General features: G+C 36.4%; 1 pseudogene; it reads right to left on the reverse strand.

The window, feature by feature from the left end:
• Nucleotides 1-42,627: 42,627 nt before the first annotated feature.
• On the reverse strand, nt 42,628-87,877 carry LOC103215241 (DNA (cytosine-5)-methyltransferase 3A pseudogene; annotated as a pseudogene).
• Between the last annotated feature and the right edge of the window lie 56,302 nt (nt 87,878-144,179).

The following is a 144,179-nucleotide window of genomic DNA, read 5'->3' on the forward strand; positions in this document are numbered from 1 at the left end:
TAAACTGATTCAGTAAAGTTATAGGATACAAAATCAGCATATGAAAATCAATAGTTTCTATATGCTAATAATAAACTATCCCAAAATGAAGCTAAGAAATCCCATTTATGGATCTAATAAATGTTTACCCACATTTCATAAAATGACTTCAGAATACACTTTATTTTTCTCTGCACATGGATCATTTTCAACCAAAGTGTAAATGGACAAATGGGATCACAACAAGTCAGAAAATCTTCTGCACAGAAAAGGAAAAAATCAACAAAGTGAAAAAAAAAACTTACAGAATAGGAGAAAATGTTCACAAATTATTCATCTCATGGGGATTAATGGCTAGAATATTTAAGGAACTTAAACAACTTTAACTCCATAGGGAAAAAATGCGAAAATCCCATTTAAAAAGGAGCAAAATTTTGAACAGACAATTCTCAAAAGAAGACATACAAATGGGAAACAGGTATTTGAAAAGGTGTTCAACATCATTGATCATAAGAGAATTGAAAATCAAAACTACAATGTAATATAATCTCACCTCAGTTAAATTAACTTTTATCCAAATATGGTACATCTACCCAATGGAGTATTTTCAGCCATAAAAAAGATTGAGATTCTGTCATTTGCAACAACAAGAATGAAACTGGAAGTCATTAATTATTCAGTGAAGTAAGCCAGGAACAAAAAGACAAATTTTGTATGTTCTCATTATTTTTTGGGAGCTAAAAATTAAAACAATTGAACTCATGGATATAGAAAGTAAAAAAAAGGTTATTAGAGGCTGGGATGTGTTGTGGAGAGTTGAGGATGATGTGGGGATGGTTAATGCCTATGAAAAATAGAAAGATTGAATAAAACCTAGTATTTACTAGCACAGCAGGGTGACTATAGTAAAAAATAATTTAGTTGCACATTTAAAAATAACTAAAAGAGTATAATTGGATTGTTTTTAACACAAGGAATAACTGCTTGAAGCGTTAGATATCTCATTTACTCCAATGTGATTATTACAAATTACATGTTGGTATCAAAATATCCTATGTAATCCACAAATATATACACCTACTATGCCCAAACGAAAAAAATTTAAAAAGTAATTCCATTCACAAAAGCATAAAAAATTATAAAATATTTAGGAAGAAATTTAACCAATTTACACATTGAAAGCTGTAAAACATTGATGAAATGAATTGAAGAAGACACAAATAAATAGATACCTCATGTTCATAGATTAGAAGAATTTCTGTTGTTAAAATGTCTATACTATCCAAAGCAGTCTACAGGTTCTACGCAATTCCTTTCAAAATTCTAAAGTTATTTTTCACACAAATAAAAAAAAAATCTAAAATGTACATAGAGCCACAAAATGCTCCAAGTAGCCACAGAAGTCTTGAGCAAAAGTAACAAAGCTAAAGGCATCACATTACCTGACTCCAAAATATGCTACAAAGCTATAGTAATGAAAACAGCATAATATGGGCATAAAAACAGACATAGAGACCAATGGAACAGAAAAAAATTGTAGCATACTGGCACAAAATAGACATATAGATCAATGGAATAGAATAAAGAAAGGGAAAGTTGGATTTCCATATGTAGAATAGTAAAACTGGGGCCACAATGAAATGTCATCTTACTCCAGCCAGAATGACCATTATTTAAAAAGTTGAAAAACGATAGATGGTGTGGAAGTGGTAAAAAAGAAAATGCTTATATACTCTTGGTGGGAATGTAATTAGTACAATCTTTATGGAAAACAGTATAGAGATTTCTCAAAGAACTAAAAATAAAATTACAATTCAAACCCACAATCCCATTAGTGGGTATTTACCAAAAGAAAAAAAGATCATTATATTAAAAAGGTACCCGCGCATATATGTTTATGTCAGCACTCTTCACGATAGCAAAGATTTAGAATCAAACTATGTGTCCATCAACAGATAGTGGATAAAGAAAACGTGGTTTAAGGTCAGGCAGATGGCTTTTGCCTGTAATTGTAACATGTTGGGAGGCCGAGGCAGGAGGATTGCTTGAACCCAGGAGTTTGAGGCTGTAGTAAGCTATGACTGCACTACTGCACACACTCCTGGGTGACAGAGAAAGAAATCTTGTCTCAAAAAGAAAAACAAAGAAAGAGAGAGAGAGAGGAAGGAAAGAAGGAAGGATGGAGGGAGGGAGGAATAGAAGGAAGGAAAGGAAGGAAGGAAGGAAGGAAGGAAGGAAGGAAGGAAGGAAGGAAGGAAGGAAGGAGGGAGGGAGGGATAGGAAGAAGGAAGGAAGGAAAGAGGGAGGGAGGGAGGGATAGAAGGAAGGAAGGAAGGAAAGAAGGAAGGAGGAAGGAAGGAAAGAAAAAGAGAGAAAGAAAGAGAGAAAGAGGCAGAGAGGAAGGGAGGGAGGGAGGAAGGAAGAGAGAAAGAGGAAGAGAGAAAGAAAGAGAGAGAAAGAAAGAAAGAGAGAGAGAGAGAGAGAAAGAGAGAAGGGGAAATGGAAAGAAGGAGAAAAAGGAAGGGAGAGAGAAAGGAAGAAGAGAGAAAGGAAGGGAGAGAGATAAAGAAGGAGAAAGGAAAGAAGGTAGTATGGTTTATATATACTGGAATACCACTCAGCCATAAAAAAAGAAAGAAATCATATATTTTTCAGCAATGTGGATGGAACTGGAAGCCATTATCTTAAGTAAAACCACTCTGAAACAGAAAGTCAAATACCACATACACTCATTTATAACTTGAAGTTAAATAATGTGTACATGTGTACATAGCGTGTGGAATAATAGACACTGAAGACTCAGAAGGGTGGGGGGGGTGAAAGATGAGAAATTATTTAACGGGTACAATGCACAATATTTGGATGATGGCTACACTAAAAGCCCAGACTTCGTCACTACACAACAGGTCCAAGTAACAAAACTTTAAAAAAATTACAATTAAAAAGTCAAACTTACAAAAGCGAGGAGTAGAATGGTAGTTGCCATGGCTAGTGATACGCTTTGGCTCTGTGCCCCCACCCAAATCTCACATCTAACTGTAATTTCCAATGTTCAGGAAGGGACCTGGTGGGAGGTGATTGGCTTATGGGTGCAGATTCCCTCTTGCTGCTCTCGTGATAGTGAGTGGGTTCTTATGAGATCCGATTGTTCAAAAGTGTATGGTACTTACCGTTTCTCTTTCCTTCTCATGCCACCATGTGAAGACATGCTTGCTTCCCCTTCACCCTTCCACCATGATTGTAAGTTTCCTGAGGCCTCCTGGCCATGCTTCCTGTAGAGCCTGTGTAATTGTAAGTCAATTAAACCTCTTTTCTTCATAAATTACCCAGTCTCAGGTAGTTCTTTATAGCAGTGTGAGATCAGACTAATACAGCCAGGATGTGGGGCCCAGGGGAGGTTGGGTGGGGAGATATTGGTCAAAGTGTACAATGTTTCAGTTAGATAGAATGAGTAAGTTCTGTAGATTAATTGCATAGCATGTCGACTATAGATAATAATAATGTATTGTGTACTTGAAAATTGCTGACAGTAAATCTAAAATGTTGTCATTATAAAAAATGGTAAGTATGTGAGGTAATGGATATGTTAATTAGCTTGAGTGTGATAATCATTTCACAATGTATACATCTATGAAAACATCATGTGATATACTGTAAATATATATAATTTTATTTGTCAATTGTGCCTCAAAATTGGAAAAATACAAAATCATATTCCTGTTAAAAAAACAAAATTTGAAAAACAGATATAATGTAGTATCCAGATATGAGATGTTTTAATTTCACCTCCCTAAAAATTATGTTTTATTTTTACTATATCCTTTACCTTACCTGTTACAGTTTTACCTTTTAAGCTTTTTGATTTTCTTAAATAAAAATGTTATAATGCATCAAATTAATCAAATCAAATAACTGAATCTCTCAGAGCTCTAATTACTTTGATTAGATCATTCAATTATAAAGTAGCTTTTTCATTATTAATCAATTAATGTCACCTGCCTACAAAAACAAATAAATATGACAGAACAGTTTTCTAAGCTCATTTCGCTAAAGATATTATCATGTGTTCATCAAATGAGGATGTTAGAAAGTTTGCTAAGAGAGCAGAATTATATATTAATTCTAAATGTTTTGAAGGAAACCTTTACTGTTTTCTTGATTCTGATTTTTTTTGTTGATATTGGAGAATCCATACTTAGAAATAGTAACATCAAATATAAGAAAAAATTCTGAGAACAGTATTTCTACAGTATTTCTTCATTTTAAGGAAAATAACATTGAAACATACTGAAAGGTCATGTGGTTTGCATTAGAAGATAATATTTGTCTTGTATAACAAAATAAAATTCAGTAATTTTTATTTTCCGAAATATTTACTATAGAGAACAGAATACTTTCATTATTATATGTCATTGTAATATAAAAGTTTTTAATTTCAAAACATTTTCTGTGTTTAATAAAAATTTCAACCTCTATGTTTCATAATTATGAAATTTACAGCTAATAAAATAGTGTTCACAAAACTACTTTTATTTTGAAGGTGAGCTCTACCCCTTCCCAAATAAATTTGAAGAATGGCAGTGTAAATAATTTTAGTTTTCTTGCATTGACAGCAAGAAGTAACCTCTGAGTTCTAAGGTGTTAATCAGATCATATTCTAATTTCAAAGGACCAGCTGATGTGGTACCTCACAGCTCTCTAGGGACTTGCAGATAGCCGTCATTTCAGCAGGACCAGGATACAACCTCCCCTCCAACCTCCTCACCTTTCCCAACTTTTATTTCTATTAAGAGTTGGTTTGTTGTGTTTCAAACATCACCCCTTTCCCCTCTATTTTTTGGGGTGTTACATGCTCTATTTTTTAAGTGCACATACTGTCTATTTTAGGATATGTTTTAAAATTTTAACTTACATGGAAATTATGGCTTTAGTCATCATTTTTTTTTCTTGTTTTTATGCAATCAATGTTTACTAAGCTTTACTCTCATTTTCACAAACATTTTTCTTACCCTTCCTCCATTTGTTTGAGATGATTTTCACCTATGAGAAATGTGGTTGGTGGTAAATTCTGGTTTTATTATCTGAAAATGTCCTTATTTTCCTCCTTTTCTAAAAGACAATTTGCCAGAAATGGAATTTTAGGTTATTTTTTCTCTAACTCAATGCAGATAGAATTCCATTAGGTTCTATCTTCATTGTTACTAATTGCAGTTACTCTATTTTTACCCTGAAGGTGGCCACCTCTCCAAAGTCATACACTTCCTATAAGATCTCTTGCTTTTGTGTTCTGCAGTTTTTCTGAAATGGGTCAAGACTGATATAATTTTTATTTATATTCTCTGAAATCTTAGCCCCCTCTTCTTGAATATCTAGATCATTATGGAACTTCTTTATATATATCAAAATATTACCCAAATTTCCAAGATTTATTTCAGTGTTTTTCATTTCTATGCCTCTGGACTACGTTTGAGATAATATCATCAGATTTATATAAGAACTATCAAACTCTCTCTTCAACTGAGTAAATGTGGTGCTTAAATAATGATGTATATTACATTTTAAGTGTAACAATTAAATTTAAATTAGCATTAAATTAATTTTGAATCTATTTCTCGAATTTTTTTTTTCATTCACATATGCTTAATCATTGTATTAGTTCATTTCCATGCTGCTGATAAAAACATACCCGAGACTGGGCAATTTACAAAAGAGAGGAATTTCATGGACTTACAGATCCACATGGCTGGGGAGGCCTCACAATCACAGTGGAAGACAAGGACGAGCAAGTCACATCTTACATAGACGGTGGCAGGCAAGAGAGAGCTTGTGCAGGGAAACTCCCGTTTTTAAAAACATCAGATCTCATGAGACTCATTTACTATCAAAAGAACAGTACAGGAAAGACCCACCCCCACAAATCAGCCACCTGCCACCGGGTTCCTTCAATGACATGTGGGAATTGTGGGAGTTACAATTCAAGATGAGATTTGGGTGGGGACACAGCCAAACCACATCAGCAATTTTTCTTTTATAATCCTGTATTTTCTTCAAATATTTTGTATTTTTTCTAGCTTCTTCAAACATATGAACATGGTTATATTCTATGCTGTATCTGACAATTTCATTATTTATAATCATTGCAGATCTCTAATCTCTGTTTCAGCTAATTCTTACTAATGTTTCCACTCTCCTGTAATTTTTAATTCTGAATTTGAGCCAATTGTACTCTTTGAACTTTATTAGTAAGAATGAATTGAAGTCAACGTTGAAGTTGTGTTCTTTCAGTATTTGTGTTTACCTCTATCAGTTTCTGGGGGCGTTATCCACCCAGAGTACTTTAAATTCTCTATTTCAGGGACTAGGGACCTTACTGGTGGCATGGATTTGGGTCAAATATCTGTATGACAGCCTGTTTGAAGTGATAAATTCTCAAGTGAGATATTTGCTCCTTCACCCACCCATAAGTTTGATATAGTCAAGTTTAGTTTATGTCTGCTGGGAGGCTGATTCTAATTCTTATTTATCCTATTACCATCACTACTGTAAGGAAATCATAAGTATTATTGCCTGTCACATGTCATGTACTTGTTTATTCAAGTAAAAACTCAAGGTTTCCAGAGTGTGGCAGAAACTCTCCGAATGTAAGTCTGTTCTGGCTCTTGCTTTCTTCTCAGGAATTCTGTTTTAACTCTATCTGGGAATTCTAAGGATTCCTTATTTTCATAATCATTCTCAATAAATTCATTTTTAATGTTTCTTATCTAGCATATTGTTTAATTTAGAGAGTCGCTCAAGATATTTAACACACACTAGAGTTTACAAACAAAATCCCTATCTTCTTTCAAATAAAGAAGGTTCTGAAGGCAGGTGGCAGATATGGACCCTCTTCTTCGAGAATGTAGGGCTCACAATGTATTAGGGTTCTCTTCTCCTTTTCTCCTATTCTGCTCCATGGGTGGGGGGGGATGGGTAGGTTTCTGTTAAACTTTCTCTCTTTCATAGGATAACAGTGATTCAGAACAAAGCCAACAATGAATATTCAATTCACACCCATGCATAGAGTCCATCCTTTTCCTTTCCTTCTTCCTGAAATCAATCTCCAGGAGAATTTGAGGGAGAGGAAGGCATTTGTCAGTATCTTCATCTCTACCACAATCTCTACTCAACCAGTGAGGTCACGTGCCTCTCAAAACTGTCAGCAATGTGGAATGGGAAGTTGAATTAAAAGTAAGATTGAATAAAAATAAATCAAAATTAAATCAGAAATGGAATGGGTTTTCTAATGATTGAAAATGACTACAACAGTATGGGATTTAACTGAGCTGCCATCTCTGTCATTTTGTTTCTCCAAGTCCATTTCAAATTCCTGCTTGTGAACTCTTGTCCCAACTTGGATTAGGTGTCTATCCCTTGGACAATGGGCAGCAAGCATCGATTATTGGTGATTCTTCTACTAGGAATACACAAAGTGGGGAAGAAGTGTTTCTGTAAGGGTGTAGCTCTTACTCTACTAAAATTAGCTATAAATGACAAAGAAAGAGATAGTGGCTTGACAAGAGAGCTACAGACCATGACAGACTGCATTAAAGTCAGGAATTTATCAGATCAGGGAAAGGAACAGTAATGCTTATAACATATATATATATATATATATATGCCTAGAAAGATATTATGGGGGACTAACATGACTGTTATTAAACCCAGGATATTAGGGTTTAATATTTGAACACAAAAGAAACTTAAACAAAATTGCAAATAGACAAGTTTTCGTAAGAAGTCAATCAAAGAGGCAGATTTTATGAGTCATGACTGCATTAAGCAAAATAAATAATTACATTATTATGAATTTAAAAATGAGATCATTACTTATATCTTAACCATGGTTGCATGTTTTACATTTTCTTTAAAGTCATACTAAACAATGCAAATACTTTGAATAACTATTTTGTATTATACACAGGCATATTAAGAGCTAGTATTTTGCTATTTTCAACTTAGGCTCATATATTTTGTGTAAAAAATATAAATTTATTAAAAGCAAATAATTTACCCTGAAGAAACAAAGGAATAGTGCAATGTTATATACCTCTTAATAAATGAATAAATGGATTGATTTATTAACAGAATAAATTGTATAGAAACTATGATGTGATCTTTAAAAGCAGATATAATCAGTGTGCTAGAAAATTAGTCACTGGCAAATAATAGGAGGTAGAAATGAGGATTGTGAAGCTTTTTTGTATCTTGTTAATTTTATTTTTTCTTCCCTTTTCTTCCAAAGCAGAATTAAAAAGCTCGTTTCCAATGTCAGCCAATATCAGGCATTTTGCCAGACAGGCAAAGAAGTGGAGGTAATATCATAACGGGTAATGACTAAATTTATTTTAGAGCCTCTGCTTCTACAGCTTTGGAGAGAAAGTGATTCATAGCTGAGAAACCAGGATAATGCAATCAGAAGTCCCTGTGGTACCATTCTTGACCTTTAAAGCCAAAGCACATTTGCAGAATGGAGAATTGAGCAGGAAGCCTACTTTCAAACACTGACCTAACAATGCTTGGTGGTTCACCAGCTAAACAGAGCTCCTTATCAATATTTCAGAGTCTAATGGAACAGGTGCCCTTTATAACCAAAGGTCATGTTACAACTGGAAAAGAGCGGCTTGAAGAAAGTCATCTTCAGTAGTACTAATCTTAGCTACAAAAGAACACAGAGAAACGTACACAGAAATATTTTTGGCAAACATTTCTGAAAGGGAGTTTATAATGGTTTATTTAATTCAGAAACTTGAAAACGTTATAGCATATTAGTTATTATTTCATTGTAAGAACAGGCACTCAAGCTGATATATGTATAGGTGTTTATTTTTGTTAAAGCTCATGGATGATTTTGAAAATATTTGTGGAACTAGAAAAAAATGCACTTCCATGGCACATGGATCTGTTATTGGAAAGTGAAGACCCTGAAACCATTTCTTCTTTTCACTTTTGCCTCTCACTGTATGTCTAACACTCTCCTACTTTTCTCCAAAGACAAGTTTGCTGATGAATTCTGTTCTGTCCTCCAATGTTTTGCTTTAGCATGCCATGGCATCCACTCTGGCTTCAAATTCGAATAACCACTCAATCTTCACACCTCACAGAATCCAGTGAGCCTAGACTCTAAGGTTTCTATATCAAATTTTTATAGAGCCAGAAAGACTCACTCGTCATAGCATATGGATTAAGTTCCTGGGGTCAAACTTTATGGTATTTGAGGGAAAACATGTCCCCCCACAAACCAAAAGAGGTAGAAATAAAAGATAGTTGAAACTTTGGTTGGCTGCAAAGTATCTACAAAAGGAGAATAAATAAGGAAGCAACTATTAGCTTCTCTACAAAAATTAGCAAAGTACATTTAGGTTAGAAAACAGATTACTGGTCTACCAATCCAAGCCAGTTTTAAGGGGCTGTGTTGTAATCGCCAGGATAAACACTCCAATTCTGAAAATACATGTGGACTAACTATATTACATTGCCTTATTTTTTTAGGATTATAAAAAGCTTTTGAAAATAATGAGATATCACTGACCAGGCTTAGCACAACAGAGATTATTCTTGATCGTGAAAAGAGGTAAAATGTTACCAAAGAATCCGAGGAAAAATATTTAGGAAATATTACAACAATTACAACTCGACACCTGACACTATTGTAAAATTGTGACCAATTTTTCCTTTTTGATAAGAAGGTTGAACTAGATTCATGAGAAAGTCACTTATTGAAAACTATCCGGTCAGAAAGTAAATTTAAAGCTAAAATAGTCATAGCAAAGTAAACAAGACTCTACCTTTGGTGTCAGAGATCTCACAATCTAGAGATAATGTCCCTTCCAGCTCTAAAATTCTGCTGCCTCATGGGGCAGCGGTGGTGTTGGAGGAGATATTAGGCATAGCATCCTGTTACCTGGGGGCCTCAGATCTGCACTGGTGCAGACAACTTTCCACTGTAAGCTTCCCAGAGCTAGTCACACTAAAGAAATCTAAAACTTGAAACAAGTTAACACTTTCTGTTAATGGAACTAATGCTGAAACCCCAGTGATACTTTGGCAGAAGCTGGATTGTAGAATGTAAAATACATTTAAAGGTTTATGGTGGCTTTTGCTTGATTTCTAAACCCCCAATCCAAATTGGGTCTGGCTGCCTCTGCCCAGGGGCAGGCATAGGAGACTGACTTGAGGAAGTCACAGGCCATGAGTGGGTCCATCTGACTCATCAAGCCACTTGGCTGGTTGTAGCAGACAGAGGATAGAGAATCCACAGATATCCGCAAAACTTCTACCTTTTTTTAATTAAAAAAAAAATTTTAAAGAGGCGAATGGCTCAATCACTTTCTTAGAGTCCAAAGCAAGATTAGCAAATTTTTGTGATAAAAAGTGCCCAGTGGGGTTGGAAAAGATCTACTTTCTCGATATTGCTAGGAATCTGCATTCACAGGCTGTGCCAATTCTCTTAAGTCCATATTCCTTGCTATGGCTTATAAGACTCTTCACAGTCTAGTCCAACGTCATTTTCCAACTGTACTCTCAGATTCTCTCCTCCCAACTGCTGGCTACACTGACTTACATGCGCCCATACGTTTGTAACACATTCTTCATGCTTTCCTGCCCTGGCACACCCTGCCCACCACCACACACAGTGATGAATGCCTATTCATCTCTTCAGCTAGGGCTCTCCCATATATAGGAAACGCTCCCTAACTCCCACAGAAAGGCCTGACTGTTCCTTTATTCGTGACTTTCTCAATAAATTTTAGTTTGCATCTTAAAAACCATGATGTGTTTTTTTCTTGTGTCTCTACCGTCTTCCTGATAAATTAAACTCGCTGAAAGTAAAGTAGATAGTGTCTGCAAACTATCTTACCTTAAGACATTGTATAATTTGCAACTGCCAACAATAATCAATAATAAAGAAATATTAAAATAATGGTTTGTCTTCTTTAAAACCAGGGGTTATTGTCATTTTTAAAAATCCCTTCTCAATTCCTGAAAGATTTGTAATAATTTAAATAAAAGTTTACAATATGTGTTCAACTGATGTCAAAAAATGGCCCCTTTTCTCCGGTCATTCCTGTATCATCTCATCCTTAACCACGTCACTTTGCAATTCTTCCTTTGACTCTGGACTGAGACTGTGACTTCCCTTAGCCCTTAGAATACTCACTTGTGCCATCTTGCTTGGAGCTCTACCACCATGAGACAAAAACCCAGGCTAATGAAGTAGAAGCCTCTCAGTCAAGGTCTTCCCAGACCAGCCCATTCCCAGTTAACCCAACGTATGACCATAGATAACTAAATGATCATGATCCCAGCCCAGCCAAGTCCAGGTCATTCTGTAAAACCATCAAATCAACATTGATACGAGTGAAATAATAACTTTTTATTGCTAGAAGCCACTAAGCTTTAGGGTGACTTATTATTCAATAATAATTAACTGATATAAAACACAGCAATACAGAGAATATAAAAGAAGAGCAAAAAATGACTTAGAATTTAGGTAAGATGAAGCAATTGAATTAAAATTATAAATATTTTAATATTTTATACAGAATAGCAGAAGCAAAAATAAGTATGCCTCAGTATCTGAAATAAAATAATGCATTTTGTTATTTTGTATTAAAATTAGTGTTTTTATTATTTTAATGTAAGGTTAAAAATAAAATAATATATTTTTTCTTTAATAAATAAGATAGTAAATATTATTATATCCTGTTTTAACTTTTATTTTAGGTTAAGAGAGTCATGATCAGGTTTGTTATATAGGTGAACGGCTCATTTTGGGGGTTTGGCATAAAGATAATTTCATCACCTGGGTAATAAGCCTAGTACTCAATAGGTGTTTTTTCTGATCCTCTTCTGACTCCTATTCTCCACTCTCAAGTAGGCCCCTGTGTCTGTTGTTCCCCTCCTAGTGTCCATGTGTTTTCACTGTTTAGCTCCCACTTATAAGTGAAAACCTGTGGTATTTGGTTTTCTGTCCCGGCATTAGTTTGCTTAGGTTAATGGCCTGTCTTCATCCATGTTGCTGAGAGGACATGGTCTCATTCCTTTTCATGGCAGCATAGTATTTCATGGTGTATATGTACCCAATTTTCTTTATCAAGCCTACCACTGATGGGCATTTCAGTTGATTCCATGCTATTGTGAATAGTGCTGCTATGAACATAGGTGTGCTTGTGTCTTATGGTAGAACGATTTATATTCCTTTGGTTACATACCCAATAATAGGATTGTTGGGTCAAGTGGTAATTCTGTTTTAAGTTATTTAAGGAACTACCACACTGCTTTTCATAACCACGGAAGTAATTTATATTCCCACTAGCAGCATATAAGCATCTCTTTTTTCTCACCAGCATCTGTCATATTTTGACTTTTTATTAATAGCCATTTGACTGGTGTCAGATAGTATCCCATTGTGGTTTTGATCTGCATTTCTCTAATGATTAGTAACTCCAAACAGCTTTTCATATGCTTGTTGATTGCATGTCTTACTTTGAAAAGTGTCTGTTCATGCCCTTTACCCACTTCTAAAAGGGATTGTTGGCTTTCTGCTTTTAAATTTAAGTTTCTTAACAAATCTGGATATTAGACCTTTGGGGAATGCACAGTTTGCAAATATTTTCTTCCATTTTGTAGGTTGTTTACTTACTCTGTTGATAGTTGCTTTTACTGTGCGGCAGCCCTTTAGTTTAATTAGGTCTCATTTGTCAATTTTTGGTTTTGTTACAATTGTTTTGGATGTCTTCATCATGAAATCTTTGCCAGGTCCTATGTCTAGAATGGTATTTCATAGGTTATCTTCCAGGCATTTTATGGTTCAAGTTTTACATATGAGTCTTTTAATCGACCTTGGGTGATTTTTGCATATGGGATAAGATAGAGCTCTGGTTTTGATCTTCTGCCTATGGCTAGTCATTTACCCCAGGACCATTTATTGAATGGGGAGTCCTTTCTCCATTGCTTGTTTTTGTCCATTTTGTAGAAGACTGTACAGTTGTAGGTGTGCAGCATTATTTATGGACTCTCTATTCTGTTTCGTTAAACCATGTGTTCATTTTATACCAATACCATTTTTGGTTACTGTAGCCCTGTAATATCGTTTGAAGTTGGGTAACGTGCTGCCTCTAGCTTTGTTCTTTTTGCTTAGAATTGCCTTGGCTATTTAGGCTCATTTTGGTTCCATATGAATTTCTTAATAGTTTTTTCTAATTCTGTGAAGAATGTCATTGGTTGTTTGATAGGAATAACATTCAATCTTTAAATTCCTTTGGCCAACATGGCCATTTAGACAATATTGATTGCTCCTATCCATGAGCATGGAATATTTTTCCATTTGTTTGTGTCATTCCTGATTTATTTGTGCAGTGGTTTGTAATTCTTGTTTTAGAGCTCTTTCACCTCCATGGTTAGCTGAATTTCTAAGCGCTTTTCTGTGTGTGCAGAAGTTGTGAATGGGATTGTATTCCAGATTTGGCTCTCAGTTTGGATGTTGTTGCTGTGTAGGAATGCTACTGATTTTTGTACCTTGATTTTGTATCCTGAAACTTTCCTGAGGTTGTTTATCAGATCTAGGAGCTATTGGGCTGAGACTACGGGGTTTTCTAGATACAGAATCATGACCCCTGCAGACAGGGATAGTTTGACTTCCTCTCTTCCTATTTGGATGCCTTTTAATTCTTTATCTTGCTTGATTGCTCTGTCCAAGACTTCCAATACTATGCTGAATAGGTGTGGAGAGAGAAGGCATACCTGTCTTGTGCTGGTTTTCAAGGGAAATGTTTCTAGCTTTCATACATTTAGCATGGTGTTGGCTGTGGATTTGTCATAGATGGATCTTATTATTTTGATTATTTTTCCTTCAATGTCTCATTTTTTGAGGATTTTTTTAACATGAAGCGATGTTGAATTTATCAACAGCCTTTTCTGCATCTATTGAGATAATTATGTGGTTTTTGCTTTTAGTTCTGTTTGTGTGATGAATCACATTTATTGATTTGCGTATGTTGAACCAAACTTGCATTCCATGGATAAACCCTACTTCATCATGGTGGATTAGCTTTTTGAGGTGTTGCTGGATTTAGTTTACTAGTATTTTTTTTTGATAATTTTTTCTCTGTGTTCTCAGTAATATTTGCCTGAAGTTTTCTTTTTTTCTTGTATCTCTGCCAGGTTTTGGTGTCAGGATGAGGCTGGCCTCATAGAATGAGTTGAGAAGTCTCTGTTCAATTTTTGTAAAATTTTCAGTAGTTATGGCACCAGCTTTTCCTTATGCATCTGGTCAAATTCAGCTGTGAATCCATCTGGTCCTGGGTGATTTTTGCTTGGTAGGATTTTCATTACTGATTCAATTACAAAACTCATTATTTGTCTGTTCACGAATCCAATTTCTTCCTCTTTCAGACTTAGGAGGCTGTATGTTCCAGGAATGTATTCACATATTTTAGGTTTTCTAGAGTGTCTGCACAGAAGTGTTCATAGTAGTCTTTGATGTTTTTTTCTTTTTGTATTTCTGTGGGTTCAGTAGCAACATCCATTTGTCATTTATAATTGTGTTTATTTGAATAATCTCCCTTTTCTATCTGTTTAGCTAGCAATGTATCTTATTAATTTTTTCACAAAGCCAGCTCCTGGATTTGTTGATCTTTTATGCAGTTTTCCTTATCTCAGTTTCCTTCAGTTCACCTCTGATTTCAGTTGTTTCTTATCTTCTGATAGGTTTAAGGTTGGTTTGTACTTCCTTCTCTAGCTCTTCTACTTGTGATGTTAGGTTGTTAATTTGAGATCTTTCTACCTTTTTGATGCTTAGTGCTATAAATTTTTCTCTTAACATTACCTTAAGTGTGTCCTAGAGATGCTGGTATTTTGTACCTAGGTTTTCATTAGTTTCCAATAATTTCTTCACTTCTGCCTTAATTTCATTGTTTGCCCAAAAGTCATCCAAGATCAGGTTGTCTAATTTCCATGTAATTGTATTGTTTTAAGTGATTTTCTGAGTATTCATTTCTATTTTCATTTCCCTGTGGTCCAAGAGTATGGTTGGTATGATTTCAGCTGTTTTGAATTTACTAAGGATTGTTTTGTCTAATTATGTGGTCATTTTTGCTGTATGTGCCAAGTGGCAATGAGAAGAATGTCTATTCCATTGTTTTTAGATGGAGAGTTCTATAGATGACTATAAGATGCATGTTATGAGGTGTTGGTTCAGGTCCTGAATATCTGTTAATTTTCTACCTCAATAATCTGTCTGATAGTGTCAGTGGTGTGTTGAAGTCTCCCACTTTTATTGTTTGGGAATCTAAGTCTCCTTTGTAAGTCTTTAAGAACTTGCTCCGTGAATCCAGGTGCTCCTCTTTTTGATGCATATAGATTAGCATAGATATGTATTCTTGTTGAATTGAATCTTTTGCCATGATATGATGTCTTTATTTATCTCTTTTTATCTTTGTTGGTTTAAAGTCTACTTTGCCTAAAATTAGGATTTCAACACTTGCTTTTGTCTTTCATTTGCTTGGTAGATTTTTCTCCATTACTTTATTTTGAGCTTATGGATGTCATTGCATGTGAGATGGGTCTTTTGTAGACAGCATACCATTGGGTCTTGTTCTTTATCCTGTTTGCCACTCTGTGCCCTTTAATTGGGGCATTTAGCCCATTTACATTCAAGGTTAGTATTGATAGGTGCAGATTTGATCCTGTCATCATGTTGTTAACTGGTTGTTATAAAGACTGGTTTGTATGGTTGCTTTGTATTATTATCTATAGTCTGTGTACTTAAGCATGTTTTGTAGTGGTTGGTAATGCTCTTTTCTTTCCATATTTAGTGCTCCTTTCAGGACCTCAGTAATGAAGGTCTGGTGGTAATAAATTCCCTTAACATTAGCTTGTCTGAAAAGGATGTTATTTCTCCTTCACCTATAAGCTTAGTTTGGCTAGACATTAAATTTTTGGTTGGAAATTGTTTTCTTTAAGAATGTTGAATATAGGCCCCAGTCTCTTGTGGCTTGTAGGGTTTCCATTGAAAGGGCCACTGTTAGTCTAATGGAGATCCCTTTGTAGGTGACCTTTCCCTTAACCTCTAGCTGCCTTTAACATTTTTAAATTTCATTTTGACCTTGGAGAATGTGATTACTATGTGTATTGGGAATGGTCTTTTTTGTGTATTATTTCACAGGGGTTCTCTGCATTTATTGAATTTAAATGTTGGCCTCTCCAGTGAGGTCAACGAAGTTTTCATGGATGATATCCTGAAACATGTCTTCCAGGTTGTTTGTTTTCTCCCTGTCTGTTTTAGGGTTGCCAATGAGTCACAGATTTGGTCTCTTTACATAATCCCATATTTCCAGGAGGATTTTTTGTTGTTGTTCTTTTTAATTCATTTTTCTTAATTTTTGTCTGACTAGATTAATTCAGGAGCCAGTTTTCAAGCTCTGAGATTCTTTTCTCAGCTTGTTCTATTTCGCTGTTAATATTTGTGATTGCATTATGCAATTCTTGTAGTATGTTTTTCAACTTTATCAGCTTATTTTGGTTCTTTTTTATAATGGTTACTTCATCTATAAGCTCAATGTTCTCATGAATCTTGATGATCTTCATTGCTATCCATATTCTGAATTCTATTTCTATTATTTCAACCTGGTTAAGAAACCTTGCTGGGGAACTAATGTGGTTGCCTGGATGAAAGAAGGCATTCTGGATATTTGGGTTGAATCAGCAGAGTTCTTCTGCTGATTCTTTCTTATTTGTGTGGGCTGATTATGCTTCAATACTTGAAGTTTCTGTCCTTTGGATGGATTTTTTTTTTTTTTTTTTTTTTTTTTTTTTTGCTTTTTTTCTTCTTTGATATCCTTGGAAGTTTGATTATGTTATAACATGTGTTCAGTTGGCTGGCTTTGGTTCTAGTCATCTCCTGAGTCTTGGAGGAGCCCTCTCCAATTACTCTCCCCATACTTGTGTTTCTTTTGTTCAGTGTTCTGGTCCATAGGGCTCCCTCAGGCAGGGGCCACAGTTGGCAGGTAAGCCATATCCTTAAGAAGTCAACCCTAATCTGATGTCTGTATGCTTCCTAGGAAAACATGGGCTTGCACCTGTCCACAGAGTTCAAGTGGAAGAGGACACTGGATTGCAAGCTCTAGTGGGTGTGGCCCTTCTGGCTACAGGAGGCGGGCAGGAGTAGGGTTGCCCATCGTATCACACATGTGCTTCCACGGCAACAGGAGGCTGCATTCCTCAGCAAATTTAGGCAGAAGTAGGACCACTGAGCCAGAAAGTCTAGGAGGCGTGGCTCCTTTGGCTACCAGTGCCAGAGGTGGGTAGGGATGTTCACCCTGCAGTCCAGATGCTTCCTGGGACAACAGAAGGCTGTGTCCATCAACTGAGTTCCCACAGAATCAGGACTGGCCCAAATGGAAGCTATGTTTCCTAGCTGAGTTCACACAGGGCTCAGCCTGTGTGAGGGAGGGAAGTTGTAGCAAATATTGCCCTCCTGGCTATCAGTGGCTTTGGGGGTGGGGAGCGGTTGGGATGCAGTCACTCACCCTGCCATCAGGGTCTTTCTTGGAACATCAGGAGGCTGCACCCTCCAGCTGAGTACACACAAAATAAGACTGCTGGACTGGAGGCTGTAGCAGATGTTGCTCACCTGGCTACCCATGGTGAGGGTGGGCAATGCGACAGGCCAAATTTGGGCCTAGGCGAGACTGCTGGAGCCAAGTCCTCTCTGGCAAGGTGGGTTGGAGCAATCCTACCATTCCCAGGCACAACACGTGCAACCTCTACTGGGAATGTGGCACCCATGCTGGTCGGCTCCAGGACCCAGGGCTTACAGAGGTCCCCTTGAACTCGAGAGTTGCCCCCAAAAAATATCTGACACCTTCCTGCTTCAGTCTAGAAGTGCAGTGATTTTCTCATGCCCAGTCTAGCACAGGTCCCTGTAGAAAGTGTGAATCTCCCAGGCACTCTTACTCACCCACTCACCCTTTCCCATGTTGGAGAAGTTCTCCTGGCTCTACCCTGCGCCTGGACAGGCTGGGGTCCAGCCTCATTTCTATCTGCACTGTGTCTTCCCCTGCTGCCATGATGAATCCCAATGTGCTTTCTCAGATGATTGGCCTGTGGATTCAGTATCACTAGCTCTTTTCAGCACATAGGAGATGCTTCCTATAGGCCATCTTGGCACCTACCATTCTTTCTATATTCTTATAATCATAAGAATAATTTTGTCAGATTATTTTGTGAAAAATAGTTACTGCTACCTGAGTTTTATATTTACAGAAAATAATTATGTCACTTTAAAAAAAATTATTAGTAACAACACACTTACATTAATACTCTTTTCATTTATTTATTTGTACTATTTTTATTATTATGTTTAAGTATTAGGGTACATGAGCACAACGTGCAGGTTTGTTACTTAGGTATATACGTGTCATGTTGGTTTGCTGCACCCATCAACTTGTCATTTACATTAGGTATTTCTCCTAATGCTATCCCTCCCCCAGCCCCTGCTACCCCCGACAGGCCCTGGTATGTGATGTTCCCTGTTCTGTGTCCAAGCGTTCTCATTGTTCAATTCCTACCTATGAGTGAGAACATGCAGTGTTTGATTTTCTGTCCTTGTGATAGTTTGCTGAGAATGATGTTTTCCATCTTAATCCATGTCCCTGCAAAGGACATGAACTCATCCTTTTTTATGGCTGCATAGTATTCCATGGTGTATATGTGCCACATTTTCTTAATCCAGTCTATCATTGATGGACATTTGGGTTGGTTCCAAGCCTTTGCTATTGTGAATAGTGCCACAACAAACATATGTGTGCATGTGTCTTTATAGTAGCATGATTTATAATTCTTTGGGTATATACATAGTAATGGGATTGCTAGGTCAAATGGTATTTCTAGTTCTAGATCCTTGAGGAATCACCACACAATCTTCCACAATGGTTGAACTAATTTACACTCCCACCAAAAGTGTAAAAGCATCCCTATTTGCCCACATCCTCTCCAGCATCTGTCGTTTCCCGACTTTGTAATGATCACCATTCTAACTGGGATAAGATGATATCTCATTATGGTTTTGATTTGCATTTCTCTGATGGCCAGTGATGATGAGCATTTTTTCATGTATCTGTTGGCTGCATAAATGTCTTCTTTTCAGAAGTGTCTGTTCATATCCATTGCCCACTTTTTGATGGGGTTGTTTTATTCTTGTAAATTTGTTTAAGTTCTTTGTAGATTCTGGATATTAGCCCTTTGTCAGATGGATACATTGCAAAAATTTTCTCCCATTCTGTAGGTTGCCTGTTCACTCTGTTGGTAGTTCATTTTGCTGTGCAGAAGCTCTTTAGTTTAATTAGATCCCATTTGTCTATTTTGGTTTTTGTTGTCATTGTTTTTGGCATTTTAGTCATGAAGTCTTTGCCCATGCCTATGTCCTGAATGGTATTGCCTAGGTTTTCTTCTAAGGTTTTTTATGGTTTAGATCTTATATTTAAGTCTTTAATCCATCTTGAATTAATTTTGGCATAAGGTGGAAGGAAGGGATCCAGTTTCAGCTTTCCACATATGACTAGCTAGTTTTCCCAGAACCATTTATTAAATAGGGAATCCTTTCCCCATTTTTTGTTTTTGTCAGGTTTGTCAAAGATCAGATGGTTGTAGATGTGTAGTATTATTTCTGAGGCCTCTGTTCTGTTCCATTTGTCTATATCTCTGTTTTGGTACCAGTACCATGCTGTTTTTGTTACTATAGCCTTGTAATTTATTTTGAAGTCAGGTAGCGTGATGCCCCAACTTTGTTCTTTTTGCTTAGGATTGTCTTGGCTATGTGGGCACTTTTTGGTTCCATAAGAAATTTAAAGAAGTTTTTTCCAATTCTGTGAAGTAAGTCAATGGTAGCTTGATGGGGATAGCATTGAATCTACAAATTACTTTGGGCAGTATGGCCATTTTCACGATATCAATTCTTCCTATTCATGAGCATGGAATGTTCTTTCATTTGTTTGTGTCCTCTTTTATTTCATTGAACAGCGGTTTGTAGTTCTCCTTGAAGAGGTCCTTCACATCCCTTGTAAGTTGGATTCCTAGGTATTTTATTCTCTAAGTAGCAATTGTGAATGGGAGTTCACTCATGATTTTGCTCTCTGTTTGTCTGTTATTGGTGTATAGGAATGATTGTGATTTTGCACTTGATTTTGTTTCCTGAGACTTTGTTAAAGTTACTTATCAGCTTAAGGAGATTTTGGGCTGAGGCGATGGGGTTTTCTAAATATACAATCATGTCATCTGCAAACAGAGACAATTTGACTTCCTCTTTTCCTAATTGAAGACGCTTTCTTTCTTTCTTTCTCTTGTCTAATTGCCTTGGGCAGAACTTCCATCCCTATGTTGAGTAGGAGTGGTGAGAGAGGGCATCCCTATCTTGTGCCAGTTTTCAAAGGGAATGATTCCAGCTTTTGCCCATTCAGTAGGACATTGGCTGTGGGTTTGTCATAAATAGCTCTTATTATTTTGAGATACGTCCCATCAATACCTAGTTTATTGAGAGTTTTAGTATGAAGGACTGTCGAATTGTGTCGAAGGACTTTTCTGCATCTATTGAGATGATCATGTGGTTTTTGTCTTTTGTTCTGTTTATATGATGGATTACGTTTATTGATTTGCATATGTTGAACCAGCCTTGTGTCCCAGGGATGAAGCCAACTTGATCTTGGTGGATAAGCTTTTTGATGTGCTGCTGGATTCGGTTTGCCAGTATTTCACTGAGGATTTTTGCATTGATGTTAATAAGCGATATTGGTCAAAAATACTACTTTTTTGTTGTGTCTCTGCCAGGCTTTGGTATGAGGATGACGTTGGCCTCATAAAATGAATTAGGGAGGATAAGCTGTTTGATGTGCTGCTGGATTAGTTTGCCAGTATTTTGTTGAGGAATTGGCATTACCATGCTGAATTATTTATTCAATTTTAGAAATGTAGCTAAAAGCATACTGCATTTTCTACTACGTATTTTGTTACTATAATTTTCTATGTCTTTTTTATTAAAGAGAATTATAGATGAAATGTAGCATAAAAGAAAAAAATTAAAACATCTGTTAACTAGTTCTACAGTAAATATTAAAATTTCTATATCCAAAATAATTATATTTCAAATTTGTAACATTGCTGAATTTGTATTGTGTCTTTTTCTTCAGTATAAAAAGGTTTTCTGAGGATAATAGCTTTTGACTTCATCCAAGTCCCTGCAAAGGACATAATCTCATTCCTTTTTGTGGCTGCATAGTATTCTATGTTGTATATGTACCACATTTTCTTTATTCAGTCTATAATTGATGGGCATTTGAGTTGATTCCATGTCTTTGCTATTGTGAATAGTGTTGCAATGAACATACACATGCGTGTAACTTTATAATAGAATGATTTGTATTCCTTTGGGTATATACTGAGTAATGGAATTGCTGGGTCAAACTAATGCAGTAACAGCAAACCAAGCACCATATGTTCTCAGTCATAGGTGGGAGCTGAACAATGAGAATGCATAGACACAGGGAGGTGAACAACACTTACTGGGGCCTGTCGGGGGAAGGTGGGGTGGAGAGACCATTAGGGAAAACAGCTGATGCATGCTGAGCTTAATACCCAGGTGATGGGTTGATAGGTTCAGCAAACCACCATGGCACACATTTACCTATGAACCAAACCTGCACATCCTGCACATGTATCCCAAAGTTTTAAAAATAAATACATAAATACATTTTTTGAAAAAGAAAAAGGAAATAAAAAGAGGTTGTATGTCTCACATTCACATGATGTTTGATAGATAACAAAGCATTTTTTATTAATAATTATAAAACTCAGGAAGGATGGTTATTTCTTCAGTGCCTCTTATGGGTCTTATACAGTACCTACTCTTACAGTTACTGTGTTTAAGGAAAATAGTTTTCAGAGCCAAATATGATTAAGACACCCCTGGAAGGGAGGAGTAGGAGAAGTGCAGTCATGTGTCCCTTAATGACAGAGATGTGTTCTGAGAAATGTGTGGTTAGGTGATTTTATCATTGCGTGGACATCATAGAGTACACAAACCTAAATGGAACAACCTACTACATAGTATGGCCTATTGCTCTTAGGTTACAAAACTGTACAGCCTGTTACTGTTGTGAATACTGTAGGCAACTATAACACACTGGTAAGTATATGTATATCTGAATATATCTAAACACAGAAAAGATACAGTAAAAATACAGTATAAAGGTTAAAAAAGGTACATCTATATAGGACTCTGACCATGAATAGAGCTTGCTAAGACTGGATGTTGCTCTGGGTGAATCAGTGAGTCAGTAACAAGTGAATGTGGAGGTCTTGAACATTGTTATACATTACTGTGGACTTATAAACACTGGACACTCAAGCTACACTAAATTTGTAAAGACCACTTTCTTTCTTCAATAATAAATTAATCTTAGTTTACTAGTTTACTGTAACTTTTTAATAAACTTTTGGGTTTTTTTTTTTTACTTTTTGGCTCTTTTATAATTACATGTAGCTTAAAACAAACACATTGTACAACTGTACAATATATTCTATCTTCTAATTGTATAAAGGTGTAAAGTCTTCTCTATTTTTATTTTTTTTTCTGTTTAAACTTTTTGTTAAAAATGAATACACAAACACACACGTTAGCCTAGGCCCATACAATGTCAACATCATCGATATTACTATTTTCCACCTCCACATCTTGTCCAAGTAGAAGGACTTCAAAGGCAATAACACACATGTAGATAACATCTCTGTCATCGCCTGTGTAACAATGTCTTCTGGAATACCTCCTGAAAGGCTGATTTGAGGTTCTTTCATAGCTAACTTTTTTTTTTTTTAACGTATAACGCGTACACTCTAAGATAACAATAAAAAAGTATACTATAGTAAATATATAAACAAGAATTGTTTATTATCATCATCCAGCCTTGTGTACTGTAAGTGCAGGTGCTATACTTTTATACGACTGGCAGTGTGGTAGGTTTGCTTGCACCAGCATCACTACAAACATGTGAGTAGTTTGTTGTACTACTACATTATAATGGCTATAATGTCACTGGGTGATAGGAAAAGGAAATTTTCAGCTCCGTTATAATCTTGTGGGACCACTGTTGTGCATGTGGTCCACCAACCAAAACGCTGTTATGGAGTGCTTGACTGTAATCAAATTGGGAACATACAACAATTCTGTTTTTATCATAGTTTTAATTCTCTTTCACCATTTTGATAGCATCACTTCCACATATGAGCTTTTCTCATTCCCTGCTCTTCCCTTATAATCTCCAAAATCGAATTTTAAGGTTGAATTTGACCAAGATTTGGGCAGGAGGTAACCTGTTAAGACAACAGTAGAAAATACCTCTCAGGTAGATCTCTAAACCCAAAGACAAACTTTTGAAAGACCATTGTCTCCAGCATTGTCTCCAGACTATAAGACATTTATGGAATCGCCTTAGCTGGTAGTGGAAAGCCACATCCAAGAGGGCTAATCCTGGCCCCAAATAGATCCACAGAGGCAGACAGACCTTCTCAGATAAGAGACCCCGAAGCAGTTAGTTAGAGCATCAACATCTAAGAGTCAGATGCAGGTGTGTGTTTCATCCATTGGGATGTGCGTGAGTCTGTTTAGAGGCCATGCAAAGTTCATGAGAAGACAAGGAGGCAAGTCAGAAGCACAGTAATCCTAAAGGGCATGATGCAGGGAAAGAAGTGAACACTTGAGAGACAAGAGTAAAAGTCACCCAGTCATGGACAATAGCGATGCACAAAGCAGGGCCTTGACCACAGGTTAAAATCCTAACACTCAGACACGGGTGGATGGATAGTCAAAGTTCAAGCATTAGAAATCCTGATTTTAATATGAACTATTCAACCCTTAGCCTGGAATCCTGCCTACTTCTCTGACATGGGATATGACTGGCCTTTAATCTGCACTACTGCTGAAACAGGCTCTGAGGACTTGAGCCTGGACTTGAGGTCAGCCAGCCTAAGAGGAATACAACCCTAACGTACCCTTATGCAACTGCCTCTTCCTCATCTCCCTCTTTATAAAATTGAAAGGTTGCATAAGATCATCTCTAAGGTATTTTTTTGGTGTGCAAGTCTCAACTTTTTTTTTTTAATCTTTCTATTATTTTTTCACATCATCTTTATAGAGATCAGCAATTCTTGAGGTCATCTAAACGACATGATCTGAAATTTCCAACTCATTGAAATAGTAGAATTAATCTAGCCATAAAAATAGACAGAGGTCAACACAGTGAAATGAGCCTAAAAGAAAAAGACAAGGGAGGCTGTGACGAGAAAATTATACCTGACCTCACTCTTCTATTTCCTTTGGCTTTAGTTTTTATAGGATGCTATATTTCTAGGGGAGCCATTCACATTTGCTACAGGTAAATGCTTGTGTTCTGAATTTATTGAGACAGGTAACAGAGTGTCAAGGTATAGGCCAAGGGTAACTAAAACAGGGAAAGAGAGCATTGGAGAGTGATGTACACAGATGCAAACTTTGTGGATTAGATTTGTGTTCGGGGTAGGGAACGGCCCATTTACAGAAAAATGTAACCAGCCAGATTTTAAACAAATGATAATAAAAGAAGGTACCATATCATTTTTTTGGTCATTTCTTTTCTTCCTTAAATTTTTCCTGGGTTGCTACAAATAATTCCAAAGAAAATGAGTCTTTAAAAGTATAATGCATTGCATGTAATATTTGTGTTTTAGTATATGCTTAACTAGCGCTGAAAGGGGGAAAACCCATAATTTTTACATAACATAAATTCTGTCTCTGAACTGGAGTTTTAGAAAGCAGGAGTGTAGCTGTTCCATCCAGATGATTTTTTTTTATTCTAATATAAATGGTTGGTGATATCTTTCATTTGAAAAACCAGGAGTTTAACTGAGTACAGACATTCTTATAAAAATTTTTAAAGTGGAAATAAAAACCTCTAACTTAACATGCTTTTATAAGCCTCCTTTATAACAGGTATTCTCTCTTAGTACAGGTATAATAGCTTAGGAGTGATTTTATTCTTAAACATTGAAAGCAGCAAATGAGAATGTTCTTCTGACTTAATCCTTTATAGAATATGTCACTATTTCCAACTAAATTCCAGCTCACTCAAAGCACGGAGGAATAATAGGTGGCTTATATTTAAAAGCAAATGGGCATTTGAGTATCAGTTCATAATTTAAATAAGGTGCTCTTACAAATGTATACATAAGTGTTTAACCTGGCTAATAACCTGCTAAAAGAATGCAATTTCTATGTGTGTGTAAATTTAAGAGATATTCACAAAAGAATGTAAAATAGCTGTTTCTTTAAAGTTGCTTTTGAGATAGCTGTAGGTTTATATGCAGTTTTAAGTAACAATGCAGAGAGATTTCATGTACCCTAGGCCAGTTTTCTCCAATAATAACAAATTGCAGAACTATATTACAAACATTATACTGACATTGATCCAATCCATAAAATTTACATGTGTGTGTGTGTGTGTGTGTGTGTGTGTGTGCGTGTGTTGATTTTTATTCATTTTTATCACCTGGGTAGGCTTCCATATCCACCACCACAGTCAAGGTAAAGAACAGTTCCATCATCACAAGCATCCCTCATCTTGACCTTTAATAACTGCAAAGCCCACTTCTATCTCCAAAAACACACAATGTCAGAATGAAAATTTTAAAAAAAAGGAAATTGAGAATGGTAAGAATGTATAAAAAGAATTAGTAAGACACAAAAGAAGACAATAGGAAATAAACACAGATAATGGATGTCTTCACCTAGTTTGCCCCCAGAAAACAGCGTCTAGGACAAGGAATTTTATATCAATAATTTCTTTTGAGAATTGAATAGAAGTAATAGAAGCAGAAAACTGGGAAGACAAAGAAATAGAGGGTGAAAAACCCTATACAATGGTGGACTTTTCAAGCTGGTAATCACTGAGGGCAGCTGGGGTTTGACGTTACTGGGACGCTTTGAGGAATCAGGTAGAACGCATCATAGAATTCGCTAGCGATGGGATAAAAAGGGGAGCTTGTGTCTACCAGTGCCTGCCACAGTCCCCGTTGGGTTGGGTTGATTAAGGACTGACTCACGAGGAATTAACTTCCTCACACTTCTTGATATGCACAAAGTCAGTGCCAAACTGGTTCCTACAGACAGCCAGGTTGCAGCATCAGAGGAGGTACAGGACAAGAGCTACTGGCATGTAGTGCATTTGAAACAAGATCCATTAGGTTACCTTTGTGAAGTTTGTTGATATAACAAAAGGTGAGTCGACAGTGGAAATTAGGTGGCACACAAGAGGTATCTAATATTTTGAATTGCATAGGTGAGACAAAATAACTACTGCTTAGTTATAAGCAAACTCCTTTCAGATAAGGCACCTGACCGATCTTCTGTGACTTACATCAAGTAACTCAGGAAACCACCAATAAGTTCTTTAAACCATCTTACTTAGGGCTTCGCTCAAATAGACTTTATATATTATTTTTCAGGGTTCTCCAGAGAAACCGATGAAGAAGATGGAGAGATAGATGATAGAGATAGATAGATGATAGATAGATAGATAGATAGATAGATAGATAGATAGATAGATAGATGGAGATTTATTATTAAGAATAGGCTCCTGCTATTATGGAGGTTGACGAGTCTAAAATCAGAAGAGCCAGCATCCAGTTCCAAGGCCATCATGCAGGAGAATTCTCTTACTTGGGAAAGAGTCAGCATTTTGTTCTTTTCAGGCCTTCAACTTATTGGATGAGCCCCATCCACATTATGGAGAGCATCTGCTTTACTCAGTCTACCAATTTAAATATTAATCTCACCCAGAAATACCTCACAGAAATACCTAGCATAAGTTTTGACCAAATATCTGAATACTTTATGGCCCAGTGAAGTTGACACAGAAAATAAACCACCACACTGTACATTTTCTTTCTAGAAATAAATTTTTAAATGATTACAAGTGAATAGGCATGGAAATCTCTTTTGTCAAATGTGATCATATGTAAAGTACTGTTTTAAAGTAGCAATGTATAAATGAGAAATAAGATAGTGGAATTAATTTTTAAATCTTCATTTAAGTTAAACTGAACAACAACGTCTCCTCTGACACTAACATTTTTTAATTATTTGGTTTGATGATTTTTTCTAATAAACAACTATATAAAATATAAGACTATATAATTATCAAACCAAATAAAAGTCAATTTAAAACTATCAATAGTTTGACTTGACTGAGATTTTAAACCTTCCTAGAAAATTATCAAGTAGTATAAGCTAAAATTTTGCTACATTAGTCACTTTGGTGGTAGTTGGGAGACAATCAGTTTGCATGTATAGAGGTTAAGTATAGGCAACTGATTGAGGATTTAGCTTGATATTCGTTGATAAAAAAAATTAGATTCGGTTGGTCATGGCCTTTAAAGGCAGATGGGGAAGAATCAGACTATTCATGAGCATAATGCAAAGAATTTCAAGGGCCGTAAATTAGAAATACAACAATAATAGAGTTCCCTTGTAGTAGTTTTCCAGTTGTGGTCATAAGTTCTCCCTTCTTTTAAACCGGTATGAGTAGACTGATAAGTAAGGTGACCATGTAGGAAAAACATGTCAGGCATTGAGCCTATGTTCAAAGAGCTCTTTACTCCTACTCCAGACTAAGATATGTTGGTTTCCTAAAGAGATCATTAATTTGGTGCTCTTTCACACCAATATTTCAAAATGTTTAAACATTGTTCAACAGTTGTTTACAATGAGAAATGAGTAATTCATTCAGTAAGGCAGGAGGTGGAAGTGAAGCAGAATTTCTTGATATTGGCCTCCTCTCTATGGTAGATTGAACAATGGCACCCAAAGCTGTTCTAATCCAGAGAACCGTGACTACATTACCTTATATGGCAAAAGGGATTTTGAAGATGGATCTAAGTTAAGGATTTTAAGATGAGAATGGATCTTCCTGAATTCCAGTAGGCTCAATATAATCACAAGGATCCTCATAAGAGGGAGGCAGGAGTGTCAGAGTCAGAGGAGGTGACGCAATGATGGAAACAGAAGTCGCAGCGAGGGCATTGCTGGTGTGCAGAAACTGGAAAAGGCAAAGGCAAGAGATTGTCCCCACACAATATTCAGAGCCTCTAGAAAGCAAGCAGCCCTGTCAAGCCACTTGGGACTTCTGACCTCCAGAAGAGTAAGATAATAAATCTGTGTTGTTTTAAGTCATCACGATTGTGGTCATTTTTTTACAGCAGCAGGAGCAGCAGCAAACTAACACATTCCCCCTATATATAAAGACTAGACACAAATATGAAAACTTCATTTAGCAAAACTAAATACCTGTGACTACATAGATACACCTCTTTAAAAGGCATTATAGCATCACTTGAGAACTCTGACCTCACCAGGTGAGACCTAATGAGACTCCTGACCTCCTCAGGGTGTCAAAGTCGATCACATGAAAACATACAGTGTCCCCAATAAAGGAGTGATGTCAAAAACATTTTCAACTTTTCCCAACATTTCCAGTGATATTTTAGAGCTATAGTCAAGCATTCTTGCCCCAAGAAACTAAACTCATACCAGATTTGCCTCACCCTGAATCTACCAGAGTTGGGAAGTTGGAGGATAGCCCACACATTCTTCCAAGATGTTCTGACTTTCATTTTTTTACTTTGTAAGATATGTTCTGAAGCCGAGGCTGACTTGCTCAAGAATCAGGAATAGATGGTTCTTGTTTATCATCCCTTGTCCTCTCCTAAATAGAGTAGTCACTGCAAAAGTCACTGGATAGGATCAAAATAGAACTGGAGGAGAACTCAAATGCCATCTTCTCAATGAGGCTCACACCAGTCATCCTATTTATAAACTTCAACTCCAATGTCCTTTGCCTTTTCTTCCTTTCTTTTTATCCTGTAACACATACTGCCTTCTGACGCACTATACGTTATCTTATTTAGTGTGTTTATTTGGTGTGTCCCTCTTCTCATACTAAAATGGAATTCGTGAGTCGGGATGTTTATCTCATATCATCGATGCACCCAAAGCCCTACAAAAGTTAAATAAACAGATTCATGAACGAATTAACATTGAAATTGCAGAGGCTGGCTCAGAGAAAGCACCTCGTATAGTGACTTCTCTGCTTCACCTCTGGGTACTATACCTTGTCTGGATTGTTAACCCTTTTAGATGAGGGTGAACAAGGGTAAGGATGTGTCCCTGTTACTGGATTATTTTAGGTAGCCTTTTCTGAAGCTATTTAACTGCCTGGCAGATAAGAACTAGAATTTATATACAGACCATAAATGGATACTTGAGAGTTAACCCCTCCTTGTCTGTGAAGTCTCTGTCCTACTCACAGTACAGCCTGAAGATCACCTATGCTGAAGGTACCTGCCTTGGTATAATGTGAGTTAAGGACCTACACCACTACGTGATTAGCCAAAGAGGGTAATTTAGCTTAAATGTGGCCTGAAAGGAATGAAATCTAGACTGGATGGAACCTAGCTAACCCAATTTTGAAGAAAGATTAAATATCAGATAAGTGGAGAAAAATGCAAACATTAAAGTAGAGGAGTAGCAAAACGGGATCTGTAAGCAAGATGGTAAGTAAGATCATGAGGCAGAAAAAGATAAGAGTCACTGGAGATTGCCAAGATCTTTCAGAGCAGAAATTGGAAAGCTGAGTCACTAGTTGAAGCACTAGAGCAAGGAGTAGGAGAGCTTGCTGCTGAAGGAGTCAGAGTCAATCCCATTACCAGAGTCTCTGTTGGACTATTGTTCACTACCTTGACCCAAATGATGGAGTCATGTTCCTTAAGACCCTCTGTCAGGCTCGGAGACAGTTTCCTGCACCCATTACTTTTATTCTTACTAACAAGTTTGTAGCTTAGAACACAAATTCAAGTAGCATTCTTAATTATCTTTTACAATAATTAAACATTATTTCCATTTCTCTCCCCCATTTAGAGGGATGGTAGAAATTTAAAATAGGTCACTTTCTAATTCTCACCTTTATCCCTTTCTCTAGAGTTGTGTCAAGTTCCAGGAGGCTTACAAGGGGCAAGTGTTTTGGCAGCACTTGTATAAGAATAACAAGATTGAAGAGATGGGAAGGAGCCCATCTTCATGAATTTCAACTTATTTATACTTACTATAGAACTTTGGGTCAAGGATTCACAAAATGATATCCTCTTGAATCATGAGATCTCTTCATGTCTTTCAGCTACTTCTAAGCTCTCTTCACTCCTTAAGCCTTGGATGTTTGAAGTCATAACTGCTTGGATATACCATGAGCCATTCCTTCATTGAGGTCTTTCTGCACTGCTGAGCCTCTGCCTTGGAGACGTGGTTCATTTTACTTCTGTCCTGGGATTCTGTAAACATACCAAGGCATTTGACTACCCCTCTCCCACCACACCTGGACTTCACATCTTTGGTGGAGTCAGAGGGTTCTTGTGCAAAGCTCAGTGCTCTGCACTGAATATTACACATCTCCTTCCCAAATATTCAGTTGTAAATATATTTTCAATATTCAAAACTGTCCACCAGAACTCTTAATCCTGCCAACTAGGATGATTTTCCTGAATCAAGATCAGGAAGTCTTCACTAAGTATTCTCTAAAATATATTATTCAAGCCCAGAGAGTTGTTCTTAACACCCCCATCTTCAACATCAAGATTTTGGAAACAAAGGCCAACAATAGTTGCATTCTGCTATGTCACCCTTCTCTGAGATGATAAAGGTAGAAGACCCCAACTTTTGCATGGGGCAAAGGGCCTGGGGTACAGGGTAACATTGAAGGAGAAACTTTGATTATATTTTGATATAAATATGCTTAAATATTTGCATTAATTATGGAAAACTATGTAACCTAAATGCTATGAATTTCTTAAAATAAGAAAGATCCCAATCGACCTCATATGAAAGGATTTTCCTCTGTGAATCTTAGTAGAGATTTTAGTGAGCCAACTACAGTGCTTTATGTATAGATTCTCACACAAAATTCCTAAAACTGAATCATTAGTGACATATGCATACTCAAAACTGAGAAAGTGAAATAATGTTTACCTGCCACCAAAATAAAGTATATTATTTGAATAACAAATAATATTAATAAAGTATAATTATTTGATATCTTTTACATTTGCATATGGTTACAATAATTTTCTCTGGCAATAGAAATCTTTCATATTCTAGAGTTTGAGAATTAATTATAATAACTGAAATCAAATGTTAGTATTGCACACTGGTATTTACAAAGTACTCCTTAATATATTGTTGCATTCTATCTTTATGGAAGAAATTGACTGATAACTTTAAGGGAACCAAATTTAAAGTGATAAATCACTTTACTTTTTTCCTAAAATGAAGTATGTAACTGGGAGTAGGATAAGTTACCCGGGTGCTCAGTCCAGTAGTAACTTTAGTGCAACTAAATTGTTATAATAATTTCCAAAGCTAAAGAGATTTACCCCCTTCACCTCGCAAGACTTGTTTGATATACTAGCATCGAATCCTGGCTCAATTCCACTCCAGAGTTAGATATATTTCAATCTGTTAACATTTTTAGCAGTCTTTGGTTGACTACACACATAATCTGGGGGATGGTTTATTGCATATAAAGTATCTATTTTTAAGCAGTTTTCTCTGTGATTGGTTTATCAAGTAATTACTTCTATTAAAGTCAAATATTTCACGTCTTCTCTTTCCACATCTATTTGTAACATGACTGCATTACTTATTTTGTATTCTAAGAAGACATTCCTTTTCCCAAGGGTTTCTATGTTTCCTCCTGCTTACATTGCAACCATATTCAGAACTTAAACAACTCATCAAGACTCTGACACCTTGCCAGTCTAATTCAGAAAAGGCAGCCATGTTTTAATCAACAAAGCTTAAAGAGAAAGAAAGGAAGATTTCACTACTCTAGGGGTTTGTTGTATATATTCTTTTTATAGACACAATTTCTTCCAGTCAATCTTGAAGTACAGGTTACATAAGAAATATGTTAGTCAAACAACTACAAAACATTGGAGAAAATGGAGTTGTAATTTGCACACTTAGTATTTTCGTTGTTAACATTAACGAAAGGAATTAATTTTGTATTCATGAGCATGAAATTAGCATGAAATACAGCTATTCAAAAACATATAATTTGGTATATTTATAGGATAATTTATTCTCCAAAATTAAAAAGTTATCTACTTCATTAAATCTAATGAATCAGTATAATGGGCATTTTCACATATAATTATACCAGAAAGCACAAAGAAGGAGGGAGAGAGACACACACAGAGAGAGAGAGAGAGAGAGAGAGAGAGAGAGAGAGAGAGAAAGGGGAAAATTTGTGTTATTTGTCTTATTTTCTTTTTTATGGTATTATACATATATATGTTTGATTTGCTTAATTAAACTTCCTTGTGGTCTCAGTCCCTCTCTGTATCTGCATGTGTGTGTACATGTGTGTATTCTTATCTCAGAAGGGGGCGGAGGAAAGAGTTGACATAGATATTAAATGTTCAAAGAATTAGGCCAATACAATGAAGAAATCATCTCATATTTCATATTTAGAGGGTAAATCTGAAAATAACAGGACTGCAGATAATTTTATGGTACACGAAAGTAACCATTTTATTATCTGAAAATCTCATATAACATATTTTATTCAATCTACTTCACTAACCTACAAGGTATATCACATGAATTGGTCCTATCAGATTCTCAAACACTTATAATTTGGTGAGTGTAGCAGATACACAAAATAACTGTGTTCCCAAGAAGAAATTAACATTTCTCATGAGATTAGAAGATACGTTTCCACAGTGTGAATGAGAGAATGTAGCAATGCTGATATCCCTACAAATCAATCTGGTCATGGAACTTGTTTGGCAAAAGGAGGAGAATATCAATTAATGTCAGGCTTGTTCAACTTATTTTCATTTGCCAAATGACCAGGTAGGACTATTAGGCAGACAATTACATGCATGGGAATGGGGACTAGATAAAAACCTCGACTGGCCTATCGAACAGACTTAGAAATAATGTCAGTTGATGAGTTCATAAAGGTATTACTATCCATAGAATTTCTTTACACTGGACCTAGAGTTGAGGGGAGTAATTCACTGTGGTACAATAACACATTTCTGTGATTCCAAGTCTCACATTTTATTTACTTTGACATGCTTGAAATTTTTTTAAAAAGACTGTACATACATACATAGATGTATTTATGTGCATATACATACAGTATCCCTTATTATTGATGTCACCATAGAATCAAGGAAATATAGTCATATTTTGTATTTCTACTTGATATAATTTTAAATTCTCATTAGAAGAAACATAGCTGCGCAAACCAAGTATTTGGGGACAAGTTTTTAACTTGAAGAAGGTCTTCCAACTATGCACACTGTATGGCATGTGGATTTCAAATACTGCAAGCAAGAGGTGGAAATGTTATCTAGGAAGTCAGCAGGTTGAGGCCTGTTATGGTCTCAATGTGTCTCTCAAATTCCTGTGTTGAAACTAAACAGCCAAAGTTATAGTGTTAATAGATGAGGTTATAGGAGGTAATTAAACCATGAGGATGAAGCACTCATGATTGGGATTAGAGCCTTTACACACGACTGTGAGGGGATGGGTTTGTTCTCTTCTGCTCTTCCACCATGCGAGGACACAGAATTTGTCCTTTTTTGCCCTGTCTCTCTCACCACATGAGGACACTGAGACAGCACCATCTCTGAGGAACAGGCCTTCTCCAAACACTGAGCCTGCTGGCACCTTGATCTTGAACCTCCTAGCCTCCAGAACTGTGAAAACAAATCTAGAAATAAATTTCCATTCTTTATAGACTACCCAACCTCTGGTATATTATCAGAGCAGTACAAACAGACTATCACAAAGTCCATGCCGTTTCCTTTAAAGACTCAAAGATATTGTGACAGTCTTTAATTGAAGTAGTTCCAAGCAAGATAAATTGCCTGCATATTCACTATCAGTGGTTTTGAGGAAGTGAAGAGACTGGAGGGAAAAAAAAAATATTGTGTATAGCACTCAAGTGCTAGCCCTGGTGACTTGGTGAATGATGCCATTAAATGATGTAAAGAATACGAAATAAGCCAGGGGAGAAATTGGGAGAGGAGAGTAATTCAGCCTGAAAATTGTGAATTCAAATGGAAAATGAAAGTTAATATTTCTGCAAAAATGTTGATATAGAATGTAGCAGCTAACTGTTGATATGCTATACATTTAAATAAACTGTATAGTAAGAGCTTACAAATACTTTCCGAACAAATTTTAGAAAGTTTTGTGTACATATCCTTTAGTTATAGGGCTATAAATATATTTTTATAAGGGCCATCATGTCTTAAAGTCTAGATTTGTACTGTCCAATATTTTCAGATTTCTTACTCTTTACATTTTAGATGTGTTCCTCCAATATAATAAGGTAGCTCTTTAATTTGAGAATTTGGTCCATTTGTAGTTAAATAACTTACTTAGATGAGTATGGATTCATGTCTATTTATCTTATTATTGCTTTTTACTCTTCCTTTTCTTTTTTCTTTTAACTTCTCTTGAGTTATTTTTTCATTATTCTATTTACTCTGGTTGGCTTGGTAGATTTACAAGATTTGCAATATTACAAGATTATTTTACTATGCTTTTTAATGATTACCCAGCAATTACAGCACACGTCCTTGAGTTATCACAGTTTAGTACCTTTATGGCTTCTCATATCAGACAATTTCCTTTAATCACCTTCATTTCCTTTGTCCTCTTCCTGACTTATAGCCTACCTCTCTCGTGTGATTTGATTCTTCTAAGTTAGTTCTCTTTTCTCATTATTGGGGGTTTCTCCACAAGTCATAATCACCACAGTTCTAACAGAAACTATCCATTCATATTTACTAAAGTATTTGCCATTTCAAATGCTCTTCTTTCAAGTTTGCATCTTCAAGCTTTTATCCAGCATCACTGCCCTTCTCCCTAAAAAATATAGTTATTTAATGTACTTCTACTAGTGACAAATCTGGTGCCACTTTATTTCTCTAAAAATGTCTTTCTATCTTTATTTTCTGAAAGATATTCTGATGGGTTTAAATTCTAAGTCAGCTGATATCTGCTTTTCCCCCTTTGAAGCTCCCGTTCTGTTGTCTTCTGGCTTCCCTGCCTCTCTGGGGAAATCCAGAGTGGTCTTCAGGTCGTCCTTTTCAAGGTATTGTGCCTTTTTTCCTCACTTCTTTTAAGATTTTTAAAAGCAAATATGTTTTACAAATCTTGAGTATATGCTTTCTAGTTAATCATTAACTTTGGGGACAGTTTAAAAAAAAAAGCTGTTTAGTGATCTCTGGCAACTCTCTGTCCCATTTTCAATACATTTGAGAAAGGAGTTATAGTTACAATATACTGACAAATGGAAGACACTTTTGTCCTGCAAAGCTTATTTAGAGCAGCTCTTTAGTTCATTGTTCTCTTGCCACCAGACCATGAAGTGTCTCATTTTTTCTTCTTTCTTATTTATGAGGGGAATTTATGTAGAATCTTGTATTATTTATGTCAAAAATGATCATCCATATTCAAGACTTCTCTCAAATAAAATATATTTAATGTCTTCTCAAATAAAATCAGTCAAAATTAAACAGCATGCTTTCTTCATAGTGTTTACTTAAAATGTTGGTCTATTTTGATAACTAAATTATTTTTAATTAAATATTAGCCATCTATATATGTCTTCTAGGTAATTGTAAGTAAAGTCTCTAATTACAAAACAATATGTGAAAACTTCCCAGTGACTTGTCACTAGGTTCTTTACAAGGCAGGAATGGGATTCTGGAATGCATTGATGGCCTGGCTGTTCTCTTTATCCCTAGTATGTTCGTGTTGTGTATGTGTGCACATGCACATGCGCGGATGTGTGTCAGTTACTTCTAAATTTGTAAAAGTTTGAGTGAGAACTCCACTACAAGCTGTAACTTCTCTGCTATGAAAGACCTGTGAAAGCCAGTTTTTCTGTGAGTGAGCAGTACAGTCAGTTCAACATTTGATTTAATGTAAAGAGAAAACATTCATTAAAGATAATGTACTAACATACATATATATTTCAAATATATATAGGTCAAATATAAAATAAATAATTAGATGCGCAGAAGCACACGATTACAGAGTTGACTAACATAAAATTTAAAGAACCACCATTTACTACATATACATTCAATGCTACACTTTCCACTACAATGAATAGTATGTCCAATGTGCAAATATTAAACTAGTGTGTAATAATATCATCATATACTTAATATCTAAACCTAAACATGTTTTCTTCTAAATTCATAGCTCATAGTATTTGAGTCTCTGGCTCTTACTGTTACTTGTTGCCTGTTTGTGAAGCATCCAGAATTTTCAGAGTGATTATTTTCTAGCCATTAATTTCACAACAGTAACAACAATGATCATGTCTGGTGCATCAACCTCCTGCTGAGGGCTGTCCACACTCTGATTTTCTTATGGCCTTCCTCTTTAAAATAACCATCTCTCTTTCCATCTCTGTCGCTGTAGGTCTATATTCTGATAAGCTAGGTCACAGTGTCAGGTCATACAGGACAGTTTCCTTTAAAAGTAAACAGGCCTCCAAAATAACTGGCCGTGTGACAGTCTCGTGAGTCATGGTGACATTCTGTCCCTGAGTAAAGAATCTTATCATTAGTTTCTCAAATTGTTGATGTACAGATTAATGCATAACCTAATGACACTGAGAAGGACTCTGATTTATTTCTGAAACATGAAGTTTCACTGATGGTCTTGCAGGTAGACATTTTAGCCTGTATGTTGCAATCTGTATACAATGATTGTAACCTCTGTATCACACTCTCAAACGAGAAGGGACAACTCTGGTATGAAGCCTCTCCTCCCTCTCCTAAAGTTTCCTATTCACACCTTCCAACTTGTAACAGATTCTGGAAACTCCTAACCTTGTCGGTGTGTCTTCCCAGGTCAGTCCTCACATTTGGCTGCCAACAAACCTTTATTATTAAATTATTTCTGCCTCAACAGCTGTAATTTGGGTCACAATTCCAAACTGATATAACTCGAATGATTTTTTTTTCAACGTATTCTTCCTAATTTACCACATACGTTACAACATTTTCATGGCTAGTCATTTATCACTTGGATTAAAACAAAAATTTTCCAAAATTTAGTGGTACAGTGCTTAGCAAAGTAAAGATTTAGGCCTCTGAATATAACAAGACTGTTTCACGATGTAAAGACATTTTGCTTTATGCCATAAATATTTCTTTTAAGTGAGCATAAAAATCTCTCCTTCATTTCCAAAATTTAGTCCAAATTAGTAAACATAAAATTTTATAGTACAGTTGATTTATTATTTAGGAATAACCTATTTTTCTGTATATGCTCACATTTTAGATCTTGTGTTCCTGACTCAATTAAATGATTGAATTATATTAATCTCAATCAGTGTTTGGGGTTTAGGACATCAGTTGAGAAGTATAAATGATTTAATGTAATTGAATTTAGTCACTAGGAACTTCCAGCAATATTACAGAAAGTCAAAGGAGATTACAGACATGCACATTTTTCAAAGACCAGAACCATATTATTAATTAACATTAAACTCAAAGGAATGTTGATACTTCAATTATGTTTAAAACTGCTGATCAGGAAATGATGAATCAGAGTCAAAAACATAAGTAGGAGTGCAGTCACCATTAAGCAGTTACTGAATATTTTATCTAAATGTTAAGAGCTTTTTGGTATAGTGATTACATATTAAGAAAGGTTACTAGTGAACACTAGGATCTCAAAAACAGTTTGATTAAAAATAATAAAACATTAGAGAATTCATGTTTAACTGGGGATTTTTTAACTTAAGGAAACAGTATCACCCTTGGCCTCCACCAAAGATAGAAGACACTAGTAGTTTCCGGTTATATACAAATTGAATGTCTCCAGTTATTGTCAAATGTGTCCTAGAAGGCAATATTGCCCTGGGTTAAGAAACACTATTTTTAGATAAAAGTCAAAAAAGTTTCCTAAATGCTTACCGTGTGCTGAAATTGTATTTATTAACTCGCCTAATATTAAGATATTTGATATATTGTATCTTTAACTAGGGGCTAATCTGCATTTTAACAAACCACATTTCTCACCTACAACAAATGTCTAACTGTAAAGATTATTCCATCCTTCTTGCCTGGGAATCACCTGTTCCAAAAATTAGTGCCCCTGAGAGCACCAATCTCTAATGGGCATCAGTAATCTGCTGAAAATGCCACATTGGTGAAGTAAACTCCCCCCTTGTGAGAATAGTTGTCCCTCAGTATCCACAGGGGATTTTCTGGGACCTTCTGCAGATACCAAAACCCACTGATGTTTAAGTTTATATAAAACGGCATAGACCTACAACCGCTGCACATTCTCTTTTTACTAATTGTATTAAGTATTATAAGTAATCTGTTGGTACTAATATTTTTTACTAATTGTATTAAGTATTATAAGTAATCTAGTTGGTATACTCAATACGATTTTATTAGGCATTATATTATAAATATTATATTATATATTATAAATATTACAAACATATAAATATTATAACATCTAACACAATGTAAATTCCTCATAAATAGTTGTTTAGGGAATTGTTTAGGGGAATAATGTACTGTATAGGGGACTGTGTGTATTGTTTAGGGAATAATGACAAGAAAAATGTCTATACATGGTTCGAATTCGGAGGTTGCATGCCGCCAGGAATTTGTTCATTTCGTCTAAGTTTTCTAGTTTGTGAGCATAGTAGTCTCCGACAATCTCCATGTCTGTGGTATCATTTGTAATGTCTACTTGTTTATTTCTGATTGCGCTTATTTCCATCTTCTCTCTTCTTTTCTTGGTTATTGTAGCTACTGGTCTATCAATGTTGTTTATCTTATAGCACAACCAACTTCATTTTGTTAATCCTATACACACACACACACACATATGTATGTCTCAATTTCATTTAGTTCTGCCCCAGTCTTTGCTATTTATTTTCTTCTGATGGCATTGGGTTTAGTTTTCTCTTGTTTTTCTCGTTCTTTGAGGTACAACGCTAGGTTGTTATTTTGTGATCTTTCTTTTTTTTTGGTTTAGACATTTAACACTATAAGCTCCTTTCCTAGCACTACTTTTGCTGTATCCCAGAGGCGTCGATTTTGGTATGTTGTGTCTCCATTTTCGTTGTTTCAAAAACTTTAAATTTTCATCTTAATTAATTCCATCTTGGAACCAAAGAACATTCAGCAGCAGATTGCTTAATTTTTGTGTATTTATATAGAGACTTCCTCTCGAAATTCATTTCTAGTTTTATTCCATGGTGGTCCAACAAGATATTTGATGTGACTTCAACTTTAAAAAATTTATTCAGATGTGATTTATGGCCTAATATATTGTCTACATTGCAGAATATTCAAAGTGCTGAGGAGAAGAGGTTGTATTCCGCAGCTGTTGGATAGAATATTATATAAGCGTCTGTTAAGTCCATTTGATCTAAAGTCCAATTTAAGTACAGGGTTCTTTTGTGGATTTTCTGTCTTGCTGATCTGTCTAATGTTGCCAGGAGTGTTGAAGTCCCCTATAATTATTGTATGACTGTCCATATCTTTTCTTATGTAGAATAGAATTTGTCTTATGAATCTGGGTGCTCTGATGGTAGGTGCCTGTATAGTTGGAATTGATATTTTCTTGTTGAAGTAATCCCTTTATCATTATACAGTGACCTTCTTTGTCTTTTTTGCTATTATTGATTTAAAATCTGTTTTATCTGCCATAAGAACAGCTACTCCTGCTCACTTTTGATTTCCATTTGTGTGGAACATCTTTTTCAACCCCTTTACCTTCAGCCAAAAAGTGCCTTTGCCAGTTAGGTGGGTTTCTTACAAGCAGCTTGTAATTAGATCATGTTTTTTTCAATCCATTTAGCCAATCTATATATTTTAAGAAGAACATTTGATCCACTTACATTTAAGGTTAATGTTGATATTTAAGGTTTTGCTCCTGTCATAATGTTAACTGGTATCCAGTTGCTTTGCATTCCCATTTGTGTAATTGTTTTATAAGACCTGTAAGTCTTATAGTTTCATGTACTTCTATGACAGCAAATATCAACCTTTATTCCCATGCTCCCTTGAGCATTTATGGAAGGGCTGGTTTAGTTGTGACAAATTCCCTTAGCATTTCCTTATCTGGGAAATACTTTATTTTTCATTTATGAAGTTTATTCTAGCAGGCTACAAAATTCACGACTGACAGTATTTTTCTGAGAGCAGAACCTCATCTCTTCTTGTTTGTAAAGTTTTGGCTGAGAAGTCCACTGTTTATCTGATGGAATTTTCTTTGTAAGTGATTAGATGTTTTTCTCATGCTGATTTTAGGATTTTTCCCCTCACATTGACTTTAGATGGCCTGATGATTATATGTCCTGGTTAGGCTCTTACAATGTGTCTTCATAGAGTTCTCTGAGCCTCTTGTATCTGGGTGTATAAAACTACAGCAAGACTAGGGACATTTTCCTCAATTATTGTCTCAAATAGGTTTCCCTAACTTTTTACTTTTTCTTTTCTCTCAGGAATTTCTATGACATGTAGTTCAGACTTTTTATACACTAGAAAGATTAGCTCATTTAAAATATTTTTTCTTTATTGTTGTCTTACTGGATTAGTTTGAAAGACCTATCTTCAACCTCTGAGATTCTTCTGCTTGGGCTATTTAATTTATAAGCTGTCAACTGTATTTTATAATTCCTTCAATGAGCTTTTGATTTCCATAAGTTCTGTTTTTTTGTTTTTAAAAAGTATCTATCTTTTTGGTAAATTTTTAATTTATATCCTAAATTGATTTTTTTGAATTATTTGTATAGGCTTTCAGCTGTCTCTTGGATCTCATTGAGTTTCTTTAAAATCAGCATTATGAATTCTTTATCTGACATTCAAAGATTTCATTTTGATTAGGATTCATTGCTTGAGAGTTAGTGTGATCCTTTGAGGGTGTCACATCACTCTTTTTTTCATATTTTCAGAATTATATTTTTATTCTCATCTGGATAAACTATCTTTTCTTCTTATTTTTGAATTTATTTTTGTTTGAATAGGTTTTCTTTTCCCTTCAGGATGTGACTATAGTGTATGTGACATAGGGTCATTGGCTTTGGTTCTGTGTACTTTCAGTGGCAAAGACTCCTATGCATTTCTCGGTTATAGATAGCCTTAGTGTGGTACCTTTCACAAATGCTGGTTATAGTAGCCTATACTTTCGGTGTGTGAGCAGGCTTATGGCCTCCTACAGGGCTGGAACGGTGGAAGTCTCAGGAAACACATATCATTCCCAAGTGCTATGCACTGTGTTCTCAGATTTTGTGTTGGATTGTGCAGTTCAGCCTCCAGGCTAGTAGACGGCACTTGCAGATAAGAGCCAATTGCAGCAGTAATAGTCAGGTTTATGCTTGGCCTTGGTTTACTGAGAGAAGCTCTCCTTGGCTCAGGCAATGGGATAGTCTGTGGAATGTACAGTGGCCTGAGCTCCCTGTTCAGCCTGAGAAGGGGGGACAAAGCTGAGTAGAGATAGACCAGGAAAGTTCACCCTAGGATTCCCCAGCAGTAAGCACAAGCACCAGCCTTGGATGAAAAGCCCTGAAGTCTCCATAGGAGTGGCAAGTAGGCTACCCCAGCTCCACAGTCTTCACAGGCAGGAATGCAATATTAGCTTATAGAATAGTAGCTCAAAGTCTGATCTGCAAGTAGATTCCAGTAAAAATCAAACTCATTTTTTACCTTCACCTTAGTCGTTTTAGGGTAACCCAAAAGGTGTGATTATCTTCTGGAAATTCCATGAGATTAGAAAAATTGAAGTAAATAATCGTGTTAATATTTAATATGTATAACATCCATAGAGACTTAAAATCTGAATTGTAAGCCCCAGATATGAAAATGAAAATGACAGAAATTTGAAAGAAATATGATATCACTTTCTATTTTGAAGATTTCCAGTTAGTAATGTAATGGATTATAGCTTACCTTTGTGATACTCACCACACAGCAATGAGTAGCATTAGAATGGAGGCAACTCCAAGGGTACAAAGGATGTTCCTGGTGTGAGGTAAGTTTTCTTAGATAATAGTAATAGTTAGATCTAATAATAATCACTATTTCAATTGTAAAAACAGTGTTACAAATGGAAGACCATTGTGAATTTTTAATCTCTTTAGTTGCAAGTATATATTTCCTTTAACTGTATAAGAGTTGAAATCTAGGAGTTTCAAATGCCTCTTCTGAACATGTACAAGCTTTGATGAGTATCTGTTAAAATCTACACTTCTGAGTACAGTAATAGTTCTTAAATGCACGACTGTTTCTTTTGGTAGAAAAAATATTTGGATCAGTTGGTAATTTGAGAACTTACAATTTTCTCCACTTGAATAATTTAATAATTTCCAAGTTTACTTCTAATTACCATGACTTAAATAACTGGCACTTTGCATGAAATTATTCAAGGCCTTATTACCACTCCTTAGAGTCAGTGACGATGATAAGAGCTCCTTATTGATGCAGGGTCTTGAGAGACAGCACCCGGATGGGCTTCCTATTCTCACCTGGGACTGGTGGGTAAACCTTTGGAGAGTCAAATTCCCCGTCATGGTTATTAGCGAAGAACATCTGGAGCCGGGAGGGACAGTCGTCTTGCCGCCACAGCAGCCCGTAGGCGCCCTTGTGCCCGCACATCATGTAGCAATTCCAGGGGTCTTCCTTAATGGCCCCCTGGGCAGCCCCAGGTCCCACCAAGAGGTCCACACACTCCACGCAAAAGCACCTGCAGCAGTTGCTGTTTCCACACATGAGCAACTCGCGGCTCCCACAGCAGATGGTGCAGAAGGACGGGTAGCCGTCGTCGTGCTGGTATGCACATTCCGGAACTGCAGTTCTTGCAGGTTTGGTACACTCCTCCAATGAAGAGGGGGTGTTCCAGGGTGATGTTGAGGCTCCCACAGGAGATGCAAATGTCCTGCATGTTCCGGCACTTCAGCCGCACCTCATACACCAGCCACTCTCTTGTGCGCTCATGGATAATCTCCTTGACCTTGGGCTTTTCCGTTGTGCTCTTCCGGGGCTTTTTGGCTGGTGGAGGTGGTGCATAGGCGGCTGCCTCAGATTCCACCCACATGTCCGTGTACACTTCTTCGTAGGGATTCTTCTCCTCTTATGCTGGCTCCAGGCCCTCGGGGCCAGAGGGCTGGAAGTCTCCCAGGGCCCATTCAATCGTCTGCTTGCTCTGTACCTCCACGGCCTTGGCAGTGTCACTCTCGTCGCTGTCGTGGCAAACCGGGAAGAGCTTCCCCGCACGGCTGCTGGTCACCTGCAGGACCTCGTAGATGGCTTTGCGGTACATGGGTTCCTTGTTCCACGTGGCCTGGTGGAAAGCACTGCAAAACGAGCTCAGCGGCATCAGCTTCTCACCACACGCCACTGAGAATTTGCCGTCTCCGAACCACATGACCCAGCGGGTGCCTTCAGCTGCTCGGCTCCGGCCCGTCAATCACCAAGACACAATGCGGCCTGGCCACCAGGAGAAGCCCCGCAGTTTCCCCTGCACCAGCTCCCAATGCCAAAGCCCTGGCCGTCCTCATACTCCGGCTCATGATCGCCTGCTTTGGTGGCGTTCTTGTCCCCAGCATTGACGCCCACGGGCTCAGGCGTGGTAGCCACAGTGGGGGATGCGGGGTGAGTGTGCTGCTGCACAGCAGGAGGACTGGCCTCCTCCACCTTCTGAGACTCCCCGGGCCCCTGGTTTTCTTCCACAGCATTCCCTCCTGCAGTGACCTTGGTTTTCTTCTCAGCCCATGAGGCCAGGTGCAGCCCATCTGCAATCGCACTCAGGTGTCAAGATCTGTATTATTTTATAGGCTACATTTAAATGTTCAATTTATTTGGACTTCGTTTTTTTCTATGGTGTGAAATAGATACAATTTTATCTACTTTGAATGATAAATCTTTTTTGTTAGCAATATTTATTGAATAAGGTATCATCTTTGAACTGAACTAACTTGTTTGATATATATTAACTTTATATATACTGAAGGACATACACATTCTGTTACATATATTGGAGAAAGTTAATTTACATATTAAACATATCTATGCTAGAAGAAAATAAATTAGAACATATAATTCTGTTCATAGATAAATGATAATTCAAATATGAAAATAAAATAACCATTTTCTTAAATGAAAGGACTAAAATGTATTGCTCCTAGATCACCTCCAAAAAATTTCTATAGGTTTTAACCCCAGTAAGACGGAAATGAAGACAAGCTGATAAATTTGAAGTCAACAAGCACAGATTTTCAAATAATTATATAATTGTTGAATCATATGAAAGATATTTGTGAAAAAATAATCGATTTAGAATTATTTATTTCATATAAATAACATCAAAGCAGAAAGAAAGAGGGGGAAATATATAGATACAAAAAGAATGTAACTTTTATTAAGTTCCTTGTCTCCTTCAGTGGGCAGATATATTGAGAAACACCAAGACACAATTTAGATACATGACATATCTATTTGTTTAAAATGTTGTGTATTTGTATGTAATAAATAATAGGTGGAGTATTCACTAAATCGTGTTTAAATGACAAGCTTTATGTCTTGAAATATATATTATAGTAATAGCTCAAAACCTCCAAAGGTCATTTTCAAGTGGATTAAAGATTTACAAGTATAAATGAATTTTTTTTTAATTAGGTTAAAATATTAAGAAAAAGTTAGTGATAATTTGTTTTGGGAGATTTGTGTAGACACGAAAGTCAGCAATATAGTTACATATCAATTAAAGTAGACCTATAAAATAAGACACAACAAAAAATAATCGTTTACAGAATAAAATTAAGAATAATGTATGTTCCAGGAAAAATAATGAAAGTCCACAGAAATCTACAAATCAATCAGAGAGAGAGAGAAAGAATTCCATAAGAAACATTAGCAAAGGCTTTGATCAGGCAATTCACATACAAAAATATAATGGCTAATTAGAATAGAAAAGGATTTTCCACATTACTAATATTTATAGTAAAATAAGATAATAAAGTAATATCCCTAACATAATATTTTATACATTAAAATTTGGAGATCCAGCTGCTATGAGGATGTTTGCAAATGAATATTAGCAGACACTGCAAAAATAGTGTCTTTTAACATAATTACACACAATAAATAAACCATAAAGAAAAATGAATAGAGGCCAGTATAACAGTATCTGCAGAATTAAAAATCATATAATTTAACTCAGACATTTGCTTTTGGAAATTTATCTCATTTAAACATGTGTATATGTACATGAAAAGGTGCTTGTAATTGATGTATAAGTAAATGTGAAAGCCACCCGTGTACCCATAAATCAGGAAATTCTAAATACACTGCTAATCTAATATTGTAGACTGTTCTGTCAGAATTTTATAATATACTGCCATTGATCTGGTGTGGCAGTTGTGAGAGGGTATGAAAGTAAGTTAAAAGAGTATGGTCCCATCTCAATAAAGGAGTTACCATATTCAGTAAACTATGCTATATATTTTCAAAAGATATACAATAGATAGATTGACATGAACATCTGGAAGATCCCCAAACTAACAGCAGTTCCAACTAGAGCAAGCATGGGTGAATATTATGTACACTGCATCTAAATTCTTCTAGGTTTCTTTTTAAGTGTCATGAATTGATGTGTTATGTGACTAAAATATAATGATTATTTTATATATTGAATAATGGATATTTTAACAATAACTAGAATAGAAAATATTTATTAAGAAATTTCTATTTGTCAGACTCTTTTGTGCATACTTTAGAAGATTTGCCTTATTTTGAAATGATCACATCAGATAGTTAATATGATTGTCCTTATTGTACAGGTAAAGAAACAACGGCCGAGTGAAGCTAAGTATATTGCCCAAGGTTGAATTGCTGATAAGTGACAAAACCTGAATTCCAAATAATGCATCCTATCCCCAGAATTCTGCTTTTAACCTGCAGGGTATTCTACATGACACATTACAATAATACTGTGATGTGGATACCCATCTTTCATCTTAACAAATTAAGAAACACTATAAGCAACAAATTATAGACAAATGATGATTAGCTGACCATGGAGTGAGAGTAATCTTACAGGTGTGTTTGCCTGACTGAGTTGATGAATACCATGACCGACTTCACTTGCAGATTGTATATAACATACAATTATTTGGTCAAATTGAGCAAACATTTTCACACATTATGAATTTCCAGTTTATAAAAGTAAACAATTTTATTTCTACTCTTCATGAAGTTGCTTTATAATAGACCTTCCATATGCCTATACCCTGCAATTAACAATCAATATTTAATAGTTTTGGATAACCATCTGTTATGGTTGAATGGTGTCCCCCAAAAGGATATGTTGAAATCCTAACCCCCAGTGCTCAGAATGTGATATTGTTTGGGAAAAGGGTCATAGCAGATATAGTTGGCTAAGTTGAGTGATACTACAGTGTGATGGATCCTTAATCCACGGGAAATTTGAACACACACACACACACACACACACACACGAGAGAGCAGTATGTGAAGACACACACACACAGGAGAAAGCCATGTGAAGACAGAATCAAATTTTGAAGTTATATTGCCCCAAACCAAGGAATGCCTAAAACTATCAGAACCTGAAAGATACAAGGAAAGATCCTCCCCCAGAGGCTACAGAAGGAATAAGGTCTAGCCAACACCTTGATTTTGGACTTGTGGCTCCAGAGCTCTGAGTGAATATATTTTTGTTTATTTTAGCCACCCAGTCTGTGGTATTTTGTTATGAAAGTCCTAGGAAACTAATTCAACATCAAAATAATTCATCACTGAACTAATCTGTAGAATAATCATTTTAAAAAATTAAGTTTCTGGAATAATTTTGGAAAATGATACTTCTTGACTGAATCAACAGATTGTAATTTGTTAAGGGAATTTTCTTAGTACGATGAAATCAACATAAACATCACAACCCTTAGCTCTTCACTGCAGATTAATCATAACAGACAGTTTATAGTCTGAAGTACAAACCACTTGCAAGTAAGTTCATGAAGACTTTTTACTAAGTGATTAAAGATGATATGCAATGCATTTCTTCCCATCAGGAAGAGGAATAGCTGTCCATAAACTAGCTGTCTATTTCCTTAGGGAATGAAGACAGATTTCTAGCATCCCTGTGAACCTGGAGGGACACCAGCAATTGGCATGGGGCAGCAGAAAATGGGTGACCTATCATCTCCTCTTCACAGTGCTAGGACTCATTGGGTTAGAGATTCTGTGTAACGAAAGAACATGAAGCAATTTGGTGTATATTTGGGCAACTACATTGCTGATAGCTATGAGAAAAAATATTATTTGACAAAAATATTATTTGACAAAATGTGATTAGAAGTATCAGAGATGTCAGCATCTTCTCCCTTGCAAATATATAGCAGAGACATCAAGTATAGTATCTTGAGGGTTTTCCTAAGGGCAGTAACCAAATGAAAAATTTTAAAGTTCCTAAATAGAGGTCATCCCCAAGCCTAAACCACAATATTTCAAACATAGATCTCAAATTAGTAGCTTTGATATTTTCAATCCACAGGATCACTTAGATAATGCACTGCTCTAAATACTGCTTTGTAACAGCCGGGCAATGTATTTAACTAGATGGCCAATAATTTAATCTATGGTACACGCTATATACCAAAGTTATATATTCTTACCTTATTGTCTACAGGGAAATATTTTCAACTTGCAATACATTAACTTAGATATACAAAATGGTATTCTAATCTTTTTTTAAAAAGATTTTTAAAACACTCTAAGCATGCACCAAAATGTTATCTCAAGTATAACCTTTTGTAAAAGGAACTGTCAAAACAGTTTGGCTAAACTTAACTGAAAATTACTATCTCACCTTGCATTTCTATGAAAAGACATTTAATAGGCTCATGATCAGAGATTTATAATAGGTAGAAAAATACTATCTGATCAAAGATTTAACTTAGTACAATTATGTGAAGGATAAACTGCACACTATAATTTTAGATCTTGATGATTTGAGGATAATGCCAGGGCAATGAAAATTTTTAATGGATGATCACTACAAAATTATTTTATGACTTTCAGTTATAGAAAGGTATTTGGTGTTTAGAACTCTGGTTAGGTAACCTGAGACTTTAATTTGTTGAAAGGAAAATGACTGGTAATATGTAATATTATGATAATATGTAAGGACTAGAAAGAAAGTCTTCAGACTTTTAAGTGATTATGCTTAATTCCGTAGAAAACAATCTCATTTTGTTTAAATAAATATTACATAAAAATCATCAAGCCTTATGTTAATAACTTATTGATATAGAGAAATACTGCTAAATTTTGAAAAAGAGAATTAATGAAATTGAGACCTAGAAAGCCAAACTATCATTTTATGTCTGTTGACAAATATGTGTGTGTGTGTGTGTGTGCGCGCGCGCACGTGCACGCATGGGTGTGTGTGTGTATGAGAGACAAAGAGAGAGATTTTTATGTTGCCTGCTCATTTCTACTACTTAACTAAAAAATAACATAGAATTACAATTTTCTCTAAAAGTAATCATCCTAGTTGATGTTTAGATGGATAATGCAATGTAAGGAGGCAAAACTAGATAGTGGGGTACCAGCTGGGAGCCTGCTGTAGTTGTATATAGACCAAGGATGGTGGCTTGGACCAGGATACTGGCAGAGATGTGTATAAATACAAAGAAATGAAACACACATGTAATGAAGAGTCAAAAGAGCCTGATGATAAATGAGAGAGACAGAAGAGCCAAGAATGACCTCTAGATTTCTGGCAGATGCAACTAAATTGATGGTGATATCATCCACTAAAATGAAAAGCACCGAAAGCTTGAATCACTGACTATTGTGTGTAAAGTTCTTGACCATCACTTATAATAAGGAAAATGCAGATTAACAGGAAAATAAGTTATTGCATCACTCTCAACTTTCTACAACCATTTGTTGATAGTGGTGAGAAAAAGGGGACGCTAATATACAGCCAGTGAAAATATTAATTGATAAAACCTCCTCAAGGAACAATTAGAAAACATTTTGTGAAATTAAAGATGCAAATACGCTATGACTTAGCAATTCAGTGTTGTGTCCTGAAGAAACGCTCCCATGTTGGCCCAAGGAAACATATCCGGGCATCTGCTCCGTACCATTGTTTGTTGTAGCAAAGTAGGGGACCTGCTTATTTCCTTCTCAGCAAGAATTACACAAATAACTATAATTGTTTCAAACAATGGAATATTCCATAGCAGCAGAAAGAAATAAATTGGACCTCCATATGCTAACATGGATAAATAACTAAAATGTAATATAAAGATCAGAGGTTGCAGAAGGATATGTACATTACCATACAGCTTATGTAAGCTCTAAAAGCATAAAACAATACTACATATTGTTAATAGTAATACAAATTACAAAATGGTACTTGGGAATGGTTAGCACCAGCATTATGGTAATGATTATCCCTAGGGAAGAAAGAAAGGGGTGGGAGAGCTTACATATACAATACAAAAAAATCTAAGAATTCAAAATAACAGTTTTGGGTAGGTAAAATGATTAGTGAATTTTATTGCCATCATTATATACTCTGTACCATTGGCATTTTAATAATTTTAATAAATAATAAAATATTCACTAAAAACTATTTCAACAATTTTTATGCTGAGAATTACCGCCATCTTACTCCACCCATATCCTTCAATATGGTGTTTTGCAAAATAAAGCACACACATTATTTCAAGAAATATGCATACCGTCGCCATCCTAGACATGTATGCAATGTCATGATACTTGCGTTTGTCACTAAGTGTCCGGTAGCTACATACTGATGAGAAGATATTGTTGTCATGGTCTCACATGTTTCTGTCACCTCTACCAGCTCTGCAGCAACTGCAATGAAGATCAGTTATCTCAGCATTAGTCAAATCCAATTAGTCAGTTTCAAATCCTCAATCTATCGTTACATTTGAGGTTAGAAAATCAGACAAAAAGTTGTGAAGTGCCCAAAATCACAATAAAAAGCCAAGTTGTATGATGTCTAGTGCTTTTAGAAAACTGTGGCCAGAGATAAGACAACTTGATAACTCAGTTTGGCTATGCCCCTCATCCCCTGTGAGACTTTGTTTCCCAATTAAAAGTCATTTGATCTTGGCAAGGTGCAATTTCTTCATTGTAGGTACTGACTGCATCTCTGCACTGTCTACGTGTTTTACGTACTTGTCTTATTTAATTCCTAAACAACTATGAGAGGAAACATTATTGCCATTGTCTGATATACAGAGAAACATACATTTACCAACCTAATGTCCCCAAGTTGGTAAGTGTTCCAGAGACAACATCTCAGCCACATTTGGGACCATCTGCCTCCCACTCTTACGATCAAGACACAGCATTTGGTCTGTTGAATGCAAAGCATATGTAAGATTTATGCAAAGAAAGTCAAAGAAATGTTCAAAAATGGGAACTTCAAAGCATACTACAATTATTATCTTATCAATATTAGCATACTGTTACATCAAACATAATCTTCTGAGAGCCAAATCTCAAATAAAGCAGTGAATAGTTAGACAGGGGTTTGCACTCACCTTACATAGAGATTTAAAATAAAAACAATGTCATGTCATGATTATTTAGTATTATCCTGTTTCTCTTGCTCAATTCCTCATCATATCCTCCCTTTTCAGTCCTTTTCCCACACCTGCCATGCCAAAAATGTGTCTTTGCAGGTGTAGCTAGTGGCAGATTACACTTAGGTAAGAAAAGGCTTTATTAACTATAAATCGTTTTGCCCTCTAGTAAACCTGGAATCATAAAATTTGCTTTGGGTCACACTCACAAATAAAACAATCAATGGATATGTATGCATGAGTACTAAGGTGTGAGTATTGGGGTTAGATCAAGGACACTTAATATGTAACTGTGCTGAATAGCGGACTCTAGGGGAAAACCCAAATGACTAAGCCTGTTATATTTTTTCATGATTGAATGCTCTCTTAAGGTTATCTTTGTAGAGGTACTAGGCCCTTAACATTTGCAAAATTATATACCTTTCAAAAATCACCAAGCTCATTCCACATCTGTAGTTTGAGAACCTTTTTGCCTTGGGTTTTTACCTCCAAAAATCTTTTACGTTTTGAACGTGATATAAATATAAATCTCTGTGGTGAGGATCTTCATTATTTATGTTTCTGATGATTTCTAAGCAAAATAATTTCACTCTAGGGTAGGCATGGTGATAAATTTTATTGTCCCAGAGAATATTGATAATTTAAGTTCTGTGCTCTCTGAAGTTGCTTATTCATTCTGCTTAACCCTCAGGATCCAATTTAAAATGAAATCTTCTTTGCTTATAATAGAGATACGGAAAATGTTTCAAGAGTGGAGAAATCATGATAATAAATACATAAATATTATTTCATTTTCTATTTGTCATTCCTTCTTAATTCCTTAGTTAGTCTTTCTTTTGTGGTTGTCAGAAGTAGAGCCCCAGGTACTATTTTAAGGATTTTGGAAAAACTGGAATTGACTTAGGGTACCAATCCTGTCCCTGAGTTTCAACTTTGATTTCTCTGGACTTCAGTCATTCTCGAGACATTGGAAGGTCTAAGAAAAGTTAGGAAGTTTGGAGAGCTTTCAGGACTAAAGTTATTTCTAGGTGAGAAGGAGGGTCCTTGTTGTCTCGTCTTTATACTGAAATTTATTCTTTGAATTTAGAATCCCTTTTTTCCCACAAGTACCTTTATTTATGTTTATTTTAAAAAGACTATTTTAAGCACTTTATATATGAAAACAGATTTGAGTAGCCCATTACTGAGGTAGGCACTACTCTATCCCCATCCTAAAGATTAAAAATCTGAGAAGCAGAGAGCTGGGGTATCTATCAAACATCATATCACTTGTTAGAAGAAAGTCCAGGGAGTCTGCCTCAAGGACTTATGCCCAGAACTACTCATGCTGGCACACAGGGGGATTTTCTTTGTGTTTTTGGTGCACATCATTGTCTACTGTATTGCAATGATCTAAAATAAAACTAAAGTGCCCTCTAGTTTTGAGAATGATTTCATTTGGTGGGATTTTGTCTCATTTATGAAAGGGATTCCATCTCTTTCTACTAAGAACATGGTCGTCTGCATCCTCATCTTTCTGGATTATACCACTGCCAGCCTTGCCTGCCTTCCTCTCATCTTTCATCATGATCAGAGCAGAGGAAATAATGATGCCTGTTCCTCTACGATGTGTTCAGAATTAATCACTTAAGTATTTTCCTGCTACCTAACATTAGTTGTACTCATTTTCTTTTTCTGCTACTCAAGTCTCTCTTCATCTATCATTGCTCACTCTTGTTTAAAGATAATTTTAAATATCAATGCCTGGTTCCCTCCTGCTTTGGAAAAATGATTGATTTTTCCTGACAAGAGCCTGGAGCACTTTCAGCCTCACCGTTTACTGCTATTCTTCGTGCCAATCTTGATGAAGACAACCAACTGTATAAAGAAGGCCTTTCTTTGAGATCCCTTCACCTCCACCCAAATGTGTTGCTGTCAGCATGCTCTTCTTTTTCCTCCTCGTCTTGTCTTACTTTCCTGTTGTCTGACCCTGCCAGACCCACTCTCTTGTTAGCACGATCTCAAATTAAGCTAAGAAACCGATCTTGTGAGTGTATAAACAGGCATAAGAAATTCACCCTTTCCAAATTAAATAGAACCTGCCTTCTGACTTTCTCTTTCCTCATAATGCCGTTGTAAATGTCCAAAGTTAAAGTAACCTGGCCCACTCTAATTAGAGTCCAAAGTGACAGTATTCTGGACCCATTGTTCCTTTTGCTTGATGTGTGTTTACCTGTTAATTCATGAAAGTATGCTTTTAAAATCTCACTCATCTATCCTGTTTCCAGACTTTACTATGTCTCCCCTGCACTGCCATAACATGGTTTTTAACTGGCTTGTTTAAAAGCCTTATATCTCTATCTACACGGTCGGTTATTTAATATTTTTAAAAATATTTTTATACCAACTCTGTGCACATAGGCAAACAAAGTTCTTGTTAAATAAAGTTTAATAATACATTATCCTTCCTCTTTAGAAACCTTGGTAGTCGAGAGAGAGAGAGAGAGAGAGAGAGAGTGTGTGTGTGTGTGTGTGTGTGTGTATACCTGTACTCAGGCTTCACACAGCAGGTGTGGGAATCTATGTTCAATTAAACATGTATTTAATTATGATATGCCCTTACTAAAAACATTAGTAAGTCTTTGTTTTCCATTGAATTAAGTGAATACCATGTATTCTAACCTTAGAGCCTCAAATCTTACAAATCTCCTAAATACACCAAACCTTATGATATACAGCATTCAAACTAGACTCTTTTTTTTTCTGGAATGGCCCTCAGCTTTCCCCCTCTCCTTACATGTGCGGAACACTCTTTCTCTCCTCCCTGCTACAACTGACTTCTTTGTTAATTCTTGGGCTGCCTCTTTTACATCCTTCAAACACCATCTCTCTACAAGAAGGGCTGTCTTCCATCATGCCACCCTACTTCAAACTATATTACCAGCCTACAGTAACCAAAACAGCATGCTACTCATACAAAAATAGTCACATAGACCAATGAAACAGAATAAATAACTCAGAAATAAGACTGGACACCTACAACCATCTGATATTCGGCAAACCTGACAAAAACAAGCAACAGGAAAAGGATTCCCTCTTTAATAAATGGTGCTGGGAGAACTGGCTAGCCATATGCAGAAAATTGAAAATGGAATCCTTCCTTACACCTTATACAAAAATCAACTCAAGTTGGATTAAAGGCTTAAATATAAAACCCAAAACTATAAAAATCCAAAAAGAAAATCTAGGCAATTCCATTCAGGACATAGGCATGGGCAAATATTTTATCACGAAATTCCCAAAAGCAATTGCAACAAAAGCCAAAATTGGCAAATGGGATCTAATTAAACTAAAGAGCTTCTGCACAGCAAAAGAAACTATCATCAGAGTGAACAGACAACCTACAGAATGGGAGAAAATTTTTGCAATCTATCCATCTGATAAAGGTCTAATATACAGAATCTACAGGGAACTTAAGCAAATTTACAAGAAAAACAAGAAATAATCCTATTTAAATGTGGGCAAAGTAACATAAATTATTCTGTTATAAAGACACATGCATGCATATGTTCATTGCAGCACTATTCACAATAGCAAAGACATGGAATCAACACAAATGCCCATCAATGGTAGACTAAATAAAGAAAATGTGTTACATATACACCATGGAATGCTATGCAGCCATGAAAAGGAATGAGATCATGTCCACTGCAGGGACATAGATGGAGCTGGAAGCCTTTATCGTGAGCAAGCTAATGCAGAAACAGAGAACCATACACTGCATGTTCTCACTTATAAGTGGGAGCTGAGCAATGAGAACACAACACAAGGAGGGGAACAACACACACTGACACTGGGGCTTGTCAGAGGAAGACGGGATTGGGGAAAGCATCAGAAAAAAATGACTAATGCATGTGGGGCTTGATACCTAGGTGATGGGTTAATAGGTGCAGCAAACCACAGTGGCACACACTTACCTATGTAACAAACCTGCACATCTTGCGCATGTACCCTGGAACTTAAATAAAATAAAATAAAATAAAATAAAATAAAATAAAATAAAAAAGGACTGCTTTCAGTCCTTCGAACTGAAATGAGTTCCATCCTTTTCTGCAGGCTCATAATACTTTATCTCTTTCTTAAGATTCATTCTTGATTACAGCTTGCATTTGTCACACTTAAGGACAACAGAATACGTCATGGAAAGGAAAGGGGACTTGGAGCAGGCACATCCAAATTCAAATTCTTCCCCTTTCCGTCTCTGAGATCTAGTCAATTACTTCGTTTTCTGTCTACATTTTTCCTCATCTCTAAAATGCAGATAATAAACACCCAACCTGGAATTGTACAGAAAGTATTTGGCACCAACTAGGTGCTCAGTGAAATGTTTCTTTCTCTTTGTGCAGCTGGCTTACTCTCTCTCGTTCATTGTCCACTTCTTAGGGACTTAGGTTTGAATGCCTTCGGGTTCTTCACGTGATACTTTAAACATTTTGATAATCCAATACCTTGTTATTGATTGAAATAAAATTTAATATCGGCCTTAAGAAAATATGCATGAAACCAGAGTAATTCTGGAGAACTAGAGAGTTTGCACATCTTAACGTGGCAAGGAGTGAGAAGTGTCAGAATCAAAGAATCTTGTTATTTAATCTTTCAAATCACACCAAAAGGATTCCCAAACTGTAAACTCATTACCACCTTGAGGTCCTGATCACCAGTTCAGAGCTTTTGTTTTAGGCCTTTACCTTTATAGTCCTTCTCCTGTGTCCAGAGAGCTCCTCCTCCAAGGCCCTGCTGAAATATTTGGTTGTCTTCAATATTGCCCCGTTCTTCACCCCCTAGTCACTGACTTCTAGACAAGGCCAGTGTTTTCCACCTTTTCCTATCCTAATAAGTTGCTGATGTATCTATTGTTTCACTTTTCACATTGTATTGCAAGTATTGTTATCAAGATTTTTTTTTTTTTTTTTTTTTTTTTTTGAGATGAAGTCTTGTTGTGTCACCCAGGCTGGAGTGCAGTGGCGCGATCTCGGCTCACTGCAACCTCCACCTCCCAGGTTCAAGTGATTATCCTGCCTCAGCCTCATAAGTAGCTGGGACTACAGGCACATGCCATCAAGCCCGGCTAATTTTTTTGTATTTTTAGTAGAGACAGGGTTTCACCGTGTTAGCCAGGATGGTCTCGATCTCCTGACCTCATGATCCACCCGCCTCGGACTCCCCAAGTGTTGGGATTACAGGTGTAAGCCACTGCGCCCGGCCTGTTATCAAGATTATAAGAGCTGGTTGTCTCTGTTTAGACTGAGGTATCAATGCAAGGATATGACATAGGTAGTTGAGTGCAGGAAAAGATCCTCAAATGCAGAATCAATACAGGAATAATTATGAAATGATTCTATTTCCAGGGCCTTATGGTACCATCAGAATTATAAAAAGAAACCAGAAAGTGGAGCTAGATAGTGAAGAGATGTGTTTTTGGGGAAAGGTGTCTTTGAACTTTGTGTCCTCACCCAAAAGGAGAGGCATCTGCAGGCTGCCTCATACATGAGGCAAGTGGATGTGGGACAGAGGTCAGTTTCTGCTATAGTCTGTATGTTTGTCTCCTCCAAACCTCATGATGAAATTTGATCCCCAATTTAGAAGTGGGACCTAATGGAGGGTGTTTGGATCATGGAAGCAGATGCCTCAAGAATGGCTCCATGCCACCCTCATGGTAATGCCTGAGTTCTCACTCTATTAGTTTCCACAAGAGTCGGTTGTTAAAAAAGGTCTGGCACCACCCCACTCCCTCTCGTTCTTCCTCTGTCACCACGTGATCTCTTCACACATCTGCTCTTTTTTGCCTTCCACCATGAGTAAAAGCAGCCTGAGGCTTTCACCAGATGCCCAGATTTCCAGCCAGCAGAATCATGAGCCACATAAATCTTTTCTCAAAATAAATTAATCAGTCTCAGGTAGTCCTTTGTAGCAACATAAAACGGGCTAAGACAGTCTCTGAGATTACCCAGAGTAAAGCTTCGACACACATTCTCTGCAGTGGAGGAAATGCAGAGAACAGCTGGGTTTCTATCAGAACCAGCAGGAGAAAGCAAAAATGAGTCAGGGAGCAGATGTGAGGCTATGAAAGAGAGAGCTGTCTTGGGTTCTGCTCAACGGGATGCAAAAGGCTGGAGGTGAATGTCAGAGACTGGAGACTGGGAATGGCTGGCAAGCCAGCACCCAGAGTACACAAGCACCTATTCAGGCAAAGTGAATGGCAGCAAAAAGACCCAGGGTGATGGAAGTAGCAAAGAGTTCACTAAAGTGACAGAAGAAAGTTCCAATATCTCCCTGTTCAAGAAAATCCTTCCACACTTCTCATCCTTTCTCTTTCCCTGAAAAAGTTCGAAACAGGCCAACAGGGTTATGAGTGGGAGTTGATAAAAAACTGGCCAGAGGAATAACACAAGAGACCAACCCTGCCTCTTCCCAGTGCTAGAGCCCACACTCAAGCAGGCCTGAGCTGGCAAAGATAAAAGCAAACCTGACATCAGATTCCTGGTGTCGTTTAACAACTTGGAATGAATATTCTAATCGTAACATGTGACAATAGAGTCATCTTTCATTATATGTGGGGAATTGGTTCAAGCACCCTGTGTATACCCAAATTCATGCAAGCTCAGGTCTGGTAGTCAGCCCTGCAGAACTCACAAATAAGAAAAGTCAGCCCTCCATATATATGGATTTTGCATGCCACAAATTCTGCATTTTTAATATGCATTTGGTTTAAAATTTTTGAATATAAGAAGTGGACCATGCAGTTCAAACCCATGTTGTTCAACGGCCAACTGAATTTATAATGTAAAGTGACCATTAAACTTTTTATTTCCTATAAAGGAACAGGCAAGTGAGGAGACCTACTCAAGGTTTCATCCTTTTGGCGGTGAAGCATTTCACCACTGAATTGAAAAATAAAGTTTTCTTTAGGTCGCATCTCTTATCTCAATTGTTCAATATGCTGCTTATATTCACAGTATGGGGCTCCAGGTGACTGAAAGCAGCCATGTTTACTCATCTCCACTTATGCTACGCCCCAGTTGCCCCAAGTCATAGGCCACACTCTCAGATAATAGGCGCTAAATAAGTGAACTATATGGACTGTTCTGGAATATAAGAGCAAAATATTTGTCTCATGCGGGTTTGTATTTCTTGTCTGCCTGCACGGCTGTACCTTTGATTTCACATGTAGCAAATACTGAGCTGTAATGATTTAGCACATTCCTCTCCCTAATCTCAGCAAGAGGCTTTCATGTTAGAACAACTTAAAAGGGGAAAATATGGAACCCAAAATGTAAGGACACAGTTTTAGGCGTCCTAACGGAAATGTTGCCTAGCTTGGCTGCCACAGCGGTCTGTGGCATGAAAGAGGAAGTGATCAGTTTAGAGAGGAAGGGAATAAAAAGAGTGGCAGGCACAAGACACCCTTCTAAGATTCCACTAGGGACAACGAATATGCGGGGGCAGCATTGCCGGCTGCCAAGGTGGGGGCCCACCTTATTTGCCCACTTTCTAGTGTTTTCACGTGATGCTTTGGGAGAAAATTGTCTGCAGCTTATTTGGGGGGTTCCTTAGGCATTGAAATCAAATTCTCTGTAAGGGCTCTTCTTTTTTTCCCCCTTCCTTACTCTATGGCACTCTGAACAACCTTCCTCTTAAAATCCTGTGCGAATGTTGACTTGCACTATATGTATGAATTCCCAAGAAAAAAAATATGCTTTGACTTGAAATGTTCATTTAATTAGAAATAAAATCCAACAAATAATTTTAAAACAAAATAGATGTCTGAATTCCTGGCATAAATTTTTGGTTATCAGGCCAGTTTCCTAAACATGATTTTATTTTATTTTAATTAATTAATTAATTAATTAATTTATTATTAATTTTGAGACAGAGTTTCACTCTGTTGCCCAGGCTGGAGTGCAATGGTGCAGTCTCGGCTCACTGCAACCTCTGCCTCCCGGGTTCAAGCAATTCTCCTGCCTCAGCCTCCCGAGTAGCTGGGTTTACAGGCATGCACCACCACACCTGGCTAATTTTTTGTATTTAGTAGAGACGAGGTTTTACCATGTTGGTGAGGCTGGTCTCAAACTACTGACCTCAGGTGATCCGCCCAACTCAGCCTCCCAAAGTGCTGGGATTATAGGAGTGAGACACTGTCCCAGCCCAAACATCCTGTTATAAACAACCCATTCATGTCTTTACTTCTCATCGCCTGCATGTGCACACACACACACAAGTGTGGACACACATGCACACACACAAAACTTGCTTGACTTTTACCTAGAGGGTAAAAGTGCTAAGAACTGCATAATTCCAGGTAATTTACTCTTGATCTTCCATTTCTGAATTACACATATGGAAGTTACAGGAGTCTGAATAACCTCATGAGGACATTCATGGGTCATTAAGAAGTGTGTGCAATTTTCTTAACAGTCATAATTGCAAATCATTTATACAAGCATATTCACTTGGAAGAATTTACTTCTATTTCTTGTATGATTTTTTTTAAGAATGTTAATCATTTCTCTGAGAATTGCTAACTGACTGTAATTTTTTGCTTGTGGTATCAAATCAGTTCCTCATTGATTTGAACCAGGCTTACAGGGTGGGCATCACAGTTTGGAGGTAACAGTCACAAAGAGAATCTTTTTATTCATTTGACCATAAAAAGACAGCAGTATCCTAAGAATATTTACAGACAAGAGAGGTAATGCAGCCCAATATTCCACCTTTATGGCAAAAAACTGACATGCGAAGACTGAGATGATCCCCTTTTTCATTACTAGTTATTAATGCTTATAAAAAAGATTAAGTACATATAGAGACTGGTTCATACACACTTTATGCTGAATATAATTATTAAATTGTTTTACGAATATGTTTTTAAAGTACATGCACTTCAAGCTTATGAATCTGAAAGCAAAGTGATGAAACAATAGTTTTCAATAACAAGCGTGATCAGAGACTTCCTGTGCAATCTGCTACTAAGATGGCACCTCAGGGTTTACAAGGCATGTATTTTCTTTCAACTAGCTAAAATAAATTTTACCCAACCAAATATGGATTGTGAAATGTCAGGCAGATTTTAAGACAGAGACATCTCCTCTCTGAATTTTTAGATATTCTATCTGCAAAGCAGAAGACGTTTTATTGTTATGTAGCCAAATGTCTTCTTTATGAATACCTTATTAAAATCATTTTAACTGTACGAGGTCACTTACAAAATGAATTATGCTTAAAAACCAGATGAGTTGTTTACATTACAGGTAGATGGACAGAGAAATGTTGGTGATTGCTTTGTGAAAATTAAAGGGGAACTATATGCAAGTTAAAATGTATACATATACATATATATGTATAAGCTCACTAAACAAAGTACTAAAACAAAAATTGATTATTCAAATATAAAGCATAGACATATGATTACCAGCAAGTATTCTATACACGTGTGATCAGTTATTTATTGGCTTACAGTGACTATGTAACTTCTTAGTGGGGAAGGGATTTTAAAGAATATTGAACTAGTTTCCTGTTGCTGCTATAACAAGTTACTGCAAACTTGGTGGCTTAAAATGTTACAAATTTATTCTCTTACCCTTATAAAGGCCAGAAATCTGACAGTTTCACTGAGATAAAGTTAAGGTATTAACAAGCCTGGTTATGTCTAGTAGTTTTGCGGAAGAATATGGTCATTGATTTTGCCATTTCTAGAGGCTGCCCACAGTCCTTGGCTCCCGGCTGCATCACTCCTCTCTCTGCTTCTGTAGTCCCATCGCCTTCTCCCTCACCGCAGTCAAATCTACCTCTGCCTCTCTCTTTTAAGGGTAATTGTGATTGCATTTAGGGTCTACCCAGATAAGACAAGTAATCCCCCATGTCAAGATATTCAGTCACATCTACAAAGTCTCTTTTGTCAAGTAAGGTAACATGTACCTGTTCCTGGGATTAGGGTGTGAATATCTTCGGGGTCTTTATTTAGCCTACCATAGAAATGCTAGAATTTTCACTGATGAACAGGTTAGAAAATGCAGTTAGAATTTCCTAAAATATCTGGACAAATAGGAAGTTGAACCGTGTCATCAGCCAATAACACTGGTAATGTTGAAAAATGTTTTAGGTTTATGTCAATAATTTACCAAATGTGTATCATCATTAGAAGCAACACTTTTCAGAAAATAGTAGATTACTTACCTGTAAATCGTTTTCTAGACAAGCCCTTGGGAAGGATTCTTAAACTCCACTAAAAGAATACTAAAATTGATATTTGGAACTACTTATTAGCGAACTCATTATTGGAATGTAACCATCTCCGTATTGAAATAATTCCAAAATTCTGACAAAATTAGACAAATAACAAGAAATGAGAGATAAACTAGGCTTTTGAATAAATAGACCAATGATAGAAAACCACTACAACTCAGTTTTTTTAAGGTATCAACTAGTTATAATATTCGATTGTATGAATGAGTGAGAAATAAAAAGTGTTTATTCTATATACTTAGTAAAGTGAGTATGTGAATAGTTGGAAAATTGTGTAGTAAATTGAGATTTTTAATAAACATAAATGATTCTTCCAAAAGAAAAATAACTTTCTGTTTAATAAGAGTTGTTTTGCCTAAATTTGCTACAACTTTTCACTTTCTCACATTAGGCACAGTGTTAGCCAGACATATTGAACATTTCTCCAGTTAAATGAAAGCTTTCTCATTTACAGATGCAGACTAAACGTATAAGGTTTATTACAAAGCTACGCATGCAGGGTGCCATGCTAGCAGCTGGAAAATAACTGTGTGTGGGTGAAACCGGAAGCTAATCAACTAGGCACTCACAACTGTTTATAAAGAAGAAGAGGAAGAGAGAGAACAGGAAGTAGAATGATGAGAGAAAGGGGAGGGAGGGCGAGAGGAAGTAGGAAAAAAGTGGTGCTCTTGATCTCATTGGTAGCATGTAATTCACTAAATTGAAATTCTCCAAGAACACAATCGCCTGACTCTTTCAAGGAAATGATGACACCTTCGATGACTTTAGACAGCCAGTTCCCCTGGAAAAGAATGACCTTTGCTATGAGAATGGTAGACAACTGTCTCTACTGAGTTTTTATATTACCCAATGTCGAGTTAATTTTGGAGGTAAATCCATTCAAAATATTGATATGAATCATTTTTGTGCATTTATGACATGAAACTTTGCTCTATTAACAACAATAAAATTGAACTATATTTCAATTTCATAAATAGAGGTAAAAGGACAACCCATTAAGATCACTTAAAAGTAAGAAAAAGATAATAAATACAGTTTTTAACAATTAGTATTTTCCCCAAGCACATCAATTTACCAAGTTTTATAGGCACAGCATTAATATGATGGCAAACCATGGTGAGTCTACTTTTGGCCTACATCCACATTATTAAATGTTTAGTTTGAATTAATAGCATATAGCCAGAATGTTCTAAATTGCAACAGAATTATGGAAAATTTGTATTGTAACAAAGATAAGACTATGGTCCTAGTGCTCAAAACAGTCATCACCAAAAATATATGACAGACTGTGCTTCAAAATATCTCATTTGTCTCCTGCTTAACAAATGAAATCTGAAATAAATAATCTTGAAATAAAATGTACATATCAGAAATAATTGTGAACTCCACTAGTGTTATAATAGATTTTTACGCCATTTATGGCTTTCTTTTAGTGAATTGTCAAGAAGAACATTTAAATTTTACACTTTGTTAAAGTTCAATTTATTACACCTTAACTTAGGAAAGGGCATATTTTTCTAGAAATCAGCAACTTCACAATAAAGATAAGCTGAATTATATGTGCTTTATTTCCCTTTTATTTTACCTACCTAATGTTGATACATATTGCAAATGTATGGGAAGACATACCTGATGTAATTTTCTTCCCAATGAATCTAGTATAACCTTCCTTTTATCTAACAGAAGTAACATGGTTCTTGAGAGTATTAAATTAATTATTGGAAAAGTACTTGGAAGATAAAAAGCCCATAAGTGCTAACTATTAATTAATATTTCTATTATGAGTATGACCTTGAAAACTGGAGCTCATACAATTAAATGCTGGCTATACTTAGCATATATAAATATATTTCAGTGAAAAATCAGATTTTAAATTGAGTGAAGATATAATATTTTATCTAAATACATTCCATCTTAAGAACTGAATGATTATACATGTATGATACCATATGTATATCATACATGTATCATATGTAGATCATGTGATATGTATGTATGTATGTATTCTACATATATGATATAATACACATATAATTCAAGCCATCATAATTAACATTTTATAGATTACTTAAGGACAATAATAAATTAGCCAAACTAAGGCTAAATCAACTTGTAATTCAAATTGTGGGGAAGTTATAAATTGCAGTGGATATGAATATCAGTTCATAATTCCATTTCTCTAAAAATACTATTTCACAATTTCTTGTAATAGAACTTAAATTCTGTTTGAATCTCTGTCTCATATGGTAGAGGTGACATACCTTGAATCAATTTAGATTCTCCTCGTTGTATCAAAGTTCTGGAAGACCTAACAAGTAACTAAAAAGTGTCTCGCTATATATGTGGGTGGGTGCATGCCATGTTTGAAAATGTCCCCCAAATTTCACGTATTGGAAACTTAATCATCAAATTCATATGACAAGTGAAGGTGGGAATTTTAGGAGGTAATTAGGGTTAGATAAGGTCATGAAGGTGGGGCCCCTATGATGGAACTGGTGGCTTGATAAGAAAAGTAAGAGAAACGTCAGCTGAGACTCATGCCCTTGCCCTTTTACCATATGATGCCTCACACTCTTGCCCTCTCGCCATGATACTGCAGCTGTGTTATAACATCAAAAGAAAGCCCTCCACAGATGTGGGCACCATGCTCTTGGACTTCCCAGCCTCCAGAACTGTAAGAAATAAAAGTATTTTCTTTATAATTTGTCAAATTTAAGGTATTCTGTTATAGCAACAGAAAACTGAGACAGTTTTGTTTTGTGGGTTTTTTTTTTTTTGGTCTCTCATCTATCAATACTAGCACTGTTGGTTGTCAACTGATCTATGGGAGTTTCACTTGAACATGCTTGTTGCTGTTGTGTATTTCTTATTCTTGAGAGCAGGACACAGAGCTAGCCTGCTCTAGGAATCACCAACACCTCTTTATTCATCGGTCATTTCTAACAACTACATTATATTTTGCTTTGAAAAAATTAAGAAACATTCTACAAAGCACAAACATAGCAAAAAAAAAACCTCTACAACAATCACAAATTTATATTTGTTCACTTATTGTTATATTATTTTTTAATTTTAATTTTTTATTTCAATATTTTGGGGGTACGAGTGGTTTTTGGTTACCTAGATGAGTTGTATTGTGGTGAAGTCTGAGCTTTTAGTTCACTCGTCCCCTGAGCAGTGTGCATTGTACTCAACATGTAGTTTTTCATCCCTTACCACTCCACTTCTGAGTTTCCATAGTCCATTATATCACCCCATATGTCTTTGCCTATCCATAGCCTAGCTCCCGTTACAAGTGAGAACATACTTGGTTTTTCATTCCTGAGTTACTTTACTTAAAATAGTGGCCTCCAGCTTCATCCGAGTTGCTGCAAAATACATTATTTCATTCTTTTTTATGGCTTTGTAGGATTCCATGATATATATACACCATTTTTTTATCCACCCATTATAATGAGTGAATAATGGGTACTTAGGTTGGTTCCATATATTTGCAATTGAAAATTGTGTTGTAATAAACATACACATACAGGTGTCCTTTTGATATAATGACTTACTTTCCTTTGGATAGACACCCAGTAGTGGAATCGCTGGATCAAATGGTAGATCTACTTATAGTTCTTTAAGAAATCTCTCTAATGTTTTCCCTACAGATTGTAGTAGTTTACATTCCCACCATCAGTGTATAAGCATTCCCTTTTATTAGAAATGAAATAATTTTTAAAAGTTGTTTTTAAAAATAGAAAAGAGTACAGATAAACTTAAGGTCATTTTATCCCCAATTATTAGTTTTATTTTACTGCCCACTTTGTAGAAACAAACTTCCCAATCTAAATATATATGCTTACACACACAGAAGCATGAAAAATAAAAAGATACTATCATTTTTATTTCTATATTACATAAATGCTTCCTTAGTATTTGTATTATTCTGCAACTTACTCATTTTTACTAAATATAGTATTTCTGTAATCTGCTTTGAACTGTACATGAATTTCTTTCTATGATTTCCATTTGGATGATGCACTTTCTATACCTTACTCAACTTCAACCATTAGAGCTTTAAAATATGTTCTGAAACCTGAAATGACAACCTGCCACATACCCCACATATTGTGATGATTTTCAATAATTTTTAGAATCAATTTTTTATATTCCACAAAAAGTCCTATTGAGCTTTGGCTAAAAGTTGCATTAATTTATCATCTGTAGAGAATTTACAGTTTTTAAATAGTACATCTTCCCATTCTCCTTTAAAGCTTACAATAGCATCATATATTCTAGGCACCATGGACATGTGCATATATTTTACACATATTCCTAGTGACTATCGAGTTTTTGTTGCTCTTTAGAATAGGCTTAAAAGATAAACATTATTGCATTTATTTCTTGGATAAAGATACTAATGATTTTTCTTTGTTATCGTGTATCCATACATTTATTGAACTCTGTCATTATTGGCAGTATTTTATACATTTTCCTGATTTTTTGTGATTTCCTTTATTTCATTTCACTTATAATTCCATTTAAATCTCTTAGCTTTTATGTCTTTATCTGACTTTATTATATTATCTAAAATTTCTAATAATAATGCTAAATAATAGCCATCATATGAGGCACGATTTCCTGTTGCCGACCTTAATGAAAATATTGTATTCTTTCTGTACAATTAACCACTGTTTCATGAAAATGAACTGCTTGTTACACAGATACAATTTTATTCTATATAACCCTATATCATCTTGAAAATATCTTGTCAAAATTGGTTTGAAAATCCTCAGAATTATTTACCATTTTTGTATTTTTTGTTTTGCATACACAGGTGCATATGGCTTTAATAAGAAGCTTGGCTTAAACATGTTACATAATACTGTTCAATCAAAGATTCTAAGTATTTTACACTTTTGAGCATTCATTTTATAGGTGTTATCTAAAACTGAATGTTAATGCTACTCGAAATGCTTGTCAATATTCATTTAATACATTTCACTGATTTAGTTAAACTGTACATTTTCCCAAAGGTGTTGTGCCTCAGGCTTTGTTCCAGATGCATGTAAGATTTAATGTGCAAACAAATATACTGCCTGTCTAATATTTTGTGCTAAAATGACATGCTTTTCCCCGTGACCTAGTTATAGAACTACAGTGACAATAAATAGATAAAAAGAACCTTTAGAGTCTTAAACATTTAAGCTCTCAAGTCTTTCAATTTGGTGCTGCAAGAATAAAAATGTTACACCTTTTGAATTCTGATACTCCTTCTATAAATACATAGGAATTTATTAAAATATAGAATTGTATGATTAAATCACAATGTGTAAGGATTCATAAAAGTGATACACATTTTAATGTTAAAGAATAAAAAGCTAGCCAAAATGTATTTTTTTGTGTGTGCTATGAAACATCATACTAAATATGCTAAATTACTTTTGAGATGCAGCAGTGGTCTTGAGAATATTATCTACCATGCTAAACCAATCAATCTCTGGAGAATAAAACTATTCACGACTCTCCTTTGAATAGAAACATGATACTATTGGCAAAAATCAGATTTCTGTGTCCTTAAATTTAGATTTTAATTCACTTCCAAGATTCTTAAGCAGTGATATTATCATGGAAGTGAACAGTGTGCTAAAAAGGGTTTTGCAGTCCGTCACATGAAGCAGTGGTTAAATTAATTATCAAGACAAATCATGCAGTTATCTGAATTCATAATGTTTAGCAAAAATCTTCCTTGTTTAACTAATATCTAAATTACACAATTCAAATTCCATTGCTTTTTCCAAATCTGTTCTCCATTAGTATCTTTTTTCCCTTTTATATATTCTAGCAAACCTACATTCAAAATATTAATCATTCTAGGATAATTTTGCATAACTTCCTCCCTGTATTTATTTGCTCCTACTCCTTTCCCCACTGTTTGCCAGACGGGCTCTACCCAAATGTCAAATCATCCTCTGAAAATCTATTACATTTGTGAATGCATATAAAACAACTTTGCCGTCATTATTTATTTTATACTACTTGACATGAGATTTTAGTAAATAGATATATTTCTTAAATTTTATTTTAACAAACAGTCATATCAGTTAAGAGCTTTTTTCCCCCCCTCTTCAAGATATTTAGGTTCCTGTCAGTTTCTTCATTAGACCCTTTTCTTCTCACTCTCTGCAGTCTCCTTGGATTCTGACTGGCTCACAGCAAGGCCATCTCCCCCCATCATCCCTGCCAGTTCCTGGGAGCCCCAGTCTTGTATATTTGCCTGGTTATTGTGGAGTCCACCATAAGTTTGTGTGGGCAACACAAACTTAACATATAAAATCTGAATTTGCTCCCCTTCTCCCATATAATTATGGCTATTCGTGGTACCACTGTGTTTTTAGTAATCAAGGTCAAAAACTTGGAAATAATTCAAAATATCTTTATTTTCCTAATCTCCTGTATGCACTTACCTTCTGGCACCAGACCAAATGTTTGTGTCCCCCCAAAATTCTTCTGCTGAAACACTGACCTCAAACGTGATGCTATTAGAAGGTAGGGTCTTGGGAGGTAATTATGGCTAGATGAACTCACGAGGGGCCTCATGATGGGCCTCATGAGGGGACTGGATGACAGTCACACTATTGAATCTTAGAACTTATTCCTTCTTTCTAATAATGTGTTTACCCATTAAACAACCTCTCTTTATCCCCTTCTCCCAACACACACACCAACATACCCTTCACATCCTCTAGTATCTATAATTCTATGGTTTACCTCCATAAGATATTTTTAGCTCCCACATGTGGGTGAGAACATGCAATATTTGTCTTCCTGTGCCTGGTTGATTTCCAGTTTCATCCTTTTTGCTGCAAATGACATTATTTCATTCTATTTTGTGGTTGAATAATATTCCATTGTGTATGTATAGAACCTTTTCTTTGCCTGTTAGTCTGTGGATGGACACTTAAATTGATTTCATGTCTTAGCTATTGTGAATAATACTGCAATCAACTTGCAAGAACCAGTATCCCTTTGATATACTGATTTTCTTTTCCATTGGATAAATTCCTGAATTATATGGTATTTGTGTTTAGTTTTTTCAGAAATCTACACACTGTTTTTCGTAGTAGCCGTATTAATTTACATTCTCACCAACAGTGTATACAAGTTCCCTTTTCTCCACATCCTTGCCAGCATTCATTGTTTTTTTGTTTTTTTTAAATAATAGACATTCTAACTGGGGCAAAATGATATCTCGTTGTGGTTTTATATTCATTTGTTTCAATAAATTTTTGTATTTCCTCCTTAATTTCTTTCTTGACCCAATGGTTATTCAAGTGTATATTGTTTAACTTTCATCTTTTTATATAGTTTCCAAAATCACTCTTTATTGATTGCTGGTTTTATTTCACTGTGGTCTGAAATAATACTTGATATGATTTCCATTCATTAAAGTTTGCCAAGAACTTGTTTTGTATTCTAAAATATGTTCTATACTGGATAACGTGCCATATACTGATGAGAAGAATGTGTATTCTGTAGCTATTGAATGAAATATTCTGTAGATTTTGGTTAGGTCCCTTTGTTCTAATGTGCAGTTTAAAGCCAATATTTCTTTGTTAATTTTCTGTCTGGATTATTTGTCTAATGCTGAGAGTGGGGTATTGATGTCCCCAACTGTTACTGTATTGGAGTCTATCTCTCCCTATAGATCTAATAATATTTGCTCTATATATGTGGATACTTCAGTGTTGGGTGCATATAAGTTTAAAATTATGTCCTCTTGCTGAATTAATCCCTTTATCATTATATAATAACCTTGTCCCTTTTTGTTCTTTTTGACAAAAAGTCTGTTTTATATAAGTATAGCTACCCTTGCTCACTTTTTTTACTGTTTATAAAGAAAATATTTTCTATCCCTTTACTTTCAGTCTATGTGTCTTTAAAGGTGAGATGACTTTTTTGTAGGCAGCATATAGTTGGACCAATTAAAATAAAATTCATCCTGCCAGCCTACGTATTTTAAGTGGAAAGCTTAATCCATTTACATTCAAGGTTATTATTGGTATGTACGAGTTTGTTCCTGTCATTTTATTAATTGATTTCAGGTTGTATGTACCTCCTTTGTCTCTTTTTTTCTGTCTTACTGTTTACCTTTTTGGTTTGGTGGTTTTCTGTTTTGAGTCCTTTCTTTATCATTTGTGTGTTTGTTCTACCAATGGGTTTTATACTTTGATGCATTTTCATGGTGGCAGATATCATTCTTTCACTTCCACGTATAGAACTCCCTTAAGCATTTCTTACAGAGCCCGTCTAGTGGTGATGAATTCCCTGAGCTTTCATCGGTCTGGGAAAGACTTCATTTGTCCTTCATTTAAGAAATGTAACTTTATTGAGTATAATAGCCTTGACTGGAAGTTTTTTCTTTTAATACTTCAAATGTATCATCCAATTCTCTCCTGGCCTACAGGGTTTCTCCTGAGAATATCACAGTTACCCTCATGGGGGATACCTTATAAATGCCCAGATACTTTTCTCTTTCTATTTTTAGAATTATCTCTCTGCCTTTGACCTTTGACAGTTTGACTATAATTTACAACAGATAACACCTTTTTCAAAAAATTGTATCTGCCAATCTCTGAGCTTCCTGTATCTCAAAGTCTGATGCTCTTCGTAGACTTGGGGACAGTTTTGTTAAATAGGTTTTCTATTTCTTTTATTTTTCTCTTCACTTTCTGGGACCCTAAATATTTGGTGACTTTATGGTGTCCTATATGTCACATAGGTTTTGTTCATTCTCTTTTATTCTTTTTGCTTACCTTTTGTCTGTATTATTTCAAAAGATTTGTCTTCCAGTTCTGAAATTATTTAGTCTGCTTGATCTTGTCTATTGTTGAAGATTTTGAATGTCTTATTATTTTATTTAATTAATTCTTCAATTCCAGAATTTCTGTTTGGTCTTCTTTTATCACCTCTTTGGTAAATTTCCCATTCCTGTCTTGAATTGTTTTCCTAATTTATTTGTATTGTTTTTCTGTATTGTTTTGTACCTTCCTGAACTTCTTTAATGTCATTATTTTGAATTCTCTTTCTGAAATTTTATAATTGTTTTATTGGACTCTGTTGCTGGACAATTATTGTGACCCTTTCAAGGTGTAATGTTTTCTTACTTTTTCATGTTTCTTGTGTCTTTATGTTGATATCTGCACATCTGGTATAACAGTCACCCTTCTTAGCTTTTGAATTTACTTTTTAAGGGGAGGACATATTTCTGAAGATGTATTTTTGGTGTTCATTGGGTAACATACTTTAAGTTTGATTCTGAGTGTGTGCAGTAGTGTAGTCTCAATGTAATTTACCTGGCTATAAACAGCATCAGTGATACCTGTTATTTCCCCATTGGTCTAGGGTACAATTGTTAGTGGAGGCTGTGATAAAGTTTTAATGGGTACAGGATTATGAAATGGGCCTATTCTTGAGCCCCAGGGTGGTATAAGTTGTTATCAATGTTAGTAGGTCCAAGAGGGTCAATTTTGGGGCCTCCCAGTGGCTTGCTTGGGTGCTAGTAATGGCAGAAGACAGCTAGGTAGATGGACAAGTCCTCAGGCCCCTGGGCAGTGAGTGTGACAAGGACAAGGGCAATAGCAGGGCTGGGACAATTTTCTGGCTCACAAGAAGTTCATTTCGGTGTTGGCAGTGGTTGCAACAGGCTGAGTGAGCTGGTCTCCAGGCCCACAGGTGGCACATGTATGGTAACCAGCAGTTGTGGGTGCCAGCTGTAGTGGTAATGGCAAGCTGGGTGGGCTTGACCTCAGGCCCCTGGGAAGAGTGTTCCTTGACCAATGGTGGTGGACTTGGCTGGTTGGTCTGCAGGCTGCCAGGGGGCATGCTCAGGCACTTACAGGGTGGTTAGGTCCTGGCTGGGCAAACTTGCCCTCAGAACCCCTGGTGGTGCACGCAGGTGCTAATTGTGGTGGACATGGGTGAAGTGACCCCCAGGAACCCAGTAGAATGCTTAGGTAGGGGCCACAGCAATGGCACTGCAGCCGAGATACTGTGAAGGGTGGGGTTGCTTTCAATGGCAACAGGCTTATGCAGGTGTTGGAGGTGCATGCATTTCACTGTGCTTTGGCCTCAGTGCCAGCAACCTGCAGCTGCTGGAGGGGTTTGTGCTGAAGGTGAATGAAAATGCATGGTAGCTTTGCTGCTTAAAGAAGTGGGGTTATTGCCAATGGATTGTGCTTTAGCCTTGAGAGAAGCAGCCAGCCATGACAGTGGTTGTGGGCAGGGGATGTCAATGAGGCTCCAGGGATGTGAAAATGCAGGGGTTGTTGGGCTCCTGGGCAGGACATGGTCTAGAGGGGACTGGGCTGTCTATATGGTGCCTTGTTGTAGCTGCTTAGGGCTTGTGGAGGTGTGGTACGCAACATGAACCCCCTCACTGGAGCAATGCCTTCATGCAGTGTCTAGGAGACTCCCTATGTTAGCTTCAGGGTTCACAAAGGTCTAGAGTCTCTCATGTAGCTAGGAGCATGGGAGTCCATGGTGGGAATATGGATTCTGGGGAGGCCACTCACCCTTTCCACACAATACAGAACCTCTCCAGGATCCCTACTTGTCCCAGCAAAGCAGGCTGTTTTGGTTTCCTCTCTTTCCTTGCTTTAAATGTTTCCTGTCATTTCTCTGTTGAACTCCAGTGTTCTCTTTTAGATAATCTACTCAAAGTGTGATTATCTACTCAGAATTTTGGTTCTTCTTTGTAGAAGAGGAAAGTACCAGTTGCTTCTAATCAGACATCTTAAAGGTCTCTCTCAAAGAAACTTTATTAAAAAAAAGATTCAAGTCTACAAATGAAAAATACTCCAATATCTCTCATAAAATTGATGCATAGTTATCTATAATGAGTGCCTTCTTATGCTACTCACCAGATTTGAAAAATAAAATAAAAATCATTATGAATCTCAAGGCAATAAAAGAAAAGGAAATAAAGTTAGATAATGTACAAAAGGGCAAAAACCAGGCTCCTCACAGGTTCTGTGCACTATCATCTAATAATATGTAACAGTGGAGTAATATCTACAATGACTGCAGTAACATAAGTGTGAATTATGAATTTTTTATATTTTTAGAATGGGAACTAAAACTCTTAAAGTACTTGAGAAAAGGCAGCTTTTTAAAAGTGTGCATGAACTCAGGAACTATGGTTACCGATATGGTTTGGCTGTGTCCCCACCCAAATATCATCTTGAATGTTGTGGGAGGGACCCAGTAGCAAGTAATTGAATCATGGGGGCAGGTCTTTCCTGTGCTATTCTCATAATAGCAAATAAATCTCTTGCGATCTGGTGGTTTTAAAAAGGAGAGTTTCCCTGCACAAACTCTCTTTGCCTGCCACCATCCACGTAAGAGGTGACTTGCTTCTCTTTGCCTTCTGCCATGATTGTGAGGCCTCCCCAGCCATGTGAAACTAAGTCCAATAAACCTCTTTCTTTTGTAAATTACCCAGCCTTGGGTATATCATTATCAGCAGCGTGAAAATGGACTAATACAGTAAATTGGTACCAGTAGAGTAGGGCACTGCTGAAAAGAAAAGATATCCAAAAATGTGGAAGCAACCTTGGAACTGGGTAACAGGCAGAGATTGGAACCATTTGGAGGACTCAGAAGAAGACAGGAAAATGTGGGACAGTTTGGAACTCCCTAGAACCTTGCTGAATGGCTTTGACTAAAGTACTCATAGTGATATGGACAAAGAAATCCAGGCTGAGGTGGTCTTAGATGGAGATGAGGAACTTGTTGGGAAATGGAGCAAAGGTGACTCTTGTTATGTTTTAGAAAAGAGACTGGTGGCATTTTGCCCCTGCCCTAGAGATACGTGGAATTTTGAACTTGAGACAGATGATTTAGAGTATCTGGGGGAAGGAATTTCTAAGCAGCAGTATATTTAAGAAGTGCCTTGGGTACTGTTAAAGGCATTCAGATTTCTTGTTTTTCTTTCTTTCTTTCTTTCTTTTTTTTTTTTTTTTTTTTGAGACAGTCTCGCTCTGTTATCCAGGCTGTAGTGCAGTGGCATGATCTTGGCTCACTGCAACCACTGCCTTTGGGTTCAAGCGATTCTCCTGCCTCAGCCTCCTGAGTAGCTGGGATTACAGGCATGCGCCACCACACCCAGCTTATTTTTGTATTTTTAGTAGAAACAGGGTTTCACCATGTTAGCCAGGATGGTCTCAATTTCCTGACCTCATGATCCACCCACCCCAGCCTACCGAAGTGCTGGGATTACAGGCCTGAGTCACTGCACCCAGCTAGTTTTATAAGAGAAGCAGAGCATAAAAGTTCAGAAAAATTTGCAGCCTGACAATGCAATAGAAAATAAAATCTCACTTTCTGAGAAGAAATTCCACCCAGTTGCATAAATTTGCATAAGTAATGAGGAGTCAAATGTTAATCCCCAGGATAATAGGGAAAATGTTTCCAGGGCATATCAGAGGTCTTCATGGCAGCCTCTCCCATTACAGACCCAGAGGAAGAAAAAGTGGTTTCCTGGGCTGGGCCCAGTGTCCACATACTGTGTGCAGCCTAGGGAATTGGTGCCCTGTGTACCAGCCATTCCAGTCCTAGCTGAAAGGGGTCAAAGTAGAGCTTGGGCTGTGGCTTCAAAGAGTGCAAGACTTAAGTCTCGGCAGCTTCCACATGGTGTTGAGACTACTGCAGTGTAGAGAAGTCAAGAACTGGGATTTGGGAACCTCTGCCTAGATTTCAAAGGATGTATAGAACGCCTAGATGTCCGGGCAGAAGTTTTCAGCAGGGGCGGGGCTCTCATGGAGAACTTCTTCTAGGGCAGTGTGGAAGGAAAATGTGGGGTCAGAGTTCCCACACAGAGTCTCTACTGGGGTACCACCTAGTAGAGCTGTGAGAAGAGGGCCGTCATCCTCCAGACCCCAGAATGGTAGATCTGCTGACAGCTTACACCATGCACCTGAAAAAGCCACAGACACTCAATGCTAGCCCATGAAGGCAGCCAGGAGAGAGGCTGTACCCTGCAGAGCCACCTGGGCAGAGCTGCCCAAGACCATGGGAACCCATCTCTTGCATCAGCATGACCTGGATGTGAGACTGTTGCTGTTGAATGGCATGTTAAGTGTATATGTTTTTTAGATCCATTTGGTCTAAAGTATTGTTAAATTCCAATGTTTTCTTATTAATTTTTTTGGTCTGGATAATCTGTCTATTGTTGGAAGTATAGTGTTGAAAATTCCTACTATTTTTGTATTACAATCTATCTCTCCTATCAGATTTTTAAATTTTTATTTTATATATTTTTATATAAATATAAATACAGACACCATGCATTTGTCTCAAGCTTATATATAAGTACTGGAACTTTCTAAGAGACATTCTATCCTGTGGATTGTTGCTACTTTTCATAGAATGGAGTCAAGACTGAAAATTCCTATGCTACCAGTTTGCTAATATCCCCCATAACTGCTTTATTGTTGATGCCATTTAGACTATTCCTATTTCTAGTTTACTGATAGTTTCATTATGAATAGATACAGAATTATTTTCAAATGCTTTTGTACACTTACTGAAATGATGTTACAGTTTCTCTCCTTTACTAATGAGGTAAATTTCATTGATTGATTTTTAAATATTGCATCAAACTTGCATTCTTGTGATAAACCCTACTTAGTCGGTCATGATGTATTAACTTTTCTTTCACATTTCTGGGTTCAATTTTCTTATATTATACTAAGTAATTTCCAATTTATTATCTGTTTTCTCCTTTAATCCTGTCAATTTTGTCACCAATTTTTTTGAAAGCTCTATTATTAGGTGCTTACAAATTTATGATTGCTATTCACAAGTTGATCTTTTGGTCATTATTAAATAGCTCATTTTTACTTTGATAATGATCTGTGTCTTGGAGTTTTGCATTATATTTTAGTGCTTCAGATTACAATATATATTTAGAATATGTGTTTTAAATAAATAACAATATATGTTGTAGAGAACTTTTTTAGTGCTCTAGAGATTACAATATATATCCTTAACTTTTCAAAACATACTTAGAATTAGTATTCCATGACATACATAAAATATAGAAACCTTACAAACTTACAGGTCCATTTAATCTTTATCTTTTACGTCATAATTGCTATATGTATTTTATCTATGTATATTACAAACAACTAAGATAATGATATAAGTTTAGTTTGATCTGTACTATGCATTTTAAGGAAATTTAAAAAAACATATTTATATTCCCCTCATTGTTTACTGTTTCTGACGTTTTTCACTCCTTTCTGAAAAACAAATTTTCCCTAAGCCTTTATTTTTCTTCAGTTAAAAACTTTTCTTTTAAAATTTCGTGTGGTGACTGGAACTTAAATTTATGGCAATAAGTTATCCTAATTTTAATTTAGCTGAATGTATCTTTATTTTGCTTTCATTGTTGAAGAATACTTTGTGTATAGAATTCTGGATTGATATATCTCCCTTTTTTCTTCACTTGATGATACTGTTGTAATGTCTTCTGGTAGCTATGGTTTCTAAGTCAGGATTTCTTCAAATCACAAGTCTCCAGAATATTATTTTTTGTGGTTGATTCCAATATTTTCTCTTTATCTTTTTTCAATACTTTGATTGTGGTATGCCTAAGCATGCTTTTCTTTGTACAGTCGGGCTTTGTACAGTAGGCCAACCATGTGTTCCATATTGATGGATTCAACCAACTAAAGATAAAAAATATTCAGGAAAAATTGCATCTGCACGGAACATGTACAGCCTTTTAAAAAATTTATTCCCTAAAAAAATGCAACAACTATTTACATAGGATTTATATTTTATCAGGTATCATAAGTCATCTAGAGATGATTTAAACTGTATAGGAGGATATGCATAGGTTATATGCAAATACTTTGCCCATTTTATATCAGGGACTGAAGTATCTATGATTTTTAACATTCACAGAGGAGCTCTGAAACTAATCCCCCATGAATACAGAGGGACAACTGTGTCTATTCTTCTTCAACACTAATGTTTTTCACCTAACTTGAGAAAATTTCAACCATTATTTCTGCCTAATTCTTTCATATCTCTCTGCAACTACTTTTTCTCATATGTTAGAATATTAGATAATTGTCTCACAGGCTCTGTTCATTCTTTTTCTCAAGTTTACCTCTCTCTTTTTGACTTGGATAATTTCTATTTTTTTTATCTTCAGGTTTACTAGTCTTCTCTCCTCTATCATCTACTTGTGATCGGGTTCATCTTGTGAATTTTAAATTTCAGGTACTTTATCATTTGATTTTAGAATTTTTAAATGTTTTTATTTATCATCTGAATTTTGCTCTGTGTTCATTTATTGCAAGTATATGTTTCTTTATTTTTTGAGTATATTTAAAATAGACACTTTAAAATCCTTCTCTATGAAGTCCAATATCTGTGTCATTTGGGAGTTGCTTTCTATTGATAGTCTTATTACATGATACTGGATCATATGTTTTTTTATTCTTCTTATTATAAAGGAAGTTTGGATAGCACGCTGGACGTTGTGAATATTGCTATTGAAATTTTGAATTCTGTTATTGTCCCCAAAGAGTGTTTAAGTTTTTGTTGTAACGGCAACTAACCTGCTTGAATTTCAACTATAAACTGTTTCTTCGGTAATATCTCCAATATCAGTACAGTTCTTTTATACTTAGCTGGACTGCTTTAAGTCTGTACAGCACATAACCGATTCTGGAGTCAACCTGAATCATGGTCAATATTTATTTACAGATCTTGAGAAACTCCATAAGTTGTCTCTCCTTTTAGGATTTTAAAAAATCACTTTCTAGTGGCCGTGAGTTGCCCCAAACTCCTTCCTTTGATTCTTCAAGCCGAAGCTGCTGCGGGTTACTTGGAGAATTTTCACACTACATGGAAGCCGCAGCAGTCTGCCCTCTGGCTAAAAGCCAAATAAACAGGAAACTCATATGCCACCCCTTCTTCCAATGTTGACCTTCCTCTTCTCTCTGCTCTTTATTACTCGTTTGTGCTTCAGGTCATTGTTGTTTATTTGGTGTGTGTCAGTTGTGTGACAGAAGCACATAAGTCAGGAGCTACCTGAGCCAATCAAAAAAAAAGTAGCCCTTTAACTGTATGAAGGAAAGTCAAGCTGTAGGATTTTTCTGAAGAACATATGACAATTTTTATCCATTTTCTTATCCATTTTACTCGTTTACATTAAATTGTCATCTTCTGTGTACAAGGTACTATGCTGCTTACTGAAATCACATTTTTTGAAAAAGAATAAAACTTGGTCTTTCTCTAAAGTAATATTTCAATGTAGTTGTGGAGGAAAACAGTCTAACCGATAGCCAAAACTTGGTGTGGGGCCGGGCGCTGTGACTCACGCCTGTAATCCCTGCACTCTAGGAGACCGAGGCGGGTGGATCACAAGAGGGGTGAGGAGTTCGAGACCAGCCTGGCCAACATGGTGAAACCCCGTCTGCAATAAAAATTTAAAAAATTAGCCAAGCGTAGTGGTGTGGGCCTGTAGTCCCAGCTACTTGGAAGGCTAAGTAGTGGGAGAATCACTTGAACTCAGGAGGCGGAGGTTGCAGTGAGCCGAGGTCGTGCCATTGCCACTCCAGCCTGGGCGAGAGTGCGAGACTTTGTTTAAAAAAAAAAAAACAAAAAAATCGGGCCAGGCGCGGTGGCCCACACCTGTAATCCCAGTACTCTGGGAGGCCAAGGTGGGTGGATCACCTGAGGTCGGGATTTCGAGACCAGCCTGACCAACATGAAGAAACCCCGTCTCTACTGAAAATACAAAATTAGCCAGGCATAGCGGCGCACGCCTGTAATCCCAGCTACTCGGGAGGCTGAGGCAGGAGAATTGCTTGAACCCAGGAGGGTTCACGCCATTCTCCTGCCTCAGCCTCCCGAGTAGCTGGGACTACAGGTGCCCGCCACCTCGCCCGGCTAGTTTTTTTGTATTTTTAGTAGAAATAGGTTTCACCGTGTTAGCCAGGATGGTCTAGATCTCCTGACCTCATGATCTGCCCGCCTTGGCCTCCCAAAGTGCTGGGATTACAGGAGTGAGTCACCGCACCCGGCCATGTTTGAAATTATTTGGGCACAAATACACTTATTCAAAGACATCATTTTTAAGCAAAAATCTTTTGTGACCATAATCATATAGTGAAGCCAATTAATAATATATAAGGTAATTACAAATGTTGCCTCTGTACTTTGGTGGGATCCTGTACAAGGTACTTATGACAGGTGAATTGATATCTGTCATAGGTACCATTCAGGCAGAATAGAAATTTTGATTTGGTGGTTTGGGAGTTATCATCTTGTAAATTTGCGGGCGTAGTGACTACCTCCAAAATTTACACTTCTGAGGGGTAGTAAAGACGATGTATGCAATCTGATTTTCATATTGAGTATCCAAGAAAGATTGTGTCTACCTTCACATATGGGCTTCAATATCTTTCTAATAACTGCAAGTATATTGCAAGTTTCATTGCTTGAACAAAGAAAGCTAATGAGTATCATGTTAAGAATTTGTGCCTATCTATAGGCAGTTATAAAATAGGCAGTAATATCATGATTCTGTCACCCAAAATCATCCATCATCTGTCTCATCACTCATCATTAAGATAGCTTAATTTCCATAATGGCTAGATTGCATTATCACTTGTCAATGCATAATTATTAAATGGAGCTAAGCATTGCGTGGGCTAAGCCTCTGCATCATCAGTTCCAGGCATTTCAGTGCCTTAAATAAGAGGCCAGCAGCTGTGTCACACAGGCAGCAGCATGTCACTGGAAAGAATTAGTAAATTGAATGGAAAGCATGATATCTGTGTATTATAGATTGAATGGTTTTCTGTAAGCTCCAAATTGATACATTTTGGTTATTTCACACATCATTTCCTCCTTTTGTGACCATTAAAATCCACTGAACTAATCATTCCACAAATCCTGGAAGTCCACAGCTCTCGCCTGGATGAAAATTTATGTAAACTTATTTTTTGGACTGTAAGAGGTAGTTATAAAACATGAAACCTACATATCTTTAAAATTCTAGGGATTTTACAAACATGATTATTCAAATAAATTTGTGGTATTACTATGCTCAAAATATATATCGCATCATAAAATAAGTGATTTACTTAAAAGTAATGTGGTCCATTTCCTTTTATCATGTGTTCACAGAAGTTCCTAAGACTTAAAAATATGACATTATGACATGACAGCTTATAGCCATCACTTTGTAGGACACTTCTAGGTTCTTAAATTTCTAATCAATCCTGTCACTTCTCATGACTTTTGAAACTTTCTGGGAAAAAATTATTTTTGCTCTAGATTTATTCTGTCTAATATATAACCTTATCTCTGAATTTTTATGAGGCTTCTTTCTACCATCTTTTGGTACAGTGAATGATGAACTGATCTTTAGACTAATAATTTTTTTCTGTGTGTTATATAAAATTATTGCATTCTAGAAGTTTCCACTTGGTTTTCAGTATTTTATACTGAAACACAACATTCTGTATACAAATTGGGGGGCAAGATATTATAGGAGGTAGTTTAAATTAAATACATGAGCTAAAAACATGTGTAAAATACGTTTTCCCTCAGTGTTTGGTGAAACTTCTTGCATACCAGTAGATAACATCTGGAAGTACCAACTCTAATTAAGCAAACACAGCAGGAAAAGATCTTCTTACTGTTAACCCATCTGACACCTGAAAATTTCTCATTCAACTATACATACCAATGAGAAGAGGATTTGAGCATTAGCAAGGCCTCAGCTGCTACCCTAAACTTAATGAAAGTCAGTGAAATGAGAAATCTGTTTTAACGTAGACATCTGTCTTGCTTTTCTTTTAAAAGTTAGTATTAACTTCATTTTCTAATTTGTAATGTACAAAAATATACCACATTTTGCATACTAGTTTTATCATGTAACTATTCAATTCAGTTCATAATTCAAATTTATATTATTGTTGACTTTAATTTAAAAAAACTAGAAATAAAGGCAAATATTTTTCTCTTTGGCAATATGTTATCTCTTCCTCAAGAAATAGATTCCAAAAAGAGCCCCATGGGGCTCTATATCTGAGAAAAACAAGGGTTGGTAAACACCGAATTATTTTATCTGTCTTGAATAATCACATTTCATGCTAATACATTAATGCTTCTGAGAATTATTACATTAAGGATTTCTGTGTTTTGATGATAGAACCTTTTCCACTGCAATACCTATGAGAAGAATAAACTATGATGTAGCTATCTTGGAATGCTCACTGATCTTAATTTCATTTAGAATTTGCAAAGAAGAATCTCACATAATAAGTCTAAATAGATCTTAATGTGATAACAAGGTCCTGTCCACTGGAAGAGTTGCCATGCCTGGGATAGTTTGTTGAGAAATCATAAAATGTTGCCATCACCTGGCAGCCGGAAAATTGGTATAAAAGGTATGAATCAAATCAGACCATGTCTTCCCACGTCTTTCAAGCCCTGACCCCTCACCTCTCTTACCTTAGAAAAGTTGAAAATATACATTATTCAAATGCAATGCTAAGTTTTTCTCTAAATAACCACACGGCCAAGTGGAATAAGAAGTCTGTCAGGACTACTTGAATGTTACCATTTCCATAGGTTTCATGGGTTGAGAAATTGCAGAGACCCTTCCAGAGGTTATGTAATTCATTCAACAGATGACGCAATCATCTGTCTTTGGAACACTGTCCTTTGTGTCATGGCATTTCAGGTTTTCCTTTGACAGGTCATGCAACTAAAGAATCACACTTCACGTAATCTTATTTTTTAACAAATGTATTAATCATTTTTTCCTCAAAATAATTTTATTGGGTATAATATACAGATCTTAAGTACACAATTCAATCAATTTTGACAATTGAATGCAGCCACATAAATCACACTTCTGTTGAGATAAAACGTTTCTTTGTGCTGTACCAGGGATTCCGAGACCATCCCCAGGTTTGATGATTTGCTAGGAGTGCTCCCACGACTCAGCATACAGGCATAGTCATGGCAGTGATTTATTATGGAAAACAGATAAGAAGCGAAATCAGCAAAGAGAAAAGGTGCATCCAGCAATATCCGGAAGAAACCAGGTGCAAGCATCCAAGAGTCTTATCCCACTGGAGTCATACCAGCTGATCTTAATTCACCCAGTAGCAACTTCTAATGGCAAGTATGAAGTGCTGTCTACCAAGGAGGCCCCTGAGAGACTCAGAGTCTGTGGTTTTTATTAGAGTTGATTACATAGGACACACTTTTCCTACTCTGTATAAAAATTTTAGACTTCAAGAAAAACAGATATTCAGGATAAACCAATTGTTTGAACAAATCGTTTAGGATAATGAATCGTTCTTATGAGGGAATGGTGGGAACTCTCTTGAAATATAAGTTTCTAGATGCTAGCCAAGATCAACCTTGCAAGCAGGCCGTTATAAGGATCAGCATCTCCTGCCTGCTTATGTTAACTCTTTTCTGCATGTTTACTGCAAATCAAGCCTCCAAGAAATCATAGGTCTACTTTTGATCAAAATAAGTTAGTTTTCCTAGTCTAGAAATTCACATAAGTGGAATCAAATAGAAGAACATAATGTCATTTCACCACTTAATTTTCATTCATTTGTCATAGTTTCTAAATGTTTTTGGTCTTGATTTATTGTGCATTTTATGTTGCAACATTTTATAACTCAGGAATCATGGCCATCAGCAGCTCCCGGCTCAGCTTCACATAGCTTGGCTGCTGGAAAGAAAAGTTAAGTGTGCATTAGAAAATCTTAGAATTTCTTCTCAGTTTTTTGGCTAAAATCGTGTGAAAATTCCAAGGAAGAATCCTGATTGTCCTGGACAGAACAATGACCCACTTGTGACCAAGACCTGATAGGCAGGTCTTGGCTTGCATTCTGAGCTACAGTTTTACTGTTATCAGAAATGAGTCATTTTCAGAAAGAACATGATCCAGTCACTAGAAGAGATGATGCTGGGTGAGACAACCATTACAGTGTGACAATATGATATTTAATTTTTCAAGATGTCTTTAATTTTTTAAATTCCAAACCAAATGTGTGTTAATTTATTGAGCAATAATAAAAATAATTATTTTCTCAGGTCCTTTGGAAGGGACCTGAGAAAATATAAAATGAATAGAAGAAAGATTTTTTGCCCACATAGTCTCTAGTCTGGAATGGCACTTATAGCCAGCCATGTGAACATTCAGTAGATCCTATATAGTGGACAGAAGGCGTTCCATTGAAAACAATTATATCTTCCACCTCTGAATCAATTTCTCGTCATTGCATTTCAATCTTCTTTAGCTTCTTGTTAAAAAAAAAAAAAAAAACAAACAAAACAAAACAAAAAAAACCACCTCATCTGACAACTATTAATTCAGAAAGCTAAATGCCATGGTTCAAGGCTAGATCCTTCATCCAACTGCTTCTGCAGGCAAGAACGAGATTGAGTTGAGGGTACCTGGAGATCAAAACAGAAAGCACACTGTACAAGTCATTTATTAACTACTTTTTAAAAAAATTCTAGTCCTAATAGCAACATTTATTCTAGTTGAGAAGCCAAGTTGAAGATGGCATAATAGACAATTCAAAGTCATTTCCTCTAAACCTGTTTTGTCTAAACGATCTAATATAAAATTTTCCTGAGTTACACTTGCATCCCTGGAGAAGGGCTTCCTGGTGTTAGCTTGCTGCGGATGTTTAGTGCAGCTGCAGAGCTTTAGCCTGACTCTCTCACTCCTTGAGCATTCCCTATGCCCAAAGAATAATTCATTGTTCCAGATGAATTTTAAAATCTTTCTTCAATGTAGTACTATTCCTCAGTTTATTGTGCAAACAAAAAAAGGAATCGTTGTTTTAAATCTGTACATTAAAAATTAATCTTTTTCTCAACACTTTTCATTCAATTATATGTATGATTGTTGATTGATTGATTATTTTGAGACAGAATCTCACTGTCACCCAGGCTGGGAAACAGTGGAATGATCCTGATCATAGCTCACTGTAACCTTGAACTCCTGGACTCAGGTGATCCTCCCACCTCAGGCACCTGAATAGCTGGGACTACAGGCACCTGCCACCACTCTTGACTTTTTTTTTTTTTTGGTAGAGATGGGGTCTCACTATATTGCCTAAGCTGGCTTCAAACTTCCGGCTTCAAGCAATCCTGCCACCTTGGCCTCCCAAAGTGCTGTGATTATAGGTGTGAACTACCATGTCTGACCCATTTGATGTATAATTTATAAAGTCTACAAAAGCTAGTAAAGCTATACCTATACATTGAATATAAATAATTTTAAACATATATATAAAACAGAACCTGCTCAGATGATTTTTAAATATTAGTGTTGATCAAAAAAGAAGGGCATTTTAAGGAACGTAATACTAGTTATTTCCCTTTCTGTCTCAACTCTGCTGGTTATCCCAGCCTCCAGGTCACCCATTATCTTGAGACTTCTGATACCCACTGTACTTTACACAACCTCCAAAGTACCATAAACATTTCCCATTTTTTCCCCTGAAGAAATCTATCTGGAACTCTTCTTCGGGGATTACAAAATTTTCTCGTATTATCAACTTCTCTTTTCTCTCCCTTCTCCTTCCCTTTACGCAAACATCACTCTCCCTGACAGACACTGATTCTGCTTGCAGGTGGAGGTCACTATTCTTTTCATGTTCCTTTATGACTCCCACCATTATTGCCAAACCATTTCCACTTCTACCTCCCTCAAAATGTTACTGCTCTTTTGAACTTCAGACCACTTAGCTGTAATCTCCAAATTGTTGTGACACACCAGTGTCAAATGTCTACAAACTCTCCACTGTGTTCACTGAAAAATTGAGTTCCTGGTTCACTGTCATTCCCTTCCCCCTTTTCTGGTACTCATTCCCAGTGATTTTAAAACCAGCATGTAAAGCCCATGTCACATTTTGAATTGGCAGCTCTTTGGCCACCTCACTTCCTTTTCCTTTATCCTCTTTCGGTCATCTTGTCTTTGATCACATACTGGACCTTAGTAGTCACCAGTAAAGCCACATGGCCACCAAAAATCTCAGTTCCAAATACTCCACTATTTAACTAATCATTTTAACCTTCAGTGTTACTGAAACCAGGGCCTTTACTCTGCTAATTCTTTGGCCTCGGCACGTGTTCTATCACACTTTCCAAGCATTTGCTTCCTTGTTTACTAAATTAGAACACATTGACCATCTTCATAATCACTGCTCTGGATAGCAACATCTTTGATTTACTCTCCCTTGTCCAATTGGCTGATAAAGCACCAACTCTGGTTGCAAAGTTATAGCTGCCTTTTAATCTGAGCCTAGTAAGTAAAGATTGCTGGAAATTCTTACTCTACCATGCAATACACGACCACAGACTGAATGGACCCTCATCATTAGCCAAAAGAACTTACTACATGTCCTTTCTAAGTTCACTTTCTCCCTTTCTAAAACAAAACAAAACCAACAATTGTATACCCCTTCCTATCTCCTCAGAGGTCCAAACTCTCGCACTATACCCTCTCAGCTGAGATTTCACTTCATACGGTATTGGTAAAACAGATGTCATCAGATGGAAACTCAACCAACTAGATTAACCTTCCTGTGTCTGTTTTTATCTCTTTTGACTTCTCCCCATAAAGTGGGATAATTTTCTTAGATCCTTCCAAAGGCATCCCCTGCAATTGTGATCTATATTCCCTCTTCTCTCCTTCCAAGTATTTTAGTGGTTTTAATGATTTGTTCATCCTAATTCTTCTGAGTAATACATATTTCTCCTTATTCTTTGTTAGTAGATAGTAGTACCTGGGTTCATCCTTGGGAGTCCACTTAAGTAGACATCTCCTCCATGAAGTGCTTTCCCTGGTTTCCCTAATGGAAATTAAAAATGTACTCCTCCTTTGTGCCTCTATATTTTGTACAATTTTTTATTGAAAGGTCATTTTGCCTTTTAATGTGGCACCTTGTTGCTACCTCTGCCATACAGTAAATTCTAAGCTACATGAAAATGCTGAAAGTTTTTTAAAAACTTTTTCTATTTCCCATGACTTTAAGTACTAAAGCTTTCCAAATAATAGGTTGAAAAAATATTTGTATCAATATTCAATTCATATGCATACCATTGCATATTCATTAAAGTGACTTTCTCCCCTATTAACATAGTTTCAGTCAATTAGCTGATCATTCTCATCACATGAAGAATGTCATTAATGAAGCTGGATTTTTCTACTCTTACATTTTAATACAGAAATGTCTTCTTTCTTGGTTTTTCATTCAGTCATTATGTTTGCAGACATCCATAATTTAATCATGAAATAACCATTAAACATGTTAATGTATTATATATTTAATATTTGGAATATTCATATTACTTTTATTCCTCTGCATATGCAGATTTAGCTCTTAACGTTTCTCTATTTTAAAATAAAATAGGTCTCAGTTCCCTTCCTAGACTTAAAAATAAGTACACTCAATAACATGATTTTTAATTTTCTGATTCATCCTTGAAATCTCCAGCTATGTTGGCAATTTTTGATATATTGATTTGAAGACCACAATTAAAAATTTTTGCTAGGACCTTGGTAACTTCTCTTTGTACCAGTAATCTTGCTTAAAATGTAGTAATTAGTTTCAAGAAGAATTTAAGTGCATTCAGTAAAATAAATTAAAAAGCTTAGTCCAAGTTTATAAAGAAGAAGGACTCATCCCAAGAATCCCTTTTTCTTCCATCATATTTACCATATAAAACCTTCTATTCAGCTTAGGATTACTTCTGAGTTATTTTAAATGCTAATTATGTATTTGCTAAAATCAAGTTGAAGTGGTTAAAACAGGGGATATTAGTAATTAAAATATTCACTTACAGTACACTATGATAATCAGATTTATTGTCAAATATATATTTTATAATCAATTTCAAGACCACAAAGGGATTGAATGGTATATTACTGTTAATGAAACAGCTCCCAGTACAATTATATGTACATAATTTAATAAATTCTTTTATTATATTTTAAAGCATGAGACATATAAATGTATTTTTAAAAGTAAACATTAATGAAAGCATCCACCATTTTGTGGTTTGCAATATTTAAGCTTGAAAACCACTTTAACAATCCCTTTACTGAAAATAGACATTTGCCATTTGCTTTTGTAAAATACACGAGTGAGGCAAAGTTAAGACGGACAGCACGACTGATGAACAACGCAGTCAAGATCCAAAAATAGTTTGACAGTTGTAAATAAGCAGTCAAATCTATTAAAAAGAGGTTACTAAGGTTAAATCAAAGACTTTTCTTCAGTTAACATTTTATTATCTAATTTACCATCTTGAGGGACATAAAGCAGCTGGTGGCAGTATGAAAATACTGAGTCATTTAATTTTAATTTTAATTTTTTATTTATTTATTTTTGAGACATAGTCTCACTCTGTCGCCCAGGCTGGAGTGCGGTGGCCTGATCTCGGCTCACTACAAGCTCCGCCTCCCAGGTTCAGGCCATTCTCCTGCCTCAGCCTCCCGAGTAGCTGGGACTACCAGTGCCCGCCACCACACTCGGATAATTTTTTGTATTTTTAGTAGAGACAGGGTTTCATCTTGTTAGCCAGGATGGTCTCTATCTGCTGACCTCGTGATCTGCCCGCCTCGGCCTCCCAAAGTACTGGGATTAATACTGAGTCATTTTAAATCATAATAAACATAAGCCATCCTGAGTCATTTTAAAACATGGTTAACATAAAGGTATTTTCCCAAAATATTTAATGAGTATATAGGTTTCGTTAATAGAAGTAAATTATTCGGAAGAATATTCTTCTGAATGAAATTTACAAGATAATCAACCGAGGAACAGAAAAAAATGTATATTATTCATATTTAATTTTATAAAAGTTAAAGAAAGTTAAGTTAGACTGATATTAAAGATCTCATTGATAATCAAAGTATATAATTACTTAGAAGATATACAATTATTGTAATAGACAAACATTTTTTCATAGTTAACTCTTTTGACATTTCATAGTACCACATTTTTATAACACAAAAAGATTTCCCATTTGTTAGTTAATAATTGGAAGATAAGAATTTTAGTATTATTTCATTTAAATGTTGACTTAATTTATATGTGACTATTAAATCAGACTTCCACATTGAATTCAGAGTCTACCATCAGAGATTTGAATTGAAATTTAATAAATTGTGTACAGATGGAAATTCTGTGGAAATGTATTTTACTTTAACATAAAATAATTCCCTAATACATTAATTACTCCCACTGGACAAAACTGTAAAGTATATAACTATTTTTGGCTCAAATGGCACTAAAATTTTGAATGATATATGTTCTGCCAAATTCAGTATTAATCATATTATTTTAAAGGAAAGTAATAGTTCCATTCACATATCAATAAACAAATACAAATACCATGGCTCACAGATTTCGGTTCTTCCACTTCCATCACAGAAATTTGGAAAAAGCATTGCACCCCTCAACCTTATATCTACAACAAAAATAGCTAAACATTTTGTAAAATATTAACTTTTCTTGAATTCCTAAGTGAGCTAAGGTTGTAGAGCACTAACCTGAAATCCGAGGAAAAACAGGTACCAGGTAGGAAGCATAAGACACAAATATTTTCATCTTTGAAGCAGATGCTGGATGCACCAGGGCTGGTAAGAAGTCAGTTGAAGTTTTTAACAAACTCTTAATGACTGACTGGGCTACCAAGAGACTATGAAATCCTCGGAGCCACAAATACATGGGAATTCCTACCTACATCTAGGCTCTCCACGGCCCTCACAAGGCACCCAGGAGAGACCCAAGATTATCTCTTATGACACAGGCCTGGAGTAAGGGCACAGAATGGCTTTGGGAAAGACACAAAGTCTCACCCTTCTTCATCTTCCATAGAGGAAAACAGCCACAAGTCACTGGGGAAAAGGGCAGTAAAACCTGTCTCCTGGATGCAGGAAAGACCCATTCCAGCTGGTCTCGGAAGAGAACTAAAAAAAGATTCTTTAGACTGTCGAAGAAACCCCCCATCTCTGGGGCAGGAACAAGAAAACCTCTGGGGTCCAAAATATTCGTTGTCTCCTAGTGACGTAAGAGGTGCAGGATCCCCGAGAACAACCCACACCCCAGACCCAGCAACACAACCTTTGCCAAAGACTGGGGTTGCGACAGAATAAAAGAGAACACCCTTAGCCTTTCCACGCCTGTGTGCAGAGGAGCAAATGTTAAAAAGTAATAGGTGCCGGGCGCGGTGGCTCAAGCCTGTAATCCCAGCACTTTGGGAGGCCGAGACGGGCGGATCGTGGTCAGGAGATCGAGACCATCCTGGCTAACCCCGTGAAACCCCATCTCTACTAAAAAATACAAAAAAATAGCCGGGCGAGGAGGCGAGTGCCTGTAGTCCCAGCTACTCGGGAGACTGAGGCAGGAGAATGGCGTGAACCCGGGAGACGGAGCTTGCAGTGAGCTGAGATCCGGCCACTGCACTCCAGCCTGGGCGGCAGAGCGAGACTCCGTCTCAAAAAAAAAAAAAAAAAAAAAAGTAATAGGAATCCACCACCAAAGGAGAATCAAAGCTCACAGAGAGACTTCCTTTGAGACTCAGGCACAAAGGAAAGACCTAAATCAGATGGTGAGAAGACACTGAGGGTAAAATCCTGCAAACCTGCCCTCACTCTAAACACACTGGAGGCATTTGAAGTTTGCGCTGCACTGAGGGAAACATGAAAATCAGTAACAACAAACTGAACAATTCCACCTCAGGTTCTAAATGGATTGGCTCAACCCCCAGGCTAAAGGCTTCAAAAGAGAGAGGCAGAGAGAGAGAGAGAAAAAGAAGACAGAGAGGGGCAAGGTGGGAGGGAGGAAGGAGTTGGGAAAGGAACAAAAGTGGACTTTTCAAGCATAAAAAATATTTACTTCAACAAACAAACAAGAACCTTGACACGCTGACACGTGATATTAAAAGTGCTGAAAGTCAAAGATAAAGGTTGCCAGAGAAAAAGGGCATACTATATCCGGGAGGATAAAGATAAGAATTGTAGATGTCTACTAATCAGAAAATGTTCAATACAAAATATGACAGAGTGGCATCATTGAAGAATAAGTCAACCCAGAATTTCATAGCCAGCAAGAACATCCTTCAAAACTGAAAGAGAATTAGAGGAGAGAAAAAAAGGCAGGGTATTAGCAATAGACCTGCACTATGAGATATGTTACAGCAAGTTTTTCAGACAGAAGGATTGTATGCATTAAGTAAACCATAGCTATAAAATGTACTTTTTCCCCTTTTTGTTGCTCTAAAATATATCTGAGCAGATAGAGCAAAGATAATACCAACAAACTGTATCTTTACAGCATGGATAAAAGTGAAGGTTATGGCAACAATAGGACCAAGAATGAGATCAATTTAACTAAAAGCCAATTATTTAAAACAATTGACAAATTTGATAAACACATAGCCAGACTAAATGAGGTAGGATGGAGGGGAGAACACAAATTACAAATAGAAATAAAAGAATGTTCTTCTTCTCCACTCTTATTTAACACTGTTTGGGAGATCTTCTCCAATGTAATAACATAAGAATAGTAAATAAAAGGCACTTAGACTGGAAGGAAACACTAAAAGCTGTCTTTTCAAACATCATGATATTTCACACTGAAAAATCCTAAAGAATCTACAAAAGAGTTACTTAGAGTAACAAATGAATTTTAGCAATGGAACATGATATGAGGCCAATATGCAAAAATCAATAACAATTCTATATACTCATGATAAAAAAAAGTAAGGTAATATTTCAAGGAAAAGTATCTTTTATAATAGCATTAAAAACTAAAAGAGTTATAAGTTGGGCCAAATATGGTCAAGAGCTATATGCTAAAATCTTCAAAATACTGATGAAAGAATAATAAAATATTCAAATAAAGATATACTAGATTCAGAAATTGGAAGACTCAATATTGTTAACATGAATATTTTCACAAACTGTTCCATATATTTATCCCAATTCCTATCGAAATTCCAGCAGAATATACTTTTATATATAGATAAAGATCACTGTGAAATTTGTAAAGGCAAATGAGCTAAAATAGTTCAAATGATTTTGAAAAAAGGAAAACAAATTTTCCCTGATTTAAAAACTTACTAAAAAGTTACAGTGATAGAAGGTATGAATAAATAAAATGTAGACATATCAATCAATATAACAAAACAGAGTGTCCAAAAATAGACCCAGACATACATAGTCAATTGATGTTTAACAAGGCCAAAACCAATTCAGTGGAGAAGAATACTGTTTTCAACAAAAGGTGCTGACACAATTAAATATCCATATGACAAAAAATTAACATCAATGCCTACCTCATATATTATACAAATGTTTGCACAAACTCTTTTATAAACCTAAATGTAATAGCTAGATCTGCAAAACTTTTAAAGTAAAACACACGCAAAAAAATATTGTGACCATGAGTGGGCAAAGATTTCTGAGATACAATACAATAAAACAATTCAAACTAGGAAAAATTATAAATTTATTTTGTAAATGATGACACTGTAAATAATATGTACAGAGAAGCCACAGACTAGAGAAAATATTAGCAGATAACATATCTGATGAAGGACTTATATTAAGAATATGTAAAGAACCATTGAAATTCCATAACCAGAAAATAAGCTACACAATTAAAAAAATGGGTAAAAGTACATTAAAACATATTCAACATCATTAGTCACTAGGGAAATGCAAATTAAAACTACAATGTAATACCAAAATACATATAGTGGAATCACCTAAAAAAATGCAAGTGAAATTTTTGGTTTGATGGAAATGTTCTATATTTTGATTATGGTATGGTTACATGATTGTCAAAACTCTGTCAAACTCTATCAAAACACAAAAATTAAACTAAAACAGTGAATTTCACTGTATTTCAATTACACCTTGAATTTAAAAAAAGAAAAAAATCATGACTGGCAAATAATTTGCATGCAGAAATGAACTTGTAAAGAAAACATTCGTGTTTTACAAAAGTAAAATATTTGGATTTTGACAGTATATTCTCCAATTATATGACATGAATTATAAGTGTTATGTAGGTTGAGTAAATAGCAAGATTATTACATGTGAGTAAAAATTATTTTATGTCTATGGAAAGATAGATTAGATAGATAGATAGATAGATAGGAAGGATATAGACATGGAAATATATATATTCATCTTCAACCTGTTTTTTCTCAAAAGCTTTTTAAAATAGTGACTGTTACACCAAATTAATTACTGACATGTTATAGTCATCTAGGCTAAGTAACAGAACATCTAATAAAAGAAATAATAAATTCAATTTAAAACAAAATAAAAAGAACATAATTCAATACCTTTTCCCTGAGACACCTAAGAATAGATGACTTCTCAGTATTTCAGTAACAAACAAGTATTAGACTCAAATAAAATGTTCAGTCATGTCATGAAAAATACATGTATAAAAAATGCAACATTTCCTATGAGCTCCTCATTATCTGATATATACTCAGCATCCTTCCAAAGTTTCCATATTTATTTTAGATTGTCTATACTTTTATTTCTACTTTTAAAAATAATCACATTTTTTATTTATATTTGATATTTATATTTTACAGAAGAGCACAGTTAGTCACAAAAAGCTTCAGCAACATTGATTATTAATGGATCCAGGATTTGGAATTGGACAGTCTGAATCTAGAGTCCTCCTTCTTAAAGACTACAGGATATCATTAAGGAAAATTCACTATGAATGTTATCAGGTATTTTTACATATTAATTTGTGAATGCTGTTTGATATTTAACCCTCTAAGGCTAGAGCTTAAGGCAAACAAATCAATCCTACCCAGTAAGAATGCTCTGGGGCTGCTTAACAAGAAGGATCCCAAGAAAGGTTAGCTTATCAGGTGCTCAAGGAAGATGGAGGAAACAGTTTAAGAATCCACAGATATCTCCAAAAGCCCTGCCCCTGGGGAAGCAGCCAGAGTCTGATTGGAAACCCAAAGGAGGCTGGTTGTACAGGCAAAGCAAATGTCATGCGTTGTGAGAGGTCAGACTTGCCCAGGTCTCCTCGGACTCTCCTACTTCTATTTAGGGGATGAATCATAAAGTGGCATATTTACATGGCTAAATTATTTTTATCATACTTACTATTATAATGTATTTTACATCAAACAAGACAATATAGATATTCTTACCTCTAAGTAATGATGAAGAAACTGAGGCTTACTCACTTGCCAAGGTTATAAATTCCAGAAACAGAGTTCAAACTCGGCTCTTTGAAATTCAAATGCAGTAGTCTCTCCCCTTTGCCAAACTGCACTCTGTTTAATAAATTCTAGAAACACAGGCAGCTAATTCTTAATGCAAAATTAATTCATTATAGAAGTGTCTGTGCTGTCACATCTGCTTGACTTCCTGTATGAGAAGGGAGGTGTGTAAAATCTTAGTGTGTTGATTTTTTTATGTTTATCTTAGCTGGTGCTTATAATGGATGTAGGTTCATTGCCTACAGGATACAGTATCTTGGAGTTAAGGGTTAGCACTAAGATTTTTATTATATAAACAAAAATCATTGACATAATCCAAAGTCTAAACTCTGAAATATTTTATAAAAAACCTGTTTTATTTTTTGTTTCCTAGGAAACAAGAGAACTTCCATAGTTTTTTTCTCAATTACATGTATGTATTATTTATAATTATCTGATTTATTAAACTAAGTGTACATACTTTTACATATGACTTTATGTACACTGTCACACATACTGTGTTCCACTCTCCATGCCTGCTCACCAAATCTGCTCAACTCATTTTCAGCATCTTGTCAAATGGAATGCAATTGAATAGCTGATTATTCCAATAACTTGTTTTGTAAACTCTTTATCTCCTGCACCTAAAACATCAGAATTTCCTACCTTCAAAATATATCCTCATCACTTCTCACACTTTGCCACACTGTTCCACACTGGTCCAAGGCCAAGGATCTTTCGCATGGCCAACTCCAACAGTTTCTTCATTTTTCTTTTTCTCCCACCTTGACTCACTGTAGTCCAGTCTCTGCATAACCAACAAAGGAAACGTTCTAAACTGTAAATTGTATTTCATATTATACAGTCTTCCTGTTTGTAACTCTTGAAGGGCTTTTCATTATTATCCACAACATCGTATTTCCAATAGAATTTAAACACATATCCATGGCCACCAAAGTCCTATGTCATTTATCCCTGCTAACCCCTCAGGTCCGTCTTCTATCACTCTTAACTTTTTCAGTATAAATCAAGAGGACATGCCCATCACCACAGAATGGCTACAGGTCACAGATTCTACAATCTACCCTTCCTCCCAAGTCTCCCCAGAGCTGGATGTTTCTTATCCTTCAACTCTGCTCAAATGTTCCCTGTACAGGTAAGTTATTCATAAACAACATGAAAAATATTTTCCCAACTTCCTCCCAATCACTATTCTGTTACTCTGTTTTGGTTTCTATGGCAATCATTAGTGTTTGAAATTCCATTATTTAGTTTTGCATTTGTTTGTTTTCTTACCCCCTAAATAGTAGGTTCCAAGATGGCAGCAACTAATTCACCCTGCTCCTTATTAAATGCCCAGTGCCTTGAGCAATGTTTGGTTTCTCCAAGAGGCTTATGGTGAATTTCAAGACAACCTGCCACATCCCGTCTTCTGGCAGGTGTCCCCACCCCTTTGCTGGAGTTGGCTAAAGAGCAGCTGCCTTCTCTGAGGAGTTCCCTTGCTCTCACCTAGAAGACAACATGCCTCTTACTACACCTGAAACTCTGACACTGATGACTGACACAGGGTACAAAAGCCTGCCCACCTTCACCAGGGTAGGATGGCTAGTTCTTCAGTTAAGCATATTTTCCTTAAATACCTGAGAACATTTCTTGGTAAATGTATATTTAATATATGTAAATGTTTTAATCATTATTATCATACCTAACTTACCACTGATTATCTGAAATGCAAAAAAGTCACTTTTTAAAAGATAATGCTCCCATTTCTGCAAACTGTTCACAAATTATATCCTATAGGGGAAAATCATGATTAAACAGTTTATAGTGCATAGAACAAAACTCGGTTTGGGGTAAATAATATGAATAACTAATAAAATCCACATTTGTAGTATGTGGATCCAGAGTCATTCCTTTAGAATGAATATTTCTTCAAATGTGTTGGACATTAATCATAGTCTCTGTATATGATACAGAGAGGATCTTTAAACATGTGTTGTCAGTGCTCTTAGCTTTTGAGGCCTTTGGAATGAAGGGAACATTTAAGTACCTATTTCCCCAAACAAGTGATCCTTTGTCATAAAATAATCAATTAGTTATGAATAAAGTCTTTTATACCCTTCATGTCTTACAGTGTCTACCATTCCAGAGATCCTTTATTAACATCCTCTACCCTGATCTTTTCAAAATACTAATTTTCCTTGATCTTCAAACTATCCCCCTTTCTCTACCAACATGGGACTTGGTCTCAAAAAAAAAAAAAAAAAAGTGTTCCATGCTCATCAACTAACTCCCATTCACCCTCCATACATTGTAATCTGATTTTTATTCACACTCCACACATTGGAATCTGATTTTTATTCACCCCCATATATTGTAATCTGATTTTTATTCACCCCCTTTTTTTAACACTCCTCTTGTAACTATCACCTGTGATGTAGATTTTCAATTAGTAGCTATTTATGGAGCATTTCTCATGCACCCACACACCTTCAGAAGGACTTGTGGGTCCTATTCTGTGTATATGGAGGTCTTGAGTGGTATGAGCCTGGTCATGTGTTCAGGAGTGGAGGCAGAAGATGGGATGCTGTTGTGTTGGAACTGGAAACAGCTCTCAGACACTCTGTGTCTAGAGGCTCAAAGAATGTTTGTGTACAGGCTGCTAATCTTGGCATGTTTTCCTGCAGCCAATATACACTAAAAATTAGATATACTATATAATTAAACGTTTAAGAAATTATTCTTATGCTTTATAATTTATAGGATTCTGATAGCGAGTAATTATTTTGAATCTGCACTTAATTAATACATTTGAGACTCAGTTGGGGTTGGAAATTTGATTAGTATGGTGCATAATAAATTTCCAAGTTCTTCCTAAAAAGTCAGTAGCATACAGGATTGTGTAAATTACTCCTTAAGACTAAATGAGGAGCAGGCCAACATTCAAATTCAGGAAATACAGAGAATGCCACAAAGATACTCCTCGAGAAGAGCAACTCCAAGACACATAATTATCAGATTCACCAAAGTTGAAATGAAGGAAATAATGTTAAGGGCAGCCAGAGAGAAAGGTCAGGTTACCCACAAAGGGAAGCCCATCAGACTAACAACAGATCTCTCGGCAGAAACTCTACAAGCCAGAAGAGAGCCAATATTCAACATTCTTAAAGAAAAGAATTTTCGACCCAGAATGTCATATCCAGCCAAACTAAGTTGCATAAGTGAAGGAGAAATAAAATCCTTTACAGACAAGCAAATGCTTAGAGATTTTGTCACCACCAGGCCTGCCCTACAAGACATCCTGAAGGAAGCACTAAACATGGAAAGGAACAACCAGTACCAGCCATTGCAAAAACATACCAAAATGTAAAGACCATCGATGCTAGGAAGAAACTGCATCAACTAACAAGCAAAATAACCAGCTAATATCATAATTACAGGATCAAGTTCACACATAACAATATTAACCTTAAATGTAAATGGACGAAATGGTCCAATTAAAAGATGTAGACTGGCAAATTGGATAAAGAGTCAAGACTCATCAGTTTGCTCTATTCAGGAGACCCATCTCACATGCAGAGACACACATAAGCTGAAAATAAAGGAATGGAGGAAGATCTACCGCAAATGGAAAACAAAAAAAAAGGAAGGGGTTGCAATCCTAGTCTCTGATAAAACAGGCTTTAAACCATCAAAGATCAAAAGAGACAAAGAAGGCCATTACATAATGGTAAAGGGATCAATTCAACAGGAAGAGCTAACTATCCTAAATATATATGCGCCCAATATAGGAGCACCCAGATTCATAAAGCAAGTCCTTAGAGACTTACAAACAGACTTAGACTCCTATACAATAATAACGGGAGACTTTAACACCCCACTGTCAACCTTAGACAGATCAACGAGACAGAAAGTTAACAAGGATATCCAGGAATTGAACTCAACTCTGCACCAAGAGGACCATATAGACATCTACAGAACTCTCCACCTCAAATCAACAGAATATACATTCTTCTCAGCACCACATCACACTTGTTCCAAAATTGACCACATAGTTGGAAGTAAAGCACTCCTCAGCAAACGTAAAAGAACAGAAATTATAACAAACTGTCTCTCAGACCACAGTGCAATCAAACTAGAACGTGGGACTAAGAAACTCAATCAAAACCACTCAACTACATGGAAACTGAACAACCTGCTCCTGAATGACTACTGGGTACATAACGAAATGAAGGCAGAAATAAAGATGTTCTTTGAAACCAGTGGGAACAAAGATACAACATACCAGTATCTCTGGGACACATTTAAAGCAGTGTGTAGAGGGAAATTTACAGCACTAAATGCCCACAAGAGAAAGCAGGAAAGATCTAAAAATGACACACTAACATCACAATTAAAAGAACTAGAGAAGCAAGAGCAAACACATTCAAAAGTTAGCAGAAGGCAAGAAATAACTAAGATCAGAGCAGAACTGAAGGAGATAGAGACACAAAAAACCCTCCAAAAAAATCAATGAATCCAGGAGCTGTTTTTTTTTTAAAGGTCAACAAAATTTTTAGACTGCTAGCAAGACTAATAAAGAAGAAGAATCAAATAGATTCAATAAAAGAATCAAGAGAAGAATCAAATAGATGCAATAAAAAATGATAAAGGGGATATCACCACCAACCCCACAAAAATACAAACTACCATCAGAGAATACTATAAACACCTCTATGCAAATAAACTAGAAAACCTAGAAGAAATGGATAATTTCCTGGACACCTACACTCTCCCAAGACTAAACTAGGAAGAAGTTGAATCCCTGAATAGACCAATAGCAGGCTCTGAAATTGAGGCAATAATTAATAGCCTACCAACCAAAAAAAAGTCCAGGACCAGACAGATTCATGGCCAAATTTTACCAGAGGTACAAGGAGGAGCTGGTACCATTCCTTCTGAAACTATTCCAATCAATAGAAAAAGAGGGAATCCTCCCTAACTCATTTTATGAGGCCAACATCATCCTGATACCAAAGCCTGGCAGAGATACAACAAAAAAAGAGAATTTTAGACCAATATCCCTGATGAACATCGATGCAAATATCCTCAATAAAATACTGGCAAACCAAATCCAGCAGCACATCAAAAAACTTATCCACCATGATCAAGTGGGCTTCATCCCTGGGATACAAGGCTGGTTCAACATATGCAAATCAGTAAACATAATCCAGCATATAAACAGAACCAAAGACAAAAACCACATGATTATCTCAATAGATGCAGAAAAGGCCTTTGACAATATTCAACAGTCCTTCATGCTAAAAACTCTCAATAAATTCGGTATTGATGGAACGTATCTCAAAACATTAAGAGCTATTTATGTCAAACCCACAGTCAATATCATACTGAATGGGCAAAAACTGGAAGCATTCTCTTTGAAAACTGGCACAAGACAGGGATGCCCTCTCTCACCACTCTTATTCAACCTAGTGTTGGAAGTTCTGGCTAGGGCAATCAGGCAAGAGAAAGAAATCAAGGGTATTCAGTTAGGAAAAGAAGAAGTCAAATTGTCCCTGTTTGCAGATGACATGATTGTATATTTAGAAAACCCCATTGTCTCAGCCCAAAATCTCCTTAAGCTGATAAGCAACTTCAGCAAAGTCTCAGGATACAAAATCAATGTGCAAAAATCACACTCATTCTTATACACCATTAACAGACAAACAGCCAAATCATGAATGAACTCCCATTCACAATAGTTTCAAAGAGAATAAAATACCTAGGATTCCAACTTACAAGGGATGTAAAGGACCTCTTCAAGGAGAACTACAAACCACTGCTCAGTGAAATAAAAGAGGACACAAACAAATGGAAGAACATACCATGCTCATGGATAGGAAGAATCAATATCGTGAAAATGGCCATACTGCCCAAGGTAATTTATAGATTCAATGTCATCCCCATTAAGCTACCAATGACTTTCTTCACAGAATTGGAAAAAACTGCTTTAAAGTTCATATGGAACCAAAAAAGAGCCCGCATTGCCAAGACAATCCTAAGCCAAAAGAACAAAGCTGGAGGCATCACGCTACCTGACTTCAAACTATACTACAAGGCTACTGTAACCAAAACAACATGGTACTGGTACCAAAACAGAGACATAGACCAATGGAACAGAACAGAGACCTCAGATATAATACCACACATCTACAGCCATCTGATCTTTGACAAAACTGAGAAAAACAAGAAATGGGGAAAGGAGTCCCTATTTAATAAATGGTGCTGGGAAAATTGGCTAGCCATAAGTAGAAAGCTGAAACTGGATCCTTTCCTTACTCCTTATATGAAAATTAATTCAAGATGGATTAGAGACTTAAATGTTAGACCTAAAACCACAAAAACCCTAGAAGAAAACCTAGGTAATATCATTCAGGAAATAGGCATGGGCAAGGACTTCATGTCTGAAACACCAAAAAGCAACGGCAACAAAAGCCAAAACTGACAAATGGGATCTAATTAAACTAAAGAGCTTCTGCACAACAAAAGGAACTACCATCAGAGTGAATAGGCAACCTACAGAATGGGAGAAAATTTTTGCAATCTACTGACCTGACAAAGGGCTAATATCCAGAACCTACAAAGAACTCAAACAAATTTACAAGAAAGAAACAAACAACCCCATCAAAAAGTGGGCAAAGGATATGAACAGACATTTCTCAAAAGAAGACATTCATACAGCCAACAGACACATGGAAAAATGCTCATCATCACTTGCCATTAGAGAAATGCAAATCAAAACCACAATGAGATACCATCTCACACCATTTAGAATGGCAATCATTAAAAAGTCAGGAAACAACAGGTGCTGGAGAGGATGTGGAGAAATAGGAACATTTTTACACTGCTGGTGGGATTGTAAACTAGTTCAACCATTGTGGAAAATAGTGTGGCGATTCCTCAGGGATCTAGAATTGGAAATATCATTTGACCCAGCCATCCCGTTACTGGGGATATACCCAAAGGATTATAAATCATGCTGCTATAAAGACACATGCACACGTATGTTTATTGCGGCACTATTCACAATAGGAAAGACTTGGAATCAACCCAAATGTCCATCAGTGACAGACTGGATTAAGAAAATGTGGCACATAAACACCATGGAATATTATGCAGCTGTAAGAAAGGATGAATTTGTGTCCTTTGTAGGGACATGGATGCAGCTGGAAACCATCATTCTCAGCAAACTATCGCAAGAACAGAAAACCAAACACCGCATGTTCTCACTCATAGGTGGGAATTGAACAATGAGATCACTTGGACACAGGAAGGGGAATATCACATACCGGGGCCTATTGTGGGGAGCGGGGAGAGGGGACGGATAGCATTAGGAGATATACCTAATGTAAATGACGAGTTAATGGGTGCAGCACACCAACATGGCACATGTATACATATGTAACAAACCTGCACGTTATGCATATGTACCCTAGAAGTTAAAGGATAATAATAATAATAATAAAAAGACTAAATGAGGAACTTTGATACTTATTGAGATCATCAAATTTATTAAATAGAACACTAAGCTAAAAATGACAATAATTCAAAATCAAAATTACTATGGTTTGATAAAATCCACTGATCTGTCAGTTTCACAATTATATGTCCTCTAAATAAATGAGAATTTGCAGAACATACTAATTAGAGCACATATGTACTTGTTGAACTTCTTTGAAAATTAAAATTTTATCTTCCACATATTAATCCTTCAATCAACTTTTTCTTATGAAATAACCATATACTAACTTTCATGAAATTTATGCTTTAGAAAACTTTGAACATGCTTCTAATTTCAGAAGAAAAGTTGATGTTCAAGGTGTCAAAATTATTGATGTTATGTAATAGATGATCTTCCAAAATACAAGGCATAGCTGTTCGTGCAATTTGTCACATCCATGTTCAAAATTAAAAGCCGTATCTGTAGCATATTGTACCTTTTCCATACTGATATTTTCAAAATAAGCTGTGAAGTTAAAATGCCCAAGTGCTCACTATATAATACTAAGCACTTTATTATTATCTTTCATCTGAGCTCTTATTTTTTTGGATAAGAAAGTGTGTTTAATATAAAATGATTAACATTGTTAATAAAAACATTACAGAGTACCTGCCTTTTGTTACCAGGTAAAATAAGTCCAATTCCATTTTAGCATATGAAGGCTGTAACTTACATAGATATTTTAATTTTATTAATAGACACACAGAATTGGCTGTGTCTAATATGCATTGAAATATGTTTCCCTTTTTATTATGTGAAAATATCATAAGCTAGAAAAATAATTACATTTTCTACAGCTGTGATGATTAAAAAATGTATGGAAGTAGTTGAATGAAAATGTGAAGCATCTAAATAAATAAAAGTGATTAAATAATAATGAAGTAAATACTTGGGATTTTTTTTTAGTTTACATTTTTATTTTCTGATTACTTTTATAAGCAGCAGTTACCTGATTAGATAGCATTTAAACTGATAATGTATTTACAAAAACTTAACTAACTTTTGTTTCCAAAGAAACATTTCAGGAATGAGATGGTAAAACAAGATAAATATTTAAACCATACCAAAAGAAAATGAGATTTCAACCATAATTGAAAAGTATGAAAGTTCATAATATATAGACTTCTAAAGAAAATTTGAGAGTTTTTGTTCTGCGAGTTACTGAACTTTACAGTTGTATTCCTGCTGAGCAGAAGGGAAATTGATCTAAATTTTATAGGCTCTCCAACTCCATGTAGTAGAGAATGGCTTGGAAAAATTAGAGTTGGGAAACTATTGTTCAATTGCTTGGGGAACATGACTTCCATAGGTGTATTTGGTTTATTAATACTGATTTATGTAACAACTTCAGAAAGCCACATGTTTATTTGCCACTTTAAAATACATTATTTCTTTTTTTGCGGGGTGGGGGTGGATTTTTACTTTAAGTTTTGCAGATGAACTGGTATCAAGAAAATATTGAGCCAATATTTTGTGAAATCTACAATGTTAGGCCCTTGAGAGAAAGAAATAAAAGAGTAATTGCCTATCAAGAAGCGAGTACTCTAGTGAGGCAGGCAGACATCATGACTTGGGAATTGGCTTCTAAGTAGAATTGAGTATCAGGAAGTTTGCTGTTGCAGGATAGAAGACAGATTGCAATTCTGACTTTGGGATCAGAAATGACTTAATGGTGAAGGTGTATTTTGAGGTGAAGCATGATCAGAGCTTCTCTTGCTGTCAAGATGAAGAGGAAGCAGCGGAGCATTCTGACATAAAATTCTAAAACAGCAAAAATAATTTGCAAGGCAACTATGCATGGTATGGTGTGTGCTAATAAGTGGTCTGGAATGGCTGGCGTTGGTGGAAATGATACGGCACGAGCAGAGTAGGAAGATCGTGCAGGAGAAAGTCATGTAAATTAAGACACTGTGAGAGCAAGAAATAGTATAGATACTACTATCTAGAGATAGAATCTGCTGAACTTTTTCATCTAGATGTTGTTATAGGATGAGTGTTAGGAAAGTACACTCAAGCACTCATCTTTAGATCTATTTCAGGCCAGCCATGGTAACTCATATCTGCCATCCCTGTAATTTTGAGAGGCTGAGGCAGGAGGATCACTTGAGGCCAGGGAGTTTGAGATGAGATTGGGCAACAAAGTGAGACCCTGTATCTACAAAATAAAAATAAAAATAAAAAGTTAGCCAGGTATGGTGGCACATGCCTGTAGTCCTAGCTATAACACTTGGGAGGCTGAGGCAGGAGGATTGCTTGAGCCCAGGAGTTCAAGGCTATAGTGAGCTATGATAGTGCCACTGCACTCCAGCCTGGGAGACAGAGCAAGGCCCTGTCTATAAAATTTAATGTAACTGAAAAATTAAAATTAAAAACAGGATCTATTTTGGTTTCTTATAAGTTCCTTGGTCCCTTTATACCAGACCCCACATACTCAACCTACTTTCCTCAAAAAGTCCCATGTCTGGGATCTAAAACCCAAATCTATCTACAATATCTGTCTTTCACAACAATATGTAAAATTAAATAATGTGAAGGTAAAAATCAGAAAAATAAAGAACCTATGCCTTTCCTATTATTCCATTCTGCTTCAACAGTAGCAAAGGAATCTTCTTTGCATGAGAACATCTTTCTGGCTTAAACTTGCAATCAGGCTGAAAATGCATTAAACTGATTGATTGTTTCCTGTGAATAAACAACATTGCACAGGACTTTCAGCCATATGTCCAGTTCCCTGGCCTCTGCATGTTGAAGAAACATTCTCTCGTGGACATTTATATAAAAAACTAAAAATATGTCCAAAGCCTCAGTGTGACTAGGAAGATAACTGTGTAATTTGCCAGAAACAAAGAAGCAGAGAGAAGAAATGGAAACGGAAGGAAAGTATGTAAAATGTTAAGAGGCGGGAAGAGAGAAAACACACTGGGATAAACAGATTGGGAGGAGTAAGAGAAGGAAAAGAAAAAACAAAAAACAGAGAATGCATTTTTAAAAATCCTTTTTGTGTCCCCAAAATGGAGAATTTAGTTTTCAATGCTGTATTAGTTATTGCCTAACAATGTTGCCACAGTTAGTGGCCTAAGAAACATACATAACACTATACAGGAAGCCCTCACTTAATGTCATCAGTAGGTTCAAAGCAAAATGACATATAACGAAACCAATTTTTTTCTCATCGAAATTATAATAAAACAATGCTGATCAAAATTATATTATTCTGGGACCAGCTTTACACTGCTTCCAAAAATCTACAGAGAGAACAACATTAAATGAGGACTTACTGTATCATCTCACAGTTCCTATAGATCATAAATCTGCCACAACCTAGCTAGGTCTTCTGTTTCATGATCTCTCACAAGCCTGCAATCCAGGTATCAACCAGGGTAGGGGTTCATCTGAAAGCTCAGCCGGGGAAGGATCCACTTCCAGACTCATAGGGCTGTTGTCATGTTGCTAGACTGAGGGTCTCAGTTCTTTTCTAGATGTCAGCTGGAGGTTGCCCAGAGTTTCTTGCTGGCTGTTATCCAGAGGGCACTCTCAGTTCATTGCCAGAGGGTCTAGCAGCAAGAGGGAACTTACAATCTTATGTCACATACCCACCAAAGTGACTTCTCATCACCTTTGTCATAGTCTAGTAATTAACAGCAAGTCATAGGTCCCATCGCACTCTCAAGAGGAGGCCATTTGAGTGTCTGCCTGACACAAATGCATTGAGTTTTAATTGTAAATAAGTTTATCTTAAAATTTCTAGTGTCTGAGAACTCACATTAACATAACCCACTTTCCCTGTGTTGAATAACACTTGTACCAGATGTACTTTACTATCTCTGTGTTAAACAATGCTGGGTCCAAGTGAAAATGACTTCATGTCTTGCTCCAGAAAATGGCTGGTCCTAGATGACAAGACTCTAAAAAACGGCTTACTTATCAAGATTGATGTCTTTTTTAGGACTCACTTCAATACCCTTTGTTTGTTGTAACTACCAATCCAAAGCTATTAAGTTATAAACTCTATCCCATCACAATCAATTCCCACCTTGCAAGAACTGACCTAAAATCACATAGTTCAGGGTCTAGATTCCTACAAATATCTTTCCCTGAATCCATTCTCCAAAGACATTACTAAGAGTCTATCAAATAGTATGCTACCTTCAAGCAGTAAGCTTTGCTTAGTCCAGGAGTTTTTTGGAAATTGACCATCAACATAGTCAATGAATAGATAGATGCAGATTACAAAGTCACCTTCTTTGTTAAATCGATAGAAATAAATTAGTTATTTCAGGAAAAATATACAGGTCAAGAAGGCCAATTTTTGAGAATGTTTTCATGTAACCAAATTCCTCAGCCATAGTCATCAGAAAAATAAGCGGTGAATCAAGAAAGAAAGAGTTGTCACGGAGGCCTAGCTAGAGAACCCACAGAAGAGATCTCCCTTAATGTAAGAGTGTATAATAAATTGTGAGAAATTATAATGTTGTGGAAAGGTACATAGAGATTAAAATGAAGATCGATAGAGTTGCACATTATGATGCAAATTATTCCTATAAACAAACTATCGAGCAAAAATACAAAATAAGAATTAATGATTAGATTTAAATTTTAGGTGAATGCATAGGGGCACAGCTATGAAGAAAATTAAGAGTATATTTTCATAAATGTTAGTATTGCGATTACCTTAGTGGGGAAAGGTGATGTGGTCTGGGAAGGGAGGTGATAACTTCTGTGGTGTGGGTTTTTTGTATTTCTTCTGGGTATACATTTCTAGATTGAGAGTATTTCATCTTTATTCCTACAGAACTTTAAAGATATCACTCCATTGTCTGGTCTACATAGCTGTGTTTATGGCAAGAAACCTGCTTTCATTTTAGTTCTTATTGCCCTGCATGTAATGTTTTCTTCTTCCCCTGCTGCCTTCAAGACTTTTTTTTTCATATTTGCTTTTTGATGTTGTTGTTGTTGATTTTACTTTGACTACCATGTGCTCAGGTCTGATTTTCTTTGTACTCAGCCTTTGCTCAAAATATTCTTTTTCCATTTTTGCACCTTTCTCCTGGTGGAACAAGTAAATATGAGTTAATCAATTTAGCAGTGTTCCACAGCTCTTAGGTGCTCTGTTGTATTTTTTTTTTCTTTTCATTCAGTTTTCACTTTGGGTTTCATGTAAGATTATTTCATGAAGTGACTAACCATTTCTATTAACCATAAACTGATTGACCCACTTCTATTGACCCATCTTTAAGGTTAGTCCTTCTGGACTCAGTTATGTAAGTGTAATGATAATCTCGTGAAAGGAATTCTTTATCTCTGATAATGTGGGATTTTAAAAAAAAACTTTTTTTTTCTATAATTTTCTTCTTCTTGCTTAAGTTTTTCATGTATTGCTGCATGTTCCCCAACTTGTCAACTAGAGCCATTGACATATTAGTTACAGGTATTTTAATGTGCCTATCGAGACCATCTCTAAGTCTAGTTCAGTCTATTGTTTTAGCTCTTGAGAATAGGTACTATTTTTCTTGCTTTTTAGAGAGTCATAATTTTAAAATTAAGTAGTGATTATTTAGATAAATTGAGGTAAATTGTATGTACACTCAGATGTGGTCGTTCCTTTGCTTTTTTTATTCTTGCCATAGGGGGATAAGTCCATCTATTCAGGAGTTAGGATATGTTTTGGATTTTCTGTTGTTATACTTACCTTTAGTGCATTGAAAACAGAAAATTTCTTCAGTTGTGGGCTGCTGCTACCTTGTGCTTAGTGTGATGCCTGGATTATCTGAAGATTTTTTTCTAAATATTTGTTTCTCTGCTTTCAGCAGGCCCTGCACAGACATTCCACACAGAAGCCTCTCTCCATACTTTTGCCTTTCCCCTAACAAATTACTATCATTTGTTATTAGTGCAGATTCTTGGTGTTTAAAGGTGGAGTTTTTAGGTTCTTATGCTCCAGATTCAGGCACAAGCAGGCCCTGAGTAAATAGTCTCATGGATGGAGCTTTCTCACTCATTCCGTGGCACCTAAAATCTGTCTTCTATAGTGAGAAAAGGTCTTGGGTAGAAATGTGTTTCCCATTTCTCCTCTGGCAGCAGCTCTTTGTTTAGCATCACAGCAGAATTGGGTACAACAGGTGCTCTGCCCCTCCTCACAAGCAGATGATTTTTGCTTCTACTCCTCCCCTGGTCACAGGTAACATTTGCCTGCAACAGAGATTTCCAGGGTGTTCTTATAGTGCAGGTGGCTTTTGCTTAGATGAGAAAAGTGCTTGTTCAGGAAAAGGATAGGTTTTAGTGGCCCTGCTCACTAAGGGAGAGAGAGATCTCTGTTGAATCTTTCGCTCTCCCCCTGCCCCCTGCCAGTCCTTCTCATAAACACTAGGTGGAGGCCTGTGGCAACAGCTGGTGGGTGGAACCAATGCCCTTGTGTCTCAGGCTTCTAAATTGCCACAGTAGCCTACACTTGTGATTCCTTACAATGTCACTTACTTTCTTCTCACCTGCTTTTATGGCTTTTACTGACCCTGCCTTGCTATTCCAATGGCAGAATGATTTTTGTGTCCCACCCCTCCTTGTAGGGGCTTACCATCATTTGGAATTCACTTCATCTGTGTGTCTTGCAAACTCTGCCCTCTGATGGGTCCCAAACATAAATGATTTTTGTCAGTTTTTAAAGTTTGTCTCAATTATAGGTTGAGAGTTTTAAGCATCCTAAGTGCAACTGGAAATTGTTTAAGTGTGTTTGCTTTCTTTTGTGGGGGTTGGGAGTTTTGATATTGTTTTTTATTGAACTAAATAAATTTCTCTTTCTTGAACCTCTGGTAAGGACCATAATAACTAGAAAATGAAGTTCTCTGTGGGTTCACAGAAAAATATTGTTAAAACATATAACTTCGTATAAGCTTTATGGATTTTTCTTTACATGTATCACATAGCCCAATAAAAAGTTTAAAAATGAAGAAATCTTTACATTTTCATTTAAATTAACACTGACTTTTACTTAAATGACCAGAAATATATAGATTCTGTATTCAACACATAGAGTATAAACTATCCGCTCTGAAATATGACAGAGATAGGAAAGTGAGAAAAAGCTGTGCATTAGTCCGTTTTCACGCTACTGATAAAGACATGGCCAAGACTAGGTAATTTATGAAGAAAAAGAGATGCTGGCATGGTGGCCTCATGCTTATAATCCCAGCATTTTGAGAGGCTGAGGCGAGTGGATCACCTGAGGTCAGAAGTTCAAGACTAGCCTGGCCAATATGGTAAAACCCCATCTCTACTAAAAATACAAAAATTAGCCGGGCACGGTGGCACGCCTGTAATCCCAGCTACTCCAGAGGCTGAGGCAGGAGAATCGCTTGAACCCAGGAGGCAGAGTCTGCAGTGAGCTGAGATCTTTCCACTGCATCCAACTTGGGCGACAAGAGCTAAACTCCACCTCTCAAGAAAAAAATAAAAGAAAAGAAAAGAAAGAAAAAGAGGTTTAATGGACTCACAGTTCCACAAGGCTGGGGAGGCCTCACAATCAAGGCAGAAGGCAAAACACATATCTTACATAGGTGGCAGAGAAGAGAGAATGAGGGCCAAGCCAAAGGGAAATCCCCTTAGAAAGCCATCAGATCTTGCGAGACTTATTCACTAGCAAGAATGGTATGGGGGAAACTGTGCCCACGATTCAATTATCTCTCTCCAGGTCCCACGTGGGAATTATGGGAGCTACAATTCAAGGTGAGATTTAGGTGGGAACACAGCCAATAATATCACACAGTATCCTTCTTCTTAAAAGTTTTATAGTCTAGAGGCAGGAAGGGATATAAAAATAATTTTGATACAACACGTGATACTGTTACAGAAGTGTTTAGTGGAAATACTCCTTCCCTCAAGGATTCAGAATGCTATCTTCCTTGGAAACAATTTAGGAAATTTTAGGGTAAAAATCTGATAATTATGCGATTTTTGTATTAAACTGGAATATTGTTCTCTACTGATATTTATTTGGTTTTATAAGAAAAATCTAAAACTACATCTGCTAATGTGACAGAGAGACATCCTTCAAATTCCTCTAAGTGCACACAATGACATGTTAGATTCTTAGTTTGGAGAAATCTTTTATTTTTTGGAATCAATGAAGTATGCATGAGGTGAAGCCAGCTGGACTTCTGGGTGGAGGGAGGACTAGTAGAACTTTTCTGTCTAGCTAAAGGATTGTAAAGGCACCAATCAGCGCTCTGTGTCTAGCTAAAGGTCTGTAAATGCACGGATCAGTACCCCGTAAAAATGCACCAATCAGCGCTCTGTGTCTAGCTAAAGGTTTGTAAATGCACCAATCAGCACTCTGTAAAATGGACCAATCAGCACTCTGTAAAATGGACCAATCAGTGCTCTGTAAAATGGACCAATCAGTGCTCTGTAAAATGGACCTATCAGCAGAATGTGGGTGGGGCCAAATAAGAGAATAAAAGTTGGCCACCCAAGCCGGCAGCCACAACCCACTGAGGGCTCCTTGGGCCTTGTGGAAGCTTTGTTCTTTTGCTCTTCACAATAAATTTTGCTGCTGCTCACTCTGTGGGTGCGGAGTACCTTTAAGAGCTGTAACACTCACTGTGACAGTCTGCCACTTCACTCATGAAGTCAGCGAGACCACGAACCCACCACGAGGAAGAAACAACTCTGGATGTGCCACCTTTAAGAGCTGTAACACTCACTATGACAGTCTACGACTTCACTGCCGAAGTCAGCGAGACCATGCAACCACCAGAAGAAAGAAACTCCGGACACATGAGAACATCTGAAGAAACAAACTCCAGGTATACCATCTTTAAGAGCTCTAATGCTCACCATGAGGGGCCAGGCTTCATTCTTGTAGTCAGCGAGACCAGGAACCCACCAGAAGGAACCAATTCTGGACACATGCATTTGAAAGAAATAGGACTAATAATATCAAAAAAACCCTGCAAATTGACAATCATATTACTACTTGAATAAATATAATTTAACATATGGTTCTACATGAATTATTTATACAGTGTCAACCTTAACATTCACATTCTCCAATTTCTGTCCAAATCTACATTTATCATTACTTTAAACTAATTCAATAGCACTTTACAAGTTTGCAGGAAAATTTCCTTTTAAAAAGTGTTAATATTGAAAGACAAGTAGTTGGTACTTCTAAATGCATTTGTCATTGTGCAGTTCCGTCATAATGGAAGTCAGTGAAACATCATTACTGAGAGTTCAAAAATCTTGCAACACACTAAACGGAAACTTAAAGGGGAAGATATCCAAAAAGCTCAGATGCTTTAAAGGACTGTGCAAAACTACAAGAAGACAAAACAAACCTTTCATTCATTGGAACCTTGGATGATATTGTAAGGAAAGATTTGGATGCATTCTTCATAATTTCTATATAGGGTAATAATGTTATGTGCACTGTTGTTTATACGAGGTAGATACATCTGCCACAAACAAGTACCTATTAAGCCAATCAATATATTTAATGCTGGGCCAGGAGCAGTGGCTCACGCCTGTAATCCTAGCGCTTTGGGAGGCTGAGGTAGGCAGATCTACAAGATTAGGAGTTTGAGACCAGCCTGAGCAACATGGTGAAACCCCATCTCTACTAAAAATACAAAAATTAGCTGGGAATGATGGCGGGTGCCTGTAATCTCAGCTATTCCGGAGTCTGAAGCAGGAGAATCGTTTGAACCTGGGAGGCAAAGGCTGCAGTGAACCCAGATTTTGCCATTGCACTCCAGCCTAGGTGATAAGAGCAAAACTCCATCTCAAATATATATATATATAATGCTAAATTGCCATTATTGGTAAGGCAGATTGTTGAACCAGTAATGATTATGACATCATTATTGTTGTTGTTACAGATTGCAGTATATCATTTGCTAGCTTCTAGTCTAAGCATTTGACACACAACTTTCCTATGACCCTATGAAGTAGATAATATTACCATCCCATTGTTTCAGATGAAAATCTAAAGTTTAGAGAGTTTAATTTGCTTCCACAGTCACACAGTTGTTATGTTTGCCAGACTGCTTGGCTTGTGAATCCAAGCTACATCGTAATACTCTATTTGGTAGTGCTCTAACACATCGTGTCTTATAGTGCTTACACTATTTATTTTTTGATTCTAAAGAATGGAATGAATTCTGCTATTCTGATTCATATAACAAGCTAAAATACAAATTAAAATTTTGCCAGATTTTATTCTAAGTATATTTTTTAATGATAATATTTTTTTTCTAAAAGAATTGATAGAATTTTAGGGGTTTCAGAAGATAATTACTCACATAAATAGAATTTAAATTCAAAGAACTATGTCTCATAGACTACGAGTTTATTCATGAGATTTGTTGTTAATACTGAGTATTCATTTTCTCATCTAAGTCAGCACATTATAATGGTAGTTGTAGATATTCATTTATTCAAGAATATTACTGAATATTTCTTATGTACTAAGGTAAGAATATCCAGCTGGATATGAGCATTGAACATTTAAATACATAGAGAGTAAAAAGCTCACTGAGAATTTAGGAGAAAAGATTAATACATCAATACATTGCTGGCCATAAAAAAATTACACAAATATATTTAAGCTTGGATTCACCTTCATTTCTCAGTGACAACAGAAAGCCATGTGATGAGAATTCAAAACGCAAGAATAAAAAGCAGCTTCTCACGGTTCTCCACCTAGTAACCACACTCTTCACACCTTCTTACAAGACAATATCTCTGTACTTGTTTTAAAAAATGCTCTTCAGTCTAGTTATTTATAATGAGTGACTTGTAAAATGCTTTCACAAGCTACAAGGTGAATATTTTCTTCAAATATTGACTGCAAAATACATAAATCTCTGACATAAAATAACTACACTTCCTATGACTTCCCTCACAGCATTGTCTTTTCTCGTTTGCTTGTTTCTTGCGTGGTTGGTTGTTTTTCTTACTATTACTATTGTTCATTCCAAGAGTGTGAACCAAAGAGTGGACAAAGAATAAGTTGAAAGTGACTGTGCAAGCAAAACATTTTCTACAGTTAACTGTACTCTTTAAAAATAATTATTGTTAGATTAAGAGAACAAGCTTCTGTACCTGTGATTCTTCATCTTGTACCTCATAAAATACAAGGCAGCATAAAGTGCAGAAATTGTACCTCAATTGCTAGTTTTGTTCTGGTTTTACTTTCAAGTTGCTTTCACTTGAATAATTTACTTTTCCTCTAAATTAAGCCAGGCAAAGTTAATATTTCTTCATCTTTTCTCAAGAGTATACCAGTTCCTAGAGCTATTATAAATGCTTTGGAGGGAAAAGGCAGAAATTAAAAAAAAATGTACTGAGAACACACATTTAAAGTCTAAAACATATCAATGATTTAATTGTGTTAACATACAAGGAAAATATCACAACAAAACTTTTGATACTTATGAACTTATATAAATACTGAGAAAAATTAGTAAAAAGTTACCCAAGCAAATGAAAAAGTGCATGTTGCTGTAACTCCAAGTAAGAAAAGGTAACTGGGTCATAAAGGTTTATTGAAGGGGACATGTCTGTTCTGGGGCATCCAGGCAGGATTTTCCTCTGAAAGAGGTATCAGAGGGCAGAGTGGAAGAATGAGGTTTTTTACTCGTTTTGTCCCATCATAGAAAATTACACTATGAATATTTTATACACCTTTTCTTGTATATCTCATGGCATTGTTGTAAGTACCTAGGAGTATAATTAAAGGGTTTGAAACTATGCATATTTTCATATTGATTAGATTTGACCAATTATTTTCCCAGGGGTGTATTCCAATTTATACATCTACAATCACTGCATTGGCAAATCCCCTATTCCATATTCTCACTGATACCTAGTATTAACTGATGTTCTATTTTTTGTCAATCTGATAACTATGAAATTGTAGTTTCCTGTGGTTTTACAGATCTCTGACTAAATATGCATTTAAAAATCTTTCAGATATTCATTGGTCATTCTGATATTCTCTCCTATACATTGTCCATTTACATCTCCTGATTTCTATTGAGTTCTTTCTATATTTTACTTATACTTAGATCTTTTTATATTATAAATATGAGTTGTTCATGGCTTTGATGTTTTGCAAATATCTTTTCCCAACCGTGCTCTGCCATTTTAATTTACGTATATGTATATATTATTTAGTAAATTACAAGAATTTTGTCCTCATCGATTTTCCTGCTGTAACAAAATACCATAAACCAGGTGACTTATAAACAATAGAAATTTATTTCTCATGGTTCTGTGGACTGGAAAGTCCAAGATCAAGGTGTTGGAAGAGGTCCTTTTTATAGACTCCTGTCTTTTCACTGTCTCCTCACACAGCTGAAGGGGTGAGAGATCTCTCCGAGGCCCCTTTTACAAGGAAACTAATCCCATTCATGAAGGTTGCACCATCATAACCTAATTGTCTCCCTGAGGCCCCACTTCCAAATACCCTCACACTGAGAATTAGGTTTCAGCATATGAATTTGCAGGGGGGTGGGGGAAAACAAATATTCAAGCCACAGCATTTGCTTTATTTTTTGTTTCTTCACTTTAACCTAATCAATATGAATCAACCTTTACTTCATTGTTTTGCTTTTTGTGATTGACTCAAAAACTGAAGTCATAAATATATTCTCCTATTTTATCTAAAATTGTTTCAGCTTTGCTTTTTGATTTCAGTTTTGAATGACCTAAAATTCATTTTTTGCATACAAAAAGAAGGGTCCAATTTTGTTGATTTACATATAGATTATTCATTTTTCCAGCATGCCTTATTGAATAATCCATTTTTTCCCTTCTGATAAGGATGGCCAAATCTGTCATGTATCACATTTCTGTATATCTGTGCCGTTTTCACCCTCTCTATTATATTTTTTCTGAGGAATCTGCCTATGGCTGGGCCAGTGCCAAATGTCTTAATTAGGAAAGTTTATAACGTATCTTCATACTAGATTACTCACTTAGAATTGTTTTCCTTCCCATGGAGGAACTTAAAGAAGAATTACAGTTTTAAAATATGATGATGACTGCCTAATGAGGACCAAGAGTGAATGTGAGGAAACCATTAGAAAAATTGACAAAGTGCAGGGTAAAGTAGCTGGTACTAGGCGGGTGGTGGTAGAGATGTAGAGAAACTGGTAAAACAGATATTTAGGAGTAGGAAAGACACAGTGGGTGGGTGGCTATGTTTGATGATAGAAAGCAGTGTATGGTGGATGTCCTCAATGTTATTTGAAGAACTGCATGAGTAACAGTGTCATGATTAGAGACAGAGAATACCAAAAATGAGTCAAAGAAGATCTTTTACCTACTGAAGAACTAGCAACCTTGTGACTCAGGCCAGCAGTAGACTGAGTTTTAACCCACCAAATATATATGTGTTGATATATATCTGTTATTAATTTTACTTTGTTATTAATTTCATCTTCTACCTATATATATATTTGATGGGTTATAGTAGTGTGTGTGTGTATGTGCACACCAATTTTTATCGTATGATTCATTTATATTTCTTAACTGTTCCTGCATGGGATATACTTGCTGCTTTAAAATAATAGTCTCCAATCTCATCCAGGTGGCTGTGAATGCCATTAATTCATTTCTTATTATGGCAGAGTAGTATTCCATTATATGTTTATACCACAGTTTCTTTATCCACTCATTGATTGATGGGCATTTGGGTGGGTTCCATGCTTTTGCAATTGACAATTGTGCTGTTATAGACATGCATGTGCAAGTATCTTTTTTGTATAAAGACTTCTTTTCCTCTGGTTGGATACCCAGTAGTGGTATTGCTGGATCAAATGGTAGTTCTACTTTTAGTTCTTTAAAGAATCTCCACGCTGTTTTCCATAGTGGTTGTATTAGTTTACATTCCCACCACCAGTGTAGAAGTGTTCCCTGTTCACTGCACTCATGCCAACATCTACTATTTTTTTTATCTTTTTATTATGACGATTCTTAGAGGAGTAAAATGATATCGTATTGCGGTTTTGATTTCAATTTTCCTGATCATTAGTGATGTTGAGCATTTTTTCATGTGTTTATGGGCCATTTATATATCTTCTTTTGAATATTATCTATTCATGTCCTTAGACCACTTTTTGATGGAATTGTTTGGTTTTTTTCTTGCTGATTTGTTTGCGTTTGTTGTAGATTCTGGATATTAGTTCTTTGTCAGATGTGTAGATTGTGAAGATTTTCTCCCACTCTGTGGGTTGTCTGTTTACTCTACTCACTGTTCCCTTTGCCATGCAAGAGCTCTTTAGTTTAATTAAGTCCCAGCTATTTATCGTTGTTTTTATTGCATTTGTTTTTGGGTTTCTGGTCATGAAATCCTTGGCTAAGACAATGTCTAAAAGGGTTTTTCCAATGTTATCGTCTAGAATTTTTGTAGTTTTAGGTCTTAGATTTAAGTCCTTAATCCATCTTGAGTTGATTTTTGTGTAAGTTGAGAGGTGAGGATTCAGTTTCATTATCCTGCATGTGGCTAGCCAGTTTTCCCAGCACCGTTTATTTCCCACGTCATGTTTTTGTTTGCTTTGTCAAAGATCAGTTGGCTGTAAGTATTTGGGTTTATTTTTTGGGTTCTCTATTCTTTCCCGTTGGTCTATTTGCCTATTTTTTATACCAATACTTTGCTGTTTTGGTGACTATGGCCTTATAGTATAGTTGGAAATCAGGTAATGTGATGCCTCCAGATTTGTTCTTTAGGCTTTGTTTTGCTTTGGCTATGCTGACTTGCTTATTGTTCCATATGAATTTTATAATTGGTTTTTCTAATACTGTGAAGAATAATGGTGGTATTTTGACAGGAATTACATTGAATTTGTAGATTGCTTTTGGCTGTATGGTCATTTTCACAATATTGATTCTACTCATCCATGAGCGTGGGATGTGTTTCCACTTGTTTGTGCCGTCTATGATTGCTTTCAGCAGTGTTTTGTAGATTTAGGTCTTTCACCTCCTTGGTTAGGCATATTCCTAAGTTTTCTTTTATAGCTATTATAAAAGGGGTGGAGTTATTTATTTGGTTCTCAGATTAGTCACTGTTTATATATAGAATAGCTACTGATTTGTGTAGAAATACAAGATTAATTTTTTTATCTGGAAACTGCTGAATTCTTTTATCAATCCTAGGAGCTTTCTAGAGGACTCTTTAGGGTTTTCTAAGTAAACAGTCATATCATCAGCAAACAGCAACAGTTGGACCTCCACTTTACCAATTCGAACGCCCTTTATTTCTTTCTCTTGTCTGATTGCACTGACTAGAACTCCATCATTATGTTGAAGAGGAGTGGTAAGAGTGGGCATCCTTGTCTTGTTACAGTTCTCAGAGGGAATGCTTTCTACTTTTTCCCATTCAGTATTATGTTGGCTGTGGATTTGTCATATATGACTTTTATTACATTGAGGTAAGTCCCTTGTATGCCAATTTTTCTCAGAGTTTTAATCATAAAGGCGTGCTGGATTTTGTGGAATAAGTTTTCTGTATTTATTGAAATGATCATGTGATTTTTGTTTTTAATTCTGTTTATGTGGTATATTACATTTATTGACTTGCATATGTTAAACCATCCCCACATCCCTGGTATGAAGCCCACTTGATCAAGGTGGATTATCTTTTTGATATATTTTGGGATTTGATTAGCTAGTATTTTGTTAAGGATTTTAGCATCTATGTTCATTAGAGGTATTGGTCTGTAGTTTTCTTTTTTTGTTATGTTCTTTCCTGGTTTTGGTACTAGGGTGATACTGGCTTCACAGAATAATTTAGGGAGGGTTCCCTCTTTCTCTATCTTATGAAATAGTGTCAATAGAATTCCTACAGTTCTTCTTTGAATGTCTGGTGGAATCGTGCTGTGAATCCATGTGATCCTGAACATTTTCTTGTTGGTAATTTTTTAATTACCATTTCAATCTCTCTGCTTTTTATCGGTCTGTTCAGGGAATCTAATTCCTCCTGATTTAAGCAAGGAGGGTTGTATCTTTCTAAGAATTTATCTATCTCCTCTAGGTTTTCTAGTTTATATGCAAAAAGGTGTTCATAGTAGCCTTGAATGATCATTTGTATTTCTGTGGTGTCAGTTGTACTATCTTCCATTTTGTTTTGTATTGAGCTTATTTGAATTTTCTCTCTTCTTTGCTTGGTTTATCTTGCTAAAGGTCTATCACTTTTATTTATCTTTTCAAAGAACCAGCTTTTTGTTTCACTTATCTTTTGTACTTTTTTTGTTTCAATTTTATTTAATTCTGTTCTGATATTGGTTATTTCTTTTTTTATTCTGGGTTTGGGTACGGTTTGTTCTTGTTTCTCTAGTTCCTTGAGGTGTGACCTTAGATTGCCTGTCTGTGCTCTTTCAGACATTTTGATGTAGGCATCTAGGTCTATGAACTTTCCACTCAGCACCACCTTTGCAGTATCCCAGAGGTTTTGATAGGTTGTGTCAATATTGTCATTTAGTTCAAAGAATTTTTTAATTTCCATCTTATTTCATTTTTGACCAAATGATTATTCAGGACCACGTTTTTTAATTTCCATGTATTTGCATGGTTTTGAGAGTTTCTTTTGGAGTTGATTTCCAGTTTTATTCCACTGTGGTCTGAGAGAGTACTTGATAAAATCTCAATTTTCTCAAATTTATCAAGGCTCATTTTGTTGCCTATCACATGGTCTATCTTGGAGAATGTTCCACGTGCTGTTGAATGTTTATGCTGTGGTTGTTGGGTGGAATGTTCTGTGTATATCTGTTAAGTTCATTTGTTCCAAGGTATATTTTAAATCCATTGTTTCTTTGTTGACTTTCTGTCTTGATGACCTGTCTAGTGTTGTCAGTGGAGTATTGAAATTCCCATTTGAGTCTGTCTCATTTCTTAGGTCTATTAGTAATTGTTTTACAAATTTGGGAGCTGGGAGCTCCAATGTTATGTGCATATATGTTTAGGATTGTGATATTTCCCTGTTGGACAAGGCCTTTTGTCGTTACATAGTGTCCCTCTTTGTCTTTTTTAACTGCTATTGCTTTAAAGTTTGTTTTGTCTGATATAAGAATAGCTACTCCTGCTCGCATTCCATGTCCATTTGTATGAAATGTCTTTTCTCACCCCTGTAACTTAAGTTTATGTAAGTCCATATGCATTAGCTGAGTCTGTGGAAGGCATCAGATGGTTGGTGAATTCCTACCCATTCTGCAATTCTGTATTTTTTAAATGGAACATTTGGGCCATTTACATTCAATGTTATTATTGAGATGTGAGGTACCATTCCATTCATCATGCTATTTGTTGCCTGTGTGTCTTGTTTTTCTTTAGTTTTGTTTTGGTTTTTTAAAATGTATTTCATTTTATAGATCCTGTGAGATTTATGCTTTAAAGAAGTTCTGCTTTGATGTGCTTCCAGGATTTGTTTCAAGATGTAGAGCTCTTTTTAGTAGTTCTTGTAGTGGTAGCTTGGATTTGGTGAATTCTCTCAGCATCTGTTTCTCTGAAAAAGACTGTATCTTTCCTTCATATATGAAGCTTAGTTTTGCTGGATACAAAATTCTTGGCTGACAATCATTTTGTTTGAGGAGGCTGAAGATAGGGCCCCAATCCTTCTAGCTTGTAGGATTTCTGCTGAGAAATCTGATGTTAATCTGATAGGTTTTCCGATATAGGTTACCTGGTGCTTTTGCCTCACAGCTCTTAAGAGTGTTTCTTTCCTCTTAACTTTAGATAATCTGATGACAATGTGCTTAGGTGATAATCTTTTTGCAATGAATTTCTCAGGTGTTCTTTATGCCTCTTGTATTTAGATGTCTATGTCTCTAGCAAGGCTGGGGAAGTTTTCCTCAATTATTCCCTCAAATATGTTTTCCAAACTTTTAGATTTCTATTCTTCCTTAGGAACACCAGTTATTCTTAGATTTAGTCATTTAACACAATCCCAGACTTCTTAGAGGCTTTGTTCACATTTTCTTGATGTTTTTTATTTGTCTTTATTGCATTGGGTTAATTTGAAGACCTGGTCTTCAAGCTCTGAATTTTTTTTATTCTATTTGTTCAATTCTATGGCTGAGACTTTCCAGAGCATTTTGCATTTCTATAAGTGTGTCCACCATTTCCTGAAGTTCTGATTTTTTAAATTTATGCTTACTTCATTGACTATTTCCCCCTTCACTTTTTGTATCATTTTTAAAATTTCCTTAAATCAGGCTCCACCTTTCTCTGGTGCCTCCCTGATTAGCTTAATAACTAACCTTCTGAATTCTTTTTCAGGTAAGTCAGGGATTTCTTCTTGGTTTGGGTCCATTGCTGGTAAGCTAGTGTGATTTTGGGGGGTCGTTAAATAACTTTGTTTTGCCATATTACTAGAGTTGGTTTTCTGGTTCCTTCTCATTTGGGTGGGCTCTATCAGAGGGAAGGTCTAGGACTGAAGGCTGTTGTTCAGAGTCTTGAATTTCTCTCCCATAAAAGTTTTTCCTTTCTCTGCCACATTGAAAGGCTGCAAATTCTCCAAACGTTTGCCCTGTAATTCCCTTTTAAATGTAAGTTTGAACCTTGGGTCATTTCTTTACTCCCATATGATTTCGCTCATCTCCTTCTTTCTCTCATCTCTGAACTAAATTAACACTCTTCAGTTCTAGCTTCCACAGATCCCTAGGGCATCAACAGAATGCAGCCAACCTCTTTGCTAAGGTACAACATGGGTGACCTTTGCTCTAGTTCCCAAAAAGTTTCTCATTTCTATCTGAGAACTTGTCAGCCTGGACGGCACTGTTTATATCACTATCAACAATTTAGTCACAACAATTTAACCAGTCTCTAAGAAGGTCCAAACTTTCCCTCATCTTCTAGTCTTCTGAGCCCTCCAAACTCTTCCAACCTCTACTCATTACCAAGTTCCAAAGCTGTTTCCACATTTTCAGGTATCTTTATATTAACACCTTAGTCCTCAGTACCAATTTTCGGTGTCAGGTCATTCTTGCATTACCATAAAGAAATATCTGAAACTGGGTAATTTATATGAAAAGAAATTTAATTGGCTCGTGATTCTGCAGGCCACACAGGAAGCATAGCAGCATCTGCTTCTGAGAAAACCTCAGGGAGCTTTTACTCATGGTGGAAGGTGAACCAGGAGCAGAAATTTCACATGGTGAAAGCAGGAGCAGGAGAGTGGGAGGTGCCACACTTTTAAACAGCCACATCTCACGAGAAGTCAGTCACTATTGTAAGGAGAGAACCAAGGTGGATGGTGCTAAACCATTCATGAGAAAACCACCCGTATGTTCAAATAACCTCCCTCCAGGCCCCACTTCCAATATTGGGGATTACGTATCAATATGAGATTTGACCAACATACACAAACTACATAAGGTATATCTATTTGGCCATGTGCGGTGACTCACACTTGTAATCCCAGCACTTTTGGACACCGAGGTGGGTGGATCATGAGGTTAGGAGTTCAAGACCAGCCTGGCCAACACAGTGAAACCCCATTTCTACTAAAAATAAAAACAAAAAATTAGTTGGGCGTGGTGGCAGACACCTGTAATCTCAGCTACTTGGGAGGCTGAGGCAGGAGAATTGCTTGAACCCAGGAGGCGGAGGTTGCAGTGAGCTGAGATCACACCACTGTACTCTAGCCTGGGCTACAGAGATAGACTCCATATCAAAAAAAAAAAAAGATACATTTATTTGTTTGCTAATTTGTTTATGGAGAGAGGCAAATATGTCTCTTCTATGGGCTGTTTTCCCCCATTTCAGAGCCACAAAGTTTCACTGGTCTTTCACTTATTTTATGTTAATTTTATGCACGGCAATTCACACCTAGAGTTTTGCAGTTCTGGAAGCTGGCTTTTCCCTCCACTCATCCTAGGATTTTTTTTGGTGGCAGCCATCCTAACCACTTTTGAGTGCCAGTATGTAGTTCCTCTTGTCTTATCTAGGGAGCAGGACAGCACTTTGAGGCACCCACCATTAGGCAAGGATCTTATTTGAAGCTCCCTCCCTTGTGCACAATCAAGGATTTTCTTTCATGTCCTTCTTGAATAATAACCTCCCTGCCAGCAGCCCTAGGAGCTTTACCTAGGTACCAAATCCTTATGATGGCCATGGTATCAGCTCCCACTTGGTGCGCGGCTTCCCTCTTCATTTCTGCCCCATTAGGACTTTCTTTCTTTCAAGGTTGACAACAAGGTTTTCAACATCATCTTTTTGAGAAACTTCTTCTGCCTAGAATGATATGGCTTGGCTCTGTGTCATATCCAAACATCATCTCAAATTGTAATCCCACGTGTCAAGGGAGGCACTTGGTGGGAGGTGATTGGATTTAGGGGTTGGTTTCCCCCATGCTGTTCTCATGATAGTCAGTGAGTTCTCATGAGATCTGATAGTTGAAATGCATAGCACTTCCCCTCTCTTTCTCTCTGTCTCTCCTACTGCCATGTAAGATGTACTTTGCTTCCCCTTCACCTTCTGCTATGATTATAAGTATCCTGGGGTCTCCCCAGCCACAAGGAAATGTGAGTCAATTAAACCTCTTTTGTTTATAAATTACTCAGTCTCAGGTAGTTCTTTATAGCAGGGTGAAAAATGGACTAATACAGAAAATTGGTACCTGCAGAGTGGGCCACTGCTATAAGGTAACCTAAAAATGTGGAAGTGACTTTGGAACTGGGAAATGGGCAGAGGTTGAAATTGTTTGGAGGACTCAGCAAAAGACAGGAAGATGTGGGAAAGTTTGGAACTTCCTAGAGACTTGTTGAACAATTTTGACCAAAATGCTAATAGTGATATGGACAATGAACTCCAGGCTGAGGTAGTCTCAGATGGAGATAAGGAACTTCTTGGGGACTGGAGGAAAGGTTACTCTTGCCATGCTTTAGCAAAGAAACTGAAGGCATTATGCCCCTGCCTAGAAATCTGTGGAACTTTGTACTTGAGAGTTATCATTTAGGGTATCTGGCAGAAGAGCTTTCTAAGCAGCAAAGCATTCAATAGATGACCTGGCTCTTTCTAAAAGTGTACAGCCATATTCATTCACAAAGAGATCATTTGACATTGGAACTTATGTTTAGAAGGAAAGCATAACAAAAAAGTTTGGAAAATTTGCAACCTGACCATGCAGTAGTAAAGAAAATCCCATTTTCTGGGGAGAAATTCAAGCTACCAGCTGCAGAAATTTGCATAAGTAATGAGGAGACGTATGTTGATAGCCAAGATAATAGGGAAAAGGTCTCCAGGGCATTTCAGGGATCTTCATGACAACCCCTCCAATCACAGGCCTGGAGACCTAGAAGGGAAAAATGGTTTTCATGGGCCTAGCCCAGGGCCCTGCTGCTCTGTGCAGCCTTGGGATATGGTGTCCTGTGTCTTAGCTGCTCCATTTCCAACCATCGTTAAAATCAGCCAAGGTACAGCTTGGGCCATTGCTTCAGAGGGTGCAAGCCCCAAGCACTCATGGCTTCCATGTGATGTTGGGCCTGTGGGTACACAGAAGACAAGAGTTGGGCTTTGGCAGTCTCAGCCTGTATTTCAGAGGATGTATGGAAATGCCTGGATTTCTAGACAGAAGTCTGTTGCAGGGCTGGAGCCCTCATGGAGAACCTCAACTAAGGTAATGCAAAGGGGAAATGAGGGGTTGGAGCCCCCACACAGAGACCCCACTAGGGCACTGCCTAGTGGGGCTGTAAGAGGAGGGCCACCATTCTCCAAACCCTGGAATGGTAGACCCACTGACACCTTGCACCTTGCACCTGGAAAAGCTGCAAGCACTCGATGCCAGCCCCCAAAAGCTGTTGCAGGAGCTGTACCCTGCAGAACCACAGCAGTGATGTTGCCCAATGCCATTCAAACCCATCTCTTGCCTCAGGATGCCCTGGTTATGAAACATGTAGTCAAAAGAGATTACTTTAGAACTTTAAGATTAAATGACTGCCCTGTCAGGTTTTGGACTTGCATGAAGCCTGTGGCCCCTTTGTTTTGGTCAATTTCTCCCACTTGGAATGAAACTATTTACTTAATGCCTGTACCCCTATTTAACCTTGGAAGTAACTAATTTGCTTTTCATTTCACAGGTTTATAGGTGGAAGGGATTTGCCTTGTCTCAGATGAGACTTTGGACTTGAACTTTTGAGTTAATGCTAGAATGAGTTGAGACTTTGGGGGACTGTTGGGAAGGCATGATTGGTTTTGAAATGTGAAAAGAACATGAGATTTGGGAGGGGTCAGAGGCAGAATTATAGTGTTTGGCTCTGTGTCCTCACCCAAACCTCATCTCAAATTGTAATCCCCATGCGTCAAGGGAGGAACCTGATGGGAGATGATTGGATCATGGGGCCAGTTTCCCCCATGTTGTTCTCATGATAGTGAGTGAGTTCTCAGGAGAGCTGATGGTTTAGAAGTGTGACACTTCCTCCCACTGCTCACCAGCATGTAAGGTGTGCCTTGCTTACCCTTTGCTTTCTGCCATGATTATAAGTATCCTGAGGCCTCCACAGCCATGTGGAATTGTGAGTCATTAAACTTTCTTAGTTTATACATTAACCAGTCTTAGGTAGTTCTTTATAGCACTGTGAAAACAAACTAATACATAGGATGAACAAATCTAGGATGACTGTCACTTCACCCTAACAATTAGAAAATACTGGTTAAAAAACACAACTTTGGTGCAATTCATCACCAGGATCTCCCTCTCTTTTCCTCATCCATATACATAAACTCTTCTCCCACAGAAAAAAACTCTGATTCCCAAATATTTACACAGTTATTCATTTGTTTAGTTCTCCTGTACACATCAAGTCATTTTAGAATTAGAACTCTCATGACACGAACAACAAAAAATTCCCTAAATAAAGTCCAAATTTTCTGTTTGTTTCTTTTTATCTTTAATTTGTATTCCATTGAAGGTATATATGACTGAAGACACAGGCCATTCAAAAGTTTCTTGGATTAGTTCTGTGTTTATTTTTTGAGATGTTGTTATTTTAGTTCCTTTAAGAGTTTTGTCACATTTAAAGAAATAATTTGTCAAAGACTGTGTAAGTCAATGACATAAATTGTAATATCTAAGGTAACTATTAAAAGAATACTAAAATCATGTTTAATTAACGATATAATTATAGGGAAAAATGACAAAAATATGTTTGATTAGTACAAAGAAGGCAAGAAATTAGAAAAATGATTTTTTAAAAATTAAATAGCAAATAGAAGAATAAAATGTATATATTGATAATTACATTAATTATAAATTGACTAAATAAGTCATAACAGTTAAAATATGATGATGAAAAAGTTATAAGCACAATTGCCTAATCATTAAAAAATGTGTAATGAAATTTATGCTTAATTACTGATTATTAGGATAGATCTAATGTTAGCTCTTATACCTACTATAATTTTAAAGTAATCCATGAGTTAATGATAATTTGAGTGTCTGCAACAAGTACAATATATCATAAAAATAAAGATAATTTCCATTGGTGAGAAAGTCTCAAGGACTTCGTTTTTTTTTTTGGTTATGTGATCTGCACGAATCAACTACTTCTTATAATGGTTGTCTGCTTACATTCATAAAGGAAAGACCCGCTAAATTTAAGTTAGTGATTGTGAAGACAAGATTTTAAGTATCTTCTATTCATTATATTGTAGATCAATGAAATTCTTATCATGTCTCCTCTGTGTACTCTAAATGAAGAATTTCTGTTTTAGAGAAATAGAAGAGTTTGATATGGTTTGTTTGCTGGATATGAGTGACTGTGTGTAAGTACACCAGCCATGCATAGTGGATATCAAGGGTGAGAAGAAAAGAGAGGTAACATCTGCAGGGTCTCATGACAATAAGGGGGATTTTAGATTTTAACCCATAGATAACAGAAAATCATCAAGGATATTGGATGGGGTAATGTCATGATGGATGCTTTTATTCTTAGAATGTGCATTGAAACTCAAGTAAGCGTTCACAGTAGCCCCAAGAATGCTCAGTAATAGGATTTAAGGCATTTGGGGCAGTTAAAAATTCAAGGCATTTACTGCATCCCTACCAGCCATGTCACTTTTACAAGAAATAGGTACCATTAAAATTTCATTCTCTTTAGAATTCTTATAAATATAGTTCTACTGAAAAATATGACTTTTGGATCATCATTATTCATAAAATTGTTGGTAAATCTTTCTGAAAAAAAATCCTCAGTGAAAGACGTTTATTACCTTCCACTTTCGGGTTAGAGTAATATTTTAATCAAAAAGAGTCAACAAAAAGTGTTTTCAGAGAAGAATCTTTTCCCTGCCATCTGATACCCCCTTTGTTCCCAACTGGCAAATATCTTTATTTTATTTACTTATTTTTTTGAGATGGGGTCTCATTCTGTCGCCCAGGCTGGAGTACAGTGGCACAGTCTCAGCTCACTGCAACCTCTGCCTCCAGGTTTCAAGCGATATTCCTGCCTTAGTCTCCTGAGTAGCTGGAATTACAGATGTGCACCACCATGCCCAGCTAATTTTTGAGAATGAGAAGAAGTTTCACCATGTTGGCCAGGCTGGTCTCAAACTCCTGACCTCAAGTGATCATTCGGTCTCCCAAAGTGCTGGGATTACAAGTGTGAGCCACCACACCCGGCCTAACTGGCAAATGTCTTTAATGTATCCTCTGTTTTCACAGGTGGGTGTAAATTCTACCTTAATTCAGCTGATTGTTAAAAGTTTTTTTCCTCCCCAACAAATACATGGAATATCATTAGAGATGCCTGTAAGGGAATAATATCGAGTCTTCTGTCATTCTGTATCTTGTAAAAGTTTTATTGAGACAAACAAATATTAATATGACATGCAAAATTTAAAAAGATGTGAGCTTCATTGGATTTGAAATCATGGAAACAATGCAGAAAAATATCGTGTGTGTGTTTTTGCCATCTCCGTATGTTCTGACATCTAATGCTGACTGTATTACCCAGTTAGATCCAAATTTTTTACATTTGCTGATGTATTTTCCAATGTTATTCAACATTACTTAGAGTTTATGTTTATGAGCACACTAAAAACTTGTAGTGAACCTTTGTCTTTTATGGTAATTAGCAGAGTCTGGTTACGGTGTGAATTCCTCAAACCCCAGTCCTACATTGTAACAGGGTAAGGAGAAAAAGAGAAAAGATAACACTTCACAGTCTCTTGTTGATATCCTACAGAAGGTATACCTTAAAGCAAACATCCAAATATTATCATCCAAATATAAACTGATTATAAAGTTATAAACAAAATAAATTATAAACAATTTAAAAAATAAAGATACTTGTTTATGTCTCCCAAGAACAAACTCAAATAAAAAGTCCTTGAATTAATGCCAAATTGACTTTAATTTCATTGTCACATTACTGGTTTATAGTACAATATACCGTATCTTTCATATGTTGAAGCTTCGAAAGAATCTAAGGTCAAATCAAAGATCATGTTTAATCAAAACAAGAGCAAAAGGAAGTAAAAATGTCTTTACAAAATGTTAAGATTCTCATATTCTATGATCATAATTATCAGCCTCTTCACCTTAAAAACTATCAGGGTAGTTCAATTCGAATATCTCTACCAGTATTTTCTATCAAGCTGCCCTTAAGTACTGTAATTAGAAACCCATTAATAACATCAGATTTTTCTTTGCCCAGTAGAGGGCAGTGCTACATATGGAAACCAACTTATTACTTGGTTCTTTGAGAGTTTATGAATGAATGACCCCATCAACTCCTGCACCTAGTATAACTCGATTTTGCTTCTTAAAATAGATAATCAAATTGGACGGAACTAAGTGGCAATAGAGATATGGAGAAGTAAAATGTCCGCACAGCAAAGCAGTAACTACAGAGCTGTGGCCGCATTGATAGCACTAATAGTGTTTAATATGAGTTACACAAGTGTTTTCAAGTAATGAGTCAAATAGCAATGTACATGAGAGTCAGAGATTAGATCATTCTTCAGAATTAATATTCAAAAGTATTATTAGAAGAACATATAAATTATCTTTAGTTGTCTTCTTGCTTATTAGAATTAAGGTAGGTAACGTCCCTAAAGAGTAATGCTCTGAAAAATAACCTAATTTAAGATGATATAAATTCCATCCCTTGAAGCTTTTTCTCCAGTTGAATCTTCACAGTGATTGATTCATTCTTTTGCATTAAAAATCCCAAATTCATTAGCCAGTTTTAGTTCACTGCGCTATATCTTATAATATCAATATCCTAGCACCAAAAATTGAAGCAATCTATTTTCAGAGACACTGAAACAATAGCAAAAATAGTTTTTTTCCCCAACATCTGGGCACTTTACTTTAAAAAACCAGGCACTGTAATATGTGTAATATGTAATTTTTTGAGGAAGACAACATCTACTCTTTTCTACCGTAGGTAGCTTCATTTGTTTCTACTCTATAAACTTATCAAAGCAGCTCCTAAAAATTACTATGGTAATTTGACAGCTACATCACCTTGACCCATATCCTCTTAGATAGAAAGTTTACCTTCAAATATTTCCCCAATATTTCTTAATTTTAATTATTCCTTTAAACTCATTTGATTTTTTATTTGTAAGCATAAATTTAATTAATTATTTGAAAAATACTTCATTCTGGATGTGTAGTCTTTAGATCCCCTTTTCCCAATTTATAAGTTTAGGAAGAAGTTATATCTTCTTTATTTTGTGAGGTGCTTAGAAATAAATATTTGATGATGATGATAAAGCTCCCATAGGATTTCTTCTCTACTTCATTATGTAAATATTCACTAAGAGGAATGTCTAAAATAATTAAATAAGTATGAACATGAGTTAAACATTTCAAGTTATTTCATGTTGCAGCACCTAAGTCAACACTGCCATATGCTGACTCTCCTATTAAAGCTCTCTTCAGGGAGGAGAAGAAATTGGTAATCTGATAGAAAATTACCATTCAAAAGAGTTACTTTTTAAAAAGATACCACCTCCACTATACATTATTTTATATGTCATTCTTTGTCTTGAAAAATATATACCCAAATTTTTCTATGAAAGCAAATGTCTTGATATAAATTATTAAATGAAAGAAGCAAAGATAATCTAGATGAGAGAAAACTGTTTTATAACACACAGTGAAATGCTCTTAGTTTAGTTTTTAGTTTAATTTGTAACACCATTGTAATTTTAGATTCCACTACTTACTTACCTGGGTTAACTTCGTGATGATAGTTAGTTGGAGGTAATATTATGTTCCTTCAAAGGCTGAGGCAAGCATTATAGGGAAATGTATATGACACACCTGTCATAAGGACCAGGATGTGTTTGTTGACTAGTAAATACTTACGACTCTTATTAGCTCTGCAAATCACTTTTTATTTGATGTTGGGCAAATAATTAACTTCTTTGAATCTCTTCTTCACCACTCAAATTGGAATTATAATACCCACTTGTTTTACCAAAGAGCGATGTTAATTTGAGATGAGATAATAATAAACGTGAAAGTGTGAAAACACTTTGCAAGTGGCTGAGTGCCGTATAAATATTAGGATATATAATTAATTGGGAATATACATAGAAATTAAAACTGGCCTTTTTTCAGCATTTTTTAAAGGACCTTAGTTCTACTGCATACTTCATCATCTGGGGACATTGTTTAGAAAGATCATATTGAATGAAAAGGTTATAGTAGGTTGTAGAGAGCAGATCATTGCTTATAACACGACTGTAATTTTTATTTACTTTGTGAAAAATCATGTTTACATTTTTCAGAGTTTTGCCTGAATATCAATGGATTGATTTAGCGGGTCAAAACTAATACTGTTGACTATATTTGTAAAGTACAAGACTCCCAAGATACATCACATTTTTCTTTTTGAGATAAATTTTATTTTTAAATAGGTTAGTTTCATATATTCACACAGAAGGAAAACTTTACCAACAATTTGTTGATGAGAAACCCTGGCCAATGTGACAGAGATTTCTATTTAGGATCACTGTATGTATTGTATCTCCTACCTGGGAGTTCTGTAAGGGACAGAGGTCGCGGATGGCATAACTGTTGTCTCCAAAGGAAGCAATGCATCTTGCATCCCTCTGAAGAGTCATCCCATGATAAGTATTATTGAGAGCCAAGTCCTCCCTGACTCAATAAGAGAAAAAAAAAGTGCTCCTCAGAGAAATTGTTCCTCAGAAGCCCTTTCTAGAAAGAAAAGTGTTTCTTTCAGTGCCTCTTCCCCCAGACAACTACATCTCCTTCTGTGTCCTCAGAATGCCCATTCAGAACTGCCTTCCACAGCTGATAAGGAAAAACTACTTCTGTGCTTAAACATTATTAGTAGCTCTAGGGGTATTAGCCATACCTAATTCATCCGTCCATCGTTTTATTTACCTACTTCTTTAAGCTAGAATTTCCAACCTCCTAAACACACACACAGTAAGCACACTAACTATATACAGATAGATAGATAGATAGATAGATAGATAGATAGATAGATAGATAGATAATGATATATGATAAAGAGATGATTGATTGAGATGATGATAGACAGACAGACAGACAGATAGATAGATAGATAGATAGATAGATAGATAGATAGATAGATAAAAGTATTTGAAATATGTGGAATTGCAAGGCCAAAGACTCTACCATTGGTAACTAACTACTCTAATGGTCTATATTTGTAAGAACTTGGATAACTAAGAATAAAGTAACATTACAAGTATATTTACTAATGGTCCATATTAGGATATTCCCTTTCAATATGTTTTTTTCCAATGCAACTAACAGGATATGGGAGAGAAAGTATCTATTTTGATGAGAAAATGCCTTAACAAGGGTATTTTTAGAGATCGGTATAAATTGTCTTCTCAACAGACAGATGGGTGGATGTCAGATCCCACAATAACCTCAGCTACATAATAAATTACTCAGAGCATCATATATTTAATAGACACACAACTTATTGGTTTTTTCTTTTATATATATAAATACCTTTTTATTTTCAGTTCTTAAAACACACCATGTTATTAAATACTTCCTGCCACAGTTCCTCTTCACATCCTGCTGCTCAACCTAAAATGGAACCCCCTACAGCTAGGTCAGACTCCTTTAGATGGGCTGGCTAGAACTGAGACCCTTCCCTTAGAAGGACCTATCAGTTAAGACGTATCATATGCCTACTTTATCAGTTGTTGTCTTTCCCACTAGACTGAAAGCCACATAAAAGGCAGGGCTGGTGCCTATTTTCTCATCATTCTGTCTTGAATCCCTTGTACAGTGGCAAGCTCAGAATAGGTGACCAGTAAATTTTGCTGGGTAAATAAAATTGAGAGCTGTACACATTTTAAGCATCATGGAAAGTATTCGCTTGTGTAAGAGTTTCAGGTGATTGTGTCTCATTAAAAAAAAAAAAAAACACAGAAGGTATTATGGACTGTTTTATGGCGAAAACGGTAGAAAGAGGTAGATAAACTGCAACATAATGAAGTGTTTGAAAACATACAGTAGATCGTATGTGTAACAGCGTCAAATGCCACGGAGAGGTAGAAGAGAATGGTGATTTAGGGAGAAAAAATGATGTCGCAAACAGAAGGTAACTTCCATGGAGAATTTTCAAAAGAAACAGAAGGTAGCTAGAAAGCAGATCCTTGGAGAGTGGAAAATAATTTGGTAGCATTAAATGCCCATTCACCCTGCAGGAGGCGGAAGCAGAGGGTGATTCTAAAAGGGGGATGATGAAACAATGCCTATAGAAGAGCCTCACTGCTGTGGATCATGGGCATTTTCTCATCCAGCTAAGTGTACATGCTTACTTCATTTGTGAATGAATTTAACTGGTTGGAAATGATGTCATGCTAATACGCGTGATTACTGGATAAGAACAAAAAAGTCATCAAATGCAATCCATGGAAAGTTAGAGAATCTGGCTCCTACTTCTCACAATAAGAAACTCAGAACCACAAGCTGAGTGTTTTATTCCAGGTGCCCAGGTGCATTAGGCATGGGGGTGGGACTGCAACAAAGGTCACTTTTATGTCACCAGATTTTACACCAACCATTACAAAGACTGATTCGCATTTGGAATATCTTTTTTTAGCATTTTTGAAGGACCCTAGTTCTAAAAATCCAGTTTCTACTAATTAAATCATAATTAGTTAAGACCACATAATTCTATTTAACTTTGATGATACGCCTTTATTCTTCAGAATAAGAAAGAATGTCTCTGTGGTTATACTTAACATTTTTTATTTGGTAGGTATCCAAGTACAGCTCTTTGCAAGTTATATATAAGCTAAAAATAATGCCTGGGTATTTGTTTCAGAACAGAAGGAATTCTAGACTAATGTGATAAATGGCATTTCCCCAACTGCACCCATACTATTCCATTTTGGTTATACAGTCAGCTCCAAGACTAGATAGAGTCTTAAATGTCTATCTTCATGTACTTTAAGTTTGTGACATTCAAAATTTCAGGGAAGGGAATACAGTTGCCACTGTGTACTTTAAATGTAGGTAAAACGGTAAATTCAAATCCAAGTCATTCATTTCATTTATTTGAGCAATATTTGAATGGCTAAACCCAGATACAAAATATGGAAATAGAGCTATGAGGGAAATAAAAATATATAAAGACACCATCCTAATGTCTAAGTCTTCTTACAGTCCAGTGAGGAAGAATATTGTGGTGTACAGTTTTTCCTTATTTTAAATTCATGGATACACTCCCGAAACCCACATTGACATTGTTGCTATGACAAATAAGAGTAGAAAATCATTATTACTTGGATGGCTAAGAATAAAATAACATTACAAGTATGTTTACTAATGGTCTGAATTAAATTCTTTCCTTTCAATATGTTTCTTTCCAATGCAACCATGTCTTCAACTAGAACCAGAGGAATAATTTCTAAATGGTGGAGCTTGAGTCTAAAGACAATCAAATAAGACAAATAAAAATGTTTCAAAATTCTTCTCTGTAAATATTGTTTTTAAAAATTATTTTTTTCAAACACTCATTTTCCACAGCTTCAAATAAATCTTCCCAGGCAGCCCAGGACTATTTAATCATCTGCAAAAAAAAAAAAACCAAAAAAAAAAAAACAAAAAAGCTACAGCCAAGAACATCAATTCCATGGGACAATGGGAACTTTAGAAATAGTGGGAAGTGGTATTGAGTAATCACTGGCAATGATGAAGCACTGTATGGTCATTCGGTGACTGTGACAGGGACTTTGTCCAAAAGTGAGCACATTTTACTTTCGGTTAGAGATAGGTTGGCAAGAACTCAACTCTGAACCAGCAGCCTCATGCATTCTCATTAATTTTAATTGAATGAATTGAATGTCCAGTCTAGACACAATTTTCAAACCCAATTAATAAGATACTTAAGGTGTTGGCAGAAGTCTCCACAAGGCTTTTAGCTATAATGTTAAGAATTTTAAAGATGGGCCAAATGCCGGGAAATTATAAATGAGCCAATGCAGTAATTTGAGTTGAAAAAGAAATAACAGATGATACTGTATGCTCTAGGAAGCTCAACTTATTTCTGTACTTATGCACACACACAAAAAAAAATCAGAAATAAAATGTCAGTTTTAAAACACCTGGATGAGATCAGGGTACTGGGAAACCAAAAACACTGCTTGAGTAAGAAAAGTTATGTCAGATTCATTGTTTTGCTCACCGTGAATGGAGCCAGAATTAACGTCTTGTGGTGGGAAGACCTTTTACATGTTCAAACATGATCCAACTTTTTGAAAATAGTCATACCTTTTGGCAAAATGTTTCTTTCTTTGGCAAAATTTTAATATTTTCTGATCTAAATGGACCCATTATTTTTATTTAATCACCACTCTCTACTAAATTTCACTAAAGGATTGACTTTGTGCAGGGTAGCATGCATTGCTAACACTTGTATCACAATACAGGCCAATATCACATGCTATGCTATCTAAAGCAAATGTATTCGCATGGAGTTACTTGTACAGTTTGATCTTGACAACATGCTTGTGGGTAGAGTAGTGTTGGTTTTGCCAACTTCATTGGAAAAAGAGAAGGTTGTCCTGGTTCTCGTGGAGAGGCTGAAAGGAAGCTAGCTGGCTGCAGCTGAGTCCAGGGAGCTTCAGAGTTAAGTTCCAGTTATCAGTTGTTAAGGAGCGAGTTCTCTGCTCAGAGCAGGCGATGGAGTTGAAACCAGAGCGCAGCCTGTGTGGCACCAGGGGACAGATACCCTGTGTCAAAGCCAACGAGCAAGAGGGAGCTGTGGGTGGGACAGCCATCGTGGAGACTGGCAGCAGTTCCGGGCTTCAGGTGTAGAACAGGTCAGAGTGAACGTAATGAGGCGATGTGTGACAAAGGCTGCCACAAGTGTAAAAGAGTGAAAAGAACTCTTTACATTGCCCTGGCTACAAGCTTTAGGGATAGAGTTAATGACTGATGATACCCTCAGAATGCCGAGAAACAGAAGCCAATAAAAATAAAAATGTTCATTCTTAACTTACTGAGTTACATATACAAACACATTACTATAATAATATATGTTATTCCATTATTATATGAAAATAATGTAACATTCATAATAATAATCTATTATTATAACATATTAAAATAATCTAATATCTATAATAATATTTAGCATATTATGCATATTCTAGAGAAAGCGAGAGCCTGCCCTGTTTATAGTAATATGCTAGGTTCTGGTCATTTAAAAACAAAAACCTATGTTTCTCATGCATATGGCTGAGATTGAATTTAGTTCTGATGCAATTGAAAATCCATGCAGGGCAGCCTATCAAGATCTCAGTTCTCCCTCTGGAGCTAGTCTAATCGGGACAGGAAAACAGTGAGAGCAGACAGAGGTGTCTCCCGGACTCAGCGGGAGGCGGGGGACTCAGCGGGAGGCAGACAGCCGCTCCATGGAAGGGATCAGCATGGACTGGGATCCTTTCTAATTTTCCACCTCTCATCTCAGCTCATCTCAGCTCCTTTTATTTAATCCCCTCTTTCATCAGGCTTGCTGCTGCTTTTCTTTTTTTTTTTTCCTGCCATATGGAAGATAAAAACAAACGCTCACTCCCTTGCCAAACTTACAAATGTAGACGGTCCAAATGCATGAGGAAAATACTCTGTTCAGCTGAGCTTGGGTGAGTCACCTCCACACAGGGCTGGGTGCAGTGCATAAAACAGCTGCCTGTGGCCTCTGCTATACCGGAGAAGTAAAGACTTTAATACCGAACTGAAACTGTCAAGTTTTTTGTGTAATGATGTTTTTATATAGCTCTCACATGCGGTACAATTTGCTCAGATGTCTGATAAGCCTGGATTGTCAAATCACATACAAGAATGAAAGTGTCAGATGTTGCTTGAAAACTTGGGGCACCTGGGTAGGCTTTGTCAAGTGCCACACTGGTGGAGAGATAGTTAAGAAATTGCAGGATCAACCTGGAGTCATTTCTTTTTTATTTTTAAAAATAAAACTTTTTTTCTTTTTTCTAAAATGAAAGCAACTAATCTCTGGAGCTTGTAAAAGTACCAGTCTGGGTGACCAGAGGGCTGTAATTCTTTGACTCCAATAACCCCCGTAAGGCACCAGTGAGATTCCGGCCTTCCCTTGTGCCTGGCTTTTCAGTCCCGAGCTTTGTGGGGGTTGTGGAAGGATCGACACTGGTATCAACTCTCATCTTCTTCCCCTCTCTGTTTTCTGCACTGCCCTTTGTTAGGGACAAATCTGCACACTTTTCTTCTGCCACACTGTTAGGTTGCGCTTTCACTATGGCTCACTCCCATCCCCTTTTTAGTCATTGTGAAATTATACCTATTTTATACCTTCACTGTCTTTTTTTTTTTTTTTTTCTTGAGACAGAGTCTCACTCTATTGCCCAGGCTGGAGGACAATGGCGCAATCTCGGCTCACTGCAACCTCCACCTCCTGAGTTGGAGCAATTCTCCTGCCTCAGTCTCCTGAGTAGCTGGAATTACAGGTGCCCGCCACTGTGCTTGGCTACTTTTTGTATTTTTAGTAGAGACGGAGTTTCACCATGTCGCTAGGTTGGGCTGGTCTCAAATTCCTGATCTCAGGTGATCTGCCCTCCTCGGCTTCCCAAAGTGCTGGGATTACAGACGTGAGTCACCGCACCCAACCCACTGTCATTTTTAACAGCATTTCAGGTAGTCTTCAGGGGTCACAAAGACCAGCCACATGTTTGGTGATTAACAGAAGGACTCACAGATCTGATGTCCTTTGTACTCACAGCTATAAGGTTTTTGATGATGTTATTTTTCCTTTTGTGTGTTTGTCCCTCTGTATTGTGTTCCTTTTTTTTTTTTTTTTTTTTTTTGTTGGCTTACTTACTATAACTATCTGTTTTGTTATTTAGTTAGATTTTTACTGGTAGCTGGTCACATAGATACCCTCTGCCCAGGTTTTCACCGTAAATCACAATGTTTGTACCAACAACCCCGGCATAGCAAAACAAACTTATCAACTAGGAGTGGAGGAACTATTGTGACAGCTGAGCTCCCAGATGTCAATCAAAGGCCAGCCCTGCGAGAAAGACCTTTTGAAGATAGTGCCATGATGTTAACTCCTTTCTTCACCACTGATAAGAGGATGAACATGTGCAAAGACACAACTGTATTAACAAAACTAAAAACCTTTTATCTAGGCAGCCGCTCAAACGGCAGATTTTCACTACAGTGAAGTCAAGCTAAACTTCCTGACGCAGTAAATAAATACTATCGGAAGAAGTCAGAGAAGTGAGAAATTTTTGTGATCTGGATCAGCAGGGTTAAATCTTAGGTTTTTACTTGAATTTCAAAGCATAGGTGAAGGGTAAAATAATTTAAGGAAGTATAAAGCAGCATAAACTGGCATGTGATATTCTGCATGAATGTTCATTGTCATGTAAAAAATTAAGTCACCCTAGAGAAATGGAATCACACGAGGAAATACATAGAGGTAATAATTTATAATTTACAATAGGGGACAATCTGAACAGTAAATTTTGTCATTCTGCTGTAAGCAAAGGGATATATAAAGACTTTTTTTTTCCAGTAGCGATATAATGGAACTAATATTGTAGAGAAATATAACTGGCTTGGATCCTATGATGATTCTCTTTGGGTCAGAATGGAGCCTTGTGTTATATACATGCAACCACCTGAGCTAAGGCTATAAACCTTTAAAAGGCAAGATTTTTTATAACTAAAATACTACAAAGGTACGCGTTACAACAAGAAGTTATGACTATGATATTGAGGGGAGGAGAGGGAGGAAGAGATTAAAAGTTAAATAAGGGAATTTTAAAAGATGACAGTCATAGAAAAGTCTAGATTTTGACTCTGAATTTCCTAGCTGCAAAATGAAAGAGAGCTACAGATGGTTACCTATGCAGCGCTCATCGTCATTTAAGGTAAAACATTATCCTGGAAGAGCAAAACTTCCCTGTAGATTATCTCTAATATAACCTTATGACAGTGGGTCTCACATAGGATGTGCTGAGGGGAAGGATGTGCTTCCTTGCATATAATTCAGTGTGTTCTTGCTTGATGCTGTTTCCTGCAGAAGCCTTTCATGAGAGTCAGTGGAAAAGCTGCCAAAATACAACTGCAATTCTGCAAGCTTTTAGGACCATATGGTCCCAGGATGTCATTCTCGGGTGACCTGACTTAATTAATGGATGGAATCTCAAGGGATTGAGAGTCAGCTTGGTCTTTCATATTAATCCATAATTATAACTTCTCTCAAATCATCCTGTGATAATGCTGGACAGAAAGAGCTCTAGGATGTACTCTTTGGTGAAGACTGGACTGTAAGTTAAGCAAATCTGTTCATTGATAGTTACCTCTATTTTATTTGCCGTATCATTTTAAGTGACTTTTACATGTTAATATTTTTCAAAATTATCCAAGATAGAACAATTACTTCCTTTGGAAAGTGAGAGCCATACTTTTTCTACCAGGGTTACCCATCATTCCTTAACCTTGTCCTGTCCTTTCCTGAGTTCCTCCCACCTCTTGTTAGGGGACGCAAACTGTGAACCTCAGTCTGCTAGTTTAGGAGTGAGCTCCTGACAAGAAAGTGCCATGAACTATGATATGTGACCTATTTCACAAAGTTACACTGAAACAATTTTATATATACTCAGTCTTGTGAATCAGAGGCCAAGAAGACGAGTAGTTGGGGGGTGAGGACTTGAGCAAGTAGTTCATGGAGCTTTGAGAATGAGACAGGCTTTCTGTAGCGGTGGGTACAGGGAAGTGGAGAATGTAAAGATCCAGACATAATTGCTAAGGAGAGAGGGACCAAGAGAAGTAGATGCACAGAGAAAGGGAGACATCATGAGTAAAAGAGATGAAGATAAAAATTGCTGTTTTAGTTTGCTGGGGCTGCTATAACAAAATATCATAAACTGGGTGGCTTAAAAAACAAGAGAATTTAATTTGTCATGGTTCTGGAGGCTGGCAAGTCCAACATCAGGATGCTGGCATGGCTGGCTTCTGGTGAGGGCCCTCATCTGTGTTGTGGATTGCAGACTTCTGGCTGTGCCCTCACATGGTGGAAGGGAAGAGGGATCTCCCTGGGGTTCCTTTCATAAGGGCACTAATCATATTCATGATGATTCCACCCTCATGATCTAGTCACCTCACAAAGGCCCCACCACCTCCTCATGGCATTCCTTTAGGGGCTAGAATTTAAACATATGAATTTTGAGGAGACACAAACATTCTGACCATAGCAAGTAATAGTCTGTGAGCAGCCTGAAGTCTCACCTTTCCAAGCATTTCTTCGTTCAACTTTCCCAGAGTCAGAGAGATGTGTCTACATAGTTTTACATCAGAAAAATATGGACCAATAAAAAAATGAAAGAAAATGAAGCAAGCATGCAAAGATGTACAGACAAAAGCAAAATTGATAGACACCATCAGTGCATTAATGGTGAAAGAAAGCAGTCGTTAAGTCCCAAACTCCCAGTTCCCAGGCCCAACAACTATGTAAATTTTTTTATGTCTATGACTTAGACTGCTATGGGATTGTTGCAGTGAGGAACTCTCATCTAGTAGAAAAAAATCCTCATTAATTAGCATCTGCTTGTTTTACAGTAATAACAGCAAATGTATAATTGTGAATTATATTTACTTGTGAAAATATATTATGTAAATAATCCTAGCTGTTACTTACCTGTTGCCTTCTATATCACGTACTATATTTTAGTTAAACCTCACAAATCACACTTTTTGGAAAGAGGAAATTGAGACACAGTTGTATTTATTACTGCAATCAAAAGATTTATCTAACAGACCCTCCTGAGTAGATCAAAGAGATGGTATATAGTTTAACATAAAATACCTAAAGGAATAAAGTAGAAAACTACTGTCGTTTAATCCCAAAGATATGTTAAATTACTTTAAATTAAACCTGAATAAAATGTGATAAATAAAAGAATTGACTGAGCTTGATTTTATATTATGAAATTTAATTATAGAGTATGAAATCAAACCATATTTTATGTATGACTTGCTTATATATAATAAAACTCATTTTTCAAAATTCAGAGTGTAAATATTTTATTTTTTCCCAACTACAGAATATTTAGCTGGCTAAGTCTTTGATTGAAACATGTATGTATATTAATGTACTTGGAAATACATAAAATGAATTCTAACAACAAGTAAATCTACTTAGGCATATTTACATATAGTAAACATATTAGCTTTAATCATACAAAAATACATGATTACCGATTATACATTAGCCTTTTGTGCAATGTAATATTTTAGCTTATAAGAGTTTATTTTACTTGTTTGAATGCATTGCAAAAATAACAAAAATCCCCTAAAAAACAGAAAGAGGACATTTTGTGAATATGTGAGGATGAGGGCATTTATAAATCAGTTTGTGAAGCCCTAACAGGGCATATAGTTTTGAAATCCAAAATCTTTCTATTCAATTGGATATTCTCATGTAGATAGCAAAAATGGAAAAACATAAGGGATCTGTGGGATAGAGATATATTGACATTTACTGATAGAAATAGAAATGGTAGAAGAGGAGACCAGAGGAAGAAATGACACTTTTTTAAAATGAGAAGCTGAAAATCCACGGGCTGGAGGAGGCCAAGGAAGAAATTGGTCAGTGGTCAGTGTCACACAAGTATTCCAGATAGTAAGTATTGATAGAATTAGAATATCATTAGCAGCCCATAATAAATACAAAACTTATATCACATGTCTATTATATAATACATAGTCTCAAAATGAGGTCATTTACAAACAACGGTCATGTATTAACTTACAGTTCTTTGGATAGGTAATTCTGTGAATATAAGGGCTAAACTTGTCAATATGCTGGTCTCCCCTAGAAAACATACATTGAGAATCAATCAGGTCAGATGGTCTGAAAAGACTTCTCACACATCTGTCAGTTGGTACTGACTCTCAGCTCAACCTTTCTCTCTACATATTATATTAAAGAAGGCTAGTGGTTTCAGGGCAGCAGCAGGGCACGAATAGAAGGTCTCTTGAGTCCTGTGCTTAAACTCTCCCAATTCACATGCCCTGGATTATGCTGATGAAAGCAGATCACAACACCAGCCCAGAGTCAAGAGGGCAAGAAGTGAATTCCATTTTTAATGGGAGGAATGGAAAAGTCTATTGCAAAGAGAGCAGAGAAAATAGAGAAGAAAATAATTTATGGCCACTTTTTGAAGTCTAGCAAATAGTTCTAGGCAATGATAATTGGGTTTGCCAATCTCTCAAAAAATGAGATGAATAAACATTATAAGACTCATAGTGGAAATATAAAATATCATCTATTATAACACACACACAAACACACACACACACACACACACACACGAAATCTAAATGTAATCAAGCATCCAGATCTAACAAACTAATCTGGCTATAGGAAATTAAGGGACAGAAGATCGGGCTATACAATGTTACAGATAAATCCATATTTGGGTAAACTTTTTAGTGCAAGCAACTTTATTTCTTCCAACCAATAAACTTGAAAAAAAAAAAAAACATTTAAAAGGCACAGATTGGAAAAGGAAAAACAAAACTGTCTTATTTGCAAATAAAATGACTCCCTACATAGAAAATTCAAGAAACTCTAGCTAAAAAGTATTATAAATAATGGTTGCTGGATAGAATATCAACAGAAAAACTGGTATTTCTCTACAAAACAAGGAGCAGAAAATTTAACTAATAATGTCCTTTTACCATGGCAACAAAAATACAGTGTTCTTACGAACAAATCAAATGGAAATTGGCCAAGAACCCAATATAATAATTTTAAAAAGACAAAAAAGTAAAGGTCTTTATGATCAGAGGTTAGATTGAGATTTTTAAAATAAGACTCAAAATGTGTCAGACATTCTAATCTGTGGATAAAAAGTGATTTCAACTTAACTCTGAACCTAAACTTGAATACATATTTCTAAAATGAGCATAAATGTACAAAAACCCATGAACGATCTAGATACTCTTAAGAAAAGTAAGACAGGTGAATTTGTCTGCCAAGCAATACCATATCCTATAAATCTGTAGTGCAGGAATAAACAAATAACATAAAGTGATATGGTATGACTGTGTCCCCACCTAAATCTCATAATCCCCAAGTGTCATAGGGAGACCCCTTGGGAGGTAATTTAATCATTGGGGTTGGTTTTTCCCTTGCAGTTCTAATGATAATGAATGACTTTCACAAGATCTTATGGTTTTAAAATGGGCAGTTCCCCTGCACACACTGTCGTATCTACTGCCATGTAAGACATGCCTTTGCTCCTCCTTCACTTTCTGCCATGATTGTGAGGCCTCCCCACCCATGTGGAACTGTGAGTCCATTAAACCTGTTTTTTTCTTTATAAATTAAGCAGTCACAGATATTTCTTCCCAGCAGTATGAAAATGCACTAATACAGTATATTGGTATCAGTAGAGTGGGGCACTGCTAATAAGATTCAAAAATGTGGAAGTGACTTTGGAACTGAGTAACAGGCAGAGGTTGGAAGAGTTTGAAGGGCCCAGAAGATGACAGGACAATGTGGGGAAATTTGGAGCTTCCTAGAGACTTGTTGAGTAGTTTTGAACAAAAAGTCCAGGTGGAGGTGGTCTCAGTTGGAGATGAGGAACTTATTAGGAATTAGACCAAAGGTGATTCTTGCTATGCTTTAGCAAAGAGACTGGCAGCATTTTATCTCTGCCCTAGAGATCTGTGGAACTTTGAACTTGAGAGAGATGATTTAGGGTACCTGGTGAAAGAAATTTCTAAGCAGCAAAGCATTCAAGATGTGACTTGGGTGCTGTTAAAAGCATTCAGTTTTATTCATTCACGAATATATGGTTTGGAATCGGAACTTATGTTTAAAAGTGAAACAGAGCAAAAAAGTTCAGAAAATTTGCAGCCTGACAATGTGATAAAAAAGAAAAAGACCATTTTCTGAGGATAAATTCAAGCCAGTTGCAAAAATGCATATAATAACTTAGAGCCAAATGTTAATCACCAAGACAATGAGGAAAATGTCTTCAGGGCATGACAAAGGTCTTTACAGCAGTCCCTCCCATTACATATACAGAAGCCTAGGAGGGAAAAATGGTTTTGGGGGCTGGGCCCAGGGCCTTGCTGCTTTGTGCAGTCTCAGGACTTCATGCTCTGCATCCCAGCAATGGCTAAAAGGAGCCAACATACAACTCAGGCTGTGGCTTCAGAGGGTGCAGTCCTAAGCCTTGGCAGCTTGCACATGGTGTTGAACCTGCAGGTGTACAGAAGTCAAGAATTGAGGTTTGGGAACCTCCACCCAAATTTCATAGGATGTATGGAAATGCCTGGATGTCCAGGCAGAAGTATACTACAGGGCAGAGTCCTCATGGAGAACCTCTGCTGGGGCAGTGCAGAAGGGAAATGTGGGGTTGGAACTCTCACACAGTCCCCACTGGGGTGCTGCCTAGTGGAGCTATAAGAAGAGGGCCACCATCCTCCAGACCCCAGAATGGTAGATCCACCAACAGCTTCCATTCTATGCCTGGAAAAGCCACAGACACTCAACACCAGCCTGTGAAAGCAGCCTAGAGGGAGGCTATACCTTGCAAAGCCACAGAAGTAGAGCTACCCAAGACCATGGAAACTCACATCCTGCATCAGAGTGACCTAGATATGAGACATGGAGCCAACGGAGATCATTTTGGAACTTTAAGATTTGACTTCCTCCCTGGATTTTGGACTTGCATGGGACCTGTAGCCTCTTCATTTTGGTCAATTTCTCCCATTTGAAATGGGTGTATTTACCCAATGCCTGTACCCTCATTGTATTTAGGATGTAACTAACTTGTTTTTAATTTTACATGTTCATAGGGGGAAGGGATTTGCCTTGTCTCAGATGAGACTTTGGACATGGACTTTTGAGTTAATGCTGAAATGAGTCAAAACTTTGGGGACTGTTGGGAAGGCATGATTTTGAAATGTGAGGACATGAGATTTGGGGTGGGGAGGGGTGAAATGATATGGTTTGGCTGTGTCCCCACCAAAATCTCATCTTGAATTGTTGCTCCCATAATCCCCACATGTCATGGGAGGGAGCAGTGGGAGGTAATTGAATCATCAGGGCAGGTTTTTCCCGTGCTGTTCTTGTGATAGTGAATAAGTCTCATGAGACCTGATGGTTTTATAATGGACAGTTTCCCTGCACATGCTCTCTTGCCTGCCACCTCCTTTGCTCCTCCTTTGCCTTCTGCAAAATGATTTCATGGGCTTCATGACTGTGAAGCCTTGCCACGTATGTGGAACTGTGAGTCCATTAAACCTCTTTTCCTTCATTAATTACCCAGTCTCAGGTATTTCTTCATAGCAGTATGAAAATGGACTAAGACATAGAGTAAAAAAATAAAGTGGGAAATATGGGAACTGGAAACTTGATAAAAGAAAGATCCAGCATTGCAAATAAAATAGTATACAATATACAGTGCCAGAATTTTTCACCCTCTATGTAGCAAAAGTCAACAAGGATTTCTTCCTCATCACATACATCACAATGAAGTTAAGTTGGATTAGCCTTAAATATTCAAAGCTGAAAATGGAGACTTTATAAAAGAGAATGTAGAAGAGCATTTTATGTTCATGTGTTCAGCTGAGATTACTTAAATAATACTGAAAAGTATTAATCATAAATTAAAATGATAATGTGCTTTGACTACATTAGTAAAAAACAAAAAAATCTGTTTTCAACTTGGAACACCATGGGAAAAAAGTAAAAAGAAGACATACTCTGGGAGATGATATTTTCAACAAGATAACTGCTTAAAATTAGTATCCAGAATAAATAAAAATATTGCAAATCACTGTGGAAAACAAACAAATAATAGAAAAAAATGGGCAAAAGACGGAAACATACTGTTGCTAGAAGCAAAACAAGCATTTATTCCTAGCAAATAATATTAAAAATTTCCTCAAACTCATTAGCAATTTAGAAAATAAAGATTAATCATCAGTGAGATAGCATGTTATAATGACCAAATTGGCCCAAAAAAAGAGGAATTGTTATTACAGTACAGGTTAAAGTGTAAAGATAAAGGACTACATATATTATGACCCAGAGATTAATAACTATATACTTGTTTTTAAAAAGGAAGGGAGGGAGAGAGAGAGAGACAGAAGACGGGGGAAGGAGAGAGGAGGGAAGACAGAAAAAGAAAGGAAGGAAGGAAGGAAGAAAGGAAGGAAGGAAGGAAGGAAGGAAGGAAGGAAGGAAGGAAGGAAGGAACGAAGGAACGAAGGAAAGAAGGAAGGATCACTTCTGTACTGCATGACATATAAAACAATGTTCAGGCTGGGTGCGGTGGCTCACACCTGTAATCCCAGCACTTTAGGAGGCTGAGGTGGGTGGATCACCTGAGGTGAGGAATTCAAAACCAACTTGGCCAGCATGTTGAAACCCCGTCTCTACCAAAAATACAAAAATTAGCCAGGCATGGCAGTGGGCGCCTGTGATCCCAGCAACTCTGGAGGCTGAAGCAGGAGAATCACATGAACCCGGGAGGTGGAGGTTGCAGTGAGCTGAGATTGCGCCATTGCACTCCAACCTGGGTGACAGAGTGAGACTCCATCTCAAAAAAAAAAAAAAAAAAAAAACGAAAAAAGAATGTTCAATGCAGCATTTTTGTCACATTAACAATCTGGATAAAGCCCAAGTTCCATCAACAAGGAAGACATAAAGAGATTTAAGTATTTTCACTGTATGAACATGAACATAAAATAAAACTAAAAATCAATGTCATTACACATATTAATATGGATGAATCACAAAAATCTATGTAGAACAGTAACAAAAGTTAACAAAACTTCCAAAAATCTCATATAGGATGACAACATATATGTGAAGAATGAAACAAAATACACTTAAAATACAACAAATGCTCAGACATACACACAAACTTTTGGAAGCAATAATTGAGTTCCACAAGGTTGCAGGAAATAAGAGCAATATGCAAAAATCAAGTATATTTATATATACTACCAATAAACATTTTTTTAAATGAAGAAAGTAATTCCATTTATGACAGTGATAATGGTATGTCCATGTAAGACAGTATTGGTTTCTTACAGAACTAAGCATAGGATCCCACAACCAAGCCCCTTAGTATTCACTCAAAAGTGTTAAAGACATGACTTCACAAAACCCTGTATGTAGATATTTATAGCAGCTTTATGCATAATTGCCAAAAATTAGAAGCAACCAAAATGTCCTTCAGTAAGTGAATGGGTAAGTAAGCTGTGGTACGTCCAGACAATGGAATATTATTTAGCACTAGAAAGAAATGAATTGTTAATCTATGATAGACATAGAGGAAACTTAAGTGTATATTGTTAAGTGAAAGAAACCAGCAGAAATGTTACGTAATGTATGATGCAACCATATGACATTCTGGGAAAAGTAAAATAATGGAGATAGGCTGGGCGTGGTGGCCACACCCGTAATCCCAGCACTTTGGGAGGCCTAACCGGGGGATCACGAGATCAGGAGATCAAAACCATCCTGGCTAACACGGTGAAACCCCGTCTCTAATAAAAATACAAAAAATTAGCTGGGTATGGTGGTGGGCACCTGTAGTCCCAGCTACTCAGGAGGCTGAGGCAAGAGAATGGCGTGAATCCGGAAGGCAGGAGCTTGCAGTGAGCTGAGATCGCGCCACTGCACTCCAGCCTGGGTGAAAGAGCAAGACTCCGTCTCAAAAAAAAAAAAAAAAAAAAAAAAAAAAAAAAGATGGGAAAGATAGTAAAT

Source organism: Chlorocebus sabaeus, chromosome 4 (genome assembly GCF_047675955.1).
Source record: "Chlorocebus sabaeus isolate Y175 chromosome 4, mChlSab1.0.hap1, whole genome shotgun sequence".
Classification (NCBI taxonomy): Eukaryota; Metazoa; Chordata; class Mammalia; order Primates; family Cercopithecidae; genus Chlorocebus; species Chlorocebus sabaeus.